Below are 144179 nucleotides of genomic sequence, written 5' to 3'. Positions count from 1 at the left end.
TTTTAGAAGTCGAAAGCGATGGTCGGAATTCAGAGACACCCATAAAATCCAGGGCTTTCATCAAAATGAGGCATCCCATTGCAAGCTCCACCCTTTTTGTATGTGTGACCAATGATATTGGCGGAGCTTGCATCATCATGATGCAATGCTGCTTTCATCATTTCTCTCTTTTTTTTTGTAGACATCTCTGGGTTGTATACACTTCTTAATGGCATTTCTTAATCTGGGTGGTGTATACTTCTTAATTGACACACTAGGCGGCCATTGCTCTTCGATTACTGATATGCTGCTCCAAGTGATTGCTTAGAATCTGGTCTGAGTATCCTGTGCAAATTACAAAAGTGTGATGGAAATAATAGTAGGGAAAGGGAAAACCAAAGCCTACATTTGAAATGCTTCCTTAAAAGTGAATAAACTGATATGACCTCTCCAACTCTAAAAGCAATTTTATATTGCTGATGGAAAAATCTGTTGAATTGCTTATTGCCCCAAGGGAGAGCTTACTCCCCCTGCCCCACCCCAGCAGTTAAGTGACTCCATTCCACAAAAGGCTAAAGAAAAGTTGATGGATATTGTTAGTTCCTATGTAACTGTGTAATATGGGAATTGGCATACAACAGGGATATTTAAATCATAGTTAGTTAGACAGCTCAGCATCAAGAAGTACAAGGTTCTTGAGAAGATGATGGTATTATATTCCAGGAAGAAATAAAAGGGGAAATGTTTTTCTATTTGTTTTCCCCAACCTAATGAGACCAAGTAACTTTCTTACAGTTTGTGTGTGTGTGTGTGTGTGTGTGTTTATTTCCTTTGGATGTATATAGGTAGTTATCCCCTTACATTCCTATAATTTCAGTTAATGGAGATCAAGAAGGAGCTCTCTTTTAACATGGCATTTTCCTACTTTTTAGGAAGTGGAATATTCTGCTCTGTTCCTTCTTTGATGCTAATATGGGATTGCTAGTCTAATGTAATACGCAATTTCTTGTGTAGTAATATATGTGCTGTATTAATTACTTGCTAGGAACCTTGCATGTTCATGAGTGAGCCAGAAAAACTGCATTGAGTTGAAGGCATTTAGCAGATCTTTCTGGGAAGATAAAAAATAGCAAGAGTATATACTATAGGTTCACTTATTAATTTGATCTTGTTGTCTTATTAGGCTGGGTTCCAAGTGATTGCTTTTCCTTGTTAAGAGAGAGTCAGAAGGTTTAGAATTAAATTTGGCACAGTGCTAGGACCAAGATTTGAGATCTTAGACACAATTAAATATGGATACTCCTCGACTTACAACCATAATTGGCTCATTTTTCTAGCGAAAAATGTAAATCGTGAGAGGCTGCAAATGGCCCTGAAATGCAGGCCAGTAGCTGAATGCCCAAACTGGCAATCAAGTGACCGTGGGAAGGAACGGAAAAATGGCCATCAGAATTTTGAATCAGTTTGTTAAGTTACCTTTTGGGGGGTCTGTTGTAACTTTGAATGATCGCTCAGCAACTGGTCATAAGTTGAGGACTACCTGTAAGTAAAGAATGGGAATCTCCGTGTATTTACATAGGGCATTTCAGTGACTACCATATTTTTCGGAGTATAAGACACACCTTTTCCCCCCAAAAAAGAGGGTGAAAATAATGGGTGTATCTTATACTCCGAATGTAGCCCCGCCCAGCCTCGCAAACAGATTTCAGAGGCTGAAAAAAGCCTCTGAAAGAAGCTTCGGGAAAAAAGCCTTTTTTTCTGAAGCTCTGTTTCAGAGGCTTTCAGAGGCAGAAAAAAAAAGCAAGGCACAGAGCTCACAACCAACGAACCTGTTGCTAAAATTCACCTCTGAGAACAGCTGATTGGGGTTATTATATAATGTGACTAATTCAGAAGGCGGTTGGGCAGTGTTCTCTTTATGATAGCTACCATTCCAGTACCATTGAGGACATATACAAGTGAGTTTTCTAATTGGGCAACAGCCAGTTTTCCAGTGAAAACCATGATGTCTTCCAATCTCTTCATCATATACCAGAGATTTACTCCTAGGAAACAAAGGGGAGGATTGCAGACTCCATTCTCCATTTTGAGAGCAGATGGCACCTTATTGAGCCATGGTGTCACAGTGGTTAGAATACATTATTGCTAGCTAACTCTGCCTACAGCCAGAAGTTCGATCCCTGGCCAGCTCAAGGTTGATGACTCAGCTTTCCATCCTTCCAAGGTCGGTAAAATGAGTTCCCGGATTGTTGGGGGCAATTATGCTGACTCTGTAAACCGCTTAGAGAGGGTTGTAAAGCACTATAAAGTGGAATATAAGTCTAAGTGCTATTGCTATTGTTTCTTCTCCCACTGGATGTCTTGCTATCCAGACCTTCTTCCCCTCCTTTCTTTCTGCATGACCCTTCTAGAAATCTGTATTCTTCCGTACAGGTTTATCTCTAATTCCTATACCCAAAAACTGGAAAGTTGCTGTAAATAACCATAAATGTGGCCCAGTTGCCACGTGACCATGTGGGAGGGGGTCATAACTTTGAATCTGGGTCATAAGTACCTCCAGGGAGGTATGTCATAACTTCAAACAGTTGCTAAGCAACCAGTCTTAAATTGAGGATTACCTATACTTCCAAAATATCATGGTTAGTTTTAGAACCAGATTTTCAGTGCCCTCTTGGGTCTGTCATTTGCACTCATTTACCATACCCCTGGCTGCTAAATTTTATTAAAACCAACTTTTAATAACTTTAAAGGCAGAATATTAATAAATATTATCCAGGGAACTCCAAGGATGTTTCAACCTATTTTCATACTGAAGCCACATGTCATATCACTACTAATACCAGTTCAGCAAAAATATACTCTGCATCTGTGTTCAGTACGTGTGTGTGTGTGTGTGTTTATTTCATGACTGAGGGGGAAAAATGAACTAAAGCATAATTGTGTGTATAACTTCTATAGCTAGAAGAATGCGATTCTAGAGATATTTATTTAGAAGTAAGACTCACCAAGTAAGAGTAGCAGCTATTGTAATATTTAATCACTCTTATTTCAATTAAAAACTACCACTGAAGGAAGATAAAAAGATATTACATTTATAAAATCCAGTTGTTCAATCTATGGTTATAAAGGACATGCAGACTGCAAACTTACAAAAAAAAAATAGATATGTGCCATTGGTTAGATTACTAAGCAGTGTAACTATAGCAGAGGTGGGTTTCAGCAGGTTCTGACCAGTTCTGGCGAACCAGTAGTGGAAATTTTTAGTAGTTCAGAAAACCGGTAAATACCACCTCTGACTGGCTCCGCCCCCATCTATTCTCTGCCTCCTGAGTCCCAGCTGATTGGGAGGAAATGGGGATTTCGCAGTAACCTTCCCCTGGAGTGGTGAAGGAATGGAAATTTTACAGTATTCTTCCCCTGTAGAGGGGTGGGAATGGAGATTTTACAGTATCCTTCCCCTGCCATGCCCACCAAGCAACACCCACCAAGCCATGCTATGCCCACCAAGCCACGCCCACAGAACCGGTAGTAAAAAATTTTGAATCCCACCACTGAACTATAGTTAATCGTATGTAGCAGATAAGTCTACACTCTTGGCTTCAAACACAACTAAAAATAAAGTAAGACTAAAATACAGTATACTAAAATATGATTGCTAACAGAAATAGGGCATATTAGCCCCTAATTTTCTACTGAAACAAACAGAGATTTCTTTAACCTTTCTTCCTTACCAGGAAGGTATCAGAAATGCTGGTTTGCAGCAGGTAGCAATAGGACCATAGGAAGAGATCAAATCATTATTGTTTTCTTTTGAACACATCGATTATACAAAGATTAGAAAGTAGAAACCCACATCTCATGGGAAATAAATTTCTTCAGGGCTCTCAAGGGAACACTTTGCAGCAACCCTATTGCCGCTAGATTGAGGGAGAAAAAGGATAATGAATCTGACTGGATCTATTGTTGTGACAAGAAGCTAACAACTTATTTCAGTATCCACTAGAGCAGGGGTCCCCAAACTTGGCAGCTTTAAGACCTGTAGACTTCAACTCCCAGAATGCAGGCTGGAGAATTCTGGGAGTTGAAGTCCACAAGTCTTAAAGCTGCCAAGTTTGAAGACCTCTGCACTGGAGTTAAGTCCCATGAGCAGTTGTTTTTCATTTGGTTTCTCAGATATTAGCAAACCTTCTACTAATTTTTCTAGGCCAAAGCTAGAAATATTTCAAATCTCTACAGAATAGAACCTATATTTTTTAAAGAAAAAAGCCATTACATTCTGATTTTGTGCTGAAGCGTGATAAATTTAACCATGGTTCAATGAATTGGGTACATACAACATGCTAAGCCATAAAGCATGGTTTCCAAATCATGGATGGTTTTGTAGGACACACTTATAACAGAATAACAGAGTTGGAAGGGACCTTGGAGGTCTTCTAGTCCAACCCCTGCTCAGGCTGGAAATCCTATAACATTTCAGATAAATCATTGTCCAATCCCTTCTTAAAAACTTCCAGTGTTGGAACACCCATAACTTCTGGAAGCAAAGTCTTTCCACTGATTAATTGTTCAGTACCAGAGTACCAGAGACCTTGGGTAGTAGTAGTAGTAGTAGTAGTAGTAGTAGTAGTAGTAGTAGTAATAATAATAATAATAATAATAATAATAATAATAATAATAATAATAATAATTGGAGCCCTTGGAGCAATACCCAAACGGCTACCCTGCTATTTAGAAATTCTAAATTTGCCAGACTTGAATATTTTGACTCTACAAAAAACCACCTTACTCGGAACAGCTTACATCCTCCGACGATACCTTAACAGTTCCTAGGTCCTTGGTTAGGACTCGAGCTGCTGAGCTATTAACCAGCCTCAAAGGCTGTGAATCTCACTAAAGATTAAATAATAATAATAATAATAATAATAATAATAATAATAATAATAATAATGGATAATGGATAATGACAGATGTCTACATGTCTAATTGTTGCTGTTTAGCCTATCATGATTAATCAGGCTATGTGGTCGGCTTATCATTTAGAGTAGTGAGCAAACTCAGAAAATGGGAAACATTTAACCATGATAAACATGGACAGGAGACTTATTCATCTACTGAAAGACTCTTGAATTAAAATCTGAACCTTTCCTCCAAAGAGAACCATCCTGTCATAGGAATACATGAAGGCAAGATAGAACCAAAACTGATGCAATTTCATTTTGACTTTGCTCTTTTGTCACATTGACTATTAACTTTTGCTACCACAGTTAGATATGTCTGGAAGCTCACCTAAAGATGTTAAAAGCTAGATCAGGGCTGCTTGCCATATTTCTTTGGGTTAGTTCGCACAGTCAAAAGAAAAAAAATGGCAAAACTGCATCAGGTTTGTCCTGTTCAAATAGACCAGTGGTAGGTTTCAATTTTTTTTACTACCGGTTCTATGGGTGTGGCTTGGTGGGCGTGGCATGGCTTGGTGGATGTGGCAGGGGAAGGATACTGTAAAATCTCCATTCCCATCCCACTCCAGGGGAAGGATACTGTAAAATCTCCATTCCCTTCCCACTCCAGGGGAAGGTTACTGCAAAATCCCCATTTCCTCCCAATCAGCTGGGACTTGGGAGGCAGAGAATAGATGGGGGCGGAGCCAGTCAGAATTTTTACTACTGATTCTCCAAACTATTCAAAATTTCCGCTACCGGTTCTCCAGAACTGGTCAGAACCTGCTAAAACCCACCTCTGAAATATACTTCATCCACTTGGAGATGACTGCAGAATCCATCCGGTCCTGCTGAAAGAAGAAAGTAAGCATTAATAGCTGCTTGCTGTTTTCCCAGTATCAATCAGTAGGTGCAGAAGAGCACAGAGATAATATTAAGAAAGCAAAGATAGATAGATAGATAGATAGATAGATAGATAGATAGATAGATAGATAGATAGACAGACAGACAGACAGACAGACAGACAGACAGACAGACAGACAGACAGACAGACAATGAGGAAGATATAGGAGTTGAAAAGTAGTAACAAACAAGTGGAAATGGAACAGACATAGAATGTATGATTGAAATTGAGTACATTGTTATCTTTATGTGAATATATATCAATATTAGAATCGTATAAATGGTAAATTGAAGTAAGGGAGAAAAATGAATATGTAAGAAATGTTTACTGATGTGAAAATGTTGAAAAGAAGAAAATTATAAAAAATTCTATTTTTTGTTTGTTTTTTTTAAAAAAACTTGTTTAATAAAAGTTATTTTTTTAAAAAAAGAAGAAAGCAATACAGAAGTCCCTAGGGCCGTGATGGTGAACTTATGGCATGTGTGCCACAGGTGGCACAAGGAGCCATATCGGTGGGCACACGAGCTTTGCCCTAGTTTGGCCCTTCCGGGCCCACCGGAAGTCGGCAAACAGGCTGTTTCCGGCCTCCGGAGGGCCTCTGGGGGGGGGGAACACCATTTTCGCCCTCCCCAGGCTCCAGAGGCTTTCTTGGCAAAAAATGGGCCTATCGGGCCCACCATGCCATTACGTGCCAAAAGCGGGGCAGCGCTGGGGGGGTCACGCATGTATGTACAGGGGGCGGGACACATTGAATTATGGGTGTTGGCACGTGCGCATGCGCCCCCCCCCCCCGTGCTCCCCCAGCTTTTGGCACGCGATGGCAAAAAAGTTAGCCATCACTGCCCTAGGGGAATTGTTAAGAGAAACTAAATGAGAAAATAAATGGCAACTCACCAACTTCCACAACTCGGCCCCTGAAAGGAGGGAACAGGAGGGGAAATGAGAAAGAGATTCAAAATAATCTGCCTTGATTCACTTTGGTACAAGAGGAACAGAGAGAAACTCCAGCAGGCTTTCAAGCTTCTGCTTTTATATCCAACAACAATAAAGTAACCTTTATGTACAGATAGTTCTAAACATACAATCTCAACTGGAACCAGAACTTCCATTGCTAAACAAGGACATTATTAAATGAATCATACCTGATTTTTAATTACCTTTTTTGACATGGTCATTAAATGAATCACTGTGGTCTTATTAAGTGAAGCACACTGTGGTCATTTGGCTTTTTTTTTTTTTTTTTTTTTTTTTAATTTGATTTATATGCCGCCCTTCTCCGAAGACTCAGGGCGGCTTACAATGTGTTAAGCAGTAGCCTTCATCCTTTTGTATATTTATACAAAGTCAGCTTATTGCCCCCACAACTGGGTCCTCATTTCACCTACCTTAGAAAGGATGGAAGGCTGAGTCAACCTTGAGACTTGGCGAGATTCGAACCCTGCAGTAATTGCAGGCAGCTGGTCTTAATAAGCTTAATAACAGGGTGCTTTAAACCCCTGTACCACCAAGGCTTCCTCCATTGTCTTTGGTTTTGGAAGCTGGTTGGAAAGAGTGCAAATAGCAATCACATCTTGGGACACTGCAACCATCATAAATCTATAAATCCGGCCCAAATTTTCATTATGTGACAGTTGTAAGTACAAGAACCAAACATATAACTCACTTTATTCAGTGTCGTCGTAATTTTAAAAGGTCACTAAATGAATGGTTGTAAGTTGAGGATTAGTTGTAACCCTTGTGGTGCCTGTCCCAAAGTGCTTTTTCAGGAGGCAATTGGACTTCCTTGTTTTTTTCCTTTTGAAGACTTCTCCTCCAAGAAGCTTCTTCAGCTTAGATAGGATAGTGGGGAATGGAAGGATTTATATTCCATTCCATTCCCCACTATCCTGTCAGAGCTAAAGAAGCTTCTTGGATGAGAAGCGAAACATCTTCAAAAGAAAAAACCAGAAAGTCCAGTTGCCTCCTGAAAAAGCACCTTTGGGACAACCATGACCTGGATGACTGAGAAGCTCTACAGACCTTGTGGTGCCTGTTTCCTGACTTGGCTCATCTCAAAGGACTGACAGCAGGAGATCTGGCTTTTTTTCCGAAAGGAAGTTCTGGTTCAAATCCAAGAAAATTAAAAAAAGAAAAGCAACTAGAGCTTAATTGCTTTTATTCCTAAAGTGAGGCTTTAGTACATATTCCTCACCTATACTTGTCTATCTCTCCAGAGATGTGCAAGTGCTGTATTCTGTGATAGTAATTGGTCTTTAAAATCCATCTTTGCCATCAATGCTCTCCACTTTCAGGGAACTGAAGCTCAGTCATGGGATTTTGCGAAGGAACTACACTGCCAATAAACTAGTGATATGGTGCAGACCTCCTTCAGATGGCAAAATACACATTGCTAGCCTTAGAGCAACAGCTGTTGCCCCTTCTTTCTTTCTTTTTTTTCCCACTCGCAGCCCAGCCAGGAGTCAAGAAGGAACAAAAGTCTTTTGTCCCCAGATAGCAGCTGTCCCTCCCTTCATTTGCACACCACATTGCAGAGAGAAGGGGGCAGACACAGAGACCCCTTCCCACCTGCAGCAAAGACATGTGTAAGGAAAAGGGAGGAAGTGACTGAGAAATTTGGAATCGAAGGCCCTTCTTATAGCTTCTGTGGTTGTAAACCTTCTCCAGTAATGTTTCCTGTTTGCTGCATTAGCAAGCAGTTAAATGAAATAAATGTTTAGGATACAAAGGCAGGCATTCATATGTACTGTATATGGCCATCCTGGGAAAGGAAAGAACTTGCAACACACACACACACACACACACACACACACACACACACACTTCCATTTCATTCTGTTAGTATCTCAATTATTGGAGTCTGCAGCTAGCTACAGGGATGACAAATTGACAAAACAGATATTATGATGTCACAAGTTCCAGCCTTTTGTACTTACATTATGATATTCAGCTCAAGTATGTAAGAGGCTAAGTTGTGAAGTCACAATGCATACATTCTTCCTTTCCCCTCTCCCCATCCCTCCCGTGGATGTCAGGGGGCAATTTTCAGCGTTGCCTTGCTCAGTATGGCAGGTTTTATTAAATGTATCTTCTGTTAAGAAATCAGCTCAAATGAAGCTTTGCAGATGGCCTGAATAGGATTTGCCATCTAGAGGTCAAGGATAGAATAATATGTATTATTTTCCATCTGCTTTCTAGTCAAGCATCATCTTTCTTGAAGGACCTCGCATTTTAGTTGCTGTTCTGATTCAGTTTTGCACTTTATTCTCAATTCATTCAGCCAGGTAAAGTACCTTGGTAGGGCGTCAGAAATTGAAAAGTTAGATGGGCCTGAGTGTGTTGAAAGACTGGGTGCAATTTTTCTCAGATTTTTTTTTTTATCACAATTGACTGGGAAATTGCTAATTGTATGTCATATATGGTTATACTTTTTTGCCTAGTCAATAATCAGGTTGCCCCTTCTGGAGATGGAACAGGTTGCTTCTGTCTGTTCCATTCCCTTGTTGCCTTTAGCAGATTTGCAGAATGCTGGCTGCCCAGTGTGATTTAGGTGACAGATGCAGAAGAAGCAGACTTCTGCATTTGTCAGCTGATGTCATCAGCAGAAGATGACCTCTAAGTAACCTGGGCTCCCTTAATTGCTGAAGATATTAAAGTTGGCAAGTATATAACTTCACTGTTTAGTTCAAAAGTTCAGAATGGAAAGAGGGGTCCATCTCAGATGTCCTCGTTTGAGAAGAATAGGACAGAAGATATGCCCAGTTACTGTTTAGCTTTAAGCTCACAGTTCGTACATGACTTAACATTTGCTGGGAGCAAATGGAAAAGATCCATTCCCAATTTAGAAAGGGTACAAGACATACAAAGAGACTATTCTTTGTAGTGAACCAACTGCCCTATAAATTCTCTCTCTCTCTCTCTCTCTCTCTCTCTCTCTCTCTCTCTCTCTCTCTCTCTCTCTCTCTCTCTCCCTCCCTCCCTCCCTCCCTCCCTCCCTCCCTCCCTCTCTGTCTCTGTCTCTGTCTCTCTGTCTCTGTCTCTCTTTCTCACACACACACACACTTATTGGAATTTGAAGAAGCAGGATAGAAAGAGTATAGATGCTTTGAGTGTTGGAGAAGACTCCTGAAAATACTATAGGTAGCCAAGAAAATAAATAAATAGATAGATATTAGAACAAATCAGTTTAGAGTTTTCACTTCAGGTACAAATGGCTAGGCCCAAACTTTCATATTTTGAGTGCATTATGTGAAGACCTATTGTAGCTTGCTTGAAAAATCCATAATGTTGGGAAAGGTAGATGAATTAAAAATTAGGATGACCAGCAACAAGGTGGATGGATTGGTGCCTTGCCGGAAGACCTGAAAGACCAGGTTGAGGATAGACCATTCTGGAAAAAATCTACCTACATGGTGGCTAATAGTCAACACTGACCTAATTACATGTAATCAATCAACTACCGTGTTTCCCCAAAAATAAGACCCTGTCTTCTATTTTTTTGAACCCTGAAATAAAAGCTTGGCCTTATTGCTGTGTGCTCAAAAGCCCAATTGGGCTTATTATCAGGGGATGTTTTATTTTGGGGGAAACAGGGTAATCATATTTCTGTTTCATCTGAATAGACTATGCCTTCCTATTTGTATTTTCTTTTAAAGGGAATAAAAGGAATATACAGAAGCCATTGGCAATGGGATGCTTTCTATCTTTCTTTCAGTACTTCTCTAAACCTGCAAGGTCAATGCCCAAGTTCCTGGGGTTAATGGAGTGAAAGTTTAATGTTGTGGAAAGCACAAGGTTGAGGACAAATGCCATTGAACATGGCCATCTGCAAAAGAGAGTCGCATCATTTTTTTTTTTTTTAGCTCACATCTTTTGGCAAAATTCTTCAGACTCACCCTTCTTCACACCATAGCACTGAGAAACATGACTTAACAATGTGATAAGGACTGAAGGAAGAGTGGGGAGAATGCTAAATTGTGGTTTGATCAAGAAACCGGACTGTATTTTCTTGATCTGAGGTACCAAAGCAAAACATGCTTTCATGATATTGCATGCAAGTATAAATTGGCAAGATCATTTAGATGGTATAATGTAAATTTGGGATTACCATATTTAAGAAAGCATGGACAGTAGTTTTTGGGAGGCCAAGAAACTGTAGGAGAACAAATGGCAGAATCTGGGAGCGGAATGAAAAGGGGAATCAGCCTAGAATCATTATGTAGACACAAGCAAACTAAATCCAAACTCCCTCGAGTGCCTAACTCTAACCGGGTGTTGATGGTCAGGTGAAAAAATGCATGTGCAAAGACTTTAGCAATAAATCACTTTAATTGGACCCTCATGTGTGGACCTGGTCTTTTGCGCCTCATAGAAAACAGCCTTAAGTATCTAGACCAAATATTCCATCAATCAAGCATTATATCATTATACTGATTTGTATTAAGCTAGGATTTCTTGCTAGGTTCAAATCAGAGAATATGGGATTGATACAGGGCAACAATAATGTAAAATAGACTCTTTGGAATCTGTAATTGTTTTCCCAAGCCATATGATTCATTCCTGATTCCCGTTGCACATTCCCGAACAGGAAGAAAAGCACTTTCAGGCAGCAGCGCTGCAATCCCCTTCCCGAATCCAAAACGGTTCCCAGTTCCCCGCTGCACATTGCAGGGGAACTGGCCTCCTGCCGCCTGAAATGCGGCTCTGATTATTGCGTTGGGGAATCCGGGCAGCGGTGGCTGGAAAGGAGGGGCGTTTTTCTTTAGGAGCTTTTGTTCGGCTCACTCGGCTCCTGGGTGCAGAGAGCTTAGGCGGCAGCTCCTCACATTGCAGGGGAGTGAAGTCATTGCGGCCATTGCCTGCCCTAAGCTGCCTGCTGGGCAGCCAGAGGGGTGACCAGCCGCAAATCGTGGCACCCGCCTTGTTCCCCGAAGCTGCCGGGCAGATTCCCACCCCCCCAGACCGTCCCGAAGAGGGTTGTTCCTCAGGCTGTGCCCCGACCCAGATCCCTGCCGCCTGGAACTGCCCGAAAATGGCCGAAGGGTGGGGGCCGGTGGGTGGGCGGGGCTACATTCAGCATAGCCCCGCCCACTTTTTACCCTTTGCGGAGGTAAAAAGGTGCATCTTATAAACCGAAAAATACGGTAATTTAAGATTCTTTAAAAGAGTTTACAGCTAGGAGATTCAAACTAATCAGTGTGTCATTCTGTTTTTGCGACAGATTTGAAACTAGTCATATTTAAAGGCTTTTGCAACATAAATAAAACCAATGAAAGCAAGTTCGATTTCTCGGCCAAATAAATGGCATTCTTGACATCTAACATATTTGCAATAGATTTTACAGAACAGTAAGACTTTTTTTTTTTTTTTGGAAGATGCTACAATGCACATGAATTTTAAAAGTTCTTTGTTGACAAATATTGGCAGACATTTGATAAGATTTTCAATAAACTTACATTTGCATAAGAACATTTTCACGTCAGAATTTGCTTACATGAAATTTATTCAGAATTCAGTAATTTCTTGTGTCTGTGTTTTGACTGTTTCATTTTTAAAATATCGAAATTCTTCGTGTATTGTTGTGATTTCTAATGCTAACATCTGATTAAATGAGCTGTACTTCATAAAAGCATATGCCTTTTAATAAAATTGGTCTGTCTGCAAAGATGCTACCAGATTTTTCCTGGCGGGTTTTTTGGCAAAACATAGATGAACACAGCTCTCCTCTTACAAAACTAACCCTTTTGCATTGGGTGTTGTTTTGTGCATGTTGAAAAGAAAACTTATGTTTGAATCTCTATTCCAGGAAAATTTTCTGAGTGTGGTTCCATAAAATCAGTTGCTTTTCAGAGGTTGTTACTGACATGATAGCGACACATTTGCTGCATGTTCCACTCATGAATTCAACAAAGAATTTGGCACTTACCGTTAATGTAACAATGCTAGAAAAATGTATTGCGTTTGATTTTCCCGTGTTTATATTTCTCTGCTTATATCACATCGAGGAGGAAAATGTCCCTAGGTTGGTGGTAATTGTGGTTTAGACTCATTGTAAACACCCCAGATGGTTCATAAAATCCTTTTCAAATGCCATCTGTCAGGCGTGTGTCCAGCCAGCAGCCTGTCATTTTGCTACAAGAAAAGAGAAGGCGGGGATTCCTTTACCCCTTGTTTCCCTTAGTTTGTTTTCTGAATTGCAGTTGGGAACATTTGCTTTGAAGCCACAAAGCCAGGAGCGACCATTGCTCTACAGAACCACGTAAAATATGGATGTTTGTAGCTTGGTTAGTTCCATGGAAGGAGAAGTAACACAGTGTCACTGATCCTGTATCTTAAAGTTACACCATTGCCCATTTTTTGAGGGCTTTCTTGGCAAAAAGACATGTCTGGAGCCCAAATAAAATCAAAAGAAGATAAATCAATGGACCTATAGCTCAGTCGGTGCTGAGAACTTGGGAAGAGCAGTGAGCTGATACAAACCAGCCATTTGACGCAGTCAGATGTGTTTGTTCTGAGCATTTGAAACAAAAAAAAAATATTACTAAAATTGCATTTGTATAGAATTCAAAGTATTACAGCTGTGTGTCCGTCATAGGGTGTATCTTTTCCTTAATATGAATAAGATATAGATTTATTTTCTCCTCAGTGAGTCTCCAAGGATACTGGAACTGTGTTTTGAAGAGATACTCAAAATAAAGTACAGTGAATTATTTCTACCCGGAGAAAGTTAAATATGCATCACTCGAAAGTGCTTAATGTTCAATTTTTATTTGATTGTATCAAGATTATGAGAAACAGCTCTGCCTACCCCCATCCCACTCTACTTGATGCAAGTATTATTCTATTCTGGAAAGCTTTGTGAAATTAATTCATATTTCTTTCTATAAGTAGGCTAGGTATTTGAGGAGAATGAAAAAGTATAAGTAAAATGAGAAATATTTCTGCTTTGTACTTGGCATTTAGATTATCACAGAAACAGAAGATGCGCTAAACAATATTCCTTGAAAGATGTCATAGTTAAGAATGTGAATATATTATGGAAATAAGCTCACGTTATACAAAGATTCCAAGAGAACCATTAGTGCTGTTCCATCAATGACCAATCAAATAGAAAGAACTTTGTGTAAAATAAATTCTAGAGGGAAAATTCTCTTCTCCCCTCCCCTCCCCTCCCATTTCCCCTCCCCTCCCCTCTCCTCCCCTCCTATCCTCTTCTCTTCCCTCCTCTCCTCTCCCCACTCCCCTCCCCTCTCCTCTCCTGCCCTCCCCTTCTCTTTTCTCCTCTCTTCTCCGCTCCCCTCCTCTGCCTTCTGCCCCCCACTCTTCCTCTCTTCTCTGACAAGCAGGGAGCAGAGCAAATGAAATAGTGATAGTTATCCATACTTAGGCACAGAGGTGCTGCATTAAACTCTCTATTGGCTTCTCTTCATTGACTTTTTCCACAGAAGTTTCTACCTGGTCACCACTATTTCTCTCGGCATTATCATAATGTAATATTTGTTTCTTTCCAAAAGTACTCTTGTAATATCAATACTCATCTTGTTCTGTCTGTTTTTTCTTTACCTAGGCACCACACGTCCTCCAAGAGAAGGAGAAGTGCCTGGTGTGGACTATAACTTTCTAAGCGTGCAAGAGTTTCTTGAACTTGAAAAAAGCGGAACTCTTCTTGAAGTAGGAACCTATGAAGGTATGCTTTGAAACACCTGAATGTTGAAACGAGAGTTCCTAAAGCATCTTGGGAAATTTTAAGATTGCATTGTGACACTCCTGAGTGTTTATAAGGAATCCACTGAGATATTTTGTAGGGGGAAAAATTCTTATCTGTCTAAGTAGATCTCTACCACAAAAAAATCAGCAATAGAAAGAATCCATTAGAGTTTAACATTCTGTATTAAAATTAGTTGCCTACAAAAATATATAGCTGCAAATTTTCCTATATTGGTGAACCTTATGTCCAATGTATACAGGTAATCTTTGACTTACAACAGTTCATTTAGTGACTGTCCAAGGTTACAATAGCATTGAAAAAGTCACTTATGATTTTTTTTCCACACATTTTTCAACCATTGCGGTATTCCCGTAGTCACGTGATCAAAATTCAGATGCTTGGCAACTGACTCATATTTATGATGGTGGCAATGTCCTGGAGTCATGTGATTACCTTTTGTGACCTTCTTACCAGCAAAATCAATGGGGAAACGAGATTCACTTAACAACTGTGTTACTAACTTAACAGCTGCAGTGATTCACTGAACAACTGTGGCATGAAAGGTCGTAAAAAGGGGGCAAAATTCACTTAACAAATGATTCACTTGTCAACAAAAAATTGGGTCTCAATTATAATTATAATTATGACTTAATTATGGTCATAAATTGAGGACTATCTGTATACAATAGCCATAGAGCAGGGGTTCCCAACCCCCGGTCCGTGGACCGGCATTGGTCCACAGCATGCCAGAAACCAGGACGCGCAAACAAGCGAAGCCCCATCCACGGGATGCAAGCAGCTTGTAAAACCGTACCCCCTCTGGTTCATGGAAAAACCTCTCTCCATAGAACCAGTCCCTGGTGCCCAAAAGCTTGGGGGCCACTATCCTAGAGTGTTTGGTAGCTTTTTGAAAATGTGTTTTCTTGGGGGAAAAAAACATTCAGGAAGCATATAACATGACATGAAGCAGTTTTACATTGCTCCACCTATTTCTAAAAACCACATTCCTCGTTGTATTAGAAAAGTATGTTTGAGGCTACAGAGGCTGATGGAATTGGCAGAAATGGCTAAATTGACTGTTTTGATTAAAGAAAAGAATATAAGTACCTTGGTTGCCACATGGAAACTGCTTCTGAACTTTGTGCTTGGAAAAAATGAAACTCTGATTTTGGGTTTTACCGATTAGATTGATACGTGTTTATAGAAATGGCTAATTTATATTACTATGGAAAAGTAAAAAGTTGTGGGTTGATGTTAATGCTTTATTTTACTGCAACAAAGGGAGTCGGAAGTCAATGCCTTTCCCCCCTTCCCCAGCCCTTCTTTAATTCTTTTTCTCCTCCCCCCCGTCTTCCTATTCACTTTTGTATTTTGTATCTTATTTTATAACCTAATAAAATATTTTTTTTAAAAAAAGAAAAGAACGTTGGGGAGGGCAGAAACATTCATGATTCAAGTAGTCCTTGAATTAACAACCATTTGTTTAATGACAGTTCCAAGTTACATCAGCAAGTTACAACTGAAAAAAGTGACTTATGTCTAGTTCTCACACTTATGACTGTTGCAGCATCCCCCATAGTCACGTGATCAGACTTTGGGTGTTTGACAACCGGCGTGTATTTATAACGGTTGCAAGTCCTGGGATTGTCATTTGCAACCTTCCTAGGTTCTGACAAAGTCAATGGGTGAAATCAGTTGCATGATTCACTTAAAAACTTCAGTGATTTGCTTAACAACCATGGCAAAAAAAATGTTTGCAGAATGAGTCACAACTCGTTTAACAACCGCCTTGCTTGCTTTTGGGCTCAGTTGTGGTCATAAGTCAAGGACCAGCTGTAATATTGAGATTTATTTCAGCCTACACCCTAATGTGTGCTGTGGTTAACAATTACCTATTGCTTCCTGTAATTCGTTTATTTGAAAATGTCTGGGTGTCTGGATAGCTGGACACATGAGCCTAAATAACATTGGACTTCATTGATTTGTTAATGATCTTGCAGGCTGTTTAAGCCCCTTTTAGCTGCAATTCTATGCATTCTTAATTAGAAGAAAGCTTCACAGAATTGAGCCAAATATATATCTATGTTCAGGGTTATTTTGTATTGTTTCCCCCCCCCCCCTCCTCTACTGCTCAGTTTGCTAATGTTTAAAGTTTACTTAACTTTCTTTTTAAACTGACAAAGATTTTGCTAGTTGGAGATTTTAAAAACAATAGCAAATAATTCTTATAATAACAAATATAAAGGCATTCTGCAAAGGCTTTTTAAATAAGAGGTTGCTATGCTAATCCAGCCGCAAGAAGTGATAATTGACACATTTCTGGGTGTCTTGTAGCAATCATAACGCCTTTTCTCAGATTATCAGGAGGGTGAATGGCTGCATATTCAAAAGAATTACTGAAAGGTTCTATTAAAAAAAAGAGTGGTCATTCTTACAAATTTAAGAACTTTTCATCCAATCTGTTTTCTTGCAAGTTTAATGATAGATCTTTATCATTTTTCCCTCTTTTACTGCATACGGAAATTCTTTTCAATCTGACTCCAAATCTTTACAAGTATCTGTTTTTGTTGGAATAATATTTAAAAATAAATTAAATGCAAATCTTCACTAAAGTGAAGGTCCATGGGGAAAAAGAACCATGGATTCCGTTCTGTGCGCCTTTGGTGTTTAGTCATGTCGCCCACATGACCACGGAGACATCTTCAGACAGCACTGGCTCTTCAGCTTTGAAACAGAGATGAGCACTGCCCCCTAGAGTCGGGAATGACTAGCACATATGTGCGAGGGGAACCTTTACCTTTTTATGGACCAAATGGGATGGTCTAATCCCATTGAAGGAGATAGCTCCTCCTCCTACCCATGCCATAAACAGCTTTAAAAGGTAACAACCAGTGGTGGGTTGCTACCGGTTCGCCCATGATTGGGCGAACTGGTAGCGGCGAGAGGCTCCGCCTGGACATCTCTATGTATGTGCAGAAGTGGCGCACGCACGTGCCCACAAGCAAACTGGTAGCAAACAAAATTGTACTACTGGTAACAACCAACAACTTGATTTGGACCCAGAAACAAACATTACTTTGAGGTTTAGTACAATAATTTAAAAATATAAATTAGCAGTATTGAGATATCTTTCGGGCTTTGTTTTATGAGCTTTTGTTTTATGGACTTTTACAGGGACCTTTCAATAGGAAGCAATCCTATTAAAAATCGTGTTATTTCCTTAGTTATCTTCTGCTTCTCATCTGTTTGTTTTTTTTAAACCCTCTAACCATGCTTTACTAGTCACAGAAATAGTAACCACAGTACAAACTTGCCTAATTCTTTGTTTGTTTCATTCGTTCATTACTATTGATGAGGCAAGGAAGTTTTCCTCTTCGCACATTGTGGGAACTGCCACATTATTAATTAAATGTGTTTTGAACGTTGCATTTTTTTTTAATCACTAAATTACGGTGGCTGCATAAATTCACTGCAAAATGTAAAAGGTTATGCAAATACGATCCTGGCTTAGGCGAAGATTATGATGATTAGACAACCATTGATTGGAAGTACATGTAGACCTCCCCCCCCCTTTCTTGTGGCTCCCCAAATAGTTTGTAAAATTGTGATGCAGGATTCCTTCAGGATTCCTTCTCCTTCCCACCCACCCCCTCATTCCTTCCCTTCGCTTTCAATGAATAGCCTGCAGACTAGAGGTTGATTTGTTCTGCATAAGCTTTGCTTTGACTGCTCTCATTACTTGCAGTGGGTGTGTTGTGCTAAATCATAGGGTAGGGCTTGCGTTTCTTGAGTCGATGACTGAAGTAATTTACATCATTAGGAGGTAAAAGAACAAATGGGGTGCAATTGAAGAACTACGGAAATCGGGACAGTTTTTGTTTTTTTGTTTTTTTAATTAAAAATCAACATACACCCAAGACCACTGGGTCAGATCGGTATAAACGTTTCCAAATATTAACAGTAGCACACTATTGCAGTTAAGGGAATGCCCACATTTCAATAATGACAGGCAACATTTCATAGTTAATTTTAAACTGACGTACCCGGTTTTACAACTTCTCTTACGGATATGCAGATGGAAGGTTTCAGGTTTTACCTTTCTAGAAAGAAACAAGCATACTTTTATTCCATTAGTTAATATTCAGGGGATAAACTGATTTAACAGGAAGCCTTTTGTAAAGGTTATCAGTGAATTATTTGTTTCTGCTTGTGGTCTAAAACATATGTACCCCTGTGAAATGTCTCACCACTGTCTTGGCATTTGTTGCTCCACATTGTGGGAAAACCAAATGTAACCTTTAATTACAATCAGCGACTAAAACCAGGTGTAAGTGACATTTTCAAAAGGACAGTGTGATTTTACTGTAATTCCTAGAAAAGGGGCACAGGTAGAAAGTATCATATTTTTTTTAAAAAAAATCCTTTCTGTACAAGAACAGGTGATTCTTGGGAAATTATCTGTAAACTTAAAAGTTTGAGATGCTGTGCATAGTGTCTTAATATCTGGCCTAATATCCTTTTAATTGTCTGCTGTATTGAATGAGATAGAAAAATGTAGTATGTATGCCTGTGTGTTTAAGATAGTAACTAAATTGTTGGATTGAGATTAGGAAGTCTCAGATGTATATATGTGTGTTATGTATGGGTAGATATATACTTTCTTTTGAGAGCAGGCAACAGAATTTCATTTTTAATGTGGGCCAGTGGGTTCACAGTAAAAAATAACAATAAAAGTTATGTTATCTAATCAGTTGTTTGCTAGGCAGAAAAGTGATGGAGGTGAAATAGACCATGGTACCAAGCCCTTGTGGTGCTGTTCAGAGGGTGGAGGTGGCCACTCTGGTGTCAAATGTGCCAGGTCTGCCACTATTAAAGATTGGCAATCTTTGTGACTGATAGGTACGTTCAGAAATATGAGAACTTGTCATGAGTCTATGTACCAAATGGGTTTCAATCTGGGCATATGTAATCAGAGAAATATGATTTTTTTTCAGGAAGGAAGCTGAAGAGGAAACTTCCCCAATCTCTGTACCTTCTACCTCATTCTGGATTTTCTTTGTCCACCTCAGTTGATATGAGACTTTTTGTGGATTATTCTTCCAAAAAAGTGTGCAGCCAATAAATTTAGCAAACAAACAAACAAATAAATACCCAGTTTCTTTTTTTTTCTTTCGCAATTAAAGTAATTTTTTAAAAAATATTTTATGTATTTTAAAAATGCATCATCATGGAAATTATCAGAAGAAACAGTGTTGCTTATGGACCCTTTGTTGACTATTTCAACACAACTGCTACAGGAAGATGGTTTGAAGTGCTTTCTTTTCCTATTTCTTCCTTTCCCCCCACTCCCCACCCCATCTTTTTCAATCTTCTTCCCCATTCATCATCCTGCTGTCTCTTAACTACCCTGGCATTATATAGAGCATACAAATAAGAGAGACAGGATGTGCTGTAAGAGCACTCATTATTCCCATTAATGCTTTTACTAGAAGAAGCCATTTCCTCTGTATCAATAATGTATACATGTGCGTTTCAAATCCAAAATGAAGAAAGGGTTTAAAGGTGCTGCATCTGCACTGAAGCTAAAGCCTTTATGTTCATTAGAACTGATTTATGCAAGGCCTTTGAAAAGGAATCACTCTATTGAGCAATTTTCCTCAGCTTCAGTCTCCTTCAGAAGCGGATTATATTAGGTGTAAATCAGGGTGTGGATGAGAGAAAGTTCAGCCCATTAATGGACTTTCCCATCTCTCTGGTCCAGAGAGGTTTAGAAAGTAGCATCCTGTTAATGATCTAGTCTAGTTTCAAGAAATATTTGTATAACAGAATAATAGAGTTAGAAGGGACCTTGGAGGTCTTCTAGTCCAACCCCCTGCTCAGGCAGGAAACCCTATACAATTTCAGACAAATGGTTGTCCAGTGTTAAAAATCTCCAGTGTTAGAATACCCACAATTTCTGGAGGCAAGTCGTTCCACTGATTAATTGTTCTGTCAGGAAATTTCTCCTTAGTTCTAGGTTGATTCTCTCCTTGATTAGTTTCCACCCATTGCTTCTTGTCCTACCCTCAGGTGCTTTGGAGAATAGCTTGACTCCCTCTTCTTTGTGGCAGACCCTGAGATAATTGAAGACTGCTATCATGTCACTCCTACTCCTTCTTTTCCATAAACTAGACATATAATTCTAGTATGATTCATCTTAAGGTTGTATTTTGATGTATGACATTTTTTTAACTTAATAAATTGATGTTGGGCTAGATTGTAGAGTTAAGGCTTGGCTCTTAGCTAAAACTACATCATTCCTGGATAGATTTTAATCTATAAAATAAATCTAGCATATTTGCTGTGCACTGAACATCATTACATAAACTGGACGGATAGCTTGGTATTTCTCAACCGCCGTCATCAATCTCCATTTCCCAAGATTTAAGTATTCTCACTGCAACATCCGCAAGGCCTCATACAGTGATACCTAAAATCTCTCCAGATTTGGAACTGCAAGAAAAAAAGCCTGCCCATTAAAAAAGGTTTAATTTAAGTGGGGGTGTCATAAGTGACATTTGCACAGTGACTGATACCCTGGTGTTTGCAGATATGGCAAACATTCCTTTGTTAACGATGCCTAGGAAATTCAGTTTTCCTGTTTAGGAAAAATTAATCAACTTACATGACTGAGTTTACTGAATCCAGGGAAGCATTTAATTGAGAGTCTGCAGTTATTTCAAACAAAAGTGGGCAGCCCATGAGCTTCATGAGATTTCAAATGCTACTCCCTACACGTTTCTTTGTTTTTTTGCTTGGCAGTCATTTCCCGAATATTTTGAGCAGGAAACAAAACTGTCAGATAGATTTAACACATCTAAAAAAGTATTTTTTTAAAAAAAATCTACACCCCAAGGGCTCTCCCCCAGAATCTGAGCTATGCCAAGCCCATGGATTTTAACAGTTCCTGGCAGGCACAAAGCTCGACAATTGCAGTGGGATAAATGTGTAACATTTTCCTGGTGCCATCCTGAAAATCTCCAAGCATATGCTACCGAGACGGGAGATAAAATGATTCTAATGTAGTTGGAAGAGCTTTTCCTGGACATCCGTTTTGAGAAGAACAGCTTCCACATTTGACATGCGGTTGTTTAGGAGTAATTTTCTGTTGTTATTGAAATTAGATGTACCTGATCTGTCTTTTGATTCTCTTTTTTGACTTCCAACAGTTAAAAGCTTATCCTTCTAAAGCAGGTGACATGGTTTTATATTCTAGCCCAGGGGTGTCAAACTCAAGGCCCAGGGGTTGGATCCGGCCTGTGGGGTGCTTGGATCTTGACCTCCCTGGAAACAGCGAAGGACTGGGCCGCAGTGCCCCTGGAAGCAAAAACAGAGCTCCGTTTTGCTGGCAGAGGGTTGCAGGAGGCCCTCGCAGCTGAAACGGAGCTCCGGAGCCCTTTTCACTGGCAGAGTACTCAGGCCACCACAAGTGTCCGTGACACGAGTGACATCATGCTGGCCATGCCCCCCTGGCCACCCTCCCCCAGGTCAAACACAACCCTGATGCAGCCCTCAATGAAATTGAATTTGACACCCCAGTTCTAGGCTGTACGTTGCCATTTTTTTTTAATGTTGCTTTTAAAAAATGAAGCTGCCATCTGCTGAGGATATGTATTAAAGAACACAATCTCAGCCTTCCCTTATTTTTCCAGGTGATGATAGAATTTTGTGAGAAGTTCACTGTCGATACGTTTCAGCGTTAATTTAGTGTGCATTTCTTCGGAGATATCTAAATTGAAATTCAAACGTAATATTTTTTTCCCCTCTCTTTTGTCTTCCGTTAGTCGCAGTTGCCTTGTATTTTTTTAGACTTTGTACGCTTGGTGCCCCTAAAAATTCAGACTTTGTTTCTCCTTTTAAAATAAAAATGGTTAAGTTGCTGCAAAATAAAACAGCAGGCATTAAGTTTTCCAGTTGATAGGAAGTCAGGGGACGCAACTTATTCATACCTGTATAAAAGAATTTAGGCTGCCAGGACTGCATTGTGTCTAGCATTTTGTAGATTTCCCGGACATGGTATGCCATACGCTAAATAAATAATAAGGGGGAAATGCCTATTGTTGCAGCTAATAAAGGGGAGAAAAGGAAAACTTTGAATGGGATAACATATTTTTTTTAAAAAAAACTTGCAAATTTAAATGAAATCCCCTCTGAGTTTCATACTGGCTTTCCCTAATAACCTGATCGTTCTTCAGGGCTTTGGTTTGACAACGATCGGGGGCCCTTGGTAGCTGTGCTTTTGTTTTTTTATTATTATTATTATGCTACATAGAGTGGCAGGATTCTTTTCTTTTCTTTTTAAACTTATATTGTGAGCCTCCTCCGCCAGCTGGAGTTGGGTGGTGCCTAAGTTGAATCAAATGAGTAAATAAATAAATAAATAAAAAGTGTTTCTATTTCCTAGGTAACTATTATGGAACACCCAAACCTCCCAGCCAATCCCTCGGTGGGAAAGTGAATAATGCTGATGCTTTGCAAAATCTCCCCTCAAGTTCCAAGCAGACGACTCCTAAACGAACCAAGTCCTACAATGATATGCAAAATGCTGGCTTAGTACATGCAGAGAATGAAGAGGATGACACCCCTGAAATGAACAGTAGCTTTACAGGTAAATCAATTCATTCTCCCTCCCTCCCTCCCTCCCTCCCTCCCTCCTTCCCTCTCTCTCTCTCTCTCTCTCTCTCTCTCTCTCTCTCTCTCTCTCTCTCTCTCTCCCTTCCTCTCTCTCCCCTTCCCCCCTCTCTACCTCTTTCGCTCTCCCCCCTCTCTCTCCCTCCCTCCCCCTCTCCTTCCCTCCCTCTCTCTCCCCACCTCCCTCTCTCTGCCCCCTAATTAATTGGAAGATCAGGAGAATCATGATCCATGTAAATCAGTATTTTTTCATAAGATAATTCCTGGGATTGATGGCATTCTGTTAATAGTAAGATTTTTTTTCTAATTTCAAATTTAAGATGTGCATTGCAGCTTTTAAGAGTGTAATCAGAACAATCCTGAGGAAACAATCTATTAATTTTTGAATTTAAGCTATCAAAGCCTATTACACTGGTTGGAATTTGGCTCCTAAGCAATAACCCTGTCTATTTCTTACTTAACATAGTATGTTATTTAATACATCAGGTTAGTGTTTGTCGTCCTTGGTGGCTTTAAGACATGTACATTTCAACTCAGAATTCCCCAGAATTCCCCAGCCAGCGTTGCTGGGGAATCAGACTAATTGCATTACTGCAATTAGACAAGCATCAGAGTAATGTATTAACTGTAATGTGTGGTAAGACATATAAGACAACAACATTGACAGATTGAAAAAGATAGTTGCCGCTAACAACAATCCTTTTTTTAAAAAAAAAAAAAATCACCTGATGGAGTATAATTGGAACGTCTACATCCTATTTCAAAGAGGACAGCTTCTTGGAAAAATAAATGGGTAAAAATGCCAAATCCAGTCTAAACATCTGACTCCATCATCATCGTCACAAAAACAATAACTGTAAACTGGCCCAATAATAATACGAGACCAAATGAAGAATAGAAAAGAGACTTGGCAAGGTGAAGTGTTACATGGCCAGTACAATCTGCAAGCAAAGCAGATTAAAACAAAGTCTGACAATGGCTAAATTGTCAAAGGAAAATTGAAGAAAGAGACACAGGGGCTGATTTCTGGCTTCACAAGACCAAGCCCTACGAACAAACGCGTACAAAGCCAGAATTGAGAAGACAGCAACAGACAGCAATTGCCAGCTCTTCAAAGAAGCTGAAGAAGCTATGGATCACCTGGCTACTTGCTGCAAGATCACACAGATGGACTATAAACAACAGAATGTCAAAGTAGCAACAATGGTGCATTGGAATATCTGCAGGAGATGCCATTTGCTTGTAAGCAAGAACTGTTGGGACGCTGAGCTTGTCAATCGAAAGGTTGGCAGTTCAGCAGTTCGAATCCCTAGTGCCACGTAATGGGGTGAGCTCCTGTTACTTGTCCCAGCTTCTGCCAACCTAGCAGTTCGAAAGCACTTAAAAAATGCAAGTAGAAAAATAGGGACCACCTTTGATGGGAAGGTAACAGCGTTCCGTGTGCCTTTGGGATTTAGTCATGCTGGCCACATGACCACAGAGACATCTTCAGACAGCGCTCTTTGGCTTTGAAACGGAGATGAGCATTGCCCCCTAGAGTCAGGAACGACTAGCACATATGTGCGAGGGGAACCTTTACCTTTACCTTAAAACTGTTGGGACCACAAATTAGACAGAGTACACAAAGTCCTCGGCTTGAACCGGTCACAGCACCGTTTGAAGACCTCTTTGAAGTACTTAAAACTTGGTTCCAAAGTTCCCACAGCTAGTTCTCTTCCCCCAAAGTCACATGTCCTTCACATGTCAGAAGCTCAGCAGCTGGCCTACATGTAGAGACATTTGTGGTAACCCATGATCACATGACTGCGTTTTCGCAAGAATGTTGCTGAAAACTGGCATTTATTTCAACCCAGCCCATGGCAAACCTTTGTTTCACTTAAGGACCATGGCATTCACTGCCACAAAAGAAGTCATATTGTTTGGTTGGTCAGGTGGGTAACTGATTTTAGAACCATCAGGACCTAGGAGCTTATGATCGGCAGGCTCCATTATTGTCATATGTCAAGGACTACCTGTAACAGAAAATGAAGAAACTAAAGTGTTTGGGACTTTAGAATTCATTCAGACAAGCATCTGCGACATAACACTTCAGACTTAACAATTGTTGATAAGCAAGTCAAAGAAATAATTATCTGGATAGTGAACATTGCAATAGCTAGAGACAGCAGAATTCCGAACTGCTGCATATCCCTACTTTTCCATAACAAGTGAAATGAGTCATGCTTTTAAGGAACAGCTGCTTTGTGAAAACCAGCAAGTCAGAGAATAGAGTCTGATAATCTGATTTTTCTGATAGCTTCGAGAAAGTTTCTCTACATCAGGGGTGTCAAACTCAAGGCCCACAGTCTGGATCTGGCCTGTGGGGTGCTTATATCTGGCCCACAGGGCTGGCCTGGAAATAGCAAAAGACTGGCCCGCGGTGCCTCTACTAGCAAAAATGGAGCCCGGGGGGAGGGGAGGCAGAGCCCCCCGGACTCCATTTTCACTGGCAGAGGGCTGCAGGAGGTTGTTCAGGCTGAAAACGGAACACAGGTAGCCGCACGTGTCCCCCCCCCCCCACAAGCTCCATTTTCACTGGCAGAGGGCTATTAAACTAAAAACAAGCATGCAAGAAGGGACAAGAAAGGAGAAAGGGAAAGAGGAAAGACAAAGAGGAAAGAAGGGAAGAGGGGAAGAGGGGAAGAGAGCAAGGAAGGAAAAAAAGGAAAGAGGGGAAGGAAGAAGAAAGGAGAGGGAAGAGGGAAGGAAAAAGAAGAGAAGGAAGGAAGGAAGGAGATTATAATGAGAGTGAGGGGAGGGTCTCAAGGATGTACTGCCTTAACACTTGGCCACCACAGGTACCCCCGACACGAGTCCCGTGTCACGCCCACTATGGCCACACCTATCACTGGCCCTCCGAAGTCAAACACAACCCTGATGTGGCCCTCAATGAAAGGGCCGAGTTTGACACCCCTGCTCTAGATTGTGCTGAGGATAATGAAAAGATACATATTTTCATCGATAGATACCGCATTAAGCATTTAGTACATGATTGTAACTATCCACAGTGTGGCCAGTAATAATTTCTTGCAGAATTGAATTCCACAGTCTGATGTGATGAATTATTCAGTTGTATCCATCCGAAATATCCCCATCTCTCAGTAATTTTGGATGACTCTGATTTTTAGTATTATGACTTCTCCATGTCATATAAGTAGTCCTCAACTTATAACCATTTGTTTAGTGACAGTTTGAAATTACAACAACACTGAAAATAAGTGACTTATGATCGGTCTTCAAACTTACAACCATTGCAGCATCCCCATGATCACATGATCAAAATTTGGGCATTTGGCAACTGGCATGTCCTGGGGTCAATATGATCACAATTTGTAACCTTCCCAACTAGCCTTTGGCAAGCAAAGTCAATGGGGGAAGCCAAATTCACTGCATGATTCACTTAACAACTGCAATGATTCATTTAATAACCGTAGCAAAAAATGTGGTAAAATGGGTTAAAATTCAGTGAACAATTGCCTTGCTTAGCAACGGACATTTTGGGCTCTATTGTGGTCCTGAGTCAAGGATTATCTGTACTTACTTTTATACACTTTACTTTCTCTGAGGTTTTTTTCCCTAAAGTTTCAGAAATCCCATCAGAAATATTATACTTAGGACACTTAGAGCAACTATTGATCATTTTAGTTCCATTCTATTTTTTATATCTTTTCCAGGCTACAATGTTATACTTTTTCTGCTTTCTAGTAATTGTTCTTTTATTTATTTTTTTCAGCCATTTAGAAGCATGTATCAATTTCTTATTTATTTGCTATGCTAAGTCAGAGTCCGTGAACATGTATTTAAAGTTTAGGAATTTTGGGGGTTTGTGTGTGTTTATCTCAGTATGGATTTTTATATTGAAATTGTCTTTGTTATTTTAAGACTCATTTTCCAATTTTTAAAGATCTTTGTAAAATGTGTGTGTTACTGTCCATAAATAATGTACATCCCTCTTAGCTATTTGCTTGTTAATACCAGATCATTGATGATAATTTGATTCTAAAAATAGAAAAGAAACTGATCTGTCCCTCATTCAGTCCAGTGTGATCTTGAGCCCATTGAAAGGGTTTAAAACTCTGTATCATTACATGACAATATCAGACACACTCTGAATTAGTGAGTGGAGAGTCTAAACCAGGGGTGTCAAACTCACGTCGTCATGGCGGCGTCATGTGACATATTGGGACTTTTTTCTCCTTCATTAAACCAGGCGTGGGTGTGGCCAGCACATGACGCATCTGGCGCACGGGCTGGGAGCCCTGGTCTAAACCAAGTAGGGAGGGAAACAAAAAAAAGGGCTTTACAAATAATGACCCACAGTGGTACAGTGGTTAAAGTGCAGTACTGCAGGCTACTTCTGCTGATCACAGGCTGCCAGCAGTTTGGCAGATCGAATCTCACCAGACTCAAGGTTGACTCAGCCTTCCATTTACCATTCCAAGGTGGGTAAATTGAGGGCCCAGATTGTTGGGGGCAATATGCTGACTCTGTAAACCACTTAGAGAGGGCTGTAAAGCATTGTGAGGCGGTATATAAGTCTAAGTGCTATTGCTATTCCAAGTAATAATCTCTTTTATTTATTTTTTTATAATTTTGTGTGATGTTCTTCTACAGCAGACTCCGGTGAACAAGACGAGCACAATATACACAGTCTAAGAGATGCAGCTCTCCCATCTCTGAATAGTAGCATCACCACTGTTCCCACCACGGAACCATCTGAGAAGCTCCCCCAATACCTACCTCCTTGTGCAGAGGAAAACTTGGGTCCTCTGCCTGAAAACTGGGAGATGGCTTATACAGAGAATGGAGAAGTCTACTTTATAGAGTAAAGTGTATTTTCATTTCTTTTTTAACCTTTAGGTTCCATAAACCTCTTTGGGTTTTGTCTATGGAGATTATCAGTCATTAAGGTCATGGTTGTCCCAAAGGTGCTTTTTCAAGAGACAACGGGACTTTCTGGCTTCTTGCTGAAGAGCTGAAGAAACTTCTTGGATGAGAAGCGAAACGTCTTCAAAGAAAAACCAGAGAGTCCAGTTGCCTCATGAAAAAGCACATTTGGTACTCTCTGGGTTTTCTGAATATGGAGAGGAATTCTGGAGAAGGGTTGAAAGTTCATTCATTTCTGAAGACAGAAACTATGTACTTTTATCTGGTTTAACTTCGTAAAATCTTAGTCTTGTAAGAGGTCCATATCTCAAGCTCTGAAGTTATAATAATCAGAATAGAGCTTGAAGGGACCTTGGAGGTCTTCTAGTCCAACCCCCTGCCCATACCAGTGATGGCTAACCTTTTTGCCATCGCGTGCCAAAAGCAGGGGAGGGAACGCGGGGAGTGGTGTTGCGTGCGCTCGTGCCCACACACATAATTCAATGCCCCCCATGTGCATGCACACACCCCACACCCCGTTTTGGGCCTAGCAGGCCTGCCTGAAGCCTCCGGAGTGCAAAAACGGCCTTCCCCACCCCATCCCCCCGGAAGCCGGAAACTGCCCATTTTCTGACTTCCGGTTGGCCCAGTAAGCTCGTTTTTCACTCTCCCCAGGTTCCAGAAGCTTTCCTGGAGGCTGGGGAGGGCAAAAACGGCCTCCCCCACCCCGCTGGAGGCCCTCCATAGGCCAAAAAGGTGCTCCCAGAGTCTCCACGTGAGCCCTGTACTTACCTGGCATCCAAAACGGGCCGTGTGGAGACTCCTGGGAGGGGAGACGTGGGCAGGGCCAGCCGAAAATCACATGTGCGCTGGAGTGAGCTAGGGCAACGGTTCGTGTGCCCAAAGATATGGCTCCGTGTGCCACCTGTGGTACGCATGCCATAGGTTCACCATCACAGCCCTATACCATTTCAGGCAGGTAGTTGTCCAGACTTTTCTTTAAAACCTCCAATGATGAAGGACCCACAACTTTTGAAGGCAAGCTGTTCACTGTTAGGAAACTTCTCCTCAATTCCAGGTTGCTTCTCTCCTTGATTAGTTTCCAAACATTGTTTCTTGTCTTGCCTTCTGGTGTTGACCAGACTCTTCTTTGTGGCAGCCCCTCAAATACTGGAATACTGTCAACCCTAGGCCCTCTTTTCTTTAGACTAGCCATAGCCAATTCCTGCAACTGTTCCTCATATGTTTTAGTTTCCAGGCCTTTAATGATCTTAGTTGCTGGTATGCTTGTTTTTTGAGAGAAGATTATATAAGGAAAGAGAATAAAAAAGGAACAATTTGACAATGTCGTGGATGAAGTGATGGGGCATTTAGTGAAAGGCATTTAGATGGGGCCAGGCTGATCTTCCATGCTAACAGATCTTCTATTGATACATGCATTGTAATTAGTCTAGTAGCCCTTGCTCTCCTGAGTAAGAACCATAGTGTGCTACTTTCCAACTTTGAAGGCCACTCCCAGATGGAATAATGTACTTTCTGTTACAGGCAATATAAATTAAGCTTGTGATTATGACTAAGGCAAGATTGTTTCTTCTTTACATGATAACGATGCTCCTTGGGCATTTGGAAGTGCAACCTCCAAGTAGCCTAGGCCTCATGGCTGAGTGATTCCTCCAGACCATGTGTTTCTCAGTTTAGCAGTTTCAGGGGGTAGGCACAGTGCTGGGTTCCAACCGGCTTTACTACCGGTTCTCTTCTGCATGCACTTCGCTCTGCGCAAACGCATTAGGTATCTGCCCAGCTGAGGTGTGGCAATCTACTCTGTCGCACCTATCAGCTGGGCTAAAAAAGAAGAAATAAAGGTAGGAATAACGTGGAGGCGGGCAGGAGGGCCCAGCTCCTGGACAAAGAGAACTGGTTCGGTGACGTCACATCGTCACCACTACCGGCTCGGCCGAACCGGGAGGAACCCACCACTGGGTAGGCATAAAAGCCTGTGGATCTTTTATTCAGCAATTAATCCTAGGGTATCAATTCATAAATACATTGTACTGAATCCAGTAGGTTTTGTTTCAAGCAAATGCACATAGAGCTGTTCATGTAGTGACACTTTTTCATGTAATGATGATGCTAAACATTTCATTGCATAGCACTCTGGCTGCTGATAGAATAAATTAGAAGCTACATTCTTACTGTATGGTAAATTATTAAAACATTCAGCAGTAACTGCCTTACAGTCTTCACAATTAGTCATCTTTATTTTCTATAATAAACAAATTATAGGATGATAAACAACAGCAAAAAACCACCCTCATTTTTATTTATGCAATACTTAACCCAGAATTTGCGTTGTTCTGCCTCCATAAATATATCCCTCACCTTCAGTTTGGAAAAGGATATTCAAATATTTTACAATATCCCTTTATGATTTTGAGGTATAAATTGTTTTGTACCTTGGCAAACCCAGTGTTTTCCATTGTTGTTAATTTGCTTTGCTTTCTGGACTTCTATGGCTTCGTTTACCAACTGGTGATTAATTGCCCAGAAATGCACAAAAGAATTGAATGGATGGATTCTTCTTGCATTGCAAGGGTGGGTAATGTAGTGTGTGAAATGGTGACCTTCCACTCCAGCTTTCACATCGCTAGTAATGGATAGCCGGGATGTGAATAGTCTCCTTTGAAAGCAGAACTGTTATTTAATAGTAAGTCTTCAAAGGAACATGTATATTCTCCTTCACATAATGTCACAGGAGAATTAGATCACTTTGATGATTAGATCATTCTTTTGAGATTTGTGGAAGGAACCATGGTATTCTGTTTCAACAATATAGAATTTCTGTGTTTTCCTATTTATTTGTGGATACAGGCAAATGCATTGTGGCTCTTTGAATGAAGAATGTGAATAATCATAGGGCTCAGCTGGGTTGTAGACACACCAAGAATTAAAATGGCATCTTTTTTAAAAGTCATAGGAAACTACAATAGTGATTGGAATTGGGAATAAAGAAGAGGGATTGCATACAGCTCACAATCGAATCATGCAGCCCCAAAAAACAGAATAACAGAATAACAAATCAGCAGGGACCTTAGACATCTTCTAGTCCAACCCCCTGCTCAAGCAGGAAACCCTATATCATTTCAGAAAAATGGTTGTCCAATCTCTTCATAAAAACCTCCAGTGATGAGCACCCATGACTTCTTGGGCCAAGCCATTCCACTGATAAATTATTCCAACCGTCAAGAACTTTATCCTTAGTTCTAGGTTGGTTCCCTCCGTATGCTGAAAATAAAAATTACGTTGATGTGTTATTTTTATGAAACTCATTTTTCTTTTTTTCTTTTTTTAATTTGTAGTCATAATACTAAAACAACGTCTTGGCTAGACCCAAGGTGCCTGAACAAACAGCAAAAGCCTCTAGAAGAATGTGAAGATGATGGTAAGACAATCAGTGCTTAAATAACATTTGGGAAGTCTACCTTTTCTTGTTTTGAAGGTCAGTCGTTTACAATTCAGGCTTGACTCTCTGGCTGTAATCAAATTTTTAGTTGTTTAACAAGTCATCATGCATTAATGACAAGCAATCTAAGAATCGCATGTTGGTCTGTAGTCATCTTTAGCAATTGGCTGCCCTTAAGAAGTCTTGGGACAAGAGAGTCCCTAGAATAATCCCAGCATGGCCTGTAGTCTTAACACGACTGCAGTGTATAAATTTGAGTGGGCAGCGCTTTTGTAGCTAGTGAAAAACCCCTTTTTTAAAAAAATGACTGGTAGGCGTTCAAGAATTTCAGAAGGACCATTGGTGACATAATGATGTAACAGAAGGAGCACAGGTGGGATTTTTGGTGTTCTCCTCACTGCCATTTTAATTTTGTTCTGTTTACTACACAGTTTCAGCAGTATGATCATATGGCAAGACTTAGAAGCGTCTGGGGAGCTCCATATATATGATCCATGTCCTTGATCTTTATCCAAAGAAATATTCCACCAGTTCAGTAAAGCTCAGATGTGGGTCGAGGCAAAGGGAGTGAGACAAACATGCATCCGTAGCAGCTGCACACAAAGGTCTTTGGTTGGGTGTGTCTGTATAGGAAACATTTTTTTTTTTATGGAAGTGGGGAAAGAATATTCACATTTTGTAGGAATTATGAAGCCATACACCCAGCAAACACCCACCCTGGAAAAATGCAAACTAAAACAATTTTGAAAGCAATAAAGATAAAACCACTGCAATAGTAGTAATAAAACAATTGGTACAAGTCATCCTTCACTTACGACCGATTGCTTAGCGAACATTCCAAGTTACGACAGACCTCTCCCCCAAAAGCTGCTTATGATCCAATTTCAAACTTATGTTCCCACTTTCTTCCTCACAGTCACATCATCATTTGGGGGAGGGGGTGCTTGGCAGCTGACTTAGCTTTACAGCTGTTTGCAGCCTCCCACAGTCATATGACTGCAATCTTCAAAGGATTATATATATATATATATATATATATATATATATATATATATATATATATATATATATATATATGTATATATGTATATATATATATATGTATATATGTATATATATATATATGTATATATATGTGTGTGTATATATATATATATATATATATATATATATATATATATATATATATGCATATTCTTTCTAGCCAGGTTTTACCTATGTAAACTTAGTTGTTCTTCAGCCCTAGGTTCTGTGAAATCTCATTCACAAGTTCTTGGGCCCTTTTTCTGCTGACAAACTGCAACTCTGTGTTGCTTCCTGGGAGACCCAGATAGCTATTTCTACCTCTTAAGGCGTCATCAGTGGGCCACACCCACTTCCCAATTATCCTCCCTGTAAAAGGCATAATGTATCTTTTTTCTTTTTTCATAGGCTTTTATGTGCATATTCTTTCTAGCCAGGTTTTACCTATGTAAACTTAGTTGTTCTTCAGCCCTAGGTTCTGTGAAATCTCATTCACAAGTTCTTGGGCCCTTTTTCTGCTGACAAACTGCAACTCTGTGTTGCTTCCTGGGAGACCCAGATAGCTATTTCTACCTCTTAAGGCGTCATCAGCGGGCCACACCCACTTCCCAATTATCCTCCCTGTAAAAGGCATAATGTATCTTTTTTCTTTTTTCATAGGCTTTTATGTGCATATTCTTTCTAGCCAGGTTTTACCTATGTAAACTTAGTTGTTCTTCAGCCCTAGGTTCTGTGAAATCTCATTCACAAGTTCTTGGGCCCTTTTTCTGCTGACAAACTGCAACTCTGTGTTGCTTCCTGGGAGACCCAGATAGCTATTTCTACCTCTTAAGGTAGAAATATATATATATTTATTTGCCATTTCAGGCATTTATTTCCAGTTTCTGGCAAAAAAAAAAAAAAAAAAAAAGCCATGCCCATTGGGAAAAATGGATTTGGTTCATGATCACAGAATTTGCTTAACAACGACCACAAAAATCTGATCCAGTTACATGGTGACCCTCTTAATGACCGCAGGGACTTATGACTGTAATTCTGGGGTCAATTACAGTCATAAGTCAAGGACTAGCTGTTCATAAATGAAAGGAAACAATAACAAAATAAGTAGTGCACATTTTAACATTAGTAAAAATGTTAAGGAAAACCAGATTATCATCTTTAAAAGAGCGCAACACACACACCCAATGACCCTCTAGATGAATAAGGCCTTGTACCAAAATAACCATGCATTTAATGGCCATCAACCTCATCTCATCTCATTAGTTGGAACGTCTAATTATGGTTACAGGGTCTTGGCAAGAAAATAATGAAGATGGTCAAAATTATTTTAGGATTAAAGGATAAAATTAGATTTCCAAGCTAGGTAGTGTTTTAGTTATTATCATCATTGGTCCTCTTAGATTTTTTTTCTTTTAACTACTGGAATCACAATTATAGTAGGTATAGTTTCAAAATCACTCTGGGTAAAACAAGACTAGATGTTAGAGTTATGAAATCATGTATTTTATTACTATATTCATTTGGAGCCAAAGTCCCTTTATTAACTTTATTGAAGGCAAATGTGTATTTGTTTCTTCTTTTCTGCAGTAATATATTTTGCAATATACATTCTATATATTTTTGCGATGTTATATTGGCAAAGATTTATTTTTGACTGTTTCTGAAACACTGAAGGAAGGAAACAACTGTCCACTTTAAGAAACCAAACTTCCTTAATTTGTTAGACATGCATTGAGAATAGGAGAAAAAGAAAGGAAAATGTATAAAAGCATAACTTTTTTTTTGCAGGCAGAATATATATCATTTGAAAACATTTCAAAAAAGGCTAAACCTAATTCATTTAAAATGAAGCATTTTCAAAATTCTCTTTTGAACATGCAAATATAGGCTAATTCTACACACATAAAGGTTGCAGAAATATTTGCTAATGTAACACTGTGATGGATTCTCTATGACTCAAAAGATTTTGTTAGACTATAGAATTAGGAATGATAGATGTGGGCAGACAGAGATTCAAGCAATAAATTAGAGAGAGGTTAACATCATTGATGATGTTAGAAAGCTAAACGCCACATCCCTCTTTAAACATAAATTTAATTGATATATGAAAAACCAAAGATTTATATATCTATATTTCAGAAATAATAAACTTCTGCTTTGAAAAATGTTTTTTTTTTTCTTTCAAATATTTCTTGATTTGAGAATAAGACAGCAGGGGTAGACAAAAACTTTTTGGCAGACAATCACACTAAAAGCACATCAACCATTTGAAAAGTGAGTGGATTCAGAAAAGCACTTGCCAGGTTCCATTTTGATTTAACTCTTTGGAGAGAATGTTCTTCCTGTCTTTTAAAACAAGTTTTATCATGCTTATTTTCAAACTCAAGAAAATATACTGGTTGCGTGACATGGCTTCTGTGTATGAACACATAGAGTGATGGTTTATGATATCCATCCCTGTCTTGATGTTCTTCAAAGACATGTAAGTCCTCAAGTTACAATCATTCATTTAGTGACCCTATGAAGTTACAGCAGCGCTGAAAAAAGTGACTTGCAACCTTTGTTCACTCTTACGATCGTTGCAGCATCCCTTGTGGTCCCATGATCAAAATTCAGATGCTTGGCAATTGACATGAGGCAATTTAATGAGGGTTGCCAGCCAGCTTCCAACAAAAAAAGTCAATGGGGAAAACCAGTTTCACTTGACAATCACGTTACTAACTTAACAACTGAAGTGACTCACTTAACAACTGTGGCAAGAAAGGTTGTAAAATGGGCATAATTGGCTTAACAACTGCCTTGCTTAGCAATGGAAATTTTGGGCTCGATTGTGGCTGTAAGTGGAGGACTATCTATACAGGTAGTCAATTCAGGTTGCTAAGAGAGACATTTGTTAAGTGAGTTTTGCTCTATTTTGAGACCTTTCTCGCCACAGTTGTTAAGTGAATCATTGCAGTTGTTAAGTTAGTAACTGGGTTGTTAAAGTGAATCTGGCTTCCCCCTTGACTTGGCTTGTCAGAAGGTTGCAAAAGTGATCACATGACCCCCAGGGCACTACAACCGTCATAAATATGAATCAATTCCCAAGCATCCGAATTTTGAACATATGACCATGGGGGGGGGGGGTGCTGCAACAGTTGTAAGTGTGAAAAATGGTTATAAGTCCCTTTTTTCAGTGCTGTCACTAAACAAATTGTCGTAAGTCGAGGACTACCTGTACATCAGACCCAAATTCATGGAAAACTCTGTAAGTATGGCATTTATTTATTTATTTATTTATTTATTTATTTATTTATTTATTTATTTATTTATTTATTTATAACATTTATAGAGCGCCCCCCCATCTTATACTGAATTCTGGGGAGCTCCCAATCAGCAGTTGTAACAACTTCTATAATAAACATAATACATAAATATATCAAAACCACAAGTGCTTGAAGTTCTGAGACATAATGTTCAAGGAATTGGGTGGTCTTTAACTCGGGAAGCTTTACACTGTTTACATGGTTAGACCTGTTGGCAAATTGAGTCCTGTATAATCAGTATCCAGCCATCCAGACGTACCTGAATGATAATTCTAGCATTCCTCACTGTTGACCATGCGAGCAGGGATTGGTTGGCATATTTGAACTTGAGTATTGCACAACCCTGAGCAGATCCATTATTTTGCTTCCAACTCCAAAATGGCTCTAAATGCCTATGGAGATTCTCAAATTGTCCAGTTCATAGTTGTCTCAAAGATGCTTTTCAAAAGGCAATTTGGCTTTCTTGGGTTTTTTCCTTCAAAATATTTTGTTTCTCATCCAAGAAGCTTCTTCAGTCCAGTTGCCAATTCAAAAGTACCTTTGGTTCAATAGAATAGAATAGAATAGAATAGAATAGAATAGAATAGAATAGAATAGAATAGAATAGAATAGAATAGAATAGAATAGAATAGAACAGAACAGAACAGAACAGAACAGAACAGAACAGAATTTTTATTGGCCAAGTATGATTAGACACACAAGGAATTTGTCTTGGTGCATGGTTCAAATGGCTTTGTAAATGTTTCCCGTTCCTGCTACCAATAAAATTGCCTTGTATTGATTCCAGTTTCTTGTATATTAAAAGTAATGTCTACTACCTGAATCGTAGTATGCTCCATCTGAAATTGAGAAAACTTTATTATACTTATTAGGAAAAAAAAAACAATACTTCAAAACAATACTGTTTGCACTGTGACTGATAGGAGATTATTTAGTTATAAATTAATCTACCTTGAAACATTATTTTATTTTGGTGTTTTGATGCTGAGAAGCCTCGTGTTTGGTACCTCTTTTTAGAAGACATGACAGATGTGCTCAAATGAATCCATGCCTGTCCTATAATTTGCTTGCAAGTTTTATCATTTCTCATTTGCTGATTACAGTTTTGTTTCTTAATAAAAAACAACACACACTCTCATTCATGCCATCATTTACAGAAAAAAATTCTACGCTTTAGTGGTATTTTTAAATAGAATACGTTCTTTGCAAGTACTTTCACATGAAAGTGTTTCTTAGAATAGAATAAAAGACATTTGCTTTGAAATTCATTCAATTAGTCCATTTTGAAGCGACGTACTTTGGCTAAAAATACAGTCCTAAGATGACACCAACTAGCAAGCACGCATTATACGATGTGTCAACTCATTCCAATGAAGTTGAAACAGGAATTATAATTAATCATTCCCATTAATGGTTTTATTTAACAGGAAGTTAAAATTGGTCAAAGTTTTTTTTTAATTTTAATTATTCTGGAATGAAAGTACAGGTAGTCCTCGACTTATGACCACAATTGAGCCCAAAATTTCTATTGCTAAGTGAGAGATTTGTTGAGTGAGTTTTGGCTTTTTTACCACCTTCCTTGCCACAGTTGTTAAGTGAATCATAGCAGTTGAACAAGTTAGTAACATGGTTGCTAAGTGAATCTGGCTTCCCCATTGACTTTGCTTGTGAGACAGTCGCAAAATGGGATCACGTGACCTTGGGGACACAGCAACGGTTATAAATATGAACCAGTTGCCAAGCATCTGAATTTTGATCACATCATGGGGATGCTACAAAGATCATAAGTGTGAAAAATGGTCATAAGTCGGGAGTTTTTCAACGCCATTGTAACTTTGAACGGTCACTAAATGAACTGTTGTAAGTTGAGGACTACTTGTAATAGTTTATCAAACCAGATTTGGACACAGCTGAATTGCATCTAGTATGAGACTTTGGTTCCTTGCACAGAGAAGAGCTCTGATTTGGATATTTTCACAAATTGTCACAAAACAACATGCAGAAAACCACTTAAGCCTTTCCGCCATTCCCAGAAATGAATGGACATTCCAAACACACAAGAATTCGCCATGCCCAACGCCCTCGATCAGTACAGTTCGTTTGTAATCCTTGCACGTTCTTGATTGTCCTGCAAGTTGTCTTTTCTACCCTTTGTGGGATTGAAGAGGAGATCCATGCATTTTTTAAACTCTTGCAGTGCCAAATGTATCTTTAGCACGGTTGCCAAGAGTGACATGCTTTCCAGTCACCAGAGTGTTGTGGCATGGGTATGGGCTAAGTTGGTATGAAACTTGGTGTTGGTTCTGCTGTATACGGGAAGGAATTTCTTGCTTGCTGCTGGTGTCTGAATGTTTCTTTTAATTTTTTTTCTATCTCACTGCTCTTCCTTTGGAGAAGAAGGGGTACACACGGAAGAACTGGACAGTGAACTAGGTAAATCATCCATCTCTCATTTTTATTTTTATTTTTTGCTCCATTGGTTGGACTGCACTATTAACCACTTAACATCTTTTTTTCTTTGTATCACTTTTTTCCTTTTTTTTCTCTCTCTTCTTAATTTTAAGCGATAACAACATGTAGCTTGGCTTCTGCACCACACAACATTTGCATAGGAATAACATTTTCAGATCAATGAATGCCCTGTTATTTTGGGATATCTTCTTTCCTTCTTCCCCCATGGCATTATTGTAATTTTTCTGCTTGGATAGATAGATAGATAGATAGATAGATAGATAGATAGATAGATAGATAGATAGATAGATAGATAGATAGAGCGCTATAGGGCAGTGATGGCTAACCTTTTTGCCATCGCGTGCCAAAAGCGGGGGAGTGCGAGGGGTCGCATGCACACTCATAATTCAATGCACCCCTGCGCCTGCCCCCTGCACCCCCACCGCTTTTGGCATGCAATGGCATGGTGGGCCCAATAGGCCCGTTTTTTCGCCCTCCTCAGTGTCCAGAGGCTTTCCTGGAGCCTGGGGAGGGCAAAAACAGCCTTTCCCACTGCCCTGGAAGTCCTCCAGAGGCAGGAAAAGCCCATTTCCCGACTTCCAGTGGGCCCGGAAGGCCCGAAAATCAGCTGGTGCGCTGGAGCTGAGCTAGGGCAACACTCGCGTGCCCACAGATATGGCTCCGCGTGTCACCTGTGGCATGTGTACCATAGATTCGCCATCACGGCTATAGGGCATTAAAGGACTTTTTCCAAGGGCTGGGTGATAATTCTAATTATTGGCTCCTTCCTGTTTAGTTTTGATGTTAAATGAGGAACTTGAGGTTTGAGTCAAACTTTGTGAAATACTGCAGCATTAGGATTCTGGGTTATATACAAAGACTATGCTATTTTGGTACAAAAAATTCTTATTTATTTTTTTTCTTATGGGATATATACAATGCCATATGGCTTAAATAGTGCATAAAGTATAAAATGCGCTTGCAAATATCTAGAATTTGAAACTGACATTTGAGATCATCTAAATTACCATCCTAATTCTGGTTGCTGAGTATTTTTAGGCATACTTAGAATAAACATGTAACTGGCATGATGCTACATAACCATGAAACCCTAAAACGATGTGGCTCAATGATTGAATTTTATTCCTTCTGTGGGATTCAAAAAGCATCAGTTACATTTTGAATGGAAGGTGTAATTTACTTGATGCAAGATGAGCTGATTAAACTATGTGTTTCCAGTCCTTCTGGGAAAAATAAGGAAAAAGTTTAGCAAATTAGCCACAAAAGAAAATTATGTTTGCTAGCTTGCCTTCCAAAGTATAAAAATAGTGACATCCCTGCTAATGTACCTATTTCCATTCTGGTCATAGCGCTCTCTTTCTCACAATTACACATGATTGAAGGCTTTTATGCTACAGTGGTACCTCGGTACTTGTCATTAAGTGGTTCTAGGAGGCACAGCAAGTACTAAAAATGATGAGTGCCAAACAAACCATTGACTTGCCACATGACCCTTTGTTTCAGGAGGGAAGGACTTCCAATTTTTCCCTTTTCCTATGTCAGTAATCTTCCCAGCATGGGGGACTTCCTGTCTGCCCTCTGCGGCCATCCCCATCTTCTTTTTGCAGTGACTTCCCAGCATGGCTGACATCCTATCCATTTTATGCAGCCATCCCCCTTTTCCTATCGCAGTGCGTCAGGTACCAAACATACGAGTATCAGGACAACATTCTCGTGTCAAAATGTGTCAAGTACCAAATTTGATGAGTTTTCAAGCAGTCAAGTACCGAAGTACCACTCTATATGTTTTGCCAAGTGTCATGGCAGTGATCAGCTCTTTTGGATCCAGAGACAATGAGCACACCAATAAATAAAGGGGCTTTAGGCTTTGTTATTAGCACAAGCAGTTATAAAAACATAATTTAAAAAGCATAAAGAGCCACGGTGATGTAGTTGTTAGAGTGCAGTACTGCAGGCTACTTCTGCTGACTGCTGGCTGCCAGCAGTTTGGCAGATCGAATCTCACCAGGCTCAAGGTTGACTCAGCCTTCCATCCTTCTGAGTTGGGTAAAATGAGGACCCAGATTGTTGGGGGCAATATGCTGATTCTGTAAACTGCTTAGAGAAGGCTGTAAAGCACTGTGAAGCGGTATATAAGTCTAAGTTCTATTGCTATACATACCAAGCAAGATGATGCCCCAATCCCTTACATGCTGCCAGGAACTCTTTAGTAACCACAGCAGGTGGTTAACCAATAACCAAGGTGGTCAGTTTCCAGAGTACCTAGTATTAGCTTTTATGCAGAAGCTTCCAATAAACAACAACAACCCAAGATTTCTAATTAAAACCCAGTATCATGATTTCATAGCCATGCTATGGCCAGGAAACTTGCAAGACCTGATCTTGACTGGATGACATATGACTTGAAAGTCTTAGACTTCAGCAGATTTGCAGCTAGCAATAGCAATAGCACTTAGACTTATATACCGCTTCACAGTGTTTTTACAGCCCTCTCTAAGCGGTTTACAGAGTCAGCATAATTGCCCCCAACAATCTGGGTCCTCATTTTACCCACCTCGGAAGGATGAAAGGCTGAGTCAACCTTGAGCCCATGAGACTCGAACTGCAAACTGCTGGCAGTCAGTGATCAGCAGAAGTAGCTTGCAGTACTGCACTCTAACCACTGCACCATCATAGCTATGTGAAGATTCTCCCTCACCCTTCTCCTTTATTCATATATTTTGTTTAGTTAAAATTTAAATAGTTGTATATTTTTTAAAAAAATACATTTTAAGCAAATTATCAATAGCAGCTGCATTGTGCAAAACCAGAGAATATGCATTGCATAGAGCAGTGATGGCTAACCTTTTTGCCGTCGCATGCCAAAAGCAGGGGGAGAGCGGGGGGATCGTGCGCGTGCGTGCCCACACCCATAATTCAATTCTCACCCGTGCCCCACCCTCCTGCGCACGTGCGCATGCTCCTCCTGCGCTCCCCCCATTTTTGGCACGTGATGGCACAGTGGGCCCATTTTTCACTCTCCCCAGATTCCAGAGGCTTTCTAGGAGCCTGGGGAGGGCAAAAACAGCCTTCCTCAACACCCCCAGGAGGCCCTCCGGAGGCCGGAAACATCCCATTTCTGTTTCTCATTTCTCAACTTCCGGTGGGCCCGGAAGGCCCGAAAATCAGCTGGCCAGCGGGCACATGTGTGCTGGAATTGAACTCGTGTGCCCTCAGATATGGTTCCACTTGCCACCTGTGGCACCCGTGCCATAGGTTCGCCATCACAGGCATAGAGCTTTGATCTGCTGCACTTGGTTTTAATGGTTGGGCAGCTGTAGGACCTTCAACTTTCATTTATTGAAGTAACTCTTACAGTTCCTCTGGAGGATGTTGAACCCTGAGGTATTATAAAAATAGCACCACATACAAAACCAGAAATAAAAGGAATGGAATAAGAGCTGGGATCTACTTGGCAGAATTGGGTTTGGGTTAGGTAAGCCTCCAGGAGCATCTGGTCACTTTGGATGATCTACTTGATAATTCTTTTAGAGAATTTGGCTCTTATAATTAGTTTTCCTATTCTTAAAGCACTTTATCAAGCAATTTACCTTTATAAGCTGAACACCAAGAGCCAGGTGGACACTTCCTTCAATAGACAAACATTATTATCTGTTTAGATTTCTGCCTTAAGCGTGGAATACAGAAATATTCTGCAAAGAATGTAAGGTCAAGGGGAATGGGAAGTTACTTAATGTTGATTGTATTTTATTATTATTATTTTGAAAAAAATGTGTGTGGTCTCTTGTTGTTGTGCTTTCAAGTCTGTCTTGACTCCTAGTGAACTGTCTAGACATGTCCCTACAGTTTTCTTGGCAAGTTCTTGGAAGTGGTTTGCCACTGCTTTCTTCCTGGGACTGAGAGAGAGTGGTCCAAAGTCACCCCACTGGCTTTGTGCCTGAGGCAGGAAGAAAATTCACCGTCCCCGAGTTTATAATCTGCTGCCTTAAATTACCACCCTAAACTGGCTTTTGTGTGTGGTCATAGCAGATGGGAAAATATCTTCTTCCACTCTCCATCCTCACTTCCTAATTAATTAATGGAACCTATTGCACAGTTTGCAGGGCCACACAAGATCTTTTTATTCTTTACAGCCAAGTGGAATATTGGAAATAAATTCTATATAAAGTGAGGGGGACGGGATTCCTGTTTCTGACATAACTTTTCAAAAAGTTAAATAGAAGTGGATCAAAGATTCTTATGGGAAGCAAAACATGACAGAAAAAAAAATGGCTTCCAGTGTAGGCTGGATCTAACCAGGGCACCCATATTTAAAAATATCCTATTGATAGGGATTTTGGGCTGGAGAATGACCAAAGTGCATTATGCAAATTTTATCCCAAGTTAATTTGTTTCATTAGCTTATGTAAGACTCTTATCCTCAGAGAATCCACATTTGTGTAGGACTTGAGAAAAGGCCAAATATTTTCTCATCACACCTATTGCCAATTAGCCCCACATTTCCTTTTTTCACATCTCAGGAAATCCAAAAACTTTTCAGATAGATGCCATGAAAAACGTGTGGGTGGGATAAATTGGAGGAAACCTGTTTTTTATTTGCAAACAAGGAACATGTGGAGCAAAACTTGTTTAATATTTTTCCTTGATTTGTAGCCAGTTCTGGGTTTGCAATATAAACTTTGAGTAATTAGCCCATGTGTGTTTATAAGGGATTAATTCCTTTTCAGTCTGGAACTGTTTGTGTCCGTATGGCACATTAGTTGGAGCCTGCAGCTAGCACATTGAAAAACACAGAGATTTATGTGTGAATGTCTGATTCTATAAACAGCAAGGTTTTATCTTAACATACCATAGTACTTACCTGAAGTCCGCTACTTTATTCCCTCTCTTTGGTTGCACCCAGGATTGCGCTGTTAACTACTGTGTGATGAATTAAAAAAATATGATCTCTGATCATCTTTGAATACTTATCCTGAGGTTGAGTAAGTTAGGATACATTCCCGCCCCCTCCATTTCACACACTAAATGTCAAAAGTGCACCTGCAAACTACAATGATTTGCCAAAATGAAGAAATGAGCAACACGATGGGCTACCGGCTACACCCTCATCTGTCATCCTGAACTACGTAAAAAAAAAAAGAACATAGTTTGACATGCAGTGGCAAAACTTTAGTTTTTGTTATTTGCCTTCCAGTTCTCCCGACATGCACCACTACACAGCTAATAAACTATCTCCTTTTTGGGAGCTTTTTCTAAGCTTTATGCTGATAGTTTTAGTTCAGAGGGAAAGAAAGGCATAGTTTTTCCTTGTATTATAGCATATAACACCAGGAGCCTGGTGATGCAGTGGACTAAACTACTGTTAAAGTAGTATTTAGCTGCCAGCTGCCTGCAATTACTGCGAGTTCAATTCTCACCAGGCTCAAGGTTGACTCAGCCTTCCATCCTTCCGAGGTAGATAAAATGAGGACCCGTTTTGTGGGGGCAATAAGCTGACTTTGTATAAAATAGAACACCGCTTAATGGGGAGCCAAAAGCCGTACTAAGCAGGTATATACAAAAGTATGAAAGCTATTGCTTAAAAGCATTGTAAACCACCCTGAGTCTCCGGAGAAGGGCGACATATAAATCAAACTAATAAATAATAAATAAATAAATATCAAAATTCCAACATGGCAATTGATTGCTGCTCAGTTACCCATCTGGTCATTGAGAACCAGCATACTTAAGAGTCTAGTTCAATTTCCCTTGCATGTCATGTCCTGTTATGTTATGTGTGTCTGTGTGTAGATAGATAGATAAGTAGATGAAGAGAGAGAGAGATGATAGAGATGGAGAGAGAGATAGAAATAGAGATAGATTTGTTTGAAAGGCAAGAATTCCTCATGTAATCCTCTTTATGCATTCTCATGTAATATGGGCCTAGAATGTTTCTGGGGTTTCTTTCTTATTAGTGTTAGATTAGAGAAATGTAAATCCTTACAGTACAGTATAGATACTCTCTGGTAATTTTAAGTAAGATGTGGATATGAAGCCATTTATTTTTTCATTTTGCCTGCCTCCCTCAATCCTTTCTTCCCTTTCTCTCTCTCATTCACATACACACACATTCTTTTGTAGCACAAGCACTGTCAATGCATTTACCCCTAATTTGAAATCTTTATAGGCAGAGCACAGGTGAGAGCAGCTGCAACACCTGTGGACAATGCAACATTCAAATAGTATTCTTCAGCGGGATTTATGGTGAATTTTTCATTAATCAAGAAAACAAAAAGAGCTGAATTAAAAAGGTGCATTCTGAGACATACTCCCACACTTTCTCTCTGTAGACTAACATATGTTTATAGAAGTATTTACACGTTCAGTTAGCAAATCTTCAGGCAAGGAGCTTTTTACTTTCCCTCAGCAATCCTCCTCCTCTTATTGCTGCGCTCTTTTCCCCCTGCAGTTGTTTTAAGAGTGAAGATTACTTTATGGTGTGATTAAAGGATAATGATTCAGTGACAAGTTTTGTAACATGATAAAATGATGGTTTATGCACAGACATTTGTGCTGTCAGCTCTGGGATTCTAAGTCATTTCAGTTGTGATAGAAATATGAAATGCCTTGATAGCTAACAGGCATTTGCTACAAGTCAGACCTCATCAGCTAGATCCTGGAGCCTTCTTCGACCAGGTGGCTTCCAGATATTTTGGGTCATCATGGCTGAGAATCCTGGGATTTGTAGTCCAAGCACTCCAGAATTTGATGTGATTTCATGTAAATTTTATTACATTAAATCAGTGGTGAAATCTTCCCCAGTTTGCCATCGGTTCACTGCCCACACATGTGCGGTGCGTGCCAAATGCTTGCTGTGCGTGCATGCAAGTGCATGCCTAATGTGCGTGCATATGCAATACACACCAAACGCGGGCTTCGCACGGAAAAAGGAGACTTGGGAAGGTAAGTAGAACAGCGAGGGGCGGAAACAGCTGTGCCGCGCAATTTAGATTCACTAGAAAGCAGGATTTCCTGGTTTCTAGCTATTTAAATCATGCGGCACAGCTGATTGTTAGAAATACCAGTTCAGACGAACCGGTAGCTTTTTTTTTTTTTTTACTACCAGTTTGCCCGAACCGGTAGAATTTTTTGGCTACTGGTTCTCCCGAACCATTAGTTTTTATCACTACCGGTTCTCCTGAACCAGTGCGAACCGGTAGCATTTCACCGTGCATTAAATGTAATGTAATTCATTGCTGAAGATTCTATAATGTTCTCCTCCTCCTACATTAAAAAAATTACAAGTTGAGTTCAACTATTAGAAGAGTTTTGGGAGAAACACACCAAAGACTTTTGGGAGTCATTTGTCCTCTTCAATGAGTCACCAAATCATTATTTGTTAATTCTGAATTTACTTTTAATGTGCTCTTTATTTTTGGTTTGTCTTTTTGGACAACACTGTCATGTTTAAGTGTCCAAACATAATTTCCATAGCAGTATCAGAAACCTCAGTGTAACTGGTAACATGTTTCTTATAGTTTCCAAAGGTTACACTAAAACTCCTGGATCATGAAAGTTATTCTTAATCTGCATCCTTTGCACTACTACAATTTTGCTATCTTTCTGAATAAGAATTGCATGCTCTTTACTCTTAAATAGCAAAATAAGACCCAGGGATCCATAAATGTTAATTCCATTTTCTGAATGCTTGATTAAGTCAAAAATTAAGAATAAGTGGGTATGTCTTAAATGGAATCATTTTCTTCCTGGGGAAAAAAAAGTTTGTCATTGCATTTGTGCATTTTTATGTTTTAAATAAGGAACATTGCAACTTTATGGAAAATAGGGGTGTGTGCAGAATTTTTCTATGTGCAAAATTAATATGCTTAAAGAAAAGTTTCTTATCTGTTTGGTTCTAGAACTACCTGCTGGTTGGGAAAAGATTGAAGATCCTGTATATGGTGTCTACTATGTAGAGTAAGTCTTTTGTACAGATTACTTTGTAGGAACACATGCCACAGAATGGTGTTCAACTCTATGGAAATTCACCTTAAGTTCACATTTGCCATTCAAACAAATTAGCAGTCTTGATTGTGTTTCCCTTTGTTTATTCTAGTGCTGTATTTTGTTAACGGCATACACTTGTATCCCATAGGACAGATTCCAAGAGTGAGGCAGAAAGATTTGTGATATATTGCTCTTGAGCTCCCCCTAGTGATCTTTTGTTGAAAAATCAGAGTTTCAGCCTGCAAAAGAAAAAATATGAGGGTTCCTAAATACGAAGTTGAAATGAAACATTCTGACTAAGCTGTACTCTAGAAATAAAATATGGCAAAGCTAAGGAATATTGCCTGGAGCTTCATATTTAGTTAAAAAAGATGCTTTGCAGAAAATGCATTCTACCCAAACAAATTCCTATTGTATCAATCATTACTTTTAATAATGGAGAATAAAAAACCCCTAATTTTAAATGTACAAAATCAATATTAGTCACATGGAATTCTGCATGTGTTTAGCTGTTCAGAATTAAAGAGTAAATCAAAGCTTCCATACTGTTATCATCATTTTTAAATGAGCTTAATCCGGGTGGCAATAACCTCATTCTTTTTAATAATCTGTATTCAGCTTTAGCCATATTGCTAACTTGATAAAAATGCACATTTAAATATAAGTATGTTCCTATTTATAACGGTGACTTAAAGCAATTATGAATAAAAGTAAAAGGAGAATTTTCAAAGTCCCCCACCTCCATAACAATAACGTTTAATAATTTGTTCCATTTGTTTTAGATTATACTTTCTCTGTACTATGGACAAAATTTGATAGTTATTAAAATATGAAATTTAATTTATAGAAAATACCAGGCGAAAATAATTGACTAATTAGTATTTATTAAGGGGGAAGGGTTAGGGTTAGGTTAGGGAGATCCCACCACTATTTTCTGGACCACAATTTGGACAAGGAACTGAGCCCATCCAAATGGCTGTTTCTTTTACATTTATATATTATGTCAGAGATTAACTAAGATGCTCTCCAAATATATGGGGAACCACAGCTTGTAGAATCCATTGGTCACGTGCAGTGGTGGGTTTCAAAAATTTTTACTACCAGTTATGTGGGCGTGGCTTGGTGGGCGTGGCAGGGGAAGGTTACTGCAAAATCCCCATTTCCTCCCGATCAGCTGGGACTCGGGAGGCAGAGAATAGATGGGGGCGGGGCTAGTCAGAGGTGGTATTTACCGGTTCTCCGAACTACTCAAAATTTCCACTACCCTCCAGAACCGGTCAGAACCTGCTGAAACCCACCTCTGATCAGATATTTTAGAGAAGCTAATTATTTGAAACTTCACCAAGCCAAACCTATCTGAGTTGGTATTTTTTTAGAATATTCAAAAGTTGCTCTGTCAGATAAGTTGTTGCAATTCATAGATCAGCATTTGTCACAAAGTAAAGGAACATTGCTCCTGCAGATTTTACATGTAATGTTTGCCCTGTTTTTTTTTTAAAGTTGTTAAAAAACAACTTTTTAAGAATAAAAAATATTCTTAATATATTTTTTTATAAAATAAAAAATAACTTTTTTTAAGTTGTTTTTTTTAAAAACAACAACAACAACTTAAGTCTCCCTATCACTTTTGCACTTTGCACTAAGAGTTTCCTTATTAATGGCTGTGGTTTTGTTTTGTTTTTTTTTTCTTTTTTTAGCCACATCAACAGGAAAACACAATATGAGAATCCAGTTCTGGAAGCAAAAAGGAAAAAGCAGCTTGAACAGCAGCCCCCACCAGCACAGCCTCCAGCACAACCATCTGAAGGTTGGCACCTCCTGCATAGAATGACCAGGGTTGAAAAATTGGCCAAATGCCAGACATACACACTTCTCTAAAGTTTCATATTTTTGATAAATGTCTGGACAGGCCTGGCTTCCTTCCTGCATGAAGACACAGGGAACGTGAGGTTATTTAACTGGAATATTTAAGACAAATAATCTGCTCACCCAAACTGTTATGCGGCCATTATGAAAAGTCTCTTTGGGACTCTATGGGGAGTCTCTATGGAGAATCCTATGCTGTTGTGATTTGACCATTCAAACTTGAATTTGAAATATGCATGCTTGAGACATATCTAAAGCACCCTTCATGGAAGAAATGGATACCCTGATGGTATTCTACATGTTTGGTACACAAAATGCCATGTTCAGTTCTTGTAATCGCACACGCACATGCACATGCACACATACACATGCACACTTATGAAAGACAAAAAGATAAGGTTGCAAAACCTTTTGAGCGCAGCTTGAAGCTAATAAAGTGCATTCTCTATGCACAAAGTGTCATAAAACTATATTAAAATTGTTCCAAAGCAAACCGATATCATCCCAAACTAGAGTGATTCATTATAACAACAAGGTAGCGTTATTTGTTTGTGCGCATATGTATTTTAATATTCTTATGATCCTCATTGATACAATGAGGATCATAAGCGGTTGCATAAAATCTAAGTCCTACTTGCTGGCTCCCCATCTTGAGCCACATTGCACCACCAGCCCTACGAAGGCAGGAAGCCTTAGTGAAGGAGCACAACAAAACTTTGAGAAACCCACTTCTTCCTGTGCACGCTGATCTTCCTCATCTATCAATTGGCAGGCTTAAATCCAGGAAGCCCTCTCGGTCACTCGCTCAACAGCTGTCTAACAACTTTAACATCAACACACAGTGGAAAGCCAAATGGGCTGCTGAACGCCCAGATACAAGCAGTTACATAGATGACCCTGCACAAAAGGTGCCAGGTTTTGACCTTCCTCGCCAGCATTGGTCAACTCTGAACAGGATCCATACCCAACATGGTGTCTGCCAGGACACATTGTTTAAATGGGGTCTTGTCTCTACCCCTCAGTGTGACTGACAAAATATCCATCACATTATGTCCGAATGTCCATCAAGAGCTTACACCGGCCCAATGTCTGATTTTTTTCAACATAGACCACCCTGTCCTTGGATGGCTGGGTGGACTGGACATTTGAACCACTATAAGTCCATGTATTTGCCATACGCTAAATAAAATAAATTAATTAATATTCTTATCTGACTGCCTAAAACCAGCTCAACTCTAGATACCTTACAGAATGCAGCATTAAATAAGGGGAGAAAAAAGCTAAAAATACAAAGCTAAAAATGATCAAAATGTAAAAGTACTGTCTGGAACTGTCAGGCACAAGCAACTAAAACCACTTTTGAAAGCTTCATTGTTTATCACTAAATTTCTAGCTTCCCCTGGGAATGACCAGATAAGGCTTCATGGATTCTGGGGGAACTCATGCTTATGCCATTTACAGCAGCATAATGAGTCTAAGCGCAGCCCTTGCTTGACTCCCTCCCTCCAGATACCTGGTAATTCCTCCATAAAAACAATTCATGTACAAAAGAAAAGCCATATATCACTTGTTTCTAGAAGCCATGAGAATGAGGAGCAAAAATTTCCTGACAGTTAAAACCATTAATAAGTGGAACAACTTGCCTGCAGAAGTGAATGCTCCAACACTGGAAATTTTTAAGAAGATGTTGGATAACCATTTGTCTGAAGTGGTGTAGGGTTTCCTGCCTGGGCAGGGGGTTGGACTAAAAGACCTCCAAGGTCCCTTCCAACTCTGTTATTCTATTTCTAAATATGTTCTTTAGAATTAGCTGCTCCTGAATGCTTCCTTTTGGGTCTCTCCTATCAGGAGGGAGATAGAAGAATAGAAAGAAATACTCAGCAGGTGATCTCTAGTGGTCCATGAAAGATGGACAGATATTAATGGGGAAAGGTAAAGAATCAAAATCTATTATTATTGTCAAAACCAAGACAATAATCTGTAGGTGGTGCATCATGAACGAACCAAGTATTTCTTAAGAAAGGTACTAAAATAGTAGTTTGGATATCCACAGGTTTTTCTCTTTTTTTCTCCATCAGTCCAGCTTAGATGCTGCCTCTGCTATTGCTTCTCACAATTTGAAAGCAAAATTTCAGGTTCTCTCTGTTGTGAGATATAAAAATATAGGACTTTTATTTATTTTCTGATACGGGAAAGAGGCACCAGAAAACAATTACTCCAAATAATTTCTGGGGGACAAATTGGTTTAATGGATAAATCATATCTGTTATATCTCAGTACTTTCTTCCATTAATCATTTTTTTCCGTCGATTTTCTGATAGTAAGAATAAATGAATGTAAGGGTGGCAATCTAAATAACATATATATTCTAAGATCATGTCTATGCCTGTAGTGATAGGTAATGATGTAGCTCATAGTGGCCGATATGTTCCATCCACTGGTTGGTCTCCCCCTCAGGCTTCCAGCTTTTCCTTGGTTAATGGCAGGGGTCTCCAAACTTGGCAACTTTAAGCCTGGTGGACTTCAACTCCCAGAATTCCCCAGCCAGCTTTACTGGCTGGGGAATTCTGGGAGTTAAAATCAGCCAGGCTTAAGGTTGCCAAGGTTGGAGACCCCTGTTTAATGGTGTTGTCTATGCTTGGTCAGCATAGGCAATTAGTTGATTACTGTTTGCTACATTTGTTCCTGAGAAGACTTCGAGGGACGCCCATAAAATCTGTTGTGACAAGTCTTCTGAGGGAAGTCAAGGGAAGGGGACTGTGTCTAGAGACACAAGGAGCTTGCATTAACAATGTACAAAACCAGAGTGGTTCTTTGGGGGTTGGAGCCTATATATCAGGGGTTCCCCCCCCCCCTAACCGGGTCCATGGAGTGGCACCGGTCTGCAGCATGCAAAAAACCAGGCCACACAAACAAATGAAGCCCCATCCACAGGATGCATGCAGCACATGAAATCACGCCACGCCCCCTCCGGTCCGTGGAAAAAACTTTCTCCACGGAACTGGTCCCTGATGCCCAAATCAGGGTTGAGGGGTGGGGGTGGACACTGCTATATATAATATTCCAATAGCACTTCCTGTTCCAGATGATACACTTCAAAAAACAAATGTGGTATGAATATTCTAGTCTGCTACGTGTAAATGCCCTTTGGATTGTAGAATGTATTTTAATGGTTAAAACAGTTAAAAACTCTGTTTTCTTTTCTTCTCTTTTTTTAAGAATGGACCGAAGACAATCCCCCCCTTGCTCCTCCTTCTCTTCCAAACCATGTTCCCACTAACCAGGAGGCAGTTAGAGATGTTCCAGTACAAGGTAAATTGCTATAAGTGTAATGAAAGTTGTTTTTTTAAGTGTCAGAGAAGAGCATTATTGATCCAAAACAGATCTTAGGGCTTTCAAGAACATTCATCCCAATTTTACACCTCCCTCCAAAATTGTTTGCTGTCCTCAGTGGCTTTCATCGGTTTAGATGCTTTTGGGGTTATCACAAACACGATCACCATCTCCAAATAAGAATATACAGGTAGTCCTTTACTTACAACAGTTCATTTATTGACCGCTCGAAGTTACAACAACACTGAAGAAAGTGACTTATGATTGTTTTTCACATTTACAAATGTCACAGCAACCCTATGGTCCTATGATCAAACTTCAAATGTTTGGCACATGTCCTGGGATCATGTGACCATCACCTTTTGTGACCACCTGATAAGCAAAGTCAATGGGGAAGCCAGATTTACTTAACAACCATGTTACTAATTTAGCAACTGCAGTGATTCACTTAATAACTATGACAAGAAAGGTCGTACAATAGAGGGAAACCTCTCTTATCAGTTGTCTCACTTAACAACAGAAATTTTGGGCTCAATCATGGTTGCAAGTCGAGGACTACCTATAGTGCTTATTAATTCAGTATTATTAATTCCTACTATTCATCCTAGGAAGTAACTTTCTGATAAGTTAAAGCGTAGAATAACAGGAATAGAAAATACCATACTGTGTTTCCCCGAAAATAAGACCCTGTCTTATATTTTTTTGAACCCTGAAATAAGTGCTTGGCCTTATTGCCATGGGCTCAAAAGCCTGATTGGGCTTATTATCAGGGGATGTCTTATTTTGGGGGAAACAGGGTAGTTGTATAACATAATTGATAAGATTATACACAATCGCCACATCTAATCTCCCCCTTCCAATGTGTCTAAATTAAACCAAACAGGGTATCTAAATTCTTACCAAATTTCAGGCAGATATTCAGAATACTGTAATAATACGGGCAGCGGGGGGGGGGGGGAGTGAAAAATCTGATGTTGCCCTTTACTCTGAGAATAATATTATTTTCCATAACATTACATTCTTATCTGTTCATCCTTTGAGGTGTTCAGAGTAGCAAGGAAATGCTCGAATTTAAGGTTTGGAAGTCATTAAAGCAGGAAACTTTATATTCCCTCTTTTCTACTGAAATATTCTGTGCTCATGAAAAGTGGCACTTAAGAGTCTACCCTTTTCAACATGTTTGGGGGTGCCAAACTACAACAGGAAAGCGAGAATTAGAGAATATTGGGCATCTGCAGCTTGATACAAACCAGATGTATCAGCACTATGGAAGCTCACTGTAATATTGTATATACAGTATGTTATGAATAACATGCAACAAGAAGTGATGACGACTAAAGAGTGGGAATTCAGATGCCGGGTGACAAGAGACTATATCTGGGGAGTAGCTATGGGCATTACCACGCCCCCTACTTAAAGTCTTCCTAGATGCAATCAGAGGCTAAATACATCATTAATCTGGTTTAATTTTTGTGAACAGATTTATCTTTTGAAGAAGTACATTATTCTGTTTTGGATTATTTAGCATTGACATAAGAAGAAAGTATTGAAGATGTTCTGGCTTAGAATATTTGGGAATAAACAATTTAAGATTTTTTTTTTTGTCCCTGTTGAATTAATATGCACGTATATACAAATCAAGACCTGCTACACTTTATTATTTGTTTCATTTCAATCATACTTGTGATTGAATAATTTAAAACAGGCCATAGAACTCCTCCTGAGTTCCTTTGGAATTATGAAAATATATTCATTTGGAGAGATTTTCTGCTGTAGTAGCCAATCAAAAAGAAGGTAGTCCATTCAAGCGGAAAATTCTGCCTTTTAATTGTTGTTCCTCTAAAACTTATTTAATGCACCATATATAATTGCCCATTAATTAGAAAAGCCAGAATATATAATTTCAAAAGCTTTGCAACTATTTTGAAGAGCTTTAGTCCAACAGAAACCTGGAGAAAGCTTACTACTCTCAAATGCAGCCACCGTTTTGTCAGAGGCTGAATCATAGTCTCAGCGTGTGTGAGACATTCATAGGACTAGTTAACGCGTACCTGCCCTTTCGATTTCAGCTGATAAAAACTGGGGCTTTAATTCCCAATGGCGGTGCACCAGAAATACAACAAGGAATTAATACATACAAAAATGATGCAAAGTTGACACTCAATACACCTCCTTTATTAAAAATTATTAAAAATTTATTTTAATTGATATTATGTAAATCAGCAAATGGTCATATGTATATACATACATACCTTTCAGGGTCAACAGCACTCTATAGAGCATAACCAAGAAGTAAGAAATAATAAGAAATTAAAGGTATATGATAAAAGAGAAAGGAAACGGAAACATAACTAAATCTAGTTCATAGCAATTCCATTCCTACCATTGCAGCCTTGCAAACAAACTTTGTTTTTGCCCCATTTATACATCACTTGTAGATGCTTTCTGTTCTTTAACTCCTCACTTCTTACTTTTTGAAGATCTCATCAACTCCATCCAACTATAACATTCTCAATCTTACTCTCCATCTCCTTTTATTTATTCCTCCTTCATAGGTTTTCAGTTTCAATCTCTTTCAATTCTACTCCATGGGACAAAACAATCTAAACTTGTCTCTTTTGTGCTAAAGAACACTACTGTGTCCAGTGCACACCGATATAGCTCCTATTTGGAGCCTCCTTGGCTTTATTGTACTGGTCCATACTCTAGCTCTTTAGAGTCACTTAGGTGAGATGGAGACCCATACAAATAAATCAGACCAAATCAAGTCAAATCAATCAATAGTTTTAATTCTTATTGCATTCAACTTATTTTTCTATTTCTCCACACAGGTCTAACTATCACTTCCATAAAATATATTGGGTAGCAGTTCACTCTTACGCACAGCCATTTTTTACTTTTTTCCACAAACATTCTTTGCACAGACCATGTTCTGCTCGCTACCTTTCTACCAGCATTTGAAAATTTAAACACTTATTATCCATTTTCCCATGTTTTATTAACCCTTCTAACAAGATACACAAACTCATCTACTTGCTCTAATTTTTCACCATTTATGTATTATATAACATCCGTGCTTCTCATTGTATCATATACTGTAGTCTATTAAACATGTGCTGCAAATTGCTTGATTTTCCAACAATTTGAGATTAATTGCATAAAGAAATACACATCACATTGCCAATCAAGACTCCTCTAATGTTTCAATATAAGAGAATGTAGATAAGTAGATAGGTGGGAAGGGAGAGAGAGAGAGGAAAGAAAGAAAGAAAGAAAGAAAGAAAGAAAGAAAGAAAGAAAGAAAGAAAGAAAGAAAGAAAGAAAGAAAGAAAGAGAAGAAAGGGGTTGAACTGTAGAGTCCCTGGTATTCTCAGAGCTTGGTTGTTTGGTTGTTGCAGATCTTTCATGATCTGATTAGAAAATATCTGTGTGAGTGAGTGCAGGGTTCATGTTTATATTTGGTAGCTTGATCTGCCAGTGTGATTCTTTCTTTGGTAGTTCCTTGATTAGAGTATTGTTTTCTCCTTGATAGTTTGTCTAGTATTAATCCATGCTTATCTGGGTATTGGTTGCTGGAAAGGATGTGTTTCCTTCTTACTTTTTTACTGTGTATTTTGAATATCTTTTTTTTTTAATGGTGGAAGAGGTGAGGAATTAAAAAACAAAAGGCAAACTAGTCCCCCCCCCCCAATATGTCTCTGGCTGATTGTTCTGAATGTCAGTCTTCCAGGAATTCCCTAGTGTTTGAAGATTTTGCTTGCTCTAGGATGCTTACACTTTTTCACTTAAAACTATGGTTGAGTCTGTCCATTTGTTGTGAGATTAAGGAGTTTTCATAATGTCTTCTGGCTGCTAATTGGTGTTCATGGATGCTGCCTACTAGAGAGCTTCTGTGGTGCAGTGGTTAGAATGCAGTACTGCAAGCTACTTCTGCTGACCGCAATTTGGCAGTTCAAATCTCACCAGGCTCAAGGTTGACTCAGCCTTCCATCCTTCCGAGATCAGTAAAATGAGGACCCAGATTGTTGGGGGCAACTCTGTAAACTGCTTAGAGAGGGCTGTAAAGCACTGTGAGGCGGTATATAACTCTTAAGTGCTATTGCTACTGGTCTTCTGCCCTTCATAGTGGCTGTTACAGATTGATATTAGTCCGGGCAAGAAGCATGACAACAAACACTAATCCGATCTTTATTGGAAGATTACATTAACAGACTCTTGCAAGTCAGAAAATATCTCTCCTGTCCCTCACTTCTACTCCTCTGAAAACCAGGGACAGACCTTTCTGAAGTCTACTGTCTCTATTCTTCCTCCCTCTCTCAATGTTTATTGATCATATTGTTATCTCGATTGCAGTTCTATCTAATGTCTCCCAAGGTCATTCCCACATACCATTATTGGGGGAAGGCAAGGTGCAGGGAAGATCAGCTGACAGGCCATTGGAATAAGTCCTGTTGGAATAGTAGCAGTCTTGGTGGCTGAGGGAAGGGTGGGAAGGAGGCCTGGAAAAATTAAAGGGTGAGTAGGCCTGTATAGGTACAGTACCAGCTAAAGTAAGAAAAGCAAGATAGTGAGAAAATTGAGAAGTAAATGGTAAAGTAAATCATAAATAGTAAATGATGCTGTGAATTAAGAAAATGAAAAGTGCACATCAGATTTGACTTTCTGACTGGAATTTGTTTCATCTAAAACCTGGAATAAGCAATATTTTCTGGGTCTCAAATCTGCTGCCACTTCAGAATTATTTAGTAGAGCCACATGGGTTTGTCTTGAGTTTCACACTATAGATTTTCCCATTTGCTACCCCTTATGTTCTTCAAAGTTTGGGTGTGTGAAGAACTTCTCAGAAGAGAAAAGCTCAAATTCTAACATTTAGTCCTTCTGAGGGTTAATTCATTGATAGAAGAGAATATTTGTAGCTCAGGGTTGAAGTAAGGAGTCTTTGGTGTTCACTGAGCTTGGCTGTTTTCTTGCAGACATTTAATTACCAAACTAGCTAACTTCATCAGTGCTGAAGTGGCGGGGAGTTAGTTTATTGCGCTGCTCCCAGAAGTTAGAGAAGAGAAGACTATGGAAGAGGACTTAGTGCATTTATTTTTCCTGATTTATAAACTTTTGAAATTTTCACAGCAGGGAAACCATTTTTCACCCGGAACCCATCTGAACTGAAAGGGAAGTTCATCCACACCAAACTGAGGAAAAGCAGCAGAGGCTTTGGTTTCACTGTGGTCGGCGGAGACGAACCAGATGAATTTCTCCAGATAAAGAGTTTGGTGCTTGATGGGCCTGCAGCACTGGATGGCAAAATGGAAACAGGTAGCCTGTCAGGCATGAGAGGAAACTCCTGGTTTCTTTGCTCTAATGGGAGAATAGCCACGGAAAAATAGCGTAGTTTCCTGCAGTTCAATTAGGTTAATTTGCCTTAATTTTTGTCTCAAAGCAAAAGAAGGGAAATAACACAATTTTTGGAATTAAAAACTAGACGTTCCATTCCACAGTTTCGTTCCACACTGTTTACAGTGCATTTTGCCAGTTGTTCTAGGTGCCTTGTTTTAAAAATCGTGATTGCCTTGCCTCCTATGGAATTTCATGTCAACCCATTGATAGTTAACCATTGGTGGAAACTAGATGAAATAAAGAGCAGCGACAGAGCCAGTTTGGTATAGTGGTTAAGGCAGTAGGTTAGAAACCAGGAGCCTGGGAATTCTAGTTCCACTCTAGGCACAAAGCCAGCTTTGTGGGGAGGGGGGGGGCGTTTCTCCAAAAAGGAAAGAATGTTAAGCAGGTGATAGGGCCTCTATGTAATGTGTCTATATATATAGCACTATAAACAGGTCATACTGTCAAATCATGCAGGCATAAAGCCATTACAGTGTAGAAGCAAAATATTACAATCTTCAGAATTTCTTAATAGCAGAGAATTAAATCTAAAGGACTTGAGTGTACTTTGAAACATGCGCTATGTCAAAGCTGAAATGTTCTGCCATTTTTATGGATAGAATTCAAAACAAAGTCCTTCACTGTGTGAGTCATAATTGAATGCACACAATGCTGCACTTAGCAAACCTTTTGAAGGGACAAAACATATTAGAGCTTAAAAATACAAAGAGTAAATTTCCAGGACACTGAAGGATAATCCCATATCTGCTTAAAATCTCATTTTATATAGGCAGAAGACTTTTATGAAAGCAATTTCTTTTTCAAAAATAAAAACATCAAAATATTTCTTCCCAAGTGAACTGAATTGTAACCCAATCTGTTAAAAATTATTTTTGAGATGTTTTTAAAAAAAACAGGATAGATAAAAATTGATGATTTTTTAAAAAAATATATTAAAAAATTGGATTTTTAAAAAATTTAAATTGGATTTTTTTTATTTAAATCGGATTGTATTGATTTTTATCAAATTATTTTAATAAAATGCTTTTGGAGTAAAAATCTAAAGATAGTTTTCTATTTAAGATACATTAATAATTTAGTTAATGGAGCTTAGTTATGTAGCATGAGGCTATATATTCTGCAATATTTACATTTTTTGGTAAACTCATTCAATGAATCCAAGCTCTGCAAGCTAAATAGGAAACCTTCATTTTGTTTGCAAATAATAATATTATAGATTCTAACTACCAGCAAGAATGAGTCCTTGCATTTAAAGAGCACCTGTCATTTCAGATCCATCATGGCAGCGCCTGTTAGCGGCCATCCACTCACCTCCTGCCTGCCACGTCCCTCACCAGCCATCCCATTAAAGTGAATGGGACTGTGGGTGAGTCAACAGCGGGTCAGAGGAGGAGCCGCTGTGGGACAGAGAAGGCAGTTGCTCTTTAAAAATTATGATTTAAATCAAGTTGATTTAAATCAAGCCTTTTTTAGTAGTGATTTAAATCGTGATTTAAATTGTGATTTAAATCGACTTGATTTAAATCAAATCCACCCTCAAAAGAACTAAAAGCAAGAATTCCCTCATCGTTATTGTTGGTTAAAAGTGAAGCCAACTGCTGAAACCAGTGCAGTCTTTTCCAGTCATCAAAACGATTCTGCTTTTTTTAAAAGTATTTATCAGTAAATTAGTTTATTCTGATTCAAGAACAAAATTTATATTACTACAGGAATATTTGATGATTTTCATGTTGGAATATACTTACTATTGTAACAGTGTTTCTCCCAGTTTATGTGGCATGCTATTATTGTTCCCACGTAATTCCTGGGGAATTTTAGATCTAAGAAAACTGCAGGTAGTTCTTGACTTACAATCACTCATTTAGTGAATTTGGAAGTTACGACAAATATCCCCAAAATTCTGTGAATAGAAATGCGCACACAAAACATTGAATTCTATCGCCCACAGCATTAAACACAGTATCCAAATCCAGTATTTGATCCCAGGAACTCATGTGCTTAGTTATATAAGGTAACTTCTGAACATTAAAATATTATATTAAATATTAATATAATATAATGTAAGTATAATAGTTTTAATATATTGAATATTCTGGATTCATTGCCTCCTTTTCTCATAATCTCTGAATTTGTTGTGGTGAAAAACGGCTATATAAGTTTTAGTTTCACAAAAAGAAAAATTGTTAAAATAATTTTTAATAATTGATAAGCTAAAATCACTCTTTGTCTCTGTTACATAGCATTTTGAGTTATTCGATGCCAAGATAAATGAACTCCCTGGATACATTTCCTTGAACAATGCATTTAAATATATATATAGAGAGAGAAAGAGAGAGAGAAAGTAATATATATTTGATAAAACTACTAGTAGTTTTTGTTCCTCTTCCACCTCCTTCCTTTTGCCATGCACTGAATGAAACAAGAAGTTTGTATGTATAAACTAACAGCGTTTCAACCATCTGTTCTGTAGGAGATGTTATTGTCAGCGTGAATGACACATGCGTCCTGGGCCACACCCACGCTCAAGTGGTCAAAATCTTCCAGTCAATTCCTATCGGTGCCAGCGTAGACCTGGAACTGTGCCGAGGCTATCCTCTGCCTTTTGACCCAGATGATCCCAACACAAGCCTGGTGACATCTGTGGCCATTTTGGATAAAGAACCAATCATTGTAAACGGGCAGGAAAGCTACGACTCTCCATCAAGCCATGGTAGCAAAACAGGCAAAGTCAATGGGATGAAAGAGCAGAGACCTAGCAGTCCCGCTGAGGTTTCTTCCAATGGATCCCACGGCTACCCCAATGACACCGTCTCCTTGGCTTCTTCTATAGCAACGCAACCTGAACTCATAACTGTACACATAATTAAAGGGCCAATGGGCTTTGGCTTCACTATAGCAGACAGTCCTGGGGGTGGGGGACAGAGAGTGAAGCAAATTGTTGATAGCCCAAGGTGCCGAGGCCTAAAAGAAGGGGACCTTATAGTTGAAGTCAACAAGAAGAATGTGCAGAATCTAACTCACAACCAAGTTGTGGATATGCTGATTGAATGTCCTAAAGGAAGTGAGGTGACATTGCTGGTACAACGAGGAGGTAGGTCCCAAATGTTGTTGTTTTTTTTTAACTTAATACCAAAGTACTCTACTTAAAACATTGGTGTCTAAATACACATAACTACTGTAGTTTAAATTGGCTAAAAAAAACTATAGCTGCTGGCTTTTAATTTAAAATTTTTTAAACAGCATTGTGAAAACATAACAAAATACTGCATGATCTTATTTTGAGTTAGCCCTGGTATTTGCCTATGTTTATTTATTTATTTGTATCTGCCATCATCCAGCTTTATTATTTTTGCAAATAACTCAAGGCAGCAAACATAAAAGCATTAGAAAGTTTGCCCATGACGTTGATTTTTTTCAGCTATAAACACTACAAGCAGTCCTCAACTTACAACATTTAATTTAGTGACCGTTCAAAGTTATAACAGTACTGAAACAAGTAACTTAGGACCTTTTTTTCATGCTTACGACCAGTTGCCATGTTCATCTGATCAAAATTCGGATGCTTGGGAACTGGTTCATATTTATGACACCTGACATGTTCTGGGCTTTTGCAAACTTCTGACAAGTAAAATTGATCAGGAGGCCAGATTCACTTAACAACCAGGTTACTAATTTAACAACTGTGGCAAGAAAGGTTGCAAAATGGGGCAAAATTCAACAAATGTCTCACTTAACAACAAAAATGTTGGGCTCAATTTTGGTCATAAGTCATGGACTACCTTTATTTAGAAATTGATGGCTATATTACAGGCATAGTTGGCATTTAAACTTTCTTCACCTGAATATGATTAGTTGGAAGTTTGCTTATTGAAAAGTTAAAATATCAATCTTTCATGGAAACTTTGAACTTGTTAAAGTCAGCTGATTCATAATGTGTCTCATTTCTGTCTAATTTTTTAGTACATTTCAGTTGACCATTTTATTACAGAATCATAAGAAGGGATTTGCTACAGTTCTTATGCTCACCTTCCTATAACTACAGAAATTTCACTTAATTCTTGGTACTTAAATACATCTTTGTTTCTCCATGTTCTCTATTGCTTTAATGTATAAAGAGAGAATCATTCATCCTTGGAATCCATCTATCTTTTTTCACAGAGTACATCCCAAGCTATTTAGAATTAAAAACAGACAATATTTTGGGCCTGTGGATTTAATTGGATATTTATGTGATTGAGAGATCTTCACATAAGATAACATTCAGGGAGGTGTTGAGTTGGGAAATGGCTGCTAGCATGGATGTGGCCACTATAAATTATTTATTCATCTGAAGGCAAAAAAGAGTGGGCTTGCCTCTTCTCTAGCTTGAAACTACTAGAATATTTGTACTATGGTATTCAAGAAGGCGAAGGGACCAATATGCAATCTAAAGTCAATTTTGGATAACTTATGATGTGCATATTGACTGATGGGTTATCAGAGGACGATTCACGAGCACGAGAATACCTATAGTTACCACAGTGCCTAATCTGTACAATGTGGCCTTGGAAAGAATGTGCATATCCTCATACCGGTTGTAGTTAATTTAGCAAAGGTGGGTATTTTCACTGTGGGATGGGCACATAGTCATTTAGTGTCAACCTCCAGGGAAATCCGGAAACCCAGCAGTTCAAATGTGTATAAAGATTTATTGTAAACTTAAGCTCTATATAAAAATCTGAACCATTAATGGTCAAGAGAAATTAGCAGGAGTTAAGAATAGAAAGGAATCCAAGATGGGCTGGACTTAGATCTCTTGTGGGTATGGAAGGATTCATGACTGATGACGCATTTGACCCCTCCTTCGGCCTCAGCCTGGCCATCTTCTACATCTAGTAGCATAGTTGTGGGTGGAGTCCCCAACCTCAGCCTAGGTAGGGCTGATATTTCAGAAGCATTTCTTGGATGAGAGACTAATGGATCAAATGGTGTCTTAAACCTTGCAGAATCTAACTGCACTTATTTCATCCTTTAAAACCTCCGAACCCTCCAGATGTTGGATCAATTTTTCCATTTGGAGAGGCTAAGAGACAAAAATCAGATAAAATTTAGCCAGTGCTAATTGGCAATTATCACATAATATTTCTGCTCCTTCCTCCTAAGCCTCCAGGTGGAGCAGAAAGTGTAGCCTTTAGACTGAAAACCACCCCCAGGGTGTTAGTCACCTTCTGTTCTAGTGACTTTGTAATAAAAACTTATCAGTTTCTATTCATTGTATTGACAATTCATCAAGGCCTTGGTATGTGTAATCACCCAAAGCTCTTAAAATTGACTTCATCTCTCTTTAGGACATCTCTCCATCACCTTCTCTTATCTGCAGCGCCACAATAACAAGCAGATCATTGGAAATGCTGATCCTTTCTTTATCTCTGATTTTCACTATTTGGGTATGTGTAACTATGCATTTCATTGTTTCCATCTGCATAGTGGGATTTCTCATTTCAGTGTCATAGATTATGCTAAAGGTTATCACATTCTACTTAAACACCATTGAATCTCTTATTGTTGTTCTTGAATAGCTTGAGTGGTTTAGTATTCAGTTGCATAGTAAGAATTTTACCCTAGACTTTGGAAGAGATGTTGCAGCTGCCAGCTTTAAAATCCAGTGGTACTGAGCTGTCCCATTGTAGTTTTCTATATTATTTCTGAGAGTAATTTTTTTAAAAAATTACAAGGGATGAAAATCCCTAATTTGATAGTTCCAGCTCCAAAAATGGAAAACTTCCATTATGACAGACATGAGTGGCTAAAGTTGCCTTTTTGCTTGTTGTTGTTATTAGTGTAAGGACAGACAGACATCTTAGCCTTGGATAGGGGAAAAGAGTATCCAATGTATGATTTAGAGCAGTGGCCCCCAACTTTTTGGGCACCAGGGGCCGGTTCCGTGGAGAGAGGTTTTTCCGCTGACTGGAGGGGGCGTGTTTTGCATGCTACTTGCATCCCGTGGACTTTGCTCGTTTGCATAGCCCGATTTCTGGAATGCCGTGGACCAGTGTCAGTCCACAGACTGGGGGTTGGGGAACCCCTGATTTAAAGCATCATGATGTTTCCATGCTGTCCGAATCAGTGCTATTCAGGTAGTCCTCGACATGTGACCACTTGGTTAATGCCTGTTCGAACTTACAACCAGGCTTCATACATCTGTCTGTTGCAACGTCTCCACAGTCACATGATCAAACTTCAGGTGCTGGGCAACGGACATGTATTTATGACAGTTGCAGGGTCCCTAGAGCCATGATGGCGAACCTATGGCACGCGTGCCACAGGTGGCGTGCGTAGCCATATCAGTGGGCACGCGAGCTCAGCTCCGCCAGCTGATTTTCGGGTCTTCTGGGCCCAACAGAAGTAGGGAAATGGGCTGTTTTTGGCCTCCAGAGGACCTCCGGGGTTGGGTGGGGAAGGCCGTTTTCGCCCTCTCCAGACTCCTAGAGAGGTCCTGGAGCCAGATGAGGAAAAAAAATGGGCCTACTGGGCCATTGCGTGCCAGGAGCGGGGGGAGTGGGGGGGTCATGCACGTGGGGTCAGGGCACATAGAATTATGGGTGTGGGCACACACGCACATGACTCCCCCCCTCCTGGTATGTGATGGCAAAAAGGTTAGCCATTACTGCCCTAGATCATGCAATCCTCATTCGTGACTTTCGCAGCCAGCTTCTGGCAAGCAAAGTCAATGGGGGAAGCCAGATTCAGTTAAAAAGTGTGTGATCTCCTTAACAAGCATGGGATTTGCTTAATGACTGCAGCAAGAAAGGTCATAAAATTGGGCATAACTCACTTCACCACTGTCTCCTTTAATGACAGAAATTCCCAATTGTGGTTGCAGGTCCAGGACTACCTGTATAGAAAAGAATGAGAGGGGTTTTTTTGCAAGTACATTAACAGCACACACAAAGTTTTAAGGGCATCCTTGAATTTTCCGGAGCTGTTTGTTTTATGTAAATATGATAACCAAAAACACAACAGTAATGCTTGTTTTGAAGAAGAAATTTTGACAGACATCATCCTCATTCTGTCAGTGAGGAGAGCGTCACTGGTAAAACTCCTCCTTCTACACAACTCTGTTCTTTTCTCATTTCACTTCCACCCTGTTTTTTTCCTGGGTTGTGCTGCCAGAACCAAAAGTTGATAAGATACACACAATTTCTCATTTTTGTTGGGCTCTTTCTGGGTCTTGGTTTTTGTTGGGCTCCTTCTAGCTCTTGGTTTTGAATCAAACTCTTTTCATCATTTTCGAAATACACAGTGTTTGGGCTACCTCTCCCTCTGATGTCCATTTGGAAACAGCGCCTGGGAAAATGCCTTATTCTCAGGCAAGGGTGGGCAATTATGACATGGCTGGCTCAGGAATTCTGAGAATTGAAGTCCACAGGTTGTAAAGATGCTATACTGTAGTTGCCCATCCCTGTCCTTAGGTCTTGATTTTATTGACATGCCATTTCTGCCCAGTCAAGCTCAAATAGACTTAGACTTATATACCGCTTCATAGTGCTTTTCCAGCCCTCTCTAAATGATTTACAGAGTCAGCATATTGCCTCCAACAATCTGGGTCCTCATTTTACCCACCTCTGAAGGATGGAAGGCTGAGTCAACCTTGAGCCTGGTGAGATTTGAACTGCAGCTAGCAGTCAGCAGAAGTATCCTGCAGTACTGCACTCTAACCACTGTGCCACCTCGGCTCTTACAATGTAGCATACAGCTGCTGTTCAGAGATGCGCCAAAGATTCTTTGGTCATGATTACAAATCAGGCTGAAAAATATCAGAAATGTATGTGTAGTAGATGTGACAAGCTCAGCCAGCTTCCAAGCCACTGATATCTCTTCACAATTACGCCTGTCTTTTAAAATTCAAGATGCACATCCAGAGGGAGGATAGCCTTAAAATATTTATGACAATGCATCCACTATTGGAATCTTGATTCCCAGTAATTAGATCACTTGGGCTGATCAGATCCTTACCTCTGCTACTACAGTGAGCTGGAACAAAGAGAAAGTGAATGAAGGATTGAAAGCAGTATGAAGACGTTACTTTTGTAAATTAGCATTTTGAAAACTACTTTAGGTATGCTATTCCTCTTAACTAACCAATAAAATAAACTTGTCAGTTCTGATAGGGCCAATGTCTAAGTTTCTGTAGGAAATTTTATTATATATTTGGGACAAGTGGGTGTACCACTGTGTAAGATCCATGGCATTCATCACTTTCAAAGGGTGTCAATACACAAAGTACTATAAGCACAATAATGTAAACAAATTACAGGTAGTCCTTGATTTACAATAGTTCATTTAGTGACTGTTTGAAGTTACAACGACATTGAAAAAAGTGAATTTAGACCATTTTTCACACTTATGGCCATTGCAGCATCTCCATGGTCATGTAATCAAAACTCGGACACTTGGCAACTGGCTCATATTTATGACGGTTGCAGTGTCCCAGAGTCATATGATCACCTTTTGCGACCTTTTGATAAGCAAAGTCAATGGGGAAGCCAAATTCACTTAACCGTGTGACTAACTTAACTGCAGTGATTCGCTTAACAATTGTGGCAAGAAAAGTCGTAAAATGGGGCAAAACTCACTTAACAAATGTCTCACTAAGCAACAGAAATGTTGAGCTCAATTGTGGTCTTAAGTCGAGGACTACCTGTGTAACAATGCTATTTTATATTGATTAGTTACCTTACATTTTATCAGCTGTGCTATGATAAAGCCAGCAGAATGTATGATTGCAGTTATTAAGTCATATAGATTGGTATATATAGTCAATTGGTTTGGATTCTTTTTTAACTATCTTTGCTTCTTCTAAACACAAAACAAGACAAAAAAGGATGCTTACGAGAGCAGAAATTCATATACTTCCTTTCTCTTTCTTTGTGAAAATGGTAATAGATGCTTTCGTATCCTTGATCTACCCATCTGTCCATGATTACAAGTGAACATAGAAAACTGTTCGAATGGAACTTAGAAACATAGAAGATTGATGGCAGAAAAAGACACAGTGTTCTATCAAGTCTGCCCTTTGAGTTTTTTTGTTTCTGTTTTCTTACGTCTTATTTTTAATTATTATTTTTTATTGATTTAATTTTTGACGGATGATAGGCATGTGTTTATCCCAAGCATGTTTAAACTCAGTTATTGGTAATTAACTCACTACGTCCGCCAGTGGTGGGATTCAAATTTTTTTACTACTGGTTCTGTGGGCGTGGCTTGGTGGGCATGGCAGGGGGAGGATACTGTAAAATCTCCATTCCCTCCCCACTCCAGGGGAAGGATACTGTAAAATCTCCATTCCCTCCCCACTCCAGGGGAAGGATACTGTAAAATCTCCATTCCCTCCCCACTCCAGGGGAAGGATACTGTAAAATCTCCATTCCCTCCCCACTCCAGGGGAAGGATACTGTAAAAATCTCCATTCCCTCCCCACTCCAGGGGAAGGATACTGTAAAATCTCCATTCCCTCCCCACTCCAGGGGAAGGTTACTGCTAAATCCCCATTTCTTCCCGATCACCTGGGATTCGGGAGGCAGAGAATAGATGGGGCCAGTCAGAGGTGATATTTGCCGGTATATATTTTAATATGTTATTTTTCTTGGGTATCGGCATATTAGAATATTTCTGTACTTAATATGAGTATTAATAGATTATTAACTGACCAACTGAAACTTTATTAAGTAATTGACAGTGTTTAGTGCATCAAATTTTAGTTTAATAAGCCAAGCTAATGCCTAGCCCCTTAGCTTCCACTTTGTTTTTCCATTATTACAATCAAGTGAAGAAGGCAGGAATGCTCCTGTCAAAATTGGAAGCTGTAATCCATTACTTCCAATGAGGCAAGATTTGGAAGCAAACCTTAGCCATGGCTTCATTATCCACAAACTAGGTCAGAGTAACAGGAAGTTACAATTTACTGAAATGTCCTCACTAATTGAAGACAGGTGAAAGCAAGAAGGATTCATTGCTAATATGAAGATCTGGGTCTCCATTAACTCACAGTCAGAGACATAGATTTGAAATGGAGAAGATTTGGGCTCCCATGAATCTTCTTGTGAGTGATTGTCCTACCAAAATCATTCTAGAATTGCAGCATAAAATCATCCAGGAAGTCACAGAGAACCCATTAAAAAAACATCCAAGGATCTTTAAGACACTATCATCGGTGTTCACTATTCTACCTTAAACAAAATACTTGGATGAAAATATGTTCATTAAATAAGGTGAAATCAATTGCTTACTAAGGGGGAAAAAATAATGCTTTTCTGAAATTTGCCCAAATGTTTCTCCATTACCCTCTAGCCTTCTGGAGGTATATTCTGTGGTCAGATACATCATATTTTCAGACTATATGGCTGCAATTATGTTTGATGATCCCCAAACATTGCCATCCACAATTAGACTCTCTTGTGTTAAGCATAGAGGTAGAGCATTATGTTTCAAGTACTGTCTGAAAATCTGGGCGATTTGCCATCATTGAAGGAAAGATTAATTTTTGCTTTGTATGAGAGAATTCTACAGGAAAATATTAAGCCATCTGTCTTGTCAAGGGCAAGTGGGTCAGATAGCAAGACAATGAACCCAAGAATGCAGGCATATCTATAAGAGAGTGGATGATGAAGAAGAAACTCTTAGAATTTCCAAGTCAATGTCTGGATAGAAACACCATAGAAATATTATGGAAGGACCTGAAATAAGTAATGCATTCTTGAAAATCTTCAAACGTTACTTAGGAGTTAGCTTTGGAGACGTAGGTAGCAGTTCTTACAAGTAAGAACCAATTGCCACCTATTTTAAGTTTTGCTTGCAGTTAATATAGCTAAAGGTGTGCAACCAGATATTGACTCTGAAGAGTCAAGTACTTTTTTTTTTCATTTTGGCACATCACAAGTTGATTTCACGTCTCAAATAACCAATCACGAAACTTGTATTGTTTTTTCAGCCAAACTTCTCTTAGAGAGTGTAAAAGGAAGGAGTGTAGAAGGGAGGGAGGGAGGAAGGGAAGGGAAGGGATGGATGGATGGAAGGAAGGAAGGAAGGAAGGAAGGAAGGAAGGAAGGAAGGAAGGAAGGAAGGAAAGAGTGAATATATGTGGTCAATTATTCTTTCTTTTTCCTGTACCTATATCTCAGCTGAACATCCTAAGTTTAAGCATACAATCATAATTAAACTAATGTATAGATTCATCTGATAGATATATTTGTAAGGAAAAAAATGTGTGGATATATATATGTATTAATGTCCCTAGGCTGGAGTCTTCTGGGAAGACTGTATTGTATTATCTGTATTTTATCTTGGCTGTTCACCGCCCTGAGTCCTTCGGGAGTAGGGCGGTATAGAAATTTGATTAAATAAATAAATAAATAAATAAAATAAGCAAACTATGCCCACTGACAACATGACTATAGGTATGTTTTCTCAAAATTATCTTTCCTTCCCCATTCCACTTGATCCCAGTCTTCTCAGAATGCAAAACAGAACATTGGCGCTCACATGTACATTTTCTACATGTACACAACAAGAAATTCACCGGTAGCATGTATGCCAGTTCTTAAATGAAAATACTTTTATTAAGTTTTGTAATATTTAAAGATCCCAGTCACTTCAATTCCCCACTTGTATTTTTTTGAAAATGTTCCTGATCTTTACTATCAAAGAGTCACTAGGCCTGCATCTTGTAGCATTTCATCAATCCCTAAAGAGCCCTTCTCATCCGTTAATCAATTCCACAGAATAAGACACAGTATTTTCAATTGGACAGAGAGTTCTCCCATGTGATAGATGATTGGCATTATCAGAATTGACAACACTGATTATTCATTACTTGTAATGTACCAGGTGATAGGTTAAGGTCAGTGTAAACCTTAAGTACTTACTTAGAGCAGAAGAAGAATGGACAAGTACACGAATTATCTGATTTTATTAATGCATACTTCTTCAAATGAGACAGATGTAAATATCAATATTTAACAAAGCCACTTACATATTCCAGTCATTTAATATTCAGATAAAAGCAATCTGGATAACTTTGGGAACTTTTTGTTTGCGTACAAATTTTAAAATATCAAATAACACGTGTCTTCCAAAACTTGCACAAACCATTTAAGGTTTTCATAGAACATCCGGAGTCAGTTGTAGAAAATAGACAGGCAATTCATATAATTGTGATGGAAAAATAATTGCAGGTTGTAGGGAATATGATCGAAATGAGTTCAATTGCATTTCCCATAGTGATGCTGTTGTGCAAATGTGAGGAAAATTCAGGGATGCAGCTGCTAGATGACTATGATGGTGGTTAGAAATAATTGAAAATAGAAAAGACTTATCTTCTCAGAAATTGATCAGTTAGTTCCTTTGAGCTGCGGGAAGAAGGAAAAATAATCTGAAACTAACAACAACAAAGAAGGGACGGGGTGGCTCAGTGGCTAAGATGCTGAGTTTGTTGATCGAAAGGTGAGCAGTTCAGCGGTTCGAATCCCTAGTGCCGCGTAATGCGGTGAGCTCCCGTTACTTGTCCCAGCTTCTGCCAACCTAGCAGTTCGAAAACACGTAAAAAATGCAAGTAGAAAAATAGGGACCACCTTTGGTGGGAAGGTAACAGCGTTCCGTGTGCCTTTGGCGTTTAGTCATGCTGGCCACATTACCACAGAGACGTCTTCGGACAGCGCTGGCTCTTCAGCTTTGAAACGGAGATGAGCATCGCCTCCTAGAGTCAGGAACGACTAGCACATATGTGTGAGGGGAACCTTTACCTAAAAAACAACTCGCAAGACTTGAAAACTTCAAATCTCTGGCAAATTTCTAAGGGGTAGCCAGGTCTAGCCATTTGCAGTAAAAAACACATGGATTCTTGGAACAGCTTAAAGGCTATCACAAATTTATTGTGGCTTAAGCTTTCATAAAGTAGAGCCGACTTCTGCAGCTACACCTGATAAAACTCAGTCTACTAAGACTTATAGTACAATAAATCCACCCAGTGGCCTTTAAGCTGCTGAAAGAATTTTTAGTTTCTCTCTCCTTTGGGCTGTGAATAATGAGGTTTTAATTAAGTCATCACTGTAGGTGTGAAACACTGTGAGCAGAAATGTTGACCTAGCAGGAGTTTTAAATATAAAAAGTCTATGATTTTGAATAATCCAACAGACTCTAGTTTTGTCCTGGTGTTTTTTAGCAGACGTGATATAATATAACACAAGGTGGCACAGCAGAACCTTATATTGTGAATTAAACAAGGCACGTTTTAACAAGAGGTGAGATTCTCCATTTTCCCAGTTATGACTTACACACCAGTAAATCAAGCAGGCATTAGGTTGTCTCAGCTAAGAGAGACAAACAGTATGTTACTCTGCCTTGCTGAAAGCAGATTGCGATGTCATGTTCGTCGCAAGTGGCTTCTATATATAATTTTGGAAGGTTGAAAACATCGGTGTTTGGTTCAAATAAAGGTTGTAGCTGGGCAATTGATTAAGCAGCCGCATTGAAAGCTACAAAATTCAACACGAATAGAATGAACTGTGTGCCTAGAATACTCTAAAAATTAATGGCTTCATTAATTGATTGCCTTGAGTCGTTAATGGAATAGGCGTGCCAAGGCCCATTGGAGATTTTTTTCCCATTTTCTTCATGTCCTATAAGTCTGCCCTTGTTTTTGAAAATATATAAATCTCAACAAATTTTATCAGTCATCCTCAAATGCTTTCTCTTTGAATTCCAGAAACCATTAATTAATTGTTCATCATCATCAGCAGTCTATATCTGATGAGTTCAGATATATTGCACAGATTGATTGCATAGTTCTTTTTCTACTTTTGATGGAAAGAAGAGGGATCAATGTTAATATATTTAATCTACCTTTCCATACAGCACTAGATAGTACTGCAATTTGTTTGAGTTTGACTTAGTATGATCTGTGAATCTAACTAAATTATTATTTGTGATTTAAGGCAACGTGTTAATCAATAGAGTACAGTTAAGCAAATTAAGGTCTAGTACACTCAGTGATGAAATCCAAATTTTTTTACTACTGGTTCTGTGGGCGTGGCATGGTGGGCGTGGCAGGGGAAGGATACTGCAAAATCTCCATTCCCTCATCACTCCGGGAGGAAGGATACTGCAAAATCCCCATTCCCTCCCCACTCCTGGGGGAAGGATATTGCAAAATCTCCATTCCCACCCCACTCTGGGGCCAGCCAGAGGTGGTATTTGCCAGTTCTCAGAACTGATCAAAATTTCCGCTACTGGTTCTCCAGAACCTGTCGGAACCTGCTGGATTTCATCCCTGAGTACACTGTATAAAAGTGTTCTACCTCATTGCATTAATTTGTTCTTCTTCAGTTGCTAAGTCATCTCCAACTCTTCGTGACCCCATGGATCACAGCAGACTGTCTTTCATTGTCTCCCAGAGTTTGCCCAAATTCATGTTTGTTGCATCAATTAAACTATCTAACCAACTTATCCTCTCCTATCCCCTCCCCCTTTTGCCTTCAATCTTTCCCAACATCAGGGTTTTTTTTTTCCCAGCAAGTCCTCTTTTCTCATTTAGTGGCCAAAATATTTGAGCTTCAGCTTCAGGGTTGTATTAATATCATTCCCAATATTTATAACTGGTATCATAGCTCAGTTAGAGTAACTTGGCAGCTTTTATTTTCTCTATTATATGAGAACTCAGGGATCCCCAGTGATTAAGTTGATAGTAAGTATAGATAAAGCTTCTGAATATAGCATGTAATATAAAATCTTCTATACTTTACTGTTTTGTGAAATTTCATAGCCTTTTTTTTTTAAAAAAAAGATCAAACTAATGTATTATAAATATAACAAAGGTTTTATTCATAATAGCTAAATTAAATTAAAATTAAATGTTTTGAGGCAAGGACATTTTGAGTGCAAGATGTGAGATGGGATAAAGTGAAGTTGTACAAAACCAGATTGTGAAGGTTGGATACCAGAGGATGTCATCTGTAGGTCTACATGCAAGGCTAACACTTCAGTATTTTTGTCTCGGCATTTAACAAGAATTAGTGTTGATTCTCTTGCAGGAAAATGAAATTTAAATATTTTTTTGATGCATACACTTATGCCAATGCTTCTTTTCATAAATTATATATATTTAAGTTTATTTCATAAACAAGTAATTTTGTCGAAGTAGCAACACATTGAAAGAAGCGGTGGTGAGGCCTCTCCTCAAGAAGCCGTCCCTGGATCCGGCAATATTGGCCAACTATCGTCCTGTCTCCAACCTTCGCTTCCTGGCGAAGGTTGTTGAGAGTGTGGTCGCGCGACAGTTTCCACAATTCTTGGAGGAAACATCCTATCTAGATCCGTTCCAGTCTGGTTTCAGGCCTGGGCACAGCACGGAAACGGCATTGGTCGCGTTGGTTGATGATCTCTGGAGGGCTCGGGACAGGGGTTGTTCCTCTGTTCTGGTCCTGTTAGACCTCTCAGCGGCTTTTGATACCATCGACCATGGTATCATGCTGCACCGGCTGGAAGAGTTGGGGATGGGGGGCACCGTATTACGGTGGTTCTCCTCCTTTCTCTCCGACCGGTCGCAGTTCGTGTTGGCAGGTGGGCAGAGGTCGACCTCAAGGCCTCTTATATGTGGAGTGCCTCAGGGGTCGGTCCTCTCGCCCCTCCTGTTCAACATTTATGTGAAGCCGCTGGGCGAGATCATCCGTGGCTTTGGGGTGAGATACCACCAGTACGCTGATGACACCCAGCTGTACATCTCCACCCCAGGCCACCCCAACGATGCCCTTGAAGTGATGTCCCAGTGCCTGGAGGCTGTGCGGATCTGGATGGGGAGGAACAGGCTCAGGCTCAACCCTTCCAAGACTGAGTGGCTGTGGCTCCCGGCATCCCGATATAGTCAGTTGACTCCATCACTGACTATTGGGGGCGAGTCGTTGGCCCCCACAGAGAGGGCTCGCAATCTGGGAGTCCTCCTGGATAGGCAGCTGTCCTTGGAGGAACATCTGACAGCTGTAACCAGGGGGACCTTTTGTCAGGTTCGCCTGATCCGCCAGTTGCGGCCCTTTCTTGATCGGGATTCCCTGTGCACAGTCACTCATGCCCTCGTCACCTCTCGCCTTGACTACTGCAACGCTCTCTACATGGGGCTCCCCTTGAGGAGCACCCGGAGGCTCCAACTGGTCCAGAATGCAGCAGCGCGGGTAGTGACGGGAGCAGCTTGGCGCTCCCATGTAACACCGCTCCTGCGCGAGCTGCACTGGCTCCCAGTGGTCTTCCGGGTGCGCTTCAAGGTGTTGGTTATCACCTTTAAAGCGCTCCATGGCATAGGGCCTAGCTATCTTCGAGACCGCCTGCTGCCACCGACAATCTCCCATCGACCCGTGCGCTCCCACAGAGAGGGCCTCCTCGGGGTGCCATCAGCCAAACAGTGCAGGCTGGTGACCCCCAGGGGGAGGGCCTTCTCTGTGGGGGCACCTACCCTCTGGAATCAATTGCCTCCAGAGATAAGGAGAATCCAAGACCTCGGTGCCTTCCGCCGTGCCCTTAAAACCTTCCTTTTCCAGCAAGCCGGGCTGGCCTAATTTTTTTTAAGTGTTTTTAAGTGTTTTGTTTATTGTTTTTAATTAATGGGGCCAAATTTATATATGTATATTTTAACTGTATTTTAATATTTGTACTTGATGTTTTTACTTGGCTGTTCACCGCCCTGAGTCCTCAGGGAGAAGGGCGGTATACAAATTCAAAATAAAATAAAAATAAAATAAACACATCTTTTTCTCTCTTTGCTTTTCAGATCAAGCCAACAAACGTTTGACTTTTAAATAAGTCTTTAATATGATTTTGCTGGCAAAATTTTCTGCAGAGTTAGTTTAGTATCTTCTTGCTTTCTCCACAAAAAAAAAACATTATTGCTCATTAGTGTAAATAATTAAGAGCTTCTTCTTTTCCTTTTACAAGTCCTGCAAATAGATGTGTATTTACCCAGTAATGTGCCTGTTCACCTTTGTATTAAAAAGTTTGATTGCTGTTTCAGATGTCCATTCGTTTACAGTAAGAGTGAAGCTTATCTTTCACAAAATAAAAATGTTCCTTATTCCAAAGTCCCAGGAAAGCTGAGCAGAGCATTTGGGGGTTGTAATCAGTGGTGGGTTTCCAAATTTTTTACTACCAGTTCTGTGGGCGTGGCTTGGTGGGCATGGCTTGGCTTGGTGGGCGTGGCTTGGTGGGCATGGCAGGGGAAGGATACTGTAAAATCTCCATTCTGTCCCCAATCCAGAGGAAGGTTACTGCAAAATCCCCATTTCCTCCCAATCAGCTGGAACTTGGGAGGCAGATAATAGATGGGAGCGGGGTCAGTCAGAATTTTTACTACTGGTTCTCCGAACTACTCAAAATTTCCGCTACCGGGTCTCCAGAACTGGTGATTACCTGCTGAAACCCACCTCTGGTTCTAATATGTTTGGGTCTCCAGGAAGCCCCCCTTAAGAAGCTTAGATTTCCAAGGCACAGAATCAACTTGAAATTGCCAAATGTCTATGTTGATTCAACAACTGTGGGTCTATAAGCAAACAGAAAATCATCAGACCCATTGGTCGACTGAGGACTTATTGAAATGCTTAAAATAGGGGGTGGACATTTTTATTTTTATTTTTTTTTGCAAATGATTGCTCCAGAGGCTTTCCCATTCACGAAATGGCAGCCATTAAGGATATCCCCATTTATAAAGCACAACTTTACCAGAATTGTGCCAGCAGTGCTGCAGCTAATTAGCCAAAATAGCTAATGCAGTCTTGTTTTATGTTTGTTTTATTTGATTTGTATACCGCCCTACTCCCGAAGGACTCAGGGCGGTGAACAGCCAGACAATAAAATAACATAGATACAAAAAATTTAAAAACCAGATAAAATCAGATTAAATCATTTTGGCCCAGACAAATTAAAACACCCCAATAATTTAAAAACAAATTAAAATTTACATATTTAAAAAGGGAAGAGATTAGGCCAAGCCCGCCTGATGGAATAAAAAGGTCTTCACAGCGCGGCGGAAGGTGCGCAGATCCGGGATCCTCCGTATCTCTGGGGGGAGCCCATTCCAGATGGTAGTCTTAGGTTATATCAATAGAGACATGGTTTCAAGATTGCGTGAAGTGATAGCACTGCTTTATATTGCACTGGTGAGACCATACTTGGAATACTGCTTCCAATTCTGGTCACCCAAGACAGAAAAAAAAAAAAAAGATGCTGAGACCTTAAAAAGGGTGCCGAGAAGATTGACAATAATGATAAGGGGTCTGGAGGCTAAACTATATGATGAACAATTGAGGAAACTAGGTATGTCTAGTCTAATGAAGAGAAGGGCTAGGAACAATATGATAGCAATCTTCTAGTACTTGAGGGGCTGTCACAGAGAAGAGGTAATCAAACCTATTATCCAAAGCACCTAAGGGCAAGATAAGAAGTGGAAAACCATTAAAGAGAGATCCAACCTAGAACTAAGGAGAAATTTCTTGACAGTGAAAACAATCAGTGGAATGTCTTATCAGAAGCCATGGGTGTTCTAACACTGAAGGCTTTCAAGAAGAGACAGCTATTTGTCCAGAATGGAATAGAGTCTCCTGCTTAAGCAAGGGTTGGACTAGAAGACCTCCAAAGTCCCTTCCAACCCTATTATTCTACGTTCTGGTTCCTTCTCCTATAGATTGTTTCTTTTTACTACATATTTTTCTTCTGGGTAGATTTTAAATGTATAAGGCCATGATGACGAACCTATGGCACACGTGGCCAAAGTGGCACGCGAAGCCATGTCGCCTGTCACGTGCGGCCTTGCCTGTTTGTCTTCTGGGTTTCTGGCACGCATGAGCATGTGACAATCAGCTGTCCTTTGCACACGCGGCAGTACCGAAAACTGGTGTGCACATGCGCGCCAGCCAGCCGATTGTCAGGCACGCATGCGTGCCGGAACCCAGAAGTTCGTTTTTCCGGAGCGCGATCCCTTCGCACGCATGGCAGTGCCGAAAATCGGTGTGCACATGCACGCCAGCCAGCTGATCTTCAGGCACGCATGCACGCTAGAACCCGGAAGTTCAGTTTTTCTGGAGTGCGGGCCCAATGAGCATGCGCACAACATTTCCACATGGCCTTTTCGGCACTCAGTGCAAAAAGGTTCGCCATCACTGGTATGAGGTATATTTGCAAACAGAGAACTAGGCTGTGGTTATTCAGCCTCCCTAGTTTTCAAGAAATCTTGATTGTTTGTGAAACTTTATCCTTCCTGAGTTAGAGCTGACTCTTAAGTGATCTGTATATTATATATACTACTATATACAATTAATCAACAGTTAAAACAATATAACAAAGGCTGTAGTAAAGTTATCCTATACATCGCATCCCTCTTTCCTAGCTTTGCATTTCCTATCCCGCATGATCTATATTGGACTTCTGCAATAAATAAGTTTTAACAAACTTAATATTAGGACAAGCTATCCCACCTGAGAGGGATCCACGGAGATAATGTCCCCTCTCTCTCAATATGGAGAGAGTATCTCAGCAGCTTTCTGTGATTTGTCCAGGTGAGTTATATTTGGAACTCAGAGACGTACTTGGAAATAGATGTCACTGGAGGCTGACATTTACTTTGCAATGTGCCATTTCTGTTCTTTAAGATTAAAATAATGTTTGAGAAGTGTAAGAGAGTCATTTGCTACAGGGAGCATGGCAGGTTCCAATGGAAGCGTCTATGAGCACATTGATTATGGATGGTTATTTGATTAGTTCCTGCCCTAAGGTGTTTTAGGTGCTGCCAGTATGATTCACGAATCCACAAACAACCTAAGCCAACTATTTTAAAAGAAAATAAATAGTTCCACTTTCATAGCTCGGTGTAAATGCTATGCAAAAAGTAAGTATTACTACAGCAAGAAATCCCATCATTGATAGTAATGCATAATATTACAAACATGAAGAAAAATTCCAAATTACAGTACGGTGATTTTTTAAAAAAAAATCTTTAATAGTTCACGATTATCATTTTTCCCCCAGCAACCATCATTTTACAAATGATGAACTTTAAGCAGGATTTTTTGCTTCAGATGTTTCTGATAATTAGTTTAGTGTATGTGTTCTGTTTTCTTGGTTTCAGATGGACTTCATGTGTAGCACTAATTGTAAAGTGACATTTTGTGTATGTGAAGAACATAATGGGGTATAGACACCCTCCCCGTAGCCTCTGCTTTTGGGATGGGCTTTGATTTCTTTATTTAAAAAGTACTGTGAATGTTTATGTCCAGTAGAGGACAGTATTCCATATTTAGATGGATCACCTATGCCAGAAGTATTCATTTCTTATACGAGTTCCAATAAACGTCTTCCTCCGTCCCTAATAAATGTGCTTATTAGGTTGTTTTTTTTTTAATGTATACACAGCAATATCCCCTTTATCGTTTCTTTTTCTACTGCACTTTTTTTTTGTTGTTGTTACTCAGATCTATCCAACTTTGTGAAAGATAATAATGCAGTCCCTCTAGTGATAAATTAATATCTATCTAAGGACTTGATATTGCAGCATAATTTACCATCCTTCTGCCAGAACCAGTGAAGTCAGCAGTGTTAAGATTCTTCTGAAGTTAATGAATGATTAATTTATTAATTAAGATCGCCATGCATCTGGATCTCCCTGGATGTATTATTTTTTATTTTGCTCCAAGGCCACTCTGGTCAGCAACAAAAATAAATCCTAAAATCCTAATCCAGAACCAAGAGCAGGGAATAAGCTGCAGTTGGGTTGGAAGCATAGCTAGTGCTTCCCAGCTGTTTCCTCTGACGCATGAAGGAAAGAGAGACTGGCTAGTAAACATATAAATGAAGTGATTTAACAAAATAACAGAGTTAGAAGTGTTAGGGTCAGAGGTCTCCTATCCAATTCTCTGTTTAAACAGGAGACCTATAACATTTCAGTCAAATGGCTGTCCAGTCTCTTCTTAAAAGCCTCCAGTGATGAAGCACCCACAACTTCTGGAGGCAAGCCATTCCACAGATTAGGTGTTCACACTGTCAGGACATTTCTCCTTAGTTCTAGATTGATTCTTTCCTTGTTTAGTTTCCATCCATTGCTTCTTGTCCTGCCTTTCAGGTGCTTTGGAGAATAGGCTGACCCCCCTCTTCCTTGTGGCAGCCCCTCAAATATTGGAACACTGCAGTCATGTCACCCCCTAGTCTTTCTTTTCATTTGATATACCCAAATCCTGCAACCATTCTCCATATGTTTAGCCTCCAGCCATCTGTTGCTCTTTTCCATATTCTTTCCAGAGTCTCAACATGTTTTTATAATATGGTGGCCAAAACTGGAGTCAATATTCCAAGTGTGGCCTTACCAAGGTATTATAAAATCATGCTAACACTTTACATGATCTTGATTCTATCCCTCTGTTAATGGGGATAGGACTGCATTGGCTGTTTTGGAGGCTACAGCACACTGCTGGCTCATATTTAAGTAGCTTTATACATCTTGTGTTTTTGCTTCCAAAAGATTGATGTTATCATTGATTGAAATGGCAGTGTCTTGGTGGCCATTCTTATAAATGAAAACAAACATACCACTTAGTTCATCTACACTCTCTCAAATATTCAAAGACATTGTAATGTCCTTGGCTCAGTGAAAACCTGTCATATACCCCAAAGCATGCTAAGTTTTTAATTTCTCATTTCGCTCAATAACTGAAATATGGTGAAAAATCATACTGCAGTTGTGGCTTAGTGCCTGATTGGTTTTCACATCGTGGAATTTCTTTTCCAAGTCGTGATAGCTTCCACGACCAGGCGGAAACTCTTGCTAAGTCTAATAAGATAGAGCAACGAGCTGGGGTTGCTGGTATGAGTGCAATGATGCCTATTACCTGGATGTTTCTGGATTTTTATGTGGATTTACAGTATGCACAAAGTTCTGTGCAATTCTTGGGTGTCTGTTCTACAAGGTGAATACAGAATATTTGTGTATTAAATAGGGAGGGGGGTGAGAAATGCTGATTAAAAGTATTGCTTCAGACCATCCCCTGGCAGAGGTTGTCAGTCATGTGTGAGCTTGAGAGTTATTGTTTTTGGTTCAATATCCAGAAGGACCAGACTGGACATAGGAGCTCTAGGCTAACGGAATTTAGACTGCTTAAAGCAGGGGTGTCAAACTCACGTCACCACAGTGGTGTCACATGATGTATTGGGATTTTTTCCCCCCCTTTGCTAAACCAGGCGTGGGCGTGGCCAGCACGTGACACATCTGGCCTGCGGGCCGGGAGTTTGACAGCCCTGGCTTAATGGGAACATTTTGGTAGCCAAGGAAGCTGGCATGCAGATTTCTTCCTAAACCTAACTTCTACTACATCTGATGTTACAATCCAGAATGTATCATTCAGCATTACTGAGGTTTTACTAATTTGTGGATCCGTTGGTCATATTTCCTCCACAAACTGAGAGTTCATTGGGGTTTTTTAATTTAAATCTGCTTTCTCTTCACTCTTGAATACTTTCCTAATAAGGTTGAGGATTCTTGAAGTATTAAAAAAAAAACGGATGATTTTTTATTACAAAGCCTAAATGAAAAATGAAAAAAATAACCACATTTCAGATTCCTTGGACAAAATGTTAGACAAAAGGGTTATGATTGTCTCAGGAGTGCAAATTAAAAGTTAACCAAAGATGTTCTTCCTTCCTTCCCTATCAGTCCCAAAGGAAAGGGGTGGGATGTTATGAAGAAGTAAGAAAAGGGTATATTGAATCCAGCGGCACCCAACATTTCCTGTCAGCTATAGAAGCTCATCAAGAAAAAGACTCCTTAAGCTTACATGTTAAGGGATGACTGTGATCATTAATATCAGCTGCTTTGAATAACTTAATCTCCATTGGTAAATGCTTAGCACTTCATGCTATTATTTATGGCTCCCATTTCTCACACCTACTCCATGGAAATGTGCTTTTCCTGATGGTCATCACCTAAGAATGCTAAATCAGAATGACTGAGAAACCTGGTTTATTATTTGGAGTAAGCATTCAGATGCCCTCTCTGCTCCAGTTAGTGGAAGTAACCAGATACCACAAGGAAAAAAAAATTGTATTGTTTGGAGCCAGAGGTTTAGACAGATTTACATATCCAAGGTGTCTTGTGGACACAATAAGGTATGGCCATAAAGCTAAGGTGGTCTGTCTATCTATATATTTCAGATGACCTCAGTTTGCAAAGGAAGTGAACTGACAAAAGCAGGCACTCCAGCAAAGTTGCTCTGAACCACAGGCCAAAATTCTCAGCAATTCTGGATTAGCATTTTGCAAAACTGCATGGAATCCGAACACTTACTATTCAGCAAAACCGACTTTTGCACTTTGCATATTTAATTTGACCTGTTTTCTGATTTTTTTTTTTAATGCTGTACTCCACCAGAGGCCAAAGAGGCCCCTAACTAAGAATACCAAGAGTCCTTAATTTACAATCATTCATTTAGCAACCATCGAAACTTAGGATGGCTTACGCCTGGTTTTCACACTTATAGCCATCACAGAGTCCCTATGATCACATGATCAAAATTCAAGAACTTGGCATGTAATTATGATAGTTGCAGAGCCTTGGGGAGGCTGGATGGGTGGGTCATAGGATCATTTCCCATCTGACTTCTGACAAAGTCAGAATAGGAGAAGCCAGATTTGTTTAACAGCTATATGAATCACTTAATAACCATTGGCCAAAAAGTCATAAAATCAAACATGACTCATTTAACAACTGCTCTGTTTAGTAACAGAAGTTCCAGTCTATAGACTGGAATCCAATTGTAAGTCATAGGCTGTCTGTAGTATGTTTCAATATTTCTTGCCCTGAAGAATTTGAAGATTTTATTATAAGAGGGAACATATTTCTAGCTTTTTTGTTCTTTAGGGACCATCGCATTTCTTGCCTTCGAGTAACCTGCCACAGGAAGGGCTTTATAAGCATGGACTCCTTCAAATTAATTGTTTAATTAATTAATTTTTCAATACCATACGACCCCCAAGTCAGCTCGTTAACATAAATAAGTGCTCTCAACAAAAGGATTTCTAGGCAGTTGCTAGAAAATGCAGTTTGAGCATGCACCCTGCCACTGTTTCCTAGCTACAATTACTGTCAATAGACAATTTAGGGTGTAGAAAATGTGATGATATGGACAATATGCGGAGAAAGCAGCCCTGCTCTTAGCACGAGCATATCAGAACTAAAAGCATTTAATTCAGTGTTTATCACTGTTGGAGGATAGTGTTCTGATCAAAGGCAGCCATAATTTTGGAGGGCATTACTTTACAGGCTCATGGGATGACGACTTAGTGGCGTGGATCATAGTGGTTTACAGGCAATAAGTCTGTATTGTTTGATGGTGGCATCTTAATACATGATCAATTCTTTGTGCTACTCTTTTTTTAGTCAGGCGTGTAATCTTTAGCATTGGGTTATTATCATAATAGACCAAAGAAGTAATTCTTAAAAAGGAAGGAAACGTGTTGAGTTCCTTTTACATTATAATACTGAGTGTGAGGATCTATATCTGAAACTTTGACCATTTGTTCCACTGTAAGCTTTTCTTCTATTCCTGAATTTTTTTGTTATTGTTGTTGTTTCTTACCTTTCTCCATCAGGCTAGGGATCTAGTTTTCTTTTTTCTTCTTCTTCTTTTTTTTTTTAACCAATCAGCTCACATAAGCCTGAAATCTGGACCTTGTAGTACAAAAAGTGGTGGAAAGGAAAATCTCTTCATCCCATACTTTCCATTTGCAGCACACACACACACACACACACACACACACACACACACACACGAAAAGGAAAGCAAGAAAGAAATGCACAGCAGTTTTAAGGATCTACGTTCAAAATGCAAATACCTCTTCTGGGCTCCTCCACTGAGTTTTAAAGGGTTTTCTTATTTGCATTTTCATCCCTCCTTCTGTTCCTTAGCGGTCTTTTTCACCTTTCTTTATTCAGATATAATGAAGTGGTGCATTCATTGTGAATCTTCTGTGCTCTGCACAGCATGGCTAGCTGGGGGTCTCTTCGTACAATGATGCAGACTAGACTTGGCAAGAAACTTAGGGGGGTTGCCATTAGCATCCACCGTAATAATTGACCTTGCTTTTCATTAAAATGTTGTCTTCCTTTGTTCTTTCTCTCGGCTTTGGCTTTTGTTTCATCGATGCATGGTGACAAGAAGTCTCAAAACGCTTTTTGCCTTTTGTTAAAGTGTTTAGGATCCTGTCTGTCTGTCTGTCTGTATTTATATCTATCTATCTATCTATCTATCTATCTATCTATCTATCTATCTATCTATCTATCTTCATCAACGTCCTCTTGTTTATGCACCACCCCGCCACCTTTCCAATTGGTCTGATAAATTTCACACGCCGCTTGCATCAAAAGGTAATATCCTCAGCTTAATTGTAAGCTAAATCTCTCTTAATCCAGGGGAGCATTTGAGATTCTATCCAAGTGTTCAATTTCCCAGGCCGCTGAGGTCTGTGAATTTCTTTCTCCAGCCTCCAGGCTGCTGCAGCACAAGTCAGCATAGCTAATGCAGATAGATCTCCTCCCCCTCCACACACACACTCTCTCTCTCTCTCTCTCTTTCCCTCTCCCTCCCTCCCTCTCTCTCTCTCATTCCTCTCCTCGCACCAACTCTACACCCCCCACCCCAGCCTTGGCAAAAAAAAAAAGCTGTGCTCTGATTCGATATGAACAGACTGGCAACTCTGGTGCTCCAGCAACATCTGACATAACTCTGCAGATGGCTATGTTCGGATGATACACCTAAGGCTTGGGGTGTTTTTTTTTGTTTTTCCTTCGGGAAGGTAAAGATCTATATGCTAATCCTCTTTTTTTTCTCCTTGTTGCCATCTTTTGCAGGATTGCCAGCCCCCAAGAAGAGCCCAAAGTCGGTAAGCACTTTTCAGCTACTAAACCTGTTTGATTATTTTTGTCTGGGGCGTGGGTGGGCGTTTCTTGAAATACAGATAAAAATAAGGTGGGAAGCTAGATCTATGCAGCCGGCTCCCAGTCCTGATCCCCCCACCACCACCACCTTAGCCAGTCCCTTTGAAAGTTGCCCGATAACCATTTTATGGCTGCACTAATTGCTTGGCATGGCTTTTGCTGAAAGGGGGTGGGGAAGGCAGGGCAGAAAGTGGTTAATGAAATTGGTGCGGGCGGGAAGGCTTGCCTTGAAATCAGTTTAGTAACTTACATATTTCTTCTTTTAATATTGGGCTATGTGGGCATTTAATTTAGGCTTGAAATGCTCTTTCTTTCTTTCTTTCTTTCTTTCTTTCTTTCTTTCTTTCTTTCTTTCTTTCTTTCTTTCTTTCTTTCTTTCTTTCCCGGTATTGGAGGTTCGTCCTCCTCTAAAGATAGTACTCCCTATCAGTGACTACAACGGTTTTGAGCTCTTTAATGTGCTATATATTATGAATAATGCATTGAGAGGGAGTGAAATCTTGGAGGGGGTGGCTGCCTAACGGTATTACCGGAGAGAAAAATCCCTTTTTATCAATACAAAAAAAGGTATCCTTGTTGTTTCCCCCGTAGCTGCAATGAGCTGCCCTGGCATTTTGCTTGCGTGAAGCAGTTTTCTTTGGGTAGGGAAATCATCCTTTATTGTTCTCGCTTGGATTTAGCAGCATTCGGTATGCTTCAGGTTGGATTTTCCTTCTCTCTTGCCTTTTTTTTTTTTTTTTTTTTTGGTCAAGAAGAGAAAGAAGGGAGGGATCAATATTTTATTGTCCTTGCTAATCTTGTTTCTTTGCAGAGCAGTTACCTGGTTGACGTGTTAGCTAATAGCGTGGAGGTGATTGCAGAGAAGTGTAATTAAAACGGACGATGTTGCAGACCTACACATGGAGACCCAGAGGAATAATGTAAATTATCTTGGCTTTCTAGGGAGTTACGGTAGCTTCTGCGGGAGGAAAGTTTTCTCATTTGTTGGATGATGGGTAAGGAAGCAGACAAGGGTGATGATCTCCAGCCATTCAGTCTCTGGGTGGCACAGAAGGAGAGGATTACAGTCACAAGAGATTCTGCCAAACTTTGCAGCCGGTTCTTCTAGGGCACCTTAGGATGAAACCCCATCTTTGTGTGACAAACGGGGGAGATGTGCCAAAATCCCTTGCTAGTCTCAGTGCAACTTTCCTCGGTGAAAGGCAAATCCTGATATAAAGAATGTGATTTCTCCCGGATTAATCCTGGGCTGTTTAAAGTCAGACACGTCCCCAGGCCTCTACTACGATCAGGCTTGCTTTAACATGGGTGAGACAGACAAGCACAATTTGTACTTAGTCTCAAATCCCACATACCCTGGGTTTAATTTTGTGTCACTGTCAGCAAAGGATTTAGCCTTTGGTTAAAATGGAAGCAGGTATGCAAAATGTGGGAGGGGAATGGACAGGCAAGCAGAAACGGGTATCCCTTCCTGCTTCCCCTCCCTGTTTCTTCCTATCCCTGGAATTAAGTAAAAATCTGATGAATGGATCCAAAACTTTGGCGGCGAGAGTCTTCTCCCTTCACTTAAGTTCCAGAACACCTCCTCTGCTAATTGAGAGGCTGTCCCAGGTGCCTGCCTGGTGAGTGGCTCAAGAAATTCGTAAGAAGCTCAAAATCTTCTGTATGGAACTTGAGATCCATTTAGAGAGGATTTGGATCATTCTGCCGAGTGAACAAAGAGATTGTTTACAAACAGCTGTCATTCTAGAGCTGCTCCTTCTTTTCATTCATCCCCCTTTCCATCTGTCTCAAGAGTCAATTCTTTACATAAAGGGAGGGGGAGAAATAGGGAGTCTTGGAATGTTGCATTGCCGAGAGCACATGCCACGCCTCCTTTTTTTTTTTTTTTCATTTCCTTCAGAAGAAGGGAAATTCTTTGGAAAATATAATTTCATTTAAAAAAAAAAAAAAGACCTTCCAAATGGGGCAGTAGTTCAGTAATATAATGCTGATTTGTGTGTGTGTGTGTGTGTGTGTGTGTTGTGTGTTGTTTATGTTTTAATAACAAAACGGCTTTATCCGAAGGTATCATTTTGCTGGTAGCAAGAAGCAGAAACATGAGATCTCAGGAGATTTTTCTTCATGTCACTAGAGATAAAATCAATCACAATATTGTAACAGGGATGTTTTAAAGTATGGGGGGGGAATTAAAAGTATATGCTCTGGGAGTCCATATTGCTAATGCTTGAAGCGGGTTTCTCTAGACATGTAATGATCCGCCCTTCTCCCCCACCCCCCATGGGATTTTTCTGAATCCAATCCTTGAAAATGCTGTATAATATTATCCAGTTGGTTGCTGTTATTGGATGAAATCTACTTGTTGACAGCTTTCCAGGATGACAGAACCCCTCTTTGCCCTTGAAGTCCCCAGCGGCTACTAGCATGGTCTGGCAGTTGTGTTTCTTTTTCCCTTCCACTTTCCTAGTTTCGTTTCCAAGAGTCCCTTAAACACTAATTATTTCTTGATCAATAATAGATTAGCTGTTGTTCGGTGAGCAATGTGCGGCTTCCTCTCATGGCCACCCTTTTCCTCGGTTGCTTGAATTAAATTTAAAAACACACCTTAGCAAACCTTTGCTTTCTCAATCAGTTATGCTATGGGGATAACAACTCCAGACAGACATCATGATGTTAATGTTATATTCTGCATCGGTCAGGTCCCACCCTGAGTATGGTGCTCAAAGAATGACAAGGAGTATGATCAAGGGACCAGAATCTAAGTTCTATGAAAAGAGACTGAAGGACCTAGAAATACTTAGACTTGAGAAGGGAAGATTGAGCAGGGGCGTAGGAGCACTCTTCAAAGACCTGAGGACAGAGAAGATCAGAATCCCTTCTCTGTCATCTCAGAAGGTTAGGCATGGAATTCAAGCTGCAAGGAGGCAGATTGCAGTTGAGGTTCCTAACAGTAAGAGCAATTTGATTGTGGAATTAATTGCTCGGGGAGGTGGTGAACTTCCCTTCACTGGATGAATGTCTATGGAGATTCTCCATCATCCAGGTCATGGTTGTCCCAAAGGTGCTTTTCCACAAGACAACTGGACTTCCTTAGTTTTTTCCCTTGAAAACGTTTCTCTTCTCATGCAAGAAGCTTCTTCAGTTCTTGATGACTTCATTGGATGACTTCAATGTTTTAGCTTGGTTTCCAGCACTGAGTAGGGAGTTGGCTTCAGTGGCCTAAATGACCACTACTCTCTATGATTCTGGGCTATCCAAACCTGTTGGTACGTTTAAAGCGTAAGGAAGATGACCTTGACAGAAATGTTTAGGCAAAAGGGACTGGAACATTTTTAAATTTCAGGCACTCCCCAATTCACTGAACCCATGAGGAGGAGGTATAGCAAAATAAACTTGTAAGATTTTATTTTATTTCCTGTGGAGTTGATTTCATGGTCTGGTCTACCTGGTGAGATTGATAGTAGGAGTGATTTTCCTGAGCATTGTTCAAGCTTGGTCACAATATTACATTGCTTCATGAGTGTGATGGGAATATGATTGGAGTTGTCATCTAAATAAAACTGAATGCATCTGCTTGTGAAAAACAAATGTACTTAGCTTTTCATAAATACAAAAAGGTGTCATTGTAGGAGGAAAGTTGTGTAAATTTGCAGTGGCAAAAAAATCAGGAGTTTGGTAGCACATTTTCCAACTGACCAATTTCATTAAAAGGCATAAGCTTTCATGAGCTGCAGCTCACTATCAGATGCTCCACGTTCAAATATCCACATCCATGCTTAATCATCATATAAAAATAGATGAATAAATAAATAGCAATAAAAAGAATAAATAGCAATAACATTGCTTACTAAGTGGAATGAAGATACTTTACATCACTATGACAAATAGGAAATCTCTGTAACTGCAATGGAAATTATCAACTTAGTCATTTTCAGATGACAAGTGGTAATGCTATGTGATACAACTGCATATGCACAATGAGTAAGGACGACCATTTTGCCAGGTGAATGAGATAAACATTGATAATATTACTTCCAGTCCTATGACAAGGATCAGTAGATAAGGATGTATCTATCAGTTGTTACTAGTGGAGAGATCATAAGGCAAGTCAAAAGAAAAGTTACATGGAAAATGGAAGTTCCCACAGAAGTCCTGGTCCCTCAATTCTCTTTACTGCTCTGAATCTGCTGTTGTAACTGATTTGGAGTTGTCTTCTACCACTTGGTAGAAGCTTGTGAATAAAGAGTTAAGTTCATCTCCATCATAAAATCAATTATAAAGAAAGCACTCTTAACTACAAATGAATATTGTAGTCTTTGACTTTCTGTGAATGCCTTCCAGATCTTTGGACTTAAAAAATTGCTGGTTGGCAATTTTGGAAAGCACCAACCTAGAGAAAGATGGAATACTATAGCTGCTAACTCATAGGATGATTGAAATGGTGAAGATACTGTATATAAAAACGATGACATTGTATATGTTGCATTTATGCTCATGTTATTAACACTTGAAATGTCATTGAAACAGAAGCAGTCTTCTAGACTCGCAATTACCATGAAGGAAGGAGACAAATACATGTCCACTCTTTTTCTCAAGGACACCATTTTTTTGAAGACTTCTTCCCATTTATTTATGAGATACTGTACCTTTTATATGAAATGAAATCGCAAAATAGATTTCACTTTGCCTTCAATAGTATGCAGGATTTTTTAGAACACAGACCAGTGCCAGTTGAGAAGCAAAACATCTAATAATTTCCATCTTCATGGAAATGGACAAAATCTTCCTGTGGACATTTTTAAATATGTTATATAAATATTTTTTTCACATTTTTTTTTCATTGTAAGAATTACCCTGGAAAGCCTACATAGGACTAACGAGCCAATGTAATTTGCCAGATAACCAAATGATATTAATGCATTCGGCTGCCTTTCTTTGAGCTCCAGATAAATAAATGTGACCAGAGCCAAAATCACTGCTGCCATTCTAGCAAATAGAATTGTATGGCATTTCCAATTGGAATGAAAGCACCAAAGTACTGAAGCTAAGGAAAAAATAGGATTGAACCATGGACTATAATAAGACATCGCATCATTTTGGGACAAAAAAAGTAGTATTTCAGGAAGCCTGCTGCCCACTATTAAAGATATGTCTAGATTTTTATAGGCCACAGAAATTAGCTTGGAAGGAGGTTATCTTCTCACCAAGCCCAACATAGTCTACCTCTTGCTCATATAACATATACCATGTGACCGTCATTCAAATCTCATTTTTTAGTTTAGGTATACAGTTCATACATTTATCCTTTTAATCTTTTTTTCTACTTAGCTTGGCAGAGGTTTTGTGACTAGAAGCATAGGTCAGGGCATCAAAATATCAAACAAGTTCTTTTTTAGCCTTAAGAGTAAAAAAAATATTCCATCATAAAGACTAGCACATGTATTATTATTGTGCATTCTTTCCTGGATCATTTTATCAACTTCTTGAGGCTAATTGTAGACCTGGAGATTGGTTTCAGTTTACATATAGCACAGTCATTAGAGATTTGGCTGCAGATTTTCAGTTAAAATGGCTGGCACTCAAATATGTAAAACAAAACTTGCATATGATAGTAATTGAATAGCAACACTGTAAAACTTTGTGTTCCAGTCAAAGAATTTACTCCGGTTTCACATTTACTACTGGAAATCAATGAATGACTTCCAGAATGATGCATCCTGGGCAAAAATCAAGAAAACATTGGGAAGACAGTAGAATATTCCATAGCAGGAATACACTTTTTCACACAATCAATTCTGAGCACTTGCATGACACCCAAATAAACCAGTGTATTTCCAAATAAACATTAGAAGATGGCATTCCCTCTCTTCATGCTAGAGTCATAGCGTCTCTTTTCATTCTTCTATGCTCTCTGTGGTAGACAGTTGTCAACGGCTTTAGACCTCAAGGTAGCCTCCATTATTTCAAAGAGAAAGCAATAGGGAAATAAATCTGGCAGCTTCCTAGCATTGGAATACTTAAACAGTGCAACTCTTAAAGCAGAAAGTGAAATATGAGTCTTGAGAACAATTTTGGCTAGAGGAAAATGGTGGTGCAGAGGCTCCTCCCACTTTTGCATTCTGTTTATTGCCCTGACTTGGTTCAGTAGCTTTTTGCTCACTGGGCCATGTTACTATTACTTAAGTAAGCAAAGCCCATAGGTGAACTGAGAGGACACGATTGGGATCATTTATGGATAATTTCAAAATTCTGCCTTCATGCATTCATTCTTTTGGGTGCCTTGTGGTTTTTACATTTTAATAATGACTTTATATATTTATTATTTAAAGTACTGGTTGTACACTATCCAGAATCAGTTTTTGTATGATGATGGGCAGCTATATGAATTTGATTGATGGATAAATAAATAAAGTGAGCAAGTAAGTATATGTTTTAGAAGCACTAAATGATGTAAGGATTTCTTAAACAAGGAACTTAAAGGGGGAAAAAATCCATAAATCACAATTGGGAAACAATTTTTCATTAGTGGAGAAGATATAATATTCTTTTTCCCCCAGACATGGAAATATTGTAAATAAGATTCCTGCTGTGACAGTAAGAATAAGGTAGAAGACTTATTTAAAGTCTCAGTATTTGGTATGAATTTTACATTACTCCAGGGGTGTCAAACTTGCGTCGTCACAGCGTTGTCACGTGATGTATTGGTACTTTTTCCCCTTCGCTAAACCGAGCAAGGGGTCAGCATGTGATGCATCTGGCCCTCGGCACAAGTTTGATACCCCTGCATTACTCCATTGTATATTTAAAGCTCAAAACTGCAATGGATTCATACATGATATCTTTATTTTTACATTTTAACCACATATCTTCATTTTCCCATTCCTATATTGGTCCCCTTCTCTATAAACATGCTGGATCTTATGACAACAAATTGTTATGGCTGTGACAATATATTGTAATAATAGTCATGGCCGCATTTGTCATTTTCACATATAATTACTCTAGATATGCCCTCTAAACTTTCTATTTAGTCTTATTAAATAAAATTTGAGTGCTGAAATTCCCAATACATTTTTGAAAGTGAAGGAGAAGTAGACATTTTTTTAAAAAAAAAGTTTCTCTAATAGGATATACAAATCAGCCCTGATCCAATTCAGATTTGCAGTTCAAATCAATTTGCTTGAAGTGTGTGTTTTCCTATGCGTTTGTGTTTCCCTTTGATTTGGATTTGCAGTTTTGGAAAAAAGGGTCATTTGTGTATGTGCAAAAGTTCATTGAATTGATTTGAAGGTACCTATACCTGATTTAACTCATTGATTTGGTTCAAAGATTCAATTTGATGGATGATTTCAGTCAAATTGCTTTCATATCAAATCTCTGAATCGAAGCTTCCTACAATTGTTTTTAGGGCATTGTTGGTTTTGAATGATTTCATATGCACTATGTTCTTTTTTTATTTCTGCTTGGAGATGTTTTAACCTCTCAATCATTTTTTGTAAGTGGGCAGCCATATAAATTAATGTATTAAATAAACTCCCTACTTTAAGCAGTTCAAAATATGCATATGGATATTTTCACATTGATACTAGATTTCTAACATAGAAAGATTCTAAAGAAGTTACCAAATGTTTTTACTTTGTAAATATTTTTGAGTTAGAGTTCATTCATCATGCCAAAGCATAATGCGGTTTGTTGGATTTTTCATCAAATGTTGTATAAATCCAACTAATTCTGATTTACTCAGTCGTCAAGTAAGGTGTGATCTGGAAACTCAGTTTGAGTCTTTATCAGGGGTGTAAAACTGGCGACCTGCAATCATGCGCAGGCCACGCCCACCCCAGCTCCGCGAATGGGAAAAACCTCACAAAGCATCATGTGACCGCAACGTGACACAGGGAGTTTGACACCTGTGCTTTATATCATTCAGTTAAGCAAGGGAACATGAGAAATGCTTCTGATCTTGAAAAGTTTTCAGGGGTCCTAAATCTATACTAAAACTATTGTTAGATAATGTGAAACAATACGGTATTATTTTTATTACTTCACTATACTTTTATTGTTTTTACTATAAGCTGGTCAGAGCAGGTGGGACCAATTCTCTATTTTCCACTGATTGTCCTGCTTGATATTTGATCCTGCCCCAGCCATAGTGGTAGCATATGTTATTTTATTTTATTTTATTTTATTTTATTTTATTTTATTTTATTTTATTTTATTTTATTTTATTTTATTTTATTTTATTTTATTTTATTTTATTTTATTTTATTTTATTTTATTTTATTTTATTTTATTTTTTTATTTGCTATCCCCAGGTGCCTCTGAGAAAAAAAGCAAAGTGCTATTTGCAGTTATCTCTCTTGAATTACTACCTTCTTCTAAAAATAAATTTGATTGGGTGACTGGTTGAGTGGTTGGGTTTGTCACAGTTCTATCTACCTTTCTCTGAAACCTTAAGATGCTGTGCCATAAAATGTATTTCCCCTACACTTTATGACACAACAAGCTTGTGAGATAATTGGGGCTAAGAGAGAAGAAAGGCAGAGACAAAGTCATTGAGTGAATTGCCATTAAATGGGTTTCTTCTGTCCAAATATAATGCCTTAACCTTTCACCCACCCTGACAATCTCAATCTCTCTCACTTTCTCTTTCTCTCTTTCTCTTTCTCTCTTTCTCCCTCTCTCTAGCTTTCTTACTATGTATTGGAATGGACAGAAGAAAAGCAAGGTAGTGAGCAAAGGCTTAGAATGCTAAGTTAATTAAGCAATGATTTAATTCCGATAGTTTGCTGTTTTGCTTCTCTTTTGCTTTTCCAGTTTTACATTTGGCAACCACCTTTTTTTTTTTTTTTTTAATTTGATTTATATGCCGCCCTTCTCCGAAGACTCAGGGCGGCTTACAATGTGCTCAGCAATAGCCTTCATCCTTTTGTATATTTATACAAAGTCAACTTATTGCCCCCACAACTGGGTCCTCAATTTACCTACCTTAGAAAGGATGGAAGGCTGAGTCAACCTTGAGCCTTGGTGAGATTCGAACCCTGCAGTAATTGCAGGCAGCTGGTCTTAATAACCAGCTTAATAACAGGGTGCCTTAAACCACTGTACTACCAAGGCTCTTTTGAAATGGATTTTCCTCCCATGCCTTAATTCCTGTGGGCATACTTAAGTGGGAACACTCAAAAGGGCAACTAAAATGTTTTATGCTGTTGTACTTGAAGAAAAAGCAATTGTCTACATCCAAAGGTTGTTTTCACAGTATATGTATTTTTTTAAAAAAAAACCAGGCGTGAATTAGTCATACCTGATAAGGAGAAAATTGGCCACATTTAACCAACAGAAAATGTAATACTTGAGAAAGGAGAGCTAGCTAATGTTATTCAAAATGTCATTTGAAGTTAATTTTTTTTAAAGTCTGCTGGAAGTATATCATTTTAGAGAAATGTCACTGATGGAACAAAAAGCTTCTACAAGGTGTCAATAAAGCCGCAAAGCAATTTTTTTTGCTTTTGGAATTGCCACACCTCCTCAAGAAACACACTTGTATTCATTTAAAACAAAATAGCACTTTCAGTCATATAAAACAATATTAAGAGTTGCTTCATTTTCTGTGCTCATCTGTAGTTCTTAGATTTTACTCATCACTGCAAAGCCTGGGTTGCTGCCATTCCATAGCAGTTACTAATAGATATTGCCATATTTTAGGTCTAATTATAACGTAATTTAGGGTAAGAGTTCAACATCAAATAGCTGTTACAGAATGAAATCCCACCTTTATTATATTTTTTAAAAATGGTACACCTCTTTAACTTTGTTGTGTTTGACTACCTGGGAGTTAAATTTACTATTTTCCAATTGTCCCAAAGATGCTTTTTTCAAGAGGCAACTGGATTTTCTTGGTTTTCTTTGAAGATGTTTCATTTCTCATCCAAGAAGCTTCTTCAGCTCTGACTGGATGGTGGGGAATGGAAGGATTTATACTCCTTGCAGACAGCTGGTAATATGCATTCTTTTAGCGAGCCTTTGAAGCCACTTGGAGGTTTATCTGTGTCCTCAGCGTCCCCTGAGTAATGCAAATGGGTGTGCAACCATGACCTGGATAACTGAGAATCTCCTTAGACATTTATTTTCCATTTTCCATTTATTTTCTTGGTTAAAAGAACTTTCACTACTTTAAATTGTGGTCATATATGGATAAGGGCATGATTGACTATCTACCATAGTGATATAGGGGGCAGTGGCCTTCTCATTCTCACTGTAGATGGTGTTCCTAGAGCAATTTTTAGGGTGACCCTTGTCCTCTTGGTGTGTAGAAAACAGGAAGCTGTTACTGAAGGTTGTAATGAGATGTGGCAAATATTTCCACACATAAAATCACTCCTATTTGTTCTGCCCACTCCATGTAGAGAACCTAGCAGTCTAACCCAGGATTCATTTAGGTTTGTGAACTCTGAGAAAATGGACAGGGTGATTTGTGGTTTGAGTTCTGCCACTTGTAGGATTGATTCTTGCTCTACCTCAGGTACCCTCCCAGAGGTATTGGAGGTGGGGCAGAAGGTTAGATCTTATGTCAACTCACCAAGGGAGTATTTTGTTTTTAATTTGATTTATATGCTGCCCTTCTCTGAAGACTCAGGGCAGCTTACAATGCATTAAGCCTTCATATTTTAGTATATTTGTACAAAGTCAGCTTATTGCCCACACAATCTGGGTCCTCAATTTACCTACCTTAGAAAGGATGGAAGGCTGAGTCAACCTTGAGCCTGGTGAGATTTGAACTTGCAGTAATTGCAGGCAGCTGATGTTAATAACAGTGCTTTAGTCTGCTGCGCTACCAGAGCTCCTTTGTTCTACCTTTGAAGGGGGGCATCATATGCCACCTTCCTGCATGTGGGCGAATCTTGATATGTGTTGCCTGTTTCAATCTCCTCTTCTTAGGGCAAACTATTGAGTCAATGATGAGCTCACAACTCAAGACTGTTCTAGAGATAACAGATGCTGTGGACCACATTGGTTGCTCGGATGGGCGGTCTGTGTTCAACCTGGTGCATGGCTACTACCTACATTTGTCTATATTTGACCTCTTAAATGGCCTTTCACATTACTGACCATTGGTGGTGTGTTTGCATATCATGTATAGAGCTGGGAGAGAAAAGGACTGGTTTTCCATGGTTCTGCTGCCCCCTGAATGGACGCGGCTGCTTTCACAACTTACAGTTATGAATAGAATAGACTCCATGGGAAGAGAGACATTGCTGTGCTGCAACAGGATGCATGGAGCAGGATGACCTGGCAGTGGTTACCCATGCCTTCATCATCTCTCAAATTTTATACTGCACTACTCAACATGGGGCTGCCTTTGAAGACTACCCAGAAGGAGCAATTGGACAGAATGCAGCAGCCTGTGCTACCTAACATTGGTTTTGAAGGTGCTATGTTTGCTTCCAGTACGCTGCTGAGTACAATTTCAAGTGCTCGCTTTAACCTATAAGGCCATAGGTATCTGCAGGACCATGTGCTTCAGATAGATCTGACTCATCCAGTGTGTTCATCCCAAATTGGGATGCTAAGAGTTCTAAGGAAGGGGCCGTGAGTACCCTGCTTCTTATGTTAGGCCCCACTCCTTAGACTAGGTCTATGACAATTCACTATGCCATGGCCAACATGCCACGGACAACCTTGCCACGGACAACCTTGCCATGGATAACCTTGCCACGGACAACTCGCTGCAGGAGAACTTGCCATGGCCAACTCACCATGGGATAACTCCCTGCGGGATAAGTGTCACACTAGTATCAAAGAAATGGTGGAATAGAATCATTAAAAAAAAAGATGCAAAAGGAGGGGCAGAATGAAATGCGAATGGCAAAAAAATAAAGGAATTTTTATTTATTTTAAATAATCAAATAGAATTATTAAATTGTCCCACAGTGAGTTGTCCCGTGGCGAGTTGGCCATGGCAAGTTGTCCTGCAGCACGTTGGCCACAACAAGTTGGCCCATTCCCCCCCCCCCGAATAATGTATTGCTGAGCAGCTAAATGGAGCCAGTCGTTCAGAGAGTGGTGAACACTCACCTCTTCTGCATGCCTTTGCAGCGGGATGTTTTGGGATGTCTGCTGCATTTGCCATCTTGTTCTGTTCCCTCCTTCGGTTCTAGTTTGGTTGTTGATGTTGTTTCCTATTATATTATTTCTATGGTGTATGGTGAGCAACTCAGAATCCTTCAAATCAGGTAGTTTTTAAGAAAATGAATGGATGAAAGTTGAGTACAGATACTCCTTAACTTACAACCATTTGTTTACTGAGAGTTCGAAGTTATAATGGCACTGAAAAAAAGTGACTTATGACCAGATTTCTCACTGAATGACCGTTGCAGCATCCCCACAGTCATGTGCTCAAAAGTTGCACACTTGGCAACTGGCATATATTTGTGATGGTTGCAACTTCCCAGGGTCATCCGCAGCCTTCCCAGCCAGCTTCTGGCAAGCAAAAATCAATGGAGGGAAGCTGGATTCCCTTCATGACTGCATGATTCACTTCACTGCAGTGATTCACTTAACAAGCGTGTTTTAAAAAAGGTTGAAAAATGGGTTGTGACTCATTTAACAACTGCCTTGCTTAACCACAGAAATAATGGTCTCCGTTATGGTCATAAGTCAAGAACTATCTGTAGTAATAGATGTCACTGTTTTGATGTTGGGATGATGTCTTTTTTTAGCATTGTTTCTATGGGTTTATTTCAGGTTTTTTTTTAAAAAAATCAACTGCCAAAGGAGTCAGTGATATAAAAACGCTCTTACAATAATCAATGAATATATTATTTATGAAATGCTACCGAAAAGCGCTTCTAAAACTTTTCTTTTAAATATGCTACATATTTCAGACAAAGCTTCTTGGAGCGCTGAATATTTTTGACAATGAAGTGAGCTCAGGTAGCTCCAGATTGTAGTATCCAACTCCATAATTACATTTTCTCCTGCTTGCTCACATTCCCTATTCCTTTTGGCAGGTTCTCGCTGGCATAATTTTTCATAATTGTATTATAGTCTTCTTCCTCAGTTGGAAACATGATCCTAATCAGCAAGGACACACACTGCGGTAGAAAATTCTACCTTAGAGATGTAACAGTTTGGAACTCTAGCAGTATTTTCTTGCTGTCAATCAGTTTAGAAAAGCTAGCAGCCAATCAGGTTTGTCTACAACACGGTGTCATAAGTCAGATTTTGTGGGGGGAAGGGATGGTAGGGAGAAAGAGTATCTGCCTGCAGCTTCCACCAGAAAGCTGAAGTTGATATAGATGGGATTAGTGGAAGGTACCATTGCAGATTTTCCATCAAATAAGCATGCTAAAAGAGATATTTTTCAGCATAGTCTCTGACATGTTGTTTCAATGTGTTTTGGCCAAGCCCTTGCTTTTTAAAGATATTTTTGTACTATGATGTAAGAGCTACAATTTAGTTGTTCTGTCTGTTTTCTTTTATATTTCATGTTAGCGATGAAGTTATAAAATTGTGCTTTGAAGCATATGAAAATAATTGTCATTGATAGATTAATTCAGTGTTTCTAGACTGTCATTTGGAGTTCTCTGGTACTTTCAGTGAAAATATTAGCATGAGCAGACAAGCTTCTTTGGAAACCATTGTCTTATCTCTTTTAATGTTATTTGTGTTGCCCAAATGTATTGGACTTAGAGTCAGTGTCCTTACTTAACAACATGCTTTCTATCCCACAAGTAAACCATGATGTAGAAAATAATCTAAATATTCTAGCTATCGTAGATACTTCCAATAAGAGGGTAATGATTTTCAGAGTTTGGAAATTTGGCTTGATTTGGTTTCAAGCATTATTTTGAGATTTGTTTCATATTTGTGATGCGTCTGAATATTCTTACATACAGTACATACAGTGGAAACAGAACATTATTCCAGGTCTGAGTTATTGTAATGTATATTGATTTTGAGCTGTCATGACTGCTGATGTATGGGAGATAAATAGAATCTGCGTAGTTGCACACACTGCTTTGTTCCCCTGAAGTTGATGTCATTTATGCTCATATTGTTTTGGCATTATCATTTATATAGAATGAGAATCTTTTCTGTAAATTTCATTTTGCTGAAACCTAAATGCTGTAATAAATTATAGATGGCTGATCTAATTCCCACAGTGGATTTTTTCCCCCCATGTTTAACAATCTATTGTAAGATATCAGAATTGAAAGAGAATTCAGGCTATGACACTTTACATTTCTTATTAGAGATTAATGGATTTCAGTTGGCAAAGAATTCTGCTTTTGTACCAATGTAAGAATTCAGAGCAGCTTTGATTTTAGGTATCTAACCTTCGAGGGGAACATAGGTGTGTTGTCCCTGATTCTGTCTCTTATATGTGTTGATTCTGTTCAGGGGTTTATTAAAGTAAGGTAGACAATTTTTCTGCCGAAAAGCAGATTAAGAATCTAAAACAAGAAATATTGCAACCCTTCAGATTTAATTTCTAGTAGCTGTTTTTCTTATCTGAGAAAAAAGCTACCCTGTTTCCCCAAAAATAAGACCCAACTGGAAAATAAGTCCTAGCATGGTTTTTCAGGATGCTTGTAATATAAGCCCAGCCCCCAAATAAACCCCAGTTAAAATTATCAGCCAGATGGGTGCATTTAGTACTGTATTTCCCCCAAAATAAGACCTAACCAGAAAATAAGACCTAATGTGTCTTTTGGAGCAAAAATTAATATAAGACCCGGTCTTATTTTTGGAGAAACATGGTATGTTTGAGTACAAGTCTCAACTTTGTTATGATGGCAAGAGAAACTTTGTGTGTCTGCTTGTTCTGTGTATAGTATTTAGGGGAGAGTGAGAGAGAGCTATGTACCAAAGAGAAACTGTTTGAATGTATCTGATATGATCCATTCCTTGTTCCTATTCCTGGATTTGAAATGCTGTCCTCAGCAAAAGACGACTCTTTTGAATCATCCTAATCCATACAGAATCCTTGATTGGGGATGTGTCTGTGTAGTATCGGAGGGATGCCGGTGTGGTTTGTGATGGATGACTTTCTCTTCCTCCATCATTCTGTCTTATCTATCACTGGGTGAATTTTCCTGAGCTCAGCAAAAAATGGAAATCGCCAAAGCCCCAAAGTGCCCTTATATATTTATTTGGGAACTTGCAGAAGTGCTGAAGCTAGAGGGGGAAAAAAGGCTAAGGGAAATTGCTTGCTTGCAGATCATTAACCTTCTTGGGATTCCCCATCCCATCCCTACTCTTCCTTCTTTTCTGGCTCTCTTCCTGGACAGCAACCACTTGAACGGAAAGACAGCCAAAACAGCTCCCAGCACAGTGTCTCCAGCCACCACAGCACCCACACGGCTTCACCGATTCACAGCACTCAGGTGCTTCCCGAATACCCTGTTCCTGAAACACCAGTGACAGACCAGCCGGACAACGCAGGGCAGAAGAAGCCAGATCCATTCAAAATCTGGGCCCAGTCCAGGAGCATGTATGAAAGCCGACGTGAGTATGCCGCGAGATATTATTATGCTAATGGCAGCTTTAGACAGCAGCGTCTATTCATTATGATCAACTTCTGACTTCAGGAAGACGTTTGCTTGGACTGAAAAGAATAAATTTGCCTTTGATTACATTAGTGGGATACGTGAGGAAGGGATGCTGGCTGTGGCTGGAAATGGGTGGGGAAAGCAACCAATATTTTGCAACTAGGAAGATTAGCAAATTATCTGTAATTGGAGGAGAATTGCTTACTTGCAAGAGGTAGATTGAGGGCTTAATGATGAGCAAAGAAGGACACATATTTTCAGTATTATGACTTCTTTGGGGGGAAATGTCTGTTTATTTCTCTTTTTCATTTAAAAATGAATCCATTCCTAAAAGGAACTATATTGTGTAGATCAGGGGTGTCAAACTCGCGTCGTCATGTGATGTATCATGACTTTTTCCCCCTTTGCTAAACAGGGGATGGGCGTGGCCCGTGCGTGACGCATCCGGCCTGTGGCCCGCGAGTTTGATGCCCCTGATGTAGATTGTCCAAATGCTTTCCTCTTAAAGACAAAACTGGGCAGTTTTTCCTGTTTGTAGCTAATCTCTACAAAAGCTTATGCTCTCAAGCCTTGATCTTGCAAAGAGTTAATTAAGGAATTAGTTGAAATTGAACATCACAGTAGTATGCTTAAAGAACCTTTGGGTAGGAGCATGTGTGTTCAATTATTCCATTGTTTTTCATCAGTCAGGTTAACATTTCCTACTTGGCTATTTGAAGTGCAAAGGTTTAAATCCAAAGATGTTGTAATCCTAATTTAAAAAAAAAAAAAATACAGGTGCATGGCTGAATGACTTTCTGCCAAGCCATGTTTGTCTTTACTATTATGTGTTGTTCCATCAATGCAGAAAACAAATAAATACAATAAGCACCTTTTATTTTAGTCATTAATAGATTCAGTCCACAAATAATTCAATAGAGGGTTGATTTCATTCCAAAGGATTTTGTTTATTTATTATTCTGCCTATTTTAATGCATTTCTCCCCCCCCTTTTTTTTTTGCCTTTTTTATTAATGAATTGTTTTATTATGAGATTGATAACCAATATACTCTTGGGTTAGAGTGTGATACAAATAAAGTAAGTAAATAATAAGCAATAAAATTAAAAATAGATGTCAATGAATATACTTTTGATTTTAAATAATGGATTTTTTTAAAAAAAATAGCATCTTTTACAGCATGAATTATAATTTAAGAGTGACTTAGGGATAAAACAGTTTTGAAACTACCTACATAAAAAAGTGCCATTTATCATGTGAAGTTGGGATTTTGCATTGTCTGCAGTGAACTGAATGGACTTAAAGTAAAATCAGTGTTGAATGATTGCATGAAGGGTAGGAAAATGTTGGTAGAGACTTTGGGGCTAAAATAATGCCAAAGTCTCTTTATTGCTTGGCTGTTCCTATCGTATTACTCATATTTGTTCTAAGGGAATGGCAAAGAATGTTTCTCTATACATCCAGTTCTAAATAGCATAATGGGCTTGTATATTCATGTGGGTGGATGTCTGCAGGTTAAGAACTAGACCCAAAGTTTCTCCAAAAAGGACAAATACTATTCTGAGTTTAAAAGTACATATTCCATAAAACATTAACAAATTTATTTTTGTGTTTCAATTCTGGAAATCTGGGATAAAAATACGTTCGGTTTATTAACTGCCCATAGTTTGCCCTGGACTATAGAGCCTGCCTATACCTGAGGTTCCTCCTTCTTTTGTCTACCCAACATATTAGTAGCATCTCCTCTCTCTCTCTCTCAAAATGTTCAACTATTTTAGAGTAGGAAACAGTTAAGCACTGGTTTCTTATGATCAGAAGACCAAGGTTAAATCCTACCCTGTTTCCCCTAAAATAAGACATCCCCTAATAATAAGCCCAATCGGGCTTTTGAGCGCATGCACTAAAATAAGCCCCCCCCGTAAATAAGCCCTCCCTGAAAATATTTAAATGCATGCGCAGCTGGTCCCCGCCATTTCCTCTGGTTTCCTCCAAGCGCCCCAAAATAATAAGACCTCCCCGAAAATAAGGCCAAGCACTTACTTCGGGGTTCAAAAAAATGTAAGACAGAGTCTTATTTTCAGGAAAACACAGTACCTTTTAGGAAGAACCTCAGAGCCAGGGGAAGCCACCTGATCTATCTAACTCTAGGCCAGAAAAAAAGCAGATGCAGGACCAGGCCTTATCCCTTCTCATCCTATAAAACAGTATTTCTCAACCTTGGCCACTTAAAGATATATGGACTTCAATTCCCATAATTCCTCCGCTAGCAATTGCCCATTATGATAGGGGTACTCTGAGAATTGTAGCCCACACATCTTCAAGTGGCCAGGGTCAAGAAATGCTGTTAGAAAACAATGACAATGATTGTTGCCAAACAATCACCCGAGCAAAGGAAAATCTGCCTTACGAGGTTTGTGTAAAGTGCTACTTTATGATTTACCATTCCATTCTAGATTTGAAGAGATGATTTTCTTCTGTTCCTCCTTCACGTCTTGTCTTTTTTTAGCTTAGAAAGTTGGTAGCAGGGTTGGCTGCACAATTTTTAAGTGACAATGACTCAAGGGAGGTAGAAGTTGACCGAAAAACTGGGAATATAATCCTATGTGATATTAAGGAAATTCACAACTCTGATATTCTAAATCCAGTACAATTCTAATGCAGATTACAAGGGGGAACTATCCCCTATAATTTGGGGGCTTATTAGTTGCACATTTAATGTAAGCATGTAGTTTGTCCTAAAAAAGATTTGTGAAATTTTTGCATTCTTATCATGCAACTTCTATTATATGGAGTTTTTGTCTCCTGTTCCCTCCCTCAATCAATCATCCCTGCAATAATATTTATTATTTATTTATTTTCATCCCACCTTTATTATTTATTTATAAATAACTCAAGCCTGCAAATATATCTAGTATTCTTTCCTCTTCCAATTTTCCCCACGACAACCAAAGATGAGTAAAGTGGGACTAGAACTCAGCATTGCCTGGTGCCGTAACCACTAGACCACATGTGTCTAAGACCCCCTCCTCCATACGTATCTATAATACTGCTAACTAAACAGATATTAGAAATAGCTAATTACTAATTAGAATAAGCTTCAGTTCCAGCTGCAATATGTTTGTGTGTGTGTGTCAGTGGTGGGTTTCAAATTTTTTTACCATCAGTTCTGTGGGCGTGGCATGGTTTGGTGGGCATGGCTTGGTGGGCGTGGCAGGGGAAGGATACTGTAAAATCTCCATTCCCACCCCACTCCAGGGGAAGGATACTGTAAAATCTCCATTCCCTCCCCAATCCAGGGGAAGGTTACTGCAAAATCCCCATTTCCTCCTGATCAACTGGGACTTGGGAGGCAGAGAATAAATGGGGGCGGGGCCAGTCAGAATTTTTACTACCGGTTCTCCGAACTACTCAAAATTTCCATTACCGGTTCTCCAGAACTGGTCAGAACTTGTTGAAACCCACCTCTGGTGTGTGTGTATGTTTCTCAACTTCTCCATCTACATATTTAGACAAGACAAGTTACATGCATTTTAGGAGTTTTGGACTCCTTAATATTGGGCAGGAGGGATTCTTGCTGGAAGTCGCAGCAAAGGTGCTGTCATGTTGTTGTTATCTGCTCTATAACTTTCCATTACTTAAAGACTTCCCTGGATGCTGATAGTTCCCCCATTTTTTAAAAAAAAAATAAAAAAAGTAAAGGATGTTTTTCCTTGAAATGTAATGTAAATGGAAGCAGAGGAAGTCAGGATGGATGCAGCTTCTGAGGACATATAATGTCATCTATAAATATACTTTATATATAAAGTATATAATGAAAGACAAAATATTCATACATAGGTTTATCCAGTTCCTACTAAGTGTGGCCCTTCCTTCCTCCAGACATGCTTCTCCAGAAAGAAAGGGGTTTTGAAAGTATTTTCAAAATCAAATTCTCTTTTAGGATATTAATGCCTACTGAGATTAAAAAAAAATGCAAGAGTCTTGCACATCAGTACCTCAAAGGCTGGTAGATAGATTAAAGGGGATTTCTCATAGTAACGTTGTTCCAGCTATGTTGAACAAAAGCAGCCTGCGGAAGTGCTGTAAATTGTATGACCATTGACACTTGCATAGGGTTTTATCTCGTGCATATTTTAACATTATATTTGCTTTTTTAAAATGGAATAACATTTTTAAAAAACATTAGCACTTTTTTTTCAATTCCTTGATTTGACTGTTATTTCAATGTTGCTGTTATTCGCCATTTAAAGTGACTTTTCCCAACTGAACATTATTTGAGAAATTTAAATCTATGAGCAGAATTATCCTTTACTTTAAAATATTTTGCGTTTTAACAAATAATGCATGAAGAAACATTGACAATAAAAACCAACATAATAAAGAATACAGTATTACTGAATATTACTAAGATTATAAGGGAAATGAAAGCGAGAGAATAACCTTAGATATTTTAATCCTGATTGAGCGATTATGTGTTGATGTTGATTCTTAGTGACCACATAGATTTTCTCCATGATGATCTGTCTTTAATCTAGTCCTTCAGGTTTTCCAATGGTAGAATTGTCACATAATAATAATAAAATTAATAATAATAATAATAATAATAATAATAATAATACCAATAGTAATAAGCCCATTGAGTACAATCTCAAAACAATTGGAGCACCATCAGCATTGTCAAATTCACCATCAGTCAATTGCAAAAGGCAACTTTACTTGGAACAGTTTATATCATGTGATGATATCTCTAACACTGTCAAAAAGCCACATCTGCCTATCCCAGGTTCTTGAGAAGGACTCGATAGGTAGATAAAAATGCCCAATCCAGTCTGAACATCTGGAACATCTTAACTGCAAACAGTCAATTGCAATTAACTTGGAACAGCTTATATCTCACAACAATACCATTTATACCATCAAACAACAAAATCTGTTTTGGGGACTTTGGTTCATACAAGATGTAATGGGCGGCTAACTACCAACTGCTCAGTTTGAGCCATCCCAGAAATGCAAATGAGAGTGGATTTATTTATTTATTTGTTCAACTTGTATGCCGCCTTTCTCCAAAGACTCAGGATTGCTTGTGAAACTCACCTTTTGCAGCCTTCCTTGGGCGGACAGTCTGAGGGATGATGTGCATTCTGTCAGTGAGCTGATGGTCCACCCCTTATGTGGATTACCACCCAAATTTTTCCATACTTTAGACACAGAAAAAAAAATATTGCTTAGAAACCTGTTTGGTTCCCTAGGCTTTCTTTCAACCAGTTCTCAATCTGTGACTGTGTTTGTCTGTATGTATATTTCCTGAGGTCAGAAAACAATTCTAAGCAAAAACAAAAAGAAAGAAATGTAGATAATTCCGTTGTGCCCCAACATTGCTTAAGACTTCTAAAGAATGTTTTGGATAAGATATGTAGACAGTGCGAGTTAGAACAGTGGGCATAGCCTTTGTATAAGCCAGATAAAGCCATCTGGAAAACCTACCTGGATATTTCAAATCTGTTCTGCCCCAGCTCCGATTCCCGAGGATATTGACACACACCAACGGTCCTTATCAAATTTATTGAGTAGCAAGAATAAACCAAAGTCCGGCAAAGATTGGCAACCAGCCCAGAAAGCAAGATACGATAAGACTTCCAAAAATTCTCTGATGATAATTACAAGTTGTTTCCAGCAAGAAACTTATTAACCGCGTGTGACTTAAATAGGCTAAGGGAGTGGCCAATTATCCTCAAGCCTTACTCTCAAGGAGACCTCCTCCTCCTGAGTAGCCACTCCTGCCTTTTGGCAGCCCTGTGTGCTCGAGCATTGAGGAGAGGCTCCTCCACTTCGCTCTCTCCACTTGAAGGAGCCTCTGGAGGTTCTGAAGGCCCTGGCTGAGTCTCTGCCTCTGGCACCACATCCTCTTCAGCCTCCTCGCTGTCCGACATGAGTGCCGGCTGTGCCGGCTGCTGGCGCAACACCACACCAGCCTCCTCATCATCGTGATCAGCCACGATCCGCGCAGGCTGCTGGCGGGCCACAACAAAATCTGTCTCAGCAATGAGAGGTGAATCTTCTTAAAATATACTTTGCTCTATACAGGTAAATGAATCTGCTTTCCCAGGATGGAACACAACTTGAATTTGCAGTGTTCCCTGGTATTATTTTTACTCCTAGGCTTCTCCTTATTTGAGGCAGAGATACCAATAGTATCTTAATCTTTCAGAATAAAAATAGCCTATTTCTTCAGAGCACTGTGTGTGTGCAGACTGCTAAAATGCTCCTGCATTTCACAAAGCAGGCTGTTTCTGATGTTCAGGTAGCTGGTGATGGAGGACTTAATCACAGTTATTTCAGCAAATCTGTGCAAATCCTTATTTGTCTTAAAGGGAGCAGAACAGAATAGACCATATCAAATGACTAAATCAATAAAACTAATACAAATATACAAGTAGATACAAAGAAAACAATAGGACATGTTCATTGTACATTGGCACCCCTGCAAATTAACCCCAAACTGATCTCAAGTCTGTCCTTTTTGAAATGGCCTTGGAAATAAAGTGTGCATTTTACTAGTGATATGCAGGTTCATTCCCTGCATAAGTAAGACAGTTTTTCCTGGCTCCCCCAGCATTTTTTTAGTTTTTAAATAGCAATAGCACTTGGACTTATATACCATTTCCTAGTGCTTTATAGCAGTCTCTAAGCAGTTTAGAGCAGTGGTGAAATCCAAATTTTTTTACTACCGGTTCTGTGGGCGTGGCTTGGTGGGCATGGTGTGGTTTGGTGGGCATGGCAGAAGAAGGATACTGCAAAATCTCCATTCCCACCCCACTCCAGGGGAAGGATATTGCAAAATCTCCATTCCCACCCCACTCTGGGGCCAGCCAGAGGTGGTATTTGCCAGTTCTCCGAACTGCTCAAAATTTCCACTACCGGTTCTCCAGAACCTGTCAGAACCTGCTGGATTTCACCTCTGGTTTAGAGTCAGAATATTGCCCCCAACAATCTGGGTCCCCATTTTACTAACCTCGGAAGGATGGAAGGCTGAGTCAAGGAAGGCTTGAGCCAATCAGGATTGAACTCCTGGCAGTAGGCAGAATTAGCCTGCAATACTGCATTTTAACCACTTCGCCACCATGATTCCTAAGAATCTAAGCAACCAGCTCTTTCTGCAGAGTACAATTTGCAGTCAAAAAGAATTTGTCCAATGTCTTCAATGGCTGATGCTGCACAAATACACAGTCTTTCTTTAAATGAAATTCCATGGAATCTCCAATGTCTCTGCAGAAGATTGGCAGAACATCAACTAGCAGTCAGAAGACATGATGAAAATCCATTAATTTCACAATACATAGACAGGCTTAACCATAGTTTTAACTGGGGAACTATGAGCATTTTAGACCAAGCCAAGTCTAGAACCATAGAGAATTCCTGGAAACCTGGGACTCAGACAGATTGGTCATCAACTGGCATATTGACATAAACAACATCTACATGTCAATTTCAAGTATATACTTTTTATTATCAACATTATGTTACTAGACAGTTCCAAAACTATAATGGAGCTCAACCTTAGCAGAGAAACCAGCTATTTTTCTCTTGTATGAAAACAAGTTACTTACCTCATGATATCTGAGGAGTGGCCCACAATTAATATAATGTTTGCTTTCTTAATGTTATTGTTCCTGTTCAGTTGTCCCTTTGTACATAACAGGCAATTGCCATTGTATTGTGTGTGGATGGATGGATGGATGGATGGATGGATGGATGGATGGATGGATGGATAGAGAGAGAGAGAGAGAGAGAGAGAGATAATAGAGATAGATAGATAGATAATACAGAATAAAAACTGACAAGAACTAATATTTAGAATAGTGTTATTTTCAAGAACCATCTTTTACCTATTCAGCAAATGCTGTGCCCTGAATCCAAATAGGCAACCTATTTCTTAAAAACATAGATTTAGCAGAAGTTTCTTTTTTTTTTCTCCCTCCTCTTTGTTTTGGTGTCTTAGTCTAAAATTTCCTTGAGGATTGCTGCAATCTGTTATTGTACTGCCTGCATTCTTTACAAAGCTGCCGTATCCTATGTAGGGGCCATCTGTCAACGCAGCAGTGACAAAATGAATTAATCTGAATTGCAGATGTGTTAATGAACCCCTTTGAAAGGCTTAAGCAAGCTTTAATTAAAACAATACAGAAGAGGGTTTAAACCTTTTTTTTAGAGCTTTAACAACTATTGCATTCATATTTGTTTTAATATTTGGATTTTATTTGCAGTCACATACTAGATGTGGGGCTTGTAAATCAGATAAACAGAAAAGCACATGAAGCAGTTTCCTTAATCCATAATTAGATAAATTTGAAAAATGTGAGAGCAAGAGAAATGGGACATTTTTGATGAAGCAGCTTTAAAACAAAGTGTTGGCTTTTGTGTTGGGGGAAGATTTGAATTACTTATCCTTGCATGGCTAGGAAACAAGCAACCACATTTAAACATACAGCTAGTCCTCAATTTACAACCATAATTGGGAGCAGAATTTCCATTGGTGAGCTTAAGTGACTTTGTTTAATAGCAATAGCGCTTAGACTTATATACCTATTGCCCCCAACAATCTGGGTCCTCATTTTACCCATCTCAGAAGGATGGAAGGCTGAGTCAACCTTGAGCCTGGTGAGATTTGAACTGCCAAATTGCAGGCAGCCGGCAGGCAGCAGAAGTAGCCTGCAGTACTGCATTCTAAGCACTGCACCATCTCGGCTCTTAATAACAAATGATTCCCAATTTTGTGATCTTGGGGGAGGGCATGGTTGATGAGGAAATCATCCTACTTGTCAACTGAATCATGTGGTTCAGTTCCTTCCCTGGCTGGGAAGGTCACAAACAGTGATCACATGCCCCTGAGATATTGCAACCATTGTAAACACATGCCGGTTGCCAAGCACCTGGATTTTGATCACATGACTGTGTGGGGATGCTGTGACTCCTTGCACACTTCATAAATGTGAAGACTGATCAAAGATCATTTTTTTCAGTACCATTGCAACTTTGAATGGTTACTAAATAGCATTGGCAATAGACTTCTATACCGCTTTACAGTGCTTTACAGCCCTCTCTAAGCGGTTTACAGAGTCAGCCTATTGCTCCCAACAATCTGGGTCCCCATTTTACCCACCTTGGAAGGATGGAAGTCTGAGTCAACCTTGAGCCTGGTGAGATTCAAACTGGCAAATTGCAGGCAGCCAGCAGTCGGCAGAAATAGCCTGCAGTACTACATTCTAACCACTGCCCCTCCGTGGCGCTTATGAATAATTTTAAGTCAAAGACTACCTGTATCCTATTTGGAAATCCTAGAGTTAGCCTACTTGTAAAAGTGTCCAACTTCTGAGGGGTATGGCCATTTGTGTGGCAATGTAACTAGAAAGGACAAAGGCAACGTTTGAGCTTTTAAAAAAGAATAGAAAAGAAATAAAGCTTTAAGATTGTTTTTTTGAGCAAAATAGGTGTGTTATTTCTCCAAAAGGAAATACTTTGACAGTTTTAAGCTATCAAAGAAAGGTCAAATTTTGCCCCAGAATTTGGATTGCGTAGCTTGATAGGCTTTATGGCATGGACAAAGGTCTTTACTTGCTGTAGGATCCTGTCCAGGCCTGCTACAGACATAGAGATAAACCTTAAGAAAGAGTTCATTTCTGGATTCATTTTGAATCCAGATTTTTATTCAAAACTTGGGTAGAATAGTGTATTGCAGTGCCTAACAGTATCCCAAGTCTGGTCTTATCAAGACATTATAAAGTGGTATTAATACTTTATGTGATCTTGATTCTATCCCTCTGTTAATATAGCCTAGAATTGTGTTGGCTTTTTTGGCAGCTGCAGCACACTGCTGGCTCCTATTTGATTGTCCACTAGAACTCCAGTATCCCTCTCACAGTTACTACTATTGAGCAATGTACCACATATACTGTACCTGTGCACATGGTTTTCCTTGCCTAAATGTAAAATCTTACTTTTTTCACCATTGAATTTCATTTTGTTAGATAGCGCCCAATGTTTAAGTGTGTCAAGATCCTTCTGTATCTTAAGTCTATCTTCTGGAGTGTTGGCTATTTCTGCCAGCTTGGTGGTATCCCCAAATCAGATGTTCCTCTTCTATCCCCTCATCTAAATCATTGATTAAGGTATTGAAGAGTAATGGACCTAAGATAGAACTTTGCGGTACCCCAGTGCATACTTCCCTCTATTTAGATGCAGTTCCATTGAATGTGGTTGATCAGTTACAAATCCATCTGGTGATGATACTGTCTAATCCATATTTTTCTATCGTATCAAGTAGCATATTGTGGTCTACTTTATTAAATGCCTTACTGAAGATGTAGTTCCATTGAGGACAACACATTGAGTATGTAAGGACCTAAATCTGTCTGTTATTAGGCTAATGCTCCTTGAACTGGTCAATGGTTTTCAGATTAATTGAAATTTCTCATAGGAGTTTATATAATTGATGTCACCACAGTTTTATTCATAATTTGGGAAACCTGTGTCTGTATCAGCTTGGCCTACATGTATACTAATATCAAAAGCTATGCTGGCAGGATTACTTCATGTACAAGTAATGAGTATTCATTATAATAAAAAGTTGCAAAAATGTTTTATTGCAGCAGGAGTTCTAAAACAACTCAAGGCAAGGTTTTATTCAACTTCCTCCTGTTTCTGGGTACATCTCATTTTAAAAGGGTGCAATAAATCAATATTTTATTGAAAATCATTAAATGTAATTTGCTGTAGATTTTGCTTTCTAACCCTGTAGGAATTCATGTTGTCAAAAGCAAGAAATGCTTCTTGCTTCTTTTTTCTAAAATCTAGCTAGAACATGTTTGTATCTTATATTTTGATCCAATTATTCCAATTTCAACTTTTCCAGCTCTAGGTAGATCTATTAAAATTGGTGGGTCTGTTGTGATTCTCGGGAGCTGTAACTTTGGGGGTGTCATGATAGGTATGAAAACTGATGCGAAATTGAACAGAACCAACAAAAAAACGGATTTCATTAAGCTTTGCAAAATGTTAAAATTAATATTCACAGCTATGTCACCTTCGCCTACGACTGGACTGAGCAAGGGTGAAAGAGAAAGAGAAATCAATTCCACGAGTTTTGGAGAATGTAAGAATGAGTTGAGAATTTTATATCTTGTCTTGCTGTCCATCATGTAGTAGTGTTTGTGATTTGGGGGAGTTCATGTGGCTGGGTTGGTTGGAGATTTTGGCATGAAGCATGAAATGTACTAAGAGTCACTAATGCTTTCCTTAATGTATCACTGTCAACCAACATAATGAAAAAAAATATTGTCGCTAAAGTGAAGTGTTAGCACTGCTCTGTTTAAAAAAGGTTTACATCTAGCTACCTGTTATCATTCCTTCTCATCCCATGTTAAGAACTCTTTTATAACTTTTGCATGAAATCATTGAGAGATTGCAAATAAGCCACGGGTGAAAATTAATCTTACATCATGGGAGACTGAAGACAGAATCAAGTTTAGTCATTGTAGAATACTTGGTAGAGGGTCCCGCCCCCCACTCTTCCAGGTGGATTTCTAGTCCTTTAAAATGTCATTTAATTTGAAATGATAATTATGCTGATCAGCATTTAAGTGTGCTTATCAGTCTTCAAACATTGTTTTACCATTTGATAAAACAAACAAAGTAAACATTAATTGGGAACAGGCAATAACATTTTTAATTTGGAATCCCCTTTATTTATTTATTTTTGTCCATGTGGCTTATTTCTAACCAATGCCACTCGGTCAGTTTCTATCATTGCATCAGGGAAAATATCAGATAATGTTGAGACTTCATGTTTGATGTCAATTTCCAGATTAGCAGCCAGTGACTCCATTGCCATCTCTAGCTAGCACTATAACCAATTAAATGGCCTCCCAAAGATATGGAAACTATATCAGTAGGGACTTGTCAGATGCTAAGGTTAGCCATGTACTTGGATCAATTGATGCAAAAGGCTGTAAAATGAGTTTTGATTCACTTTTGGTTATGTTGTGCACATGTGTGTTTGTAATTCATGATGCCATTATCTTATTACTATCTCCTTTCCCATTAAAGGAGATTCACTGCTAGACTGTGTCAACTGAAATGAAAATAAGGATATATTGAGACTCTTGAGAAGTGTTTGCTGAATTGTAAGCAGTTACACGCACTAGATTTTATATTTGATTGGATTGTTTCAAACCCAAACCCAAACCATTATTAACGCACTATCCAGAGACCATCAGAATTAAAATTCATAACATCAGTGAGGTAGCAATAATTGCATGGAATTATGAGTGCATAAGAATCAATGAAGGAATCATTAATATAAATGGAATAAGTGACTAAGCCTGAAATAATATACCAGAGCAAACAAACTTCTTAACCTTGAAAATGTCATCTCCCTTATAGGAAGTCACATTTTCAGAAATAAGTTTCCATCAACAGTCACAATAGATAGACTAAAACAACTTTATTTGCCATCAAGCTACTCTTACTATTTAAAAATAGCTGTACTGCAGGGGTGTCAAATTGGCGGCCCATGGGCTGGATGCGTCACATGCAGGCCACGCCCACCCCAGCTCCGCAAAGGCAAAAAAAAATCACAATACGTCACGTGATGCGATCAAGTTTGACACCCATGCTCTACTGTAGGTGGGGTGGGGTGGAGAGAAAGCAGCATTATTCTCATTCAATTTATCTAACTAAACTGTGCAAGAACTGCAAGTAACATAGGTAGAACTTACGGGCTCATATTTTCATTTGAGAAAATAGAAGAACAGAAAGCTTTAGTTTGGGTTGAAAGCATTATCAAGTTCACAGGTTAAAATAGGTGAGAAAGTGCTGCAGAAATGTTCTGCAGAAGCTATTTTGCATGTTTCAGACTAGCTCTTAACATGTTTCATCTAGACCTAATTGGAAGAAACATTTAGCTTTTGTGAACTAGAGGCAGCATCCAAGACCAATTAGTTTAGAATACAGTTGGCCTTCAGCTTGAGTTACTGGCAAAGTTCACATATATTTTTTTATGCAATTTGACTTGCATTTAAATTGAGTTGCTGTAAGATAATAACCTTCAGATAGCTAAGTATTGACCAGCCCTAGCATCTCACTATTCTGTCATTATGCTTAGAAAATGGTTGAGCTGTAGCTCAGTGCACTAATGCATACAGGCTTTAGAATCACTTTATTGAAATAAACACTGGTAGGTTAAGATGAAAGGAAATGGAAAATATAGACAGAAATCAATAGTTGTATAGAAAAATGTACAGTATTGGTGCTTTTTTTGTATTCCAACTCTTTAGTTCATGCACTAATTTAATACTTAAACTCTCAGTCAATCTCCATAGTGGAGAACAAACTGTCAGCACAATGCTTGATTTAATATTGCCCACAACAAAGAAAATCCAGAATTCATTTTATTTAAGATGATTGGATGCCATTGGCTTCCTTTCAACACTTCCATGAAAGGATAGGGACTTGGTTTTACCTGTGACTGCTCTTTTGCTCTGGGATAATTTCTCTATCTGGATGACTTTTTGGCACTAAATTTTCAAAAGCCAAAGGAAGTTTTCAAAGAAAACAATTTCAAAATATCTTGGAACTCACTATTCATAGAAATAGTGAGGATTAGTTCCTTCCACTCAAATATTTCAATTTTAAAACACAATTTCTTAACGGCATATGAAGCCTTTGTGTTTTGATGCATTTAAAAGTAATTACTTGACAGATACGTGAGTACACTTGGTTTTATCTGACTTTTATAATATTTAGCATACACAACCAGTGTCTTAAAAGATTAAATTTCCCTGTGGAATACTGTATTTTATATATTCTGATCGTGTTAGTGCAAACAATATTATCCTCTGAAAAGTTTCAGAAATTGAGTCATTGTAATGGTCAGAAACATCTTAAAGTACAGGAAGAGAATTCAAGAAAATATCTTTCCTTTCCTGCCCAAATGACAAAATAAGGTTTATGCTTAATTTACTGTCCCTGGTTGCAATCTGCCATCAGAGACCATAGACTGTGTTGTGAATGATCCAGCATGTTATGTTTATCAACACAAAGCAACCTTCACTCTGAATACCTAATATTCCATTTACTCAATACATTCATTTTGTTACTTACTACTATTGCTGCTGCATTGTGTTAACTGAGCCTTGCCAATGTGTCAGGTTGCTGCAAATCTCTGCAATGCACGCACATGCCACACTTCGCCATTTCTGGGAATAGGGGAAGAACCGGAGAGAGAGTAACAGTGCTAGCCAGTTCAAAATGAGCAAATAAACATTGCCTTCATTTTGAATCATTTTTGTAGCCAAATTTCAGTGAAGCGTCGTGACAGAATCATATTTATTTAGCTGATGAGAAGAGGAAAAGCTGAAGAAAGAAAACAATTCCCAAACCAGAACAGCAGCTAGAAAGGGAAAAGTCACCACAAACAGGCAGTGTGTTATTATGGCTGGGGTACACTAGAAATGTTCAGTTCTAAAATGACTTTTGCATTATGCTTGCAATGTGACATTGAAGCTACAGCCATTAACAAGAGGGCTGATGCACATTAGTCTTTGTGCACTTAATCTCTTTTCAGTACTGAACCTGGGTCTGATCAGTGGATGAATAAAGATCTCTCCTGGGGGAGTACTGTGTTTATAAACCTGGATGTATACAAGAGATATATTCTTAGTCAATGTAACAGATAATTTGCAAGGATTGTGCCCAGTAGCTCCAGCCATTTATAGTACTGTAACTGAATTGATGCAAGCAATTTTAAAAAAGGGCTTGCAAATGTTAATTATTACAAAAAAAAATATTTCTCCTGATTTGTTTTCCATTCCTCATCTCTCTTTTGAAAAGAAAATCAACAGTACTATACAACTAATGGAGTTATACTCTCTAACAGGATCTCATTTGCCTAATGACAAAAAAAACTATCTACTCATTATTTCCAAAAAGGATCAGGGATTTATAACCGACGCTAGCATCGACAAATTCTGATAATGCGACACAGAGCAAATACTTAATTGGCAGTCAGTTGGCATCTGAAATAAAAACCATGCTTTAGGCTTACTGAGAACTGAAAAATGAAAAATAAGATACCCTGACCATATTAAAGGCTGTCTATAGCAGATAGTTTTGAATTATTGCAAAAATGGGGAATCTAAATTCATGGATTCAAGTGTTTGCTGAAATTGTTCGTCCATGATAATATCATATTTTCCATGTTGATATTGTATTGTATTCCTTATATATGCAATTTTCTTTCGCATATAAATTAGTGGTTTGTGTATTTGACATATTTCAGGTTGTATCTTTGTTCAAATCCCATCCAGTTTTAAAGATTCCCAAACACTGACAGAGGTTACATTAACACCTTTTAGATTTGAAAGAAGTTTGTTTTAGATGCACATGGTGCATTGATTATGGCATGAATTACAATTGCACATACAAATCTTGAGTGGGTAGTTTTACATTGAACCAGAAAGGCAATGTCATTAAAATGGATTCCTCAAAAAACCCTTTTGCCAAGTATGAGAAGAAGTGGATTATATTGGTTTTGCAATCCATTTGGCTGGTGAAGACCAGATGCACTGGACTATGGGCCAGCATCCCCTGAAGCTCTGGCACATGTATCTTGGAAGTATGATATCTGCTGAATGCTATTCCTCTTTTTGAAAACTCTCAAGCAATGATTGGCAACCATATAAACAACTGTTCCAGAGAGAAAATGTTTTTATTGCTTTGTCCTACTTGTGCTTTATTCCAAAATAGACAAATGCGTTACTTTCTGATATTAACTTTCGAAATTCATGTGACAGGATTATAAATATAAGACGTAAGTAAATTAAAAAATTGGATCGAAACCAAAACTCAAATTTACAATAGTTCCAATGAAACTACTGGGTATATACTTTAAACCCTGATTAAAACTGGATCAAAGTCATTGGCTTGTTTTGCAAGGTTTCGAAGCTGGGTATCATATTTACATCCTCTCAAGATCAAATGGCATTAGGATATATTTAATTTAATTCGACCATGAGAAGATCTTCCAGAAGGCCTTAGAAGCTGTGCCATTTTAAAATGATATAAATAACAAAGGATGCATTTTGTAAACTATATCTCCTTCATTGTAGAAAATGGAAGTCATTCCTTGCAAATCAAATTGCTGTCTTGCCTTGCCCATAAATACAGGGCAATGCCATTGTATATCTGTGTTTGTAATTCCTTGTTCAAACATACTCAGATTAAAAAAAAAACACATTCAGCTAATTATAAATCATGAATTCCTTCTACTTCCTTACAGTTCCAGATTATCAAGAACAGGATATATTTCTCTGGAGGAAAGAAACTGGTTTTGGATTTAGGATTCTTGGTGGAAATGAGCCTGGGGAACCAGTAAGTATATGTGAAATTAGCTACGAAATTATTTTTTCATATCTTCTTAATTTCTAGGATCATCTTCAGCAAAATATGGCCTTGCTTATCTAAAGTATATTGCTAGCATAGCCTTTACCTGTCTCTTGGATATGGCACATGATTGTCAAACCCCGCACCCACCCACACACCCAAAAAAACCCAATAGAGAACAATGTTACCAGCCATATTCTGAATAGCTATGGTCTTATTTTGGTCCAGCTCAAATACGAGTGGGCAGTTTCCACCAGCAACTGGCTTAGCCCTGAAGCAGTTGTGTAATAGCTACTGAGCTGAACATTGAACAGATGTTATCAATTCTAGTCTGTTGATGATTTGAATCAAGTAAGGTAAGACTTTTCTAAGCTACATATACAGTCTCATTTAAGAAAAATCTACAAGAACTAAAAGTGGTGAAATTCTGTATCAGATATTATAGGAAATTTCTGTAATATAAAATACCAATATAGGAAATTTCTGTAATATAAAATACCAATTAAAAATGGGGGGCGGGTTTGAATGAAACCGCACCAAAAATAATTAATCAGTCCTGCTTGTTGTTTGAAATAGGAAAGTAGTATTTTTCCCCCTATGGAATCAACTGGTTACTACTATCTGTTTCATTATCCTTTTTGTGAATGTGTTTCACAGATATTAGATCTAGGTTAGATCTAGGTAATCAGATCAGTCCTTTTGGATATTTGGGGTTTGAATCCGTTAGGATAAGACCTCTGATTTGGAGCAGTCTTTTCAAAGGTGTTTGGGGCGTAGGTAATCCTGATTTGTTTCTTGAGCAAGTGACAGCTCTTCTCATATACATTCACTTCCTTTTCACAGATTTACATTGGTCATATTGTGCCATTGGGTGCTGCAGATGCTGATGGTCGCCTGAGATCTGGAGATGAATTGATCTGCGTGGATGGAACACCAGTAGTTGGAAAATCACACCAGCTTGTAGTCCAACTTATGCAACAAGCTGCAAAGCAAGGCCATGTCAATTTAACTATCAGACGCAAAGTGGTATACACAGGTAGGCTTCAATGTGACTGTGTGGGTGTTTTATTTCTATTCTATACTTGGAAGAATAGTACATTGTACTTGGAGGAAAAACATACAATAAGGGGTCTTTGGTGCTCTCTGAGCTTGGTTGTTTTCTTGCAGATGTTTCATTATCCAAACTAGGTAACATCATCATACACCATTGTGTAAAAATACAATACTTGGAAGAAAATTTACTGTAGCATCTGTGAAGGTATTGAATGTAACCCAGCAAAATTACCGAAGTGATCAGGATTCATGCTGAATATTCTCCTATAAAAGTTGCCTTGTTAGATATGACCAGATTCATTTAGTTCAACTCTGTGTTTATGGCAGATGCTTCTAAAATTACACTGATATGAATGTGATAGTCATACTCCTGCTATTTATTCTCAATTTCTAGCATAAAACTGTGTGTGTGTGTGTGTTTGTGTGTGTGTGTGTGTCTGTCTGTCTGTCTGTCTGTCTGTCTGTCTGTCTGTCTGTCTGTCAGATAAGGAAGATTTGATGGTACCTTATGGTAGAAGGCAAACTATGCAAGAAAATGACCTCCAGATATTCAAGAGTTCCAGCCTTCAGTATGGCCCTCTGAAGCATGCTTAGTGGAAGGGCTGAAAATGCCCTTCCTTAACTGAAGCCTGTATTAAAAGTATCTTCTTAGTGATTGTTAGTTAGGATTACTCCTCAAAATATGAAAAACAAATGGGACACACAAAATAAAGTATAGTATAAAAGAGAAAAAACAAATTATTGTACACATTCCAAATAGTAATACAACCTTTTGTCAAACTATACTAAATTCTGTGATAGAAAAAAATAATTTGGCACACTGAATCTTTGAATGGTACTCTTAATCTTTGAGTACCATTGAGCAAAAACTGATCATGCATATTCTTCTCCAGTGTTAGCGTCCCCTCAGATTGGTGCCACTGTTGAATAGAGATATATAAAACAGAAGCCTTAGGTGAACTTTGGAATATAGAAACATGTGTAGAAAAAGATTCTCCCTAAAAGTCGTCCCAATAACAGATTTCTCCCACCTGTCAAGATTCTTTGTCTTACATCTTCTTTAATTGTTGTCCATTATATTCAGTGGATACAAAGCAGAAACCTAATGTATCAGCTTAATATTTTTCTGTAATACTCCTAAAAACTTGGCATTGCTGAAAAACTGTTAATCCGGGATTGCATCTTTCTCAAACAGTCCCCAAAGCAGAGAATGAGGTCCCCTCTCCAGCTTCTTCTCATCACAGCAGCAACCAACCAGCTTCTTTGACCGAGGAGAAACGCACTCCGCAGGGGAGTCAAAACTCACTCAACACTGTCAGTTCAGGCAGTGGCAGCACCAGTGGAATTGGTAGTGGTGGGGGCGGAGGCAGTGGTGTGGTCAGCACTGTGGTCCAGCCCTATGATGTTGAAATACGGCGCGGAGAGAATGAAGGTTTTGGATTTGTCATTGTGTCTTCGGTTAGTCGCCCAGAAGCTGGAACAACTTTTGGTAAGTACAGAATATGCTTCCAAAATTTAGATTTTGGTATGAGGTTTATGTGACTCCTATCAATATTTTAACTTCAAAAGGACATAGAGGCTCCAGTGATGCTTTTGGCTGGGAGGGTTACCCTTAATGCATCTGTAGTGTTTATTGAAGAATTAAGCCTTCACCGATGACCAAAACAAGAGCAAGGGAAAAGACAGCAACCCTAGGTTAATAACAGAACCTAAATTATTACACTAGAGCAGGGCTGTCACACTCGCAGCCCGTGGGCCGGATCTGTCACACGCTGGCCACATCCCGTTTAGTGAAGGGGGGAAAGTCGCGATACGTCATGTGACGACGCCCTAACGACATGAGTTTGGCACCCCTGCACTGGAGTACAATGACAATTGTAATTACAAATACAAAACAGTAATTAAAATTCACAAATGTGCCCCTTTCTATTTCAATAATGCGCCTAATTGGAAAGCAGGGCTTTGGGAAATGTTTGCCTCCCAGGTCTTGTTCAAAGCTGAATTACAATTTTTGTTTTGTGTTGACTTTGTTTTCTTTCTAAAAGAGACATTTTGAAATTGGGATTCTAGAAATAATGGCAATAGGAGCAGGGAGGAAAAAAAGACAACAAGGGGTGTAATCCTATGCTTAAAGTAAGAACCCTCTGTAGCATATGGCTTTTCTTGAGATAAACAGATTAGGAATTTTTAAGAAGGTACTGTAAAGGAAGCATATGTGCTAGCAATGTGGATTGTATAGTTGGCATGGCATTCCTTTTGATTCACTTTTTAAAAAACATGACACCATTCATGAGGAAAGCCTCTCAGGTAACCTCTTTTTGCCTGTGAGTGTTTTCCCATTTACCTTCTAGGTAAGGCTTGACCTTCCAGGTGAACCTTGCAGATCAAACACCTGCACCCTCTTCTTTCAATTCTCCCACCATTGCATTGAATACATTTTAAATTAACTAAAGCCTAAATCAATGGTGAATCGCTATTCCATTTATATTTCTCTTGGCACAGGGATGGAACTGAGAGGCTTAGATAGTCTAAGACATTCCTGCAGAATAAAAACAAATAAATAAATACGATGGAAGCTTCTTATCTCCAGAGCTTTTTAATCTGGATTTAACCCTGTACCTAGCTAGAACTGCTGAGATCCAAATCAATCTAAATGTATTAGAGATGGGGTGTCACCTCTTGACTCTGGGGCCTGTTGATATATTTATTGCTTAAGCACCCAAAAAAGATTCATCTTCCAATTTTCATCTGTCAGCTCTATACATACCAGGCACTCCACTAGTTAACAGAGGAGTTTTCAAACTTCTTTTCCACTCTTGAGGAATTTATATGATTCTTGTTTGCATTTATTGTTTAAAAAAAAAAAAAAGGACTTGGAATCACATGAGATAGTTATTCAATCTTAATAAAGCCTAAGTAGACATAGTGAATGCCTACTAAAATCATAACAGATAAAATAATGCGGCAAATATTGTCCGAAACCACTCAAATCCCACCCATTCAGTACAAACTTACAAATATAGAAGGCAAATGGTAAAAATGTATGTTCCAAGCTCAGAGAATTGTATTGCAAGATCTATTGAAAGGATAGAGTGGTCTGTTAAACAAAGGTAATTAAATGTTTACTTTTCCAGTTTGGTTGGAACACGAGTGATTAATGTTCATTTCTGAAAGTTTCTTGAAAGCTCGACATACAAGGCCACGTGAAAGCAAATTTATGTCTTGACTTCAAGTTAATCCCTCCCTTCTCCTCTGCTCCCATATTCTGCATGAAATCCTTGTCCTTGGCTATACAGTGCTTACCCTGTATCTGTAGGAGGCTTTATAGGTGGTCAACAGAAGTGGGTCAGACTAGATCAAAATTGTCTTTTCTACAGTCCTGTGGATTAGGTTTGTTCATTCCTAATTTTTTTTAGAAATTAACCAAGAAATATTTTTCTTGTATGATGGTTATATTTATGAGTAAACCATGATTACTGCTATCTATTATGAAAATAATCCATTCTACGAGTTATAATGGACTTTGGATAGTATATGGCTGATCATTTAACTCATCCTTCATTGTGATTTTTTTCATGTTATCACAACATAGACATAGTTCTAAAATTACTAATACAAATACAGTACCAGCATATTATATTTGGATGGCTTGATGAAATCTCCATTCACACACAAATAAGGCCTCCATAATCATTATGGCCCCATGCAAAGTGAACGAAGTAGCTGCTTCAAAACACAATTATGTGTAAAGTTCTAAAGAAACACTGAGATGTGGGCAGGAAATGTTGACAAAGTTAGGTAAGGGTACAATCATGTTTGATGTTAGTTCACATTGCAATCCCAGAGCTGAATTTTTGTGGAAACAAAATTGGCAAATTGAGATAGAAATGTGAAGCCAAGTCAGAACGCCAGGAAAATAAAATGTCCAAAGAAGAGTGGAGTAAGCATTGCAGTAGTGGTTTAGATTGATTGTAAAAGATATAAAATATAGAGAAGAAGTCAATAAATACACAGTAATCAATAATTTGGAATGAAGCAAAGCCATTAAAAGTTCCTTATTTGATACATTTAAAAAATCATTGGTTTTCTATGCTCTATAAAAGCAGAAAAAAATGAAGATACAGATATACAGATATAATTATCCTGTTTCCCCTGAAATAAGACATCCTCTGATAATAAACCCAGTGGGCTTATTTAACATGCGCTAAAATAAGCTTCCTCCCAAAAATAAGCCCTCCCCAAAAATATTTTTGGAAATCAGTTAAGACGGCAAGAGGAGCCCCATCTTGCTCCACTTGCCCCAAAATAATAAGACCTCCCCGAAAATAAGGCCAAGCGCTTATTTCGGGGTTCAAAAAATATAAGACAGGGTCTTATTTTTGGGGAAACACGGTATAAGTAATTCCTGTTACTCAGTGATCATATTGAAAAATAGTTACAGCTTAAACTGAGGAATAGCTTGGTGTAGCTCAACCTAACCACCATTGTAAATTAAATTATGTAATCCATTAAACTGCATAAAGTTTAATGCATAAAGTAACTCATTTTTATTAAAGAGAGAAGATTTTCATTACTTCTAAATGTCATTTTAAAACAGCAGTAGGGTAGAAAATCATTATACAATTCACCATACGTTATACAATAGGAAAGAATTCAATCTAGCATTTCTGAACTATCCAAAATATACACAAATTTAGGGTGGATCAAAACCAATAATGAGAGTAGCAGGTATAGATCAAGGCCAACAAGCCTGTTGCTCTCCAAAGACTGGTGTAAAATTAGTAAAGGCATGACATATATAAATATAAAACAAAATAAAAATAAAATGAACAATAATTTCCCTTGTTCCTCATCATTACCCATACTGGCTAAAGCTTTTGGTACTAGAAACATTTGGTAGAGTTGATTAGGAAAAAGGTACTGTAAACATATTTTTCCTTGTCCCTTACTGTCATCATTTAATCTCCCATCCTTAACCTGCATATCTAAAACTATTAGCTATGGAAATAGGGGTTGACAACTACCTGTATTTAGATTCTTGAAATATTTGGGGTACCTTTAAGATTTCCCATATAAACTGTTCTGTTGACAGTTTATATTAAATTGCATTGAAAGTAAGCATTTTTGGAAAGCTCTATATTCCCCTTGGTCCATCTTTAGTGGCTTTGTCCCTGGCCTCAATTAGTTCCTTTATTCATTGTAGTAGAAACTCCTAATTCCCTACTGCTTTTATCCTTGCTGAAGTTATTTTTTGTAGAATCTATCCTTTTGAGTTTGAATTAAGAGAAAACTCATTCTTTGGTAGGCAATACAACGATTGTCTTTCAAAACGGAGAAAGAACAAAACATTGGCAGAGATTTTAAGCATCATTGGCTAAGATTAAAAGAATGAGACAAAGTTGGATTCAAGGAAAATCAAAGAGGCTCGGGTTGCCATTCAACAATTTCAGATTTACAAGGAGAATCCTCGGAGATTTTATTCTGAGGGCTGCTGAGCACAGTGGCAACCCATTCAAACATATCCTGCAATGTAACAAGAAAAGCCTTATGTGCAGAAGAGAAGCACTATTAGACGCATAGGAAGCGCTGATTAGCACATTCTAATATTTGCACTCACAGAGTCAATTGCCAATGTTTTGAACACTGGCAGCAAAGCTCTCCTTTAATAACGTTTGCTTGATGCATTCATTAATTAACCCTTAACCTTCTCTTTCCCTTTTCAACCCTTTTTCTCCTTTCCCCCTCTCGCCATGTTCCCAACGTATTTAAACAATTTGTTTAAAAAAAATGCACACGCGCAAAAACAAAAAATCAATTCAAAAGCAGGCAATGCATGTGTGGCCATGCCTCACAAAATAGGTCGGATTATTGAGGGGAGCCCAGCAGACCGGTGCGGGAAGCTGAAAGTCGGGGACCGGATATTGGCCGTTAATGGATGCTCCATCACCAACAAATCACATTCTGACATCGTCAACCTAATTAAAGAAGCAGGAAATATGGTTACTCTGCGCATAATTCCAGGAGATGGTAAAGTATACATTCTTTCTTTCAAACCCTACCGTCTTTCATACAATACAATATTGTTTAATTGCTCTAGGCTGCATTGCTCTGTTTTATTTCTCCTCCTCCTCCTCCTGATTTTCTCTTTCTGTATATACAAGTAGTCTTTGACTTACAACTGTAATTGAGCCTGGCAATTACGGCCCTAAGTTGTGATTGTCATAATGTGGGTCATCACATGATCCATCCAATATTAGGAGCTTTTTTGTAGGGGTCATTAAGTGAGTGTTGAGGTTGTTAAGCAAACCCATTGTTTGCTATGGGCCAGTTTTTTGCTGCAAAGCAGAAGTAAACGTCAGTTTCTGACAAACATGTGACTGCAAGACACTACAAATGGCCGTAAATGTAGGCCAGTTACCAAGCACCCAAAATGCTTCCTTGTAATGGCAGGGAGGGCAGCCATTGTAGCTTTGGAACCTGGTCGTAAGTAGCTTTTTGGAGTGTCTGTCATAACTTCATTGTAAGTCAAGAACCACCTGTGTGCTGGGACATGGGGAGAAAACATGCTACTTTTATGAAGAAAAATAGATATAGTGTTTTGTAAGAAGTGTCTCTTTCTGTATATGAGAGCAAAGGTTAAAATAAAATACTTTGCTGCTCTGATTCCCCCCCCCCCCCCCCGATTGGTATGAGCATCCATGTATCCTGGGTGTGTATCAGTACATTGCATATGCTTCCTAGTTGTGTTATGTGCACAGTAGTAGTATATTGGTTTGCAAATTAATCTCTGGATTAGAGGGTTAGATGCATAGTCCATCTCAAGTATATTTGGGCTAAAACTAAGTTTGGGTTGTGTCTGTTGGCATATTGGCCCAAAATATACTAAACTATTACTATTATAGTTGCTTTTTATGACTGTCACTGTCATTATCCATGGAGTAAAATATGGGTGCAATTCAGGGGTGAAATCTACTTACCTTCCTTACCGGTTCAGAAGTGCACGTGTCGTACCCAGACCTTCTCCGCATGCGCAGAAGGTAAAAAAACACATTATTTCCTGGTTAAAACCAGGAAGTAATGACACCCGGGCGGGTGAGCGGACCTTTTCTCCACCATCGCTACCGGATTGCCAAACCAACAACCCAAATCGCTACTGGACCAGGCGATCCGGTCCAATCCGGGAGCATTTCACCCCTAGTGCAATTAAGTCATAAACCATTTATCTTCTGATGGCCCTGCTGAATTTATCTTTTGATGAAGAGAAGGTAGAGGAAATTTGGTCTTAGCCAAACATCACTATGGAGTGGTATACAACTCTGAGTGCTATTTGCTATAACTTACTACAAAGCAGTATATGAAAACCTCAGTTGATTACAGATCACTTGGGCTGGAGGCTTTAATGTTTAGGATCCATTCTGATTTTATCCTATGAATTTATCCTATGAGTATTACTTGGTCTGTTGTGTGGATGTTTGGGTGGTTTAGGGGTGAAGAATTGCGGTGGATGGGAGTGTGTTTGGGGATTGTTATGTGTGTTGGACCTGGTCTTTGGGTGTTAGGTGAATTTCGTTGTATGGGTATACTGTGTATACACGTACAATGACAATAAAGTATTTATTTATTATTTATGAAATATCAGGGTGGATTTGATTTGAATCAAGTCGATTTAAATCATGATTTAAATCACTACTAAAAAGGCTTGATTTAAATCAGCTCGGTTTAAACCATAATTTTTAAAGAGTAACTGTCATCTCTGTCCAGCAGCAGCTCCTCCTCTGACCTGCTGTTAAGTCACCGACAGTCCCAATATTGCAGAATATACAGCCTCATGCTACATAACTAAGCTCCATTTCATGCTGAATAAACTAAATTGTTAATGTATCTTAAATATAAAACTATCTTTAGATTTTTACTCCAAAAATAAATTTGATAAAAATTTTAAAAAATCCAATTAAAATTTTTAAAAATCTGATTTTTTTAAAAAAAAATCATCGATTTTTATCCACCCTATGAAATATGAATGGAATGTAAGAGAGTAAATTTATTTATTTATTTATTTATTTATTTATTTATTTATTTATTTATTTATTTATTTATTTATTTATTTACCAAACTTCTTAACCACCTATCTCCCGCATAGAATAAATAGTAGAGATCGTGAATTAAGGAAATGAAATGAAAGAGGGGAAAAAAGTATTTTTGTCTTTCTGAAAGTGAGGAATGGCTATAATATGGTTAATAATAATGGTTGAATTAAAGTGTTCCAATCTAGGGTTGTTGAGCTGATGAATACATGAAGGAAAAGGAAGATTGTAGCTGTGAATTAAAGGGTTGTTCTCAGGCACAAAGGATCAGAACCATAGGTTGAGTTGTAGCTCAGACATACATGAGAATCAGGTCAACTAACAGCCAGCCTAAATTGGTCCTAGATAAGGGTCAACAAAATTCAGGGTGTGTGTGTGCCTGGACTTGGCTCTCTTGTAGCAATGCAAGAACTGCAAGAAGTGATCATGCATTTAACTCTGTCCTCCAATGCTGTCTGCTTTTCTCCTATGTCTTCATCTTTCAGGATCTATGAATTGATTTGCGATGGTGGTGAATATCTGTAGCTTGGGTATAGGATGAGGGTGAGGGTTCGTTCTCCGAGCTTGTGGGTTGGTTTCCGAACGTTTCATTACCAGGCTAGGTAGTTTTAGGGGATGTCAGTGTCAGTGTTCTTCTGTTCACTGATGACTCACACCTGACTCATCACAAGAAGCTGACTTGACACACCCTCACCTGAAGCCCTTATAAACAGAAGAACACTGACATCCCCTAAACTCCGCTGAAGATGTTACCTAGTCTGATAATGAAACGAGTCACTTGTTGAGAGCAGCTACTATAGAAATAAAATAAACAAATAAATAGTGATGGTTTATTCAGTTAATTCTTATAATGGAAAAACAGAGATGGATTTAGGGAGAAATTGTGCAACATTCTTAAGAATGTTGGAGTTTTGGAGGATGATATACATGGGTAGACAAGAAAGTTTAGAAACACAACTAATTTCGATAGTCAGAGGTCTAGAATGAATGAGAATGTTGACTTCTGGTGAGTATATTTAGGAAAAAAGACCTGTTCAGCAATATGTTTTGAAAACAACAGAATTACTAGTTTAAAGTTTTCCATGGGTTAATGGTAGCACAATGTCAAGAGTGGCATTGAAATGAATGCTGTAAAAGTTACTATGAAACTAAAAATGAAAAAGAAGTCACACATGTTATGAGAATGTTGATAAATTATTGATAAATGTTGCTATGAGTATAGAACAGGGGTGTCAAACTCAAGGCCGGATCCGGCCTCCGGGATGTTTAAACCTGGCTCGTGGAGCAGCCGTGGAAACAACGAAGGAGTGGCCCTCAGTGCCTCTGCCAGCGAAAACAGAGCTGGCAGAGGGCTGCAGGAAGCCGTCACGGCCAAAAACGGAGCCTAGACAAGTGACATAGAGCTGGCCACGCCCACCCCAGCCATACCTAGCCCCTGAGGTCAAACACAACCCTGATGCAGCCCTCAATGAAATTGAATTTGACACCCCTGGTATAGAGGATTGAACTGGAGAAATGTTAAATGTTAAATACAGTTCATATTGTTTACTTCTATAGAAACAATAGTAATGGAGTAATTATATGACTTTTTTAACATGTGTGTGAAAACGGCATCTGTGCCCGATAATAGGAGAGATACCATTATTATTCCCTGAGGGAAGGTTAGCAAAACTGAATGGAAACATTGTAGGGTATTAATTTGCTAAGCATATTTGGAAAATATTTGGCAAAATTGTAATCAAAAGGGCATTAGGAGGAGATAGTGAAAATTTGGGAAATGCGATGCAGTTTCAGGATAAGCAGGGAATCTCCAAAGCAGATTTCTGCTTTTCGGTAGTTCCTTAAAAAATAAAATAAAATCCGATTGCAGCTTTGTTGATTCAGAAGCAGTGCATGATAAGGTGAATATTTTTGAACTGTTAAGTTTAGTGCACTTATGGAGTCATAAGTTGGTTGCTGAATTCAATATCAGGTATATAGTAGATGTGATATTCGGTAGGAATATTTGTGTGTGTATGTGTGTGTACAAATAATGTGAGATTATTGTCTGAGAGCCCAAATTACTTACAGAAAATGTTTGGTAAATCAAATGATATAATGAACAGTATGAGCCTAAAAATTGAATGATTAGTTGTTTAGGTACCTCTGGTCAAATTGTATGTATCAATAAATCCCTAAGTTAGCAGTTTACATTACCTCTGTAGGGTAGAAAGTGAAACATTTCTTGAATTTCATGAGATCTGATAGAGTGTGAAAATGTGGTGTACCTTCTATGGAACGAGGTTCACATTATGTACCCTTTAGAACAACATACTAGCAAGATTTGGTTGGCTCCGACCTTGTTAGCTTTTCATAAAGCTTTGGAAAAACTTATCCTCACCCCCTGCCCCCATGCCTTGGCTGGGTATTGGTTGAGCCTGTCTGGCAAATAGTTTTGGAATGTAAAGTTGCTATAAATTGTATTGTGGGGTGTTCCTGTCTTTTTTAAGTTCATTGACTATTTAGCTCTGTTAATCAACTAAAGTCACAATTTTCAAATTGGGTGACCATATCAAAAGCTAATAAATAAGTTCAAATACGCAAGAACTGTTTCAGTGTTGCCTAATTTTTTCGACAGGTCATTTGCTTCTGCTCTGTATGGAGATCTGACCATTTTTAAGGCAGTTCCAGCAAAGATTTTTCTCACTCTTCCAGGTCCAGACTTGTAATGAATAATTCTGAGTAGACCTATTGTAAACCTTACAAGCCTTGCACCTTTTCTAGTCCTATTAACAACTTTATTGCACACTTTAAGAAAGCAGCAATGAATCAACAGCAATGGCAGATGCTGAAATTATCACAATTTTTCTTCCATCACCACCTTCCTTTCAGATGGGAAACATTATACAGAAAAGGATTACAAGATAGTGAGTAGGCACACAATGTGGGACACACAGCAAAAGGAATGTGCCAAGCTATTCGAACTGCTGTGGAAATGGGGGTACTAAGAATTTATTTATTTATTTTTATTTAGTTAGTTTGTCAAGCATATATGAGAAAACAAATATAAATATGAACATAAAGTAAGTATAAGCAGGTATAAGTATATACATAATAAATGAGTACGAATAAATGGGAACAGTAGGAAGGGATGGTAGGCACACTGGTGCATTTATGCACATCCCCTTACAGACCTCTTAGGAATGGAGTGAGGTCCATGGTATGCTCCAATGAGAAGAGTCAAGAATGAATGTGGCTTGCATACAAAAATGAATAATACAAAAGAGAAGAAGGCATATAACTGAAGTTGCAAAAATATATGAAGAAAAAGTAAATGGGCTACGTGAAAGAGGAAGACCGAGAAAGCTGGGGTGTCACAGAAAAAAATATTTAAAGAGCAAAAGTCAGCACAGAAAGCTGTGTTTAGATATAATGGAAACAAGGATGGTTTGCAAAAAGAAAAATTTCAAGAGAAGTACAATAAATGGAATAGTCTTGATGTAAACTAGTTTCAGCTATTTTTATTTTTTCACCCTTTATTTTCCTTCTCTTAGTAATTCTTCCTCGGTTTTTGCTATCCACATCTGGTTGCTGTCCCCAAAAGGCAGCTGATTGACAGATATCCATCTTAGTATCAATTCTCTACTATTTTATCTCTTCCTTATTTAATATAAGTTGTCAAGTATCAACAACTTATGGCGACTTCCTCAGTATTCCCCTGACTCACTTTATATGACAACTGACTTCATATGACAACAACAAAGAAAAAAAATATCAAATAAACTTAACATTTAACATCTTGTACTTTTTTGGTGTGTGAGCTTCAGAGGCCCAGTGCCATGCCATTCACTCCTGATCAATATTTCATCTATTTACCTATTGGCTATACATATTTAGTAAACCTCTTTCCCTGCTTTGCCTTCTTTTTCTTCCTCCTGGTTAGGCCTACTCTCCCTTATGTTACACCTTCAAAAACAAAAAACAGCACATCACACAAAGCAGCTTCTGGTGCTAAAAGATGTCCCTGCGAAGGTAACACACTCCTGTGTTAAACATGTCTGGAAATAACTCATTTCAGCATCTCTATTTCTATATTTCTGAGGAAAAAATGTTATGAACCAATTGCTAAACCAGTGGTTCTTTCTATAGGGAGGAATTGGGAACTGAATAGGAATAGAATAGAATAGAATAGAATAGAATAGAATAGAATAGAATAGAATAGAATAGAATAGAATAGAATAGAATAGAATAGAATAGAATAGAATAGAATAGAATAGACAAAATTGTTGCTATCCTTGGAGTCTTAAAATACCATCAAAATTAATTTTATTTTTTCTTTATTTATATTCTATGTTTCTAGATCATCCATCTCCCTCAAGTAGGGGCTTTGGGCGGTGTACGTACTTCCAGTATGTTTAGGAGCTTGCTTTTGTGTTAAGTGTGAGTTGTCTGTGCAAGGGAAGATGGTTGGTTCTTCTCCTTTTGCTTTTTTCTGGGTATAATCTAGATGTTTGCAGTCTGCAAACAAAGGTCATTGATAAGCACATTGCTTTATACTAAACCTGTTGTTTTTCTGTTCAGATTGAGGGAGACTTAAAGCGTTTTTCTTTAGCTGTAACAGTGATTTAAAAAATTATTGTCATTTTAAACAATCCTCATCTTCTAGCTTTTGGAAGATGTTTCCTGATTGAGGACATGCCCCAAAACCAGAATCCGAACCAGAAATATTATCAGATGATGCATTTGTAAGATAGTCTTTTCATTCTGCAATCTGACATGTGCAACTTTAGTAGGTACATTATCTGGTGTTTGACTGCTGTAACATTTTAAATTAAATTAGTAATCTGGAACGAGCTCCCCCTGGCGATACGGAGGATCCTGGATCTGTGTACCTTCCTTCGCGCGCTTAAGATGTTCCTATTTCATCAAGCTGGCCTGACCTAAATTTTCCTCTTTTAAATGGGAATTTTAAATTTGGTTTTAAATTATTGGGGTTTTAAAATGGTTCAGCCAAATTTATTTAATTAGTTTTATCTCTATTTTAAATTTTGTATCTATATGTTTTATTTTATAGCTGTTCACCGCCCTGAGTCCTTCGGGAGTAGGGCGGTATACAAATTTAATAAATAAATAAATAAATAAATAAATAAATAAATAAATAAATAAATAAATAAATAAATAAATAAATAAATAAATAAGTTGTCATTGATAGTCACCCAGAGTTCTTTCAAGGAAAGACATTAATGCTTACTCCATGTGCTTTTATTTGGGAAATAAATAATTAAAGGTACCGTGTTTCCCCGAAAATAAGACCCTGTCTTATATTTTTTTTGAACCCTGAAATAAGTGCTTGGCCTTATTGCCATGCGCTCAAAAGCCCGATATCAGGGGATATCTTATTTTGGAGGAAAACAGTACTTATGAAATGCAGTGCATTTGAGCATTGAGCCATACTGTATGTATATATCAAGCTTAACAAGTTGAATTTACACTTGCTGCCTGGCTGTTTGTCAAAAAGAAGAATGCCTATAAGACTGTATTCTTCTTTAGCATCATATTTATTTTGGCGATATTGATTAGCTTATGTGTCATAAGTACTTCTATTTTTCTGTTGCACATCTTTTTATCAGTTTGCAGCCTGTTTGATTACTCTTCATGTTTCTACAGTAGAGCTGAAAATGCCCATGGAAAGAATCCCTCTGGGTATCTTTGGGAAATTTAATTAAAGTTGGAAAAACCTGTATGTTCACAGGAAAGATAGTTGTAGAATGAAATTGAGGGTATTCATGCATTCCATCAACCATTTTATAATTGAAGACAAGACCAAGAATCCTATAATCTATGTACATACTGTACACTTCAAATTTTCTTCTTTGGAAAAAAAAGTGATTTTCCCCCCCCATCAAATTGAACAATTTAAAAAAAAAAAAAAACAGAAAACATGTTGATCACACTGTTTCCTGTTAACTAGTTATACTGCAGAAAGAATCAGTGAAAGTTGTAATTTTTTTGCTAAGAATCTACAGCTAAACAGAATTTGAATATTATCCTAGTTCTAGCATCTCAATTATACTGAAGATCTTTATGAAAATTGATTGCTGATTTTATAGTCATTAAAAGTTTTAGGGTTCATTTTTGGATTCATTGCAAATACGTTTTTTCATTAGATTCAGATATATTCTAAATTTCATTCTCTATGCAATTCAATGTATTTATACTCTTCTCTCATACATCTTCTATCCAACTACAAATCTATCTATGAAGAAATCAGTGAACTAATTTATGTTAATTCTTGTCTAAAGATTGATCCTTTCATTATGTATGACAGCTCAATCTAGAATGGTCATCAGTATGAGTTGTCTATTATGGGTAAAATAATCCAGTTTTTGAAGGCTCATACAAAATTGTACTCCTGCCTTTTAAGGTATACAGTCTTGCCAGGTATCTTTAGTAGACAATTGCAGACACAACCTTTTCTACTTGACTTTGAGTAATCACAGAGTAGGCAGTAAGTAAGACTTCTAAAGAAATCAGGAAAAAATCCTTTTCCTTTTCAAATAATTTTATTACACTTATGCAAGATTTGATAAAGCATTGTAAAAATAGAGCAATGTGACATAACACTATTTGATAGCCCTATTCAAGGTGACCTAGATTCATTTAGACAAAAGATTCCTGCTGAAGAGGCAATATGATTATTTTCATCGAAGTAAACATTTATTTCACTGAAGCATTTTATAGGGCCTCAAATCTTCTCACTGTCTCCTGCCTGTCACTTCCCAAAGCCAGAAGAAGCTTCTGTACAGACACTGCATGTGGGCAGAAGGTTCTTTGAACCATAGCATGGTCATGATTGAGATGGATGTTCTCCAGTATGGCTCACCAAAGCTTGGCATAAGGCATGCCAGGGAAGGAAGACAGCACATCCTTCATAGCACTCACAAAAGCTGACGTGTGTCTTCTTCAGTAGCATTTCCAAAGTTTTTGGCAAGCACATTGAAGACCATGAACAATTCATCTTCATGGTACTGACTGAAAGCTTTCCAAGCTGACTGAAGTAAAGCAACATGAAGCACCTTCAAAGAAGGGTTTTGCTTGGAGCTCTGTTGAAGAAAAGCACCCCTTTGAATATTTGCACAGTTTTCCTTTTTAAAAGAATGTGATACAATTATTTAAGATAAAGGTAAAGGTTCCCCTCGCACATATGTGCTAGTCGTTCCCGACTCTAGGGGGTGGTGCTCATCTCCGTTTCAAAGCTGAAGAGCCAGCACTGTCCAAAGACGTCTCCGTGGTCATGTGATTGGCATGACTAAACGCCAAAGGCGCATGGAACGCTGTTACCTTCCCACCAAAGATGGTCCCTATTTTTCTACTTGCATTTTTTACAAGCAGTTGCTTTCAAACTGCTAGGTTGGCAGAAGCTGGGACAAGTAACGGGAGCTCAACCTGTTTCACGGCATTAGGGATTCGAACCGCTGAACTGCCAACCTTTTGATCGAGAAGCTCAGCATCTTAGCTGCTGAGCCACCGCGTCCATTACAATGCAGTTAATAGTACATTGGGTCCAGAAAAGGTGGGATAGAATAGATATATGATGATGTATATATATGATGGCAAATATGTATGTATAAAGGAATGACTTTATACTTATGGACAATGTAATCATATTATACCATGGTGGCAGGATTGTATATTTTATTTGTGTATTAGTGTATAGAATATATTAATAAAAATTATATATATATATATATAAAAAAATAGTACACTGTAGTCAGGGGTTTGGCTACTGTCTGTGACTATTTTGAGAAAGCCCCGTTGTGATAGAAGCTAACATCATTGCCACTAATCTAGAATCTCACCAATGGGAATTGCATTGCAATAAGGATATACGTTTGATACAGTGATTATGTTAGAATTGGAAACTGTAGAGATAATACCAATGTATGTTATTTGAGATAAATGTTATCTTAACACTACTGTATGCAAAAAAAACACCATCCTGTCATCTTTTTTTAAATATCATTTTGTTTATGGCCTTCTCTATAGCCTTCCCACAGACTTCTGCATGGCCATTGTGAGACACATAATGTTGGAACTTGAAAGTTTTTCTGTGTAATCCATCCAGGTAATTCTTTGTGAGAGAACAATGCAAAGTTCTTGGAAAATAAGACTCAATGCTATATTTCAGTCTCTTGAGCAATTTGATGTGTTTGGCTACTCAGCTTGATACCTGAATAATGATATTAGAAAGAGTTTCTTGATGGAATTTAAAGAGTGCACTAGAAAAGACTTTCCCACTCTTGAAATCTCTAGATGGCATGGCCAAAAACTAATGATGATTACTCATTGTGTATATTTAACACATCCAGATGGGTTGGAAACAGTGCATTATAAAATCTCAGGAGCACTAAGTTGTTTTAACAGTTTGTAAATTAATCATTGTATAGGTTGTTCAGATATGAATCTATTTGACTGTGATTGTTTGTTTGTTTTGGAAAGCCTTGAAAACTTTGCTGTACAGGTGTAAAAGACCAGATATAGCAATTTACATTCCATATACAACTTTGTAAAACATTGTAAACATTTCTAACTTATTGCCCCATGTGGAGGAGCTTTAAAACTTTTACCTTATTTGTTTTATATATTTTAAAACTACAGTTGTGTTTTCACAAAGCCTTCAACACTTCAGAATGTATTTATTTTTTTAGGTACAGTTTATTTAAGAGAAATTTAAGGCTGATAAACATTCACTCGTGGAAAGAAAAGAGGATAAACAAACATTCTTAAGATAATTTAGGATATGAGTTAAAGTTCACATTTTTCTACAACTCCTATATGTAGTTCAAATTTTCTATAATGCGTTGATGGCAGGTGTTGGGTACTTTTATGTTAAAACATCTTTGTGATTTAAATGTCAAGTTAAATTGCAGGCAGGAACCAAAAAGCACTTTGCTTAAAATATTTGTATCTGTAGTTTCTTGAATTGTACAATTGAGTCATCAATTATGCAGTTGAATCAGTTTAGAGTAGGAATAGTTAGTCTGGTGGTCTTCTGATGTTTTGGACTAATTTCCTTCAGATTATACTAAGAATTAATAATGACAAGAAATTATAGAAGTTTCTAACCTATCTGAAGGATACCACTTTGCTTACCATTCAGTTAGAGACTCGGTATGCTACTTATCAAAGGTCTGTTCACTTTATCTAAACACTCAGTATGGAATGGGGATTAAGAACCTTGTGAATAGGATTGACTAATAATAATTCATGTATTTACTTATTTATTTTGCACATTATTCACCCAATTAATGATGAGCAATTGAATCTTGAATAGACTCATTGGAAAGCATTGTGTTTGTGGTACTGCAAGTGGCTGCCTGTTGTGTTGGATTACTAAGAGACTTCAGCATGAAATAATAAACAAATCTTTTGGTTTAGGAATACCACAGACTAATACTGAATTTTCTGCTTATGTATTTCTATACTTTCATTGCAGTAGTGGGATTCAAATCCTGGTGCTACCGGTTTGCTATTGGGAGTGTTTCTGCACATGCGCTGAAGGTTTTTGATGGTGGGTGGGTGGAGTTTCCCACTGCTATCGGTTCACCCAAACTGGGGTGAACCCGTAGCAACCCACCCCTGCTTCATTGCCCCTTTGATTTAATCAGATTGGTCACTTTGACCTATGCGATTTTATCAAAATAAATACAATATCTGGTGTGATTATCATGACAAGGGCAGCTGAAAAATATTATAGGTCACTATAAGCTCTTGGACTAAATGATAGCGTTGGCAAATGAATTCAAGGTCATGGGGGATAAAGGGGGGGGGAAAACCTGGGAAATTGTGTTAGAATCTTGGGAAGCAGAAGGATATTAAACTATACTGAAATCATTTCATGAAAATAAGGGGACTTTTAAACAATAGGGTAAAATTAAATTAAAGTAGGGAAGAAAATAGCTACACAATCTGTAGCCGTGATTTGATATTCCACAGCTACTGTGAGGGAACAGAAATTGTTCTTGTGATTTTCATAATTGCATTGGGGGATTTTCTTTGCTCCTTTCCCTCATAGTAAAAATTTGTAGGCAGTATGTTCACAGGTGTGTTGTTAAATAAATGCTTCTATACAGTAGTATGTTTTCTGTTATTGGATTTCCAAAATCTGAGCTAGATCTGAGAAAATCCCTCATGAATAGTGTTGAGAAGTGTATTTGATAACTTCAAAAAAGGTTACCTCAGCCAACAACAAGCTGTGAGCATATCCTAATTACACTAAATGCACTAAAACCATTGTTTTATTTTGCAGAATCTTCCAATGCAACATTATTGACCAACGCAGAAAAAATTGCTACAATTACAACTACACATAATCCTCAACAAATGCCACAGGAGAACAGGTTAGTTTAATGCCCCCCTTCCTTAGAGTGGCTGGGCTGTCATATCCATTCAATACTTCCCATTATCTTCACTCCCATAAATCTGATCTTTTTTTTCCCCTTCTTTCCGTTATTAATTTGAACAGAAACAATGCAAAGACAAAACAGGAATCCCAGTTTGATTTCAAAGCACCAACAGCCTCCCAGGTAAGGCTCTTTGCTGCCCACAGTTTTAGCTTATTGGCTGCAGCTTGCAAGTATACAATGTTCTTCCCCTCTCTGTATAAACTATATTTATGTATGTATTTCCCACAGAAAGTTCACTGTATCTGCATTGAGTGTTTTTTCAGTTTGTCTCTTGCATGTATGTACATATGTGCTGCTGTGAGCCATCCAACATTGTGCTGTAAATTGGGTGACCTTGAAAATCTTTTCAATAAACAATGAAATAAATGCAATAAGAATACAGAGCAAATACACTTTGCTGACAATGGTGGCAGTTATTCTACTAGGATACCTTCCAAACAATTATACCAAAACTTCTGAAAGAAGCAGCTGCTTCAGCACTTCTAAGTGGTCTTAACACAGATTTGAATGACTTAATTAATGAGCTTTTGGAGAACGCCAAGGCAAACTGTGCCACAAGATTTATTTCTTTAAAAACGGGAGCTATCTTGCTTTTGATATAAGAATTTAATTTAATTTTTAAGGGAATAAATTAAAGGTTGCGGTTTGAAAATAAGTCTAATTTGATACAGGGGCATTTTCATTTTTTTATGTCCCGTGTTCATTTTAATGTGAAGTATCAACCAGTCTGATCATTTCGACCAATATTCTTCTACCTTTGCATGTAAGTAATTTAAATCTTCTTGATGGTTGCAAATTCTATTTTATTACTTTCTTCCAGCCAGAACAAGATTTTTACACTGTGGAACTTGAAAGAGGAGCTAAAGGGTTTGGCTTCAGTCTGCGAGGTGGCCGAGAATATAACATGGATCTCTATGTCTTGCGGTTAGCAGAAGATGGGCCTGCTGAGAGATGTGGAAAAATGAGGGTATGTTACAAGTTCACATGAGCTACCATATCTCCTTTGCCTTATTTCCAGGCCAATCTTTCTACTCAGTTTCCTCCTCTCCCCCCCCACCCCACCCCCCATTTGGTTGCAGAATATAGATGACCTTATTCAAGCCATTAGACAAAAATCGTCAGGAAATGATTTTTTTTTTCTTTTGTTATGTCTGAAAGTGAAAAAGCCTTTTAGCCCATATAAATACGTGCTTAGATTATTGATTTTCCTCTATTCAATGCGGATATCTCACTGCTTCAGATACAATTCTCGAAATGGCTCTGTGTTTGAGCAGTGTTTCGTGTGAGGGTGTTTTGTTTGTTAGTTTTAGAACTGCTACATTTTTTAAACAAGGCTTCATAATTCTGTCTGTAGAATTTCACCAAGAAATCCTTAGGACTTACAGACTTAAATCTGCAATATCGTCTGGACCAAAGACCACCATGCTTAATCTTTGATTGCAATGCCATACATGAATACCTTCAAATAATAGGCAGGGTTCCTGCGAAAAAGATGGCTTTATTTCATGTATACATACATACATTCAATTAAAATTATTCCCCAGTATAAACTATTTCGAGATTTCCCCATCCGGTCGCTAAAAAAAACACATTTTCAAAATCTATGGAAACTGTCCCTATGTCTTTGCAGAAATAATTGGTTCTATAGGCCATCAACTTATGCATTGATCTATACGGCATAGCAGAGAAGGATAAATATGTGCCCACGTTTTTTGTTCTGTTTCTTTGTTGTTGTTGATGTTGTTCATAGTTTATTTTTTTCTTTTTACCGATGTATTTTTTAAAACGTTAGTCTTGATTGGTCAACTTCGAACTGAACCTGGCAACGGCCATCTTTCTGTTCCTCAGTTGACACACAGAGGGAGAAAGGGGGAAAGGATATTTTAACTTGCTTGTTTAAAAAAAAGAATAAAAAGCACTGTTTTTCCATACCACTGTCTTATTAGAAGTAGCACATTTACAACAAAATCTCTATCAGGGTTCTGTAAGCAAAGCTGCTTATCCTGTCATCCTCACGTTGAGGTTTAGGTACATGGATGCTTTCAGACTATCATTATCCATATATATCTTTTCAGATTTTTTTTATTCATGTTTGTAGGTCTATGACAGTGATGGCAAACCTATGACATGCATGCTACAGGTGGCACACAGAGCCATATCTGTGGGCATGCAAGCGTTGCCCTAGTTTAGCTCCAGCGTGCATGCGCATGCCAGCCAGCTAATTTTCGGGCCTTCCGGGCCCACCAGAAGTCGGGAAATGGGCGATTTCTGGCCTCCAGAGGCCCTCTGGGGGGGTGGGGAAGGCCATTTTCACCTTCCCCAGGCTCCAAGAAAGCCTCTGGAGCCTGGGAAGGGTGAAAAACGGGCCTACCAGGCCCACTGGTAACCTTTTTGCCATTGCGTGCTAAAAACGGGGGGAGCGCGAAGAGGGGGTCACACGTGCATGTGGGGGAGGCACGGGGGGAATTGAATTATGGGTGTGTGCACATGGGTGTGTGCCCCTGCACTCCTCCTACTTTTGGCATGTGACAGCAAAAAGGTTAGCCATCACTGGTCTATGACATACGGCTCCAAAATGGAATGGTACAGAAATCTTTGTCATAAAATGTTACCAGTAAATAACTCAGGATCTCATCTTTAGTTTGATATGTGTTTTTTGTACCTGTGTCACTAGAAACTTTCCAAAATGCTACATTCCCACTTCAAAATGTGAGCGCTGGGCTCATGTTCAATTTTGCACTTTGGCAGACAGCTCATTCCACATTCTTCTATGTGATGTTTTCCTGCCAGCATTTTACTTTAATCATAGAGTATTTTATTTTCACAGATTGGGGATGAAATCCTGGAGATTAATGGAGAAACCACAAAGAACATGAAGCACGCTCGAGCCATAGAACTAATTAAAAATGGTGGCCGCAAAGTTCGCCTGTTTCTCAAACGCGGAGATGGCTCTGTACCAGAATATGGTGGGTCAAACTATGAAAACATTCCTTATCTTGCTCCGGGCATCACACCATGAATGATATATCTCCAAGATCTGAAGCGGGGATTCTTCTTTTTCCTTTTCTTTCTTTTTCTCTTTTTTCCACCAATGTCTTACCAACCTTGACAACCGTGGTTAATTGCCTCGCTTGTGCTGAAATTTTCTCTACACTTTTTCATCCTTTGCTTGCTACTATGGACTTTTGTGGGGGCACAGTGTACAGGCAAGACCATCTTCAGAGCAGTATTTTGGTGATCCAAGGGGGCAAAAACATATAGACAAACCAAAACTGTACTATCCTGTCCGACCAAACAAGGAATGTTTTATTGAACTGTGCCAAACTGTTTCTCAGCGGATGAATTGTTCTCTCGTCTTCTGATCAATGCAGAGTTGGGAAATTTGTGTTATCCTTTGGAAACTGTTGTCCTTGGCTTTTGTCTGTAACCATAGGCATGAATTCCACGATGGTGTCTGGGCTTTTACTGTCCCCGTACATTTATGTAAATATTTATAAATTTATTTTTAAAAACGTATGCAATACAAGAATATATTCACTTGGATTTCCCCTCCTGCCCTTTTCCTTTAGATTGTTTGTTCACAACTGTGTCAGCTATGAACAAATTAATATTGCCATTCTCAATGTTTATTATAAGAGAAGAGATGTTGTTTTATTTGGTTGCCGAGGGATATATCTGCATTAAAAATCCCACTTGTATTTAAGTTCTGTAGTATTGGTTTTGGGTGGCTTAGTACTGTATATAATATTACGATGTCCTATTTATTTGAGATAGCTATTCAGATATATGCCCTAGATGTAGGGCTTTCCCCAAATATAATTGGTTTCCAACCAGTTATGAGTTATAAGCACACAAATGAACAGGTGTCCTTTATGTTTCCCCATATTTGGGATAATATACCAATAAATTATATTTCTTTTTATTCCTAGCGTGGAACAGTATCAAAGTCCCAACTATTGTACTTTTCTACTTTTGTTCTCCAGAAATGGGAGAAGTGGCAAACAACACGTGGGTGGGATCTTTCAAAGGTTGTAATTGTATCCCCACAAATTACCAAAAAGAAAAAAAAAATTCTTTATTTTTTCACTGCATTATATTAGCACCAGGTTGAACTGGTCTTATAAATGAATCGGTGAATATCTATATACCAATTCAGTTTGTCTTGAGAAAGATGGACTTGTGCTTGTTGATAAAGGCCCAGTTATATTCCTTGTAAAGCCACATAATCTGAAAAAGGTGGCTTATATTCATTTTAATAAGTGGGTTTTTTTTAAAAAAGAAAAGAAAAGAATGGGAGATTATATATAAGGTGTCAGCAAGAGTGACCTCACGGGTACTATAAGAAGTGAAAAAAAAACTTATGCAGTCATTTAGGGCAGAGGCGGGGAACTATGACTTGTGGACTTCAACTCCCAGAATTTCTGGGCCAGCATGGCTGACTTGGGAATTCTGGGAATTGAAGTCCACAAGTCATAAAAGGCTCATAGTTCCCCACCCCTAGATTTAGGGCAAAATTATTTGGCATGCTTTCAGATGAGAACATTGCCCTTAAAGTTCTTCTGGTGTTGCCTCCAATGCCAGTTTCTTAAAAGGATTCAAATAGTATGCCACACATAGACTTGTCCTTTTTAAAATTATTATTTAGAACATCCTGAAAACTTCACACAGTCAGATGACTTAGTAGCTTAGCCAACTCACTCTTACCATTTTAATCCATGTCATTATTAAAATTCCTGTGTTTGCACTTCTGTTGTACACTTAATTGGCCATGTTTCCGCAGGACTAAAACTGTGTAATGTTCTTTATGTTCTGTCTTTTTCCTATGCTCTTTTGGCTGTAAAGTATTGTACCATATGCTAAACATTGCAAATATAGCCTATCAAAAAGTGTTTCACATCTTCCAGAATGTCTGTTGCCCTGAGGATGCAAAATTCAACACTAGGGTTTGGGGCAGGGTAGCTTCTTCTTTTTTTGTCTCTTTGTTAGCTTGTTCTCTTTTCTTTTTCAGTCTGGGCTGCGAGTCGCTTTTGAAATCCCCTAAAAAATTCCAATTTTCAAGCCAGGGGCTGCCCAGTTGCTGTCCTGTGCCTGTAACGTTTTTTTGGGGGGCGGGGTGGGAGGTGAATTGCTTCATTTCTGTCCGTTGCAGTCACTAACAAATTGCTTCAAAAAAAAGAAAAGAAAAAAAGAATGAGGTTCCAGTATTTTTTTCTGACTCAATTGGAACACGCTTCTCTGAGAAGGCTGTATATTTTTGTAATGAGTTTTGTACTTCAATGTCATAGTCTGTAGTGGGTTTCTTTTGGTCGTTGTTGATTGTTAATTGTTTTATCTCTGACATTCTGTTTCACTGTCCCAATTATGTCTCTCTTCTCTCCTTTGCACTCTCCCACTCCAAACTTGATATTTTCGTTGTCTAGTCACCTTTTTTTTCCAATGTTTTAAGTATACTGTCTCGCTTTAAACAATTACTGTTTCTGCAGCCTTATATTTGGGTGATGCCTAGACAATCCTGATTGGGAAAAAAATAAAATTTTCTTTATTCTAATATTTTTTTAAACAAATGAAGATTTTTTTTCCCCCCTTACCTCCTTATTATAGGGAATCTAAACATTCTACTTTTTTCTTTCTCTTTCTCCTACTTTTCTTGGTGCCGGGGCTCTTCCTCCCTCAGCGATGATACCTCCTAATCTCGCTGCATGTATGAGAAATGACAAGCTCGGGGAATCTTGCTTCTACCTTATGGGCCATAATCAAACTACGGTTTGTAGCTAAAATCAATACTAGGTGTTTCTGTGCTGTGGCCTAATTTTCTCACCTTGCTTTCCACTTTGCTAAACTTCTGCATATACGGCAATTCATTCTGAGCATCCTGCAGTTCCATGAATTGTAAGTACCCCATACCCCGTAGTCTTCTGCAAGAGACCACAAGATGCCAAATTGACTTGGCCTCATTTGAAGATGAAACAGTGGTCCTTCATTTCTGAAGTCTTGTGGTGTAAGCGATCCATGGTTTCCTCTCACAAATCATCAAAAGCCTGCAGTAAAGCTAAGCTCACCATGCCTGTCCAGAAGAGAGCATGCATTAGGGAATTTTATTTCATATTCAGGAGAAAAGAGAGAGGAATTTAGGAGTCCAAGGAATTTTGTGATTACTTATTATCATGTTAATGTTCTCAAACATCTATTGGGCACGTGGTAATTATTTGGCTTAGAATCCAGGAAGCGTTATCACACAAGATATTTGCGGGTTTTTTTTCTCCCAGTGAAATTAACAATTACAGTACCAACCTCAAAGCAATTGAATTGCCATTTTTAAAGCAATTCATAATCAACTATTGCTAAGTATGTATAAAAAGGTTGCTCCAGCGAGATGATTTGCTGCTTCTGCTTACAGCATCTGTGTTTACTGCAACAGAATAAATGTAAAAATATTTTACCCGATATTTCTGCAGATCTAAATAGACTGTTGCATTGATAAGATTGGATCATGTCTTCCCATACCCCGCTGCTCTCATTGTGTGTGTTTAAATTCAATCATTGTGGCAAAACCAAAATTGTCCTCAATGCTTGCACGTGTTATATATAAAGAGGGGCTAAGTTGTGTGTTCACTGAGTGTATTTACAACAGACAATCGATAGGTCTTCTGATGCCCAATGATTTTGGGTGGCTTACAATTGAAAGTATAAAGTACAAAAAGAAAAAAAAAGAACCATGAAGCAACTGATAATCCCCACTCCCCCAAAAAAATACCCAGCAGAGGTTCAACCTTTACTCTGTCCCAGAAGTTGGAAGAATAGCTCATTCTTCCTGAGTATCATCAGAGTGACAGCTGTCCAGAACTCTGGGGAATCTCATTCCAGACTTCTGAGAATCAGTTCTGAAATAATTAAAAATACATCTGTCTTCAAAGCTTAGTTACAAGTTACAAGCCATCTTCCAGATGTAGTTTTCTTTTTAAAAAATGTAAAACATTTTAAAATTATTTGAATCGCTAGTTTTTATCAAGAAATGAAAAGAAAAGGAGGCTCTGAAGGAGTTCACTACAAAGACTTTATGTTAGGCTAACGTATTCTGATTTGGAGCTGGGAAAAAGTTAACTTTCCCATTCCTGATAATGTAGAGAGCAGAATTTAACTAGAGATTGACATTGCCTTGGAAGCATCCATACTAATGTAGAGCACTCATCCTTCGTTGTTTTGCTAAAATTAACAAAAGCTTCAGGAACATCTTTTTGACTGCTTAACAATTGCTTGTTTTTTGTTACTAATGAAGTCTTCAGAATAATGACTGGTATCCAACTCTAAATTCAGGCCACCATTGCCAAACATTGTGTTGTTATCTTTTTTTCAGACCCCAGCAGCGACAGGAGCAGCCCAGCCACAGGCTCACAAAAAGTATCGGAAGTGAAAAATATGCAGTACGACAGACAACAACACTTACCATTGGAGCCCAGTTATCCACCAGTTCTTCACAAATCACCCCAACATGGAGACAAGCGGATATATTTTAAGGATCCCAAAAGCAGCAGAGAGTTTGGCAGACAATCAAATGAGCATCACACATGGAATGGAACTTCTAAAAACAGCAATAGCATCCCAATCCGAAAAAAGGATAGGTCACCAGAAAAAAGGCACGAGCGTCAACCAGAAAGAGTGGCCATCAATGGACAAAAACGAAGGCCTCCTGAAAAGAGGAGAGAAGGTACAAGAAGTGCTGAAAATACTCTGGAGAGAAGAGACAGATATGAGAGGAAGAGAGATTTTTCTCCAGAGAAAAGAAGAGAACGATCACCAACTCACCGACGGGATAACTCACCCAGCAGAAGACGACGATCACTCGAAAGACTTATGGATCAGAGGAGATCACCAGATAGGAAGAAGGAGAGCTCACCTCCTGGAAGGAGGGCTAAATCAACGGACAGGAGGAGAGAGAGAACCCCTGAACGAAGAAGAGAGAGGTCTCCCGATAAACGAAATAGAGATGGCAGAGTCAGTTTTCGGGAGAAGGAAGAAGGCACGCTGAGATACGACACAAATAAAAATAATAGGCTCCCAACGGAACAAAGACGGAGACCCTATAAAGAGTGCAGCACTGACCTCAGTATCTAGTGGCTTTTGAAGCCCTACCTACAATACTTTTGCGGCCTTTCCAGCATTCAGAGTTCCTAGGAAGGAAGGTAGCAAACCTCAAATGCCTCTCACAGCCACCACACAAATGAAATCTAATCATCACAACCCATTCACATGTTTTGCACAACGGTTGTGGACAACCATTAAAGTATATGCATTTCAAATCGTATTTGCCAAATGTCCACCCCAAAGTGTGATGAAAGTTGTGTTCCTTCCTGACACACCGTTGTGAGCATTAGATTCGTTGTACTTTTCTGTGGCTTAGTGGTTCCTTTCTTAAGTTTTATGGTGGGCAAGCCAACAGTAGTTAAACATGTGTGATCAACCACACTGTTTTGTCGATTACTTCATTGCAAACATGAATTTATGATTTTCTAAAGAATGGGTTGGAAGAAGAGGGGGTTGATCAGTAAAACTTAGAACTAATATGGAGGGACTTTTTTTTCCTTTACAAATAACAAACATAGTTCTCAAACTAAGATAACTATTTGAAGAGACTACTGCTGGGATGAAGGATATTTATGCAGATCTACACAGCACAAGCAGTTAAGGAATGTATAGTGTGTTCCATTGAACAATAAGTACTTTTGGGTCTTCTTTAAAAGGAAGTAAGGTGGCCAAGGATCGGTAGTCATCATGCATGGCATCATGCGTAGGATAAACCATCATGTTTGTTCAATAATTGTGACATTAATGAAATTTCACGAAGGCAGCACCACTGTTGTTCTTGTTCAACCAGTAGAACCATTCAGATGAAATTGGAGCCTAAATAGTATCATCACTTGTTTGCCTTGAAAGGGAAGTTGACATGAATTGGATTCCTTATTCAAGAAGCATTTTGAGGAACAAATACTTCTTTCATAGGCTGAGTTTAAATGCTTTCAGGTCATTTAAGTACTCTTGTCACCAAATGGAACTCTTTCTCTGGGCTTCTAGGTTTTTTAAAAAAATATTATTATTTTACCTTTTTTCCTTTCTGCTTTCTGGTGCCCCCTTAACTTGAGACAAAAGGAAGCATGTTTGCAAAATTGTCAAAAAAAGAAAAAAGTTAAAAATTGTGGTATGGAGTTCTTGAGAAAAAGCTGTGGTTTGAGCTCTACATCAGACTGTCACGAGTGGAATAAACCTATTCAGGATTATTTTCTGTTGGTTATTTTCATGCAACAAGTTTGTGCGGTAAGTATACTGTAGTACCATTAGCAGAATTAATGGATTACTGCCTAGCTGAGCCAAAAAAAATTGCCGTTACTGTTGGACCACTAAATTTTTTTAAAACTGCTGCTTTTTATTTTACAGTGCATTGATGTGTACATGTAATACTGTTTCACTGGGTTTTTTTTTTTTCTTTTCATATGCCCGTGCACAGACACATATACATAAAGAAAATAAGATTACAAGTCTATCACTGTTATTGCCCTGGTACTGTAAAAAAAAAAGGAAAGACAACGATGGCTTGTCATTGTGTGTACAGACCTTAAATTGTAATTAACAGAGCCTGTTGAAAACAAACAAAGAGAAACTGTTGCCTTTTTGCCTGTATAAAAGAGACT

The 144179-nt window shown here is 38.7% G+C and overlaps 1 protein-coding gene across 1 annotated transcript; it reads left to right on the top strand.

Annotated features, from left to right (window-relative positions):
- Nucleotides 1–23041: 23041 nt before the first annotated feature.
- MAGI1 (membrane associated guanylate kinase, WW and PDZ domain containing 1) lies at nucleotides 23042–143951 on the top strand. The gene is made up of 20 exons (XM_070936851.1): nucleotides 23042–23168; nucleotides 27845–28055; nucleotides 31453–31535; nucleotides 38282–38317; nucleotides 46255–46312; nucleotides 48040–48149; nucleotides 51428–51520; nucleotides 56669–56854; nucleotides 59409–60029; nucleotides 82842–82873; nucleotides 98219–98435; nucleotides 114811–114902; nucleotides 115758–115950; nucleotides 117163–117456; nucleotides 121791–121994; nucleotides 134340–134430; nucleotides 134556–134616; nucleotides 135317–135463; nucleotides 137324–137462; nucleotides 141851–143951. The coding sequence occupies exons 1-20, from the start codon at nucleotides 23096–23098 to the stop codon at nucleotides 142606–142608; spliced, it is 3699 nt and encodes a 1232-aa protein (XP_070792952.1). The 5' UTR covers nucleotides 23042–23095; the 3' UTR covers nucleotides 142609–143951.
- Nucleotides 143952–144179: the final 228 nt, after the last annotated feature.

Source organism: Pituophis catenifer, unplaced genomic scaffold (genome assembly GCF_029215685.1).
Source record: "Pituophis catenifer annectens isolate HBS135680 unplaced genomic scaffold, rPitCat1.0.hap2 SCAF_2, whole genome shotgun sequence".
Taxonomy (NCBI): domain Eukaryota; kingdom Metazoa; phylum Chordata; class Lepidosauria; order Squamata; family Colubridae; genus Pituophis; species Pituophis catenifer.
Note: the sequence above shows the minus strand (reverse complement) of the source record. Positions and strands in the feature narration are given on the sequence as shown.

Coding starts and splice junctions, on each gene's coding strand:
- MAGI1 (XM_070936851.1), top strand. CDS start 23,096: ATGCAAAATGCTGGCTTAGTACATGCAGAGAATGAAGAGGATGACACC. Junction 134,617..135,316: donor AAGCACCAACAGCCTCCCAG/GTAAGGCTCTTT, acceptor ACTTTCTTCCAG/CCAGAACAAGATTTTTACAC. Junction 135,464..137,323: donor AGAGATGTGGAAAAATGAGG/GTATGTTACAAG, acceptor TTATTTTCACAG/ATTGGGGATGAAATCCTGGA.